Raw genomic sequence first — 138,296 nt, forward strand, 5'->3', positions numbered from 1 at the left:
TACCAGGCAGGCCAGTGCCAGGGCCCCCGCCTGGCCTCGCAGCCCTGAGTTAACTCAGGCTCCAGGATAAACACCCATTCAGCCACACAAGGCCCCTTTGTCCTGGGAGAGAGGCTCCCAGCCCAGGATGCTGCCTGGTGGCCGGTGTCCTCGGCGCGGCCCCAGGCCCGGCCGGGTGCCCTGACACGTCCAGCTGCCCTGCATGGCCTTCTCCGGGCAGGCTCCCGGCTTGGCTCAGAGAGGCCCCAGCGGGGGACAGGGCCCTGGGCAGCTGTTGGAGGAGCCAGGCCAGACTGGCAGGGCTGAGTGAGGAGGAGGACCTGGCAGCCGCCTTGTGTCCTGAGATCTCGTGAGAGCAGAGCTGACCCTGCAGAGAGAGGTGGGAGTCCTGCGGCCGGACATGCCTGTGGGCAGCGGGGAGGCCGAGGCGGGCTGTGCTGCCCATGGGGCAGCTGGTGAGCTCTGGAGGCTCCAGGGCCCTTCTGCTCCCCCATATTCTCAACCCCAAGCAGGAGAGGGGGCCCCACACCCCGTGCTTGGCCCGCCTCCCCCAGCCAATGACCACTGGTCTGTGGGCCTCAGTTTCTTGTCTGTGAAGTGGGTCATGGCAGGCTCTCAGAGGCCCCTCAGCCAGGGACTGTACCCTATTATTACCCAGGCTCAGGGCTGAGATGGGGGTTGCTGCCCAGGGGAGGGAGGGGTGAGATGGTCCTGGGAGGCCAGTCGGGAGGTGCTGCAGGAGCACAGGTGGGCTGAGGAGGGCAAGGAGAGTGGCCCCCAGCCCCCCCCACCCCGTCGAGGCTGGCCCAGTCCCTGCCCCAGCCATGACTGGTCACGGCCCGCTGTGGCCGTCCATCCCTGTGACAGGCTCCCTCCTCCAAATGTACTAAGAACAAATGCGCCCTCCTGCCCTTGGGGACACCCCAGTGGCCACCCCAGGCTGAAGTCCCCACCAGCTCCTCAGCCTCCCTGGCGGTTCATGCAGCTTCTTGGCACCCCAGCCCCGCCCCTTCAGGGTGTCACCCACCTGGTCCGGTCCCTGTGTGACCCACAGCGGCAGTGACCCCTGGCGGCAGCTAGCGGTGGTGTTGCACCCACCTGAGGGCCAGTACTGGGGTGCTGCTCACCAGAGTAAGGCGCAGACTTGCAGAGCCTTGGAAGCAGGTCCTGGGACTGCAACCCCCAGGCTCAGACACTACTGGGGCCAGATGACTGCGGCCAGATCTCAGTCATCTGGGTCCCTCCCTATGTGGGGAGCCCCACTCTCTACTGATGGAAGAAAACGGCTCTTCTGGACGGCGTGATCTGCGCACAGCAGCAGTGACCCCCGGGAACAGGTTACAGCATCAACCCTTGGTCCTGCCCAGCCCCTCAGGAGACCCTGGCCCTCTGGCTGGTGCTGGGGTCCTAGGTACCATGGTTGAACCCAGCGACCAGCATCTCTCAACTTGGTGCCCACGGCTCCTGGGATGCCCCAGCTGGGCCGAGCCTCTGCCTGTCCAGAAGGGCTCCTGGAACTGCCCTGGGTTCCAGTGCGCCTGTCCAAGTTTGAGATCGGCAGGACGGGACTGTGGGGTTAGGGTTGGGAAGGAAGCCCTGCCATGTGGAGACAGAACTTCCTCAGGGAAACCTGTTTTGCTCTGAAGCCTCCATGCCCCTGAGGATGACGGGGGCTGAGCAGCTGCACCTGCAGGGGCCTCCCTCCACACCCACACCTAGGTGAGCGCTCAATTAGCTGAGGCTGCAGGCTTGCCAGGTCGGCACCAGAATCAGAGCCACCAGCACGCACGCCTGGCTGTTCATGGTTTTTGTTTTATATGAAAACTTCCCCCTCTCTACTAAAAATACAAAAAATCAGCCAGGCGTGGTGGCGGGTGCATGTAGTCCCAGCTACTCGGGAGGCTGAAGAATGGCGTGAACCCGGGAGGTGGAGCTTGCAGTGAACTGAAATCGTGCCACTGCACTCCAGCCTCGGCTACAGAGCGAGACTCCATCTCAAACAACAACAACTTGAGTCAATTTGGACTTCGATGTGTGTACCTGAGGCCACAACCATGTAGCCAACCTGAGGTGGCTGGGGCAGACTGGGCAGACCTGAGCCTCCTCCAGCCACTGGCTGTCCCTGCCCTCAGCAGGGCAGCCTGAGCCTGGGGCAGGCAGGGACCAAGTGGCCAGCTCTGAGGGAAAGGGAGGAGCCTGCAGATGGGCTCAGCCTCAGGCCAGTGCTGGGAAGCCTTTGCTTCATCAAGACCAGAGCGGCTTCAGGGTTTAAACTGAAAGGAAACTTTTATTTACTCATCTTTTCAAAGCAATCTAATTAAAAAAAAAAAAAAGTTGAAGACAAGACAGAAAAAAGAACACGACACCTAAGAGAATCAGACGAGACGACGGACGGGAGCAGGGGCGGGACAGCGGCTCCCGGGAGGTCAGATCTTCTCCATCTTGGAGATGAGGTCGTCGCAGATCCTGGTCAGCTCCTCGTTCTCTTTAGTCTGGAGAAGGAAGATGAGTTGCGGGGGCTTCTCCCTGCCTGGAGGGAGCGGCAGGCCCAAGGGCCTTCTAGAAGGTGCTGCCAGCCGGCCCCGTGAGCTGGGCTTCCCGCACCCACCTTCTGCTCCACTGTCTTCTCCAGCGACTGGATCCGCATCTGCTCCTTCCTCAAGCTGGCCTGGAGGGCCAACACTTCCGCCTGGGCCTTGCTCCGGACTTGGGCGATCTCCTCGTTTGCCCTGGACGGGTAAGGGCAGGGCAGAGGCTGAGCTGGGGCCCAGGTGCTCAGACTCTCCCTCCAGGGTGGGGGCCTCGCCCAGCACTCACAGCTGCAGCTTCTCCTCCGCATGCGCCTTCAGGGCTTGGTACCTCTGGCCTTCCTGGGTGATCTTCGCCAGGTAATCCTCCACACACTTCTTCAGTGACTCTTCGTTCTAGGAAGGGGCAGGCATTAGCTGTGGGTACCATGCCATCTGCTGGAGAGTACCCAGACTTGGTGTCTGGGGACCTGCAGACCCTCAAGGCTGTCTGGGGCATCAGTCATGAGGCAGTACCTCCTGTTTTCCTTGTGGAAAAAGCCCCTCCACACAAGTTCCCAGCTCACCCCCTCTGGAGGTTCAGGACAGCCCTGGCTCTCCACCCTCAGAGACGCCAGGCCTGAACCTGGTGCCCTCACGGCTGCGCCCCCTCCTGCCACACCTGTAGCTTCTGCTGGCACCAAGTGCTGCTGGAAAGTGGGATGCACCTGGGACCACTGACAGCCCAGCCCCTCCCCCTCTGGAGGTGGACCCTGTGCTTTGGGGACAGGCAGGGGAGGCCAGCAGGAGCCACATGGTTACCCAGACCTGCCTGCTCCCCACAGCTCTGGGGGCACCTTCCGCTCAGTGACCGAGAAGCCCCAACTGAGGGGCTCCTGGGCCCCCGAGTGGCCTCTGCTTGGGGAAGGCTCAGCCCACCTGCCCTCTTCCTGCAGTGCCCCCAGTAGCCTCACAGCCCAGCCATCTCCACTCCTCTGTTGCAGCCCTGTATCCCAGGAGCACCCACCCAGCATGCAGCCCACGATGTCCTGCGGGGGTCACACCTCCCATAAACCCACAGCCCTGTGTTTCTCTGCTGTGGAAAATTCCCAACAGCGTCTGCCTGGGAGGTGGCAGCCGAAAGCTCTCACGTCGACACAGGTCAAGCCTCCCGCCACAGCGGCGTCTCTCCCTCTGGCTCTGGGGACTGCCGTCCACACATTGGCTCCCAGCTCACCCTCTGCTTCCCTCATCTGACCTGTACCCTCTGAACTGCTAACTTTGTTAACTGTGTACCTGTTAGAAATTTCCATTTGGTTCTTTTCTAGTTTTTTTTTTTTTTGAGACTGAGTCTCGCTCTGTCGCCAGCCTGGAGTGCAATGGCACGATCTCGGCTCACTGCAACCTCCACCTCCCAATTCTCCTGCCTCAGTCTCCTGAGTAGCTGGGGCTACAGGCGCCCGCCACCACGCCCAGCTAATTTTTGTATTTTCAGTACAGACAGGGTTTCACCATGTTGGCCAGGATGGTCTTGAACTCCTGACCTCGTGGTCCTCCTGCCTCGGCCTCCCAAAGTGCTGGGATTACAGGCATAAACTGGCCTAGTTTTTCCGTACTTTTTGTTTCTTAGAGACAGTCTCGTTCTGTGGCCCAGGCTGGAGTGCAGCGGCGCAATCTTGGGTCACTGCAACCTCCGCCTACCAGGTGTAAGTGATGATCATGCCTCAACCTCCTGAGGAGCTGGGACTACAGGCCTGCACCACCATGCCCCGCTAATTTTTTTTTTTTTTGAGATGGAGTCTTGCTCTGTTGCCCAGGCTGGAGTGCAATGGTGCGCTATCGGCTCACTGCAATCTCTGCCTCCCAGGTTCAAACGATTCTCCTGCCTCAGCCTCCCGAGTAGCTTAGACTACAGGCGAATGCCACCATGCCTACCTAGCTAATTTTTGTATTTTTAGTATAGATGAGGTTTCACCATATTGGTCAGGCTGGTCTTGAACTCCTGACAGGTGATCCACCTGCCTTGGCCTCCCAAAGTGCTGGGAATACAGGCATGAACCACCTTGCCCAGCCCAATTTTTGTGTTTTTAGGAGACGGGGTTTCACCATGTTGGCCAGGCTAGTCTCAAACTCCTGACCTCAAGTGATCTGCCTGTCTTGGCCTCCCAAAGGGGATTCTTCTCTAGTTTCGAGGTCTCTACTGAAGCAATACTCTTTTGAACACAGAAGGCAATTACTTTAAACTCTGCACTGGGTCCTCCGAGATGGGATTAGATGTGCAAAGAAGCCTCCATGAGAAAGTGGGGAGGTGGCCAGTGGGAGCTGAGGCACAGGCCTACCCCGAGGAGAGGCAAGGCCAAGGCAGCTGCTCACACCACAGCCCAACCTGAGGGAAGGTCAGCAAAGCCACTGTGTCCTCAAGTCAGCAGCCTCTCCAAGCGTCTGTACTGGGCCAGATTACTGCACTCTGCTGCCGCGAGGCCCTTCCCATCTGCTCCCTGCAGATCTGGGGCATTACCTGCTGGTGCCACCTAAAACATCTGGGGCTCCCGTGGGTCCATCAACAGTTTTCTTCTTTTTTTTTTTTTTTTTAATTTTAGAGATGGGGGTCTTGGTCTATTGCCCAGGCTGGAGTGCAGTGATACAATTGTGGCTCACTGCAGCCTCCACCTCCCGAACTCAAACGATCCTCCCACCTCAGCCTCCCAAGTAGCTAGGACCACAGGCGTGTATCACCATGCCTCACTCTAATAACAGGTCTGATTTTCACTCATGTTTCCTGTTCCTTTCACACTTGGTTATTCTGTGCCAGACACTAATTTAAAACTCTGCAGCAGCAATTTAAAGCATGAAGACACCTTCTTCCAGAGAGTATTCAGACTTGCTTCTCTTAGGCAGCTGGGCCCCAGCCACTGACACCCACCTGACTTCAGGACTCAGATGAGGTGTGGCTGAGCCAGGCCCTGCAAGGGCCACTGTTCTAGTTTAGTCTGACTCCCAGAGGACCCATCTGGTGTCCCCAGCCCCTTGCACCAATGGTGACAGCCCCTCTTCCAGCTGCACCCGCAGGTCCAGCTCCTCTACAGGAGACACTGAGCACCTCCGCTCCAACACTACTGCTGTGGGCAGAACCCTCTGGCGGCCTCGCAGGTACCTTCCAGGCCTGCTCCGGCAGATGGATGGCCCAGACATCCCTCCTTCCAGCAGCACATGGGCCTTGCCCAGCACAGAAGGTAGAGGGCGCTCAGAGTCCTATGGCCAGGAGGACGCCAGGGTGACCTTGCATAGCCGTGACCACCTTTCTATGGGCCTCCTGCCTTGGATACTGCATGCCCTGGGTCCCCAACCCTTGGGACCCAAGCGCTTAGACAGCCCAGGTTTGACGCCCTTTCTGAAGTGCTCCAGGCCCCGGTGCACCAGCACTGTCTCAAATCTCACAGGTGTTTGATCATAGCCAAGTCGTCTTTCACATAACAGCAGAGCTCACTCTGCCTCCCACCACCCTCAGCTGCCTCGCAAACCAGCTGTGACTCCTGCACCCTGTCTCATTCACAGGTCATCCCACGCCCCCATGGCAAGGGGAGGCTTGGCCAAGGACCAAGGTGCAAACAGCAGCTTGTAGCCCCGCTGGCTTGGACCATGAGTCCATCAACCTCCGAGGTGAGGACATCGGGGCAGCGGGAACATACCTTGCGGTAGCCCTCGATCACCCCCTTCTGTTTCTCAAAACGCTTGAAGAGGTCGGAGAAGGACTTCTCCATGGAATTCAGGTCTGTAGTAAGTTGGTCTTTTTCTTTTAGAACTTTCTGGATTTCAGCTTTGGCAAGTTCCTTCTGTTTCTGAACTTCCTCTTGAGAAAAGAAAAACAAACGTTCAGGATGAGGAGGCAACCGAGACGCTAGGTGCCAGAGACGGCCCAAGGAGTGAGGCGAGGTGCTTGAGTGCCAGGAGGAGAGGTGGGTAGTGGGTGTGAGCCTCAGCAGGGCAATGAGCCCCTCCACCCGGGGTCTTCCTAGGCCGGAAGCAAGGCCCAGAAAACAGCTGTTTCCTCCACATCAGATCCATAGGGAACTGGAGCCTGGGCCAGGGCCCAGCAACAGAGGTCCCCAAAGAGAGGCGGCGCCCAACATCCTCGAGTCCAGGGTGAGGCCTGGGAGCCGGTACAGCGAACTCCAGGCTGTGGGTCGTGCTGTCGTGGTGGTCCTGGAGGGACTGCAAGGGCCAGGCAGTCACCTGCCCCCAGCTGACACTCAGCCTAAGACAGATCCCCACAGTAGCACCTCCAGGAGCCCAAGCTTTTGGGAGGCCGGCTGGGGCCCGGTGTTCCTGTCCTGCCAGACACCTACAGAAGCTGCTGCTAGACACAGCCGCACGGTGAGGGCACGGTGGAGTGGAGCAGGCCATGGCGGGACAGGCTCTGCTCCCACCACAGCCCCACTGCTAGCTCAGCATCTGCACAACTTTGGGGCCTGACAAGTGCTGGTTCTGTGGGAGCCACCAGCCTCACTACCACCAGTCTCCCCACAACTTGCCTCAGTGGTTCCATGGCTGGGCCCATGTTGAGGGGATTTGTGTGTTAGGAAGAGGGGCCTCAGGAGGGTGGGGCCCTAGGCAGGGTACGGGGCAGGGCCAGGGTGGGGCATAGGCAGCTCCTCCTGGAGGTGGGTGCCCTCAGCGGCCCGGGAACTCACCCATGGCCTGGTACACGACCTCTTCGAACCTGTCCATGATTTTCCTGTGGGAGGAGAGCACACAGCCATGGCCTCGGGTGGCCAGCGGTTCCAGGCCAGGTGGGGATGCGCACGGGAACAGGGATGGGGAGGACAGGGGGCGTAGCATCCTTACCCCAGCTCTAGGTTCTTCCCGTGGAGCTCCTCACACCTGCTCCTCAGCTCCCGGTTCTCCTCCTGTGTAGCCTTTACCTGCTCGGGCCACACCCAAGTCAGCAGGCAGGTGGGCCAGACTGACCCTCCCAAGACCTCCCCACAGGATGGGGCCAGCCGACACCCGAGGTCCCTGGAGCTATGTCCCAGAGCCACAGTTCCACGTAGGGCTTCTAGTGGGACCCTGGGAAACCCGTTGAGGCCAAGGCTGCCTGCTCCACATGCACTTGACTGCCGGGGGCAGGAGGCCTGGGGCTGCGGGCTGTGATCCTGGGTGGAACCAGCAGGCACCCAACAGGTGTGTGTCCTGCACCCACCCCCGCAGCCCAGTGGCGGACACCAGAGGTCCTAAGTGTTAAATATAGTGAACCCCAAGTTTCTCTTCAAAGAATCAGTATGTTAGTATGTTCAGATCTTTTTTTTTTTTTTGAGACAGAGTCTCGCTCTGTCGCCCAGGTTGGAGTGCAGTGGCGCGATCTCTGCTCACTATAGCAGAAGGGGCTACCTACATCAGGAATAAGAACCCCTTCCCCTCCCTTGTTCAAGTGTGCTCTTGCCACTGTTCCATCTGCGAGGGGCACGCTTTCTGCAGAAAATAAAAACTGCCGGCCGGGCGCGGTGGCTCAAGCCTGTAATCCCAGCACTTTGGGAGGCCGAGACGGGCGGATCACGAGGTCAGGATATCAAGACCATCCGGGCTAACACGGTGAAACCCCGTCTCTACTAAAAATACAAAAAATTAGCCGGGCGTGGTGGCGGGCGCCTGTAGTCCCAGCTACTCGGGAGGCTGAGGCAGGACAATGGCGTAAACCCGGGAGGCAGAGCTTGCAGTGAGCTGAGATCTGGCCACTGTACTCCAGCCTGGGTGACAGAGCGAGACTCCGTCTCAAAAAAAAAAAAAAAAAAAAAAAACAAAAAAAAAACTGCCTTACTGAGAAAATTAAAGTTATATTCGAGTGCTATTTGTGGCACCAGGGAACAAGCATTTTGCATTTCTAACATAAGTTACATGCAGAGGCCACCTGCCCCCAGAGTCCAGGCCTGCACAGGAGGGGGCCGGCCACGCTGTGGTCCCCAGCCCTGCTATCGGGTTCCTCGCATGGGCTCTGACACAGGGAGGGCGTTGTTGGGGAACTGAGTCAGGGCCGCATCACATCGCAGTTGGGGCCACTGCGAGCAACACTGGTATGGATGTTGGGGCTTGAACCCAGCCCTGCCAGCCGGCCTCTGGAGCCACCCTGTCCCCACCTCCCTGGGGACTGTCTGGTGGCAGTAGCTCACAGCGGTGCCTGCAGACACCCAGCCCCTTTGCATGCCTACAGCTCTCTTATAGACAATTTAGGCCTGGAGTTAGAACAGGCTGAAGCCTGGCATGTGCAGTGAGGATGGAGGGAGACAAGGCAGGGGACCTCAGGTGTGGGGCGGGTGAAGATGGAGCTTCCTAACCTGCCAGGAGATGCGTTTGGACTTGTGGGAGGGCAGCAGGAAAGGGACAACACTTGGGTTTACATCAGCGAGTACCACACACTGCTGCAAGGCCACCAGAGGTGAGCACTGCACCCAGGCCACAGAGTCCTGGGGAAGCTGCTGGTGGGCAGCTGACTGCAGGGACACTGGGTGGAAGCCTGGACCCTCAGCAACCTGGGCAGCAGTGACAGGCCAGGGGCCGGCAGCTCTCTGCAATTCCACCCTGACCAGCAGGGGCAGGGATGGCAGGGATGGCTGGTCAGGCTGTTTGGACCCCACCCGTGCCCACTGTTGGCCAAGCCCCAGAGTGGCCTGCAGGTTCTGTGGAATAGCCACTCCCTTCGTCCTTACCGCTGCATCCAGGTCCTTCTGGCTGTACTGGAGCAGGTCCACTATAGGCCCGGTGGACAGGGGTGGGCCCCCAGGTGCGGGGACACCTGGAGGTGGGCCTGGCACCTGCAGGAGATGGGGATGAACCAGGAACCCATTTCACCCTTGCCTCTTGCCTGTGACCTGGCGTGGCGGGGGAGGAAAGGCCCACGCAGGCCAAGAGGCTCAGACAGCGTGGCGAGGGACCTGAGACAGCACCGTGGCTCCATGCCCCCGATGGAGCCAAAGGCTTCAGATACCCAGGAATAGAAAACATAGGCCCTTAAAACAACTCCTTCCCTCAGACCACAGATAAGACAGTTCAAGAAGGACTGAAGGACTTACAGGAATGTCCAGTGCTTCCAAGAAATCGAACTCCACAAGCTTGGCTTCCCGCGGACTTCCTGAGGGAGGCTCATTTGCACCGTGCATGCTGCCACCAAGCAGAGGCAGCCTCAGTCACTCAAGTCCTCCCAGTATTGAGTAGGACACAGAGGACCATGTGGATAAGCTAACCAGGCTCTTTGCTTTTTAGTTTAAAACCACTCAAGTCAGGGTAGCGGTAGAAAACACAGACCTGCATCCAGCAGGCCTGGCCTCTCTACTGCCCCATGCCCCCTTCCCTCACCTGCCTGTCCCACGTGGCTGCTTGTCCTTCCGGAGAGCATGGCGACACTTCGTTAGCCACTGCAGGCTGAGTGGAGCCGGTGCTGCCTCATCGGGGGCTGCTCGCAGCTCAGAGGCTCACTTTTTTTTTTCCTTCTTTTGAGACAGGGTCTCACTCTGTCCGCCAGATTGGAGTGCAGTGGCATGATCTCGGCTCACCACAGCCTCTGCCTCCCAGGCTCAAGGGATTCTCCTGCCTCAGCTTCTCAAGTAGCGGGGATTACAGGTACCCACCACCTCACCTGGCTAATTTTTGTATTTTCAGTAGAGATGGGGTTTCACTACGTTAGCCAGGCTGGTCTCGAACTCCTGACCTCCAGTGATCCGCCCGCCAGGGCCTCCCAAAGGGTGCGATTACAGGCGTGAGCCACTGTGCCCGGCCATGTGTTGGGATTTGAAAGCTACACAGCCTCTGTCACAATACTCAGTTCTGCCCTTATAGTGTGAAAGTTGCCACAATTTGCAAAGGAACGGGCATGGCTCTGTGATGATAAAACTTTATTTACACAAACAGGCAGTGGCCAAGTCTGGCCCACAGGTGACAGTTTGCTGACCTCTGTTTCTTGCTTTTTTTTTTTGAGACGGAGTCTCGCTCTGTCGCCCAGGCTGGAGTGCAGTGGCCGGATCTCGGCTCACCGCAAGCTCCACCTCCCGGGTTTACGCCATTCTCCTGCCTCAGCCTCCCGAGTAGCTGGGACTACAGGTGCCCGCCACCTCGCCTGGCTAATTTTTTGTATTTTTTAGTAGAGACGGGGTTTCACCGTGTTAGCCAGGATGGTCTCAATCTTCTGACCTCGTGATCCGCCCGTCTCGGCCTCCCAAAGTGCTGGGATTACAGGCTTGAGCCACCGCGCCCGGCCGGGGTTTTTTTTTTTATTTTGGAGACAAAGTCTCACTCTCGTCTCCCAGACTGGAGTGCAGTGGCGCAATCTCGGCTCACTGCAACCTCCGCCTCCTGGGTTCAAGCAATTATCCTGCCTCAGCCTCCCAAGTAGCAGAGACTACAGGTGCATGCTGCCATGCCCGGCTAATTTTTGTATTTTAGTAGAGACGGGGTTTCAACATGTTGCCCAGGCTGGTGGCAAACTCCTGAGCTGAGGCAATCCACCTCAGCCTCCCAAAGTGCTGGGATTACAGGCGTGAGCCACCGCGTCTGGCCTGCTGACCTATTTTAGAGGAACTACTTTTAAAAGATTTAAGTTTAGATCTTTAATCCACCTAGAATGGTGGCTGTAACCAGCAAGGCAGCAGCCCTGTGACTGGGGGGTAGGCTGCCGTTGCTCCTGCCAGCCACACAAGACTGCTCTGGGCTTGCTGCCCTGCCCACCCTCCCAACAACTCCTTTCTAGTTCAGATCATCTCCCCCTGGTCTAGAAGCCTCTGTGCAGACACACACCTAGGAACAGCCTCGTCTTCCCACACTCAAGGCTTCACGCGTGGGGGAGGGCTGGCGCGCATACCTGCTGGTCTCCATGGCCACGGGCACTGGTCTACGAGGACTGTCCCTCAGCAGGGGGTCGAACTTGAGGTATAAGGACTGCTTCCTCAAGGCCGACTCCTTAAACTGGGGACAAGAGGGCAAGTGATCAGGTCTGACTGCCGTCCAAACACACACAGGGGGGCTGAGGGCCAGGGAGGTCACACACACACTCCCACCTCTGGTCAACCGCAACCCTGCCTGAGGCACCGCCATTCCCAGCAGCACAGCATGTCAGGGTTTCATTCTGGACTAAGCGCCAGGTAGAGAGCCCTAGAGCCCTGCCACAGGACGCCACTTAGAAGAGGTGCTGCAGAGGGGGCCTGGATTCAGAACCCGCCATGATGCCTGGGCCTGTGTGCAGCTGGGGGGACGTGGGCACCAAGGGACGCCCTGGGGTAAAGACCTGCTACGGCTGCTCGCGGACACTGTGCGGGTGAGGCTTCGCGTAAGTGCCTGGTACCTACCGAGGAAGTTCCAAACTGCTCCAGGTAATCCACCTCTGCGCCCGTGCCTAGAACTGAGAGGGACTGAGTCATGCCGCCGCCACCGCCCCTCACCAGGGCCCTAAAAGCCGCGGGCTGGTGTCTCCCTCAGCACTCAGTAGGGCGGGATCATTCCAGCCAGCAGTGTCTCATGGAGACCTGGGGCCGAGGCTCTCTGTGGCACAGCAGGATTTCCTACCTTGCAGGTGTTGATGCCCGAGGCCTGACTGCTCTCTGTGGCAGGAGTCTCCTGGGCACCGCAGGGTGCTGAGCAGCATCCCTGGCCTCCACCCACTCCCTGCCAGCAGCACCCCCAGGTGAGACAACCACAAACATCTGGAGGAAGGCGGGGCAAAACTGCTCTGGTTGAGAACTATTAGTCTTTAAAATTATGCTAGACAAGTCTTTTAATTTTTGATAACATAACTTATGCTTAAAACTAAGGGTGGAGGCTGAGGCAAGTGGATTACTTGAGCTCAGGAGTCCAACAGGGCAAAATCTTGTCTCTACAAAAAAATACAAAAATTAGCTAGGTACAGTGGTGCACGCCTATTACAGGGAGGCTGAGGCAGGAGAACTGCTTGCGCCTGGCAGGTGGAGGCTGCAGTGAGCTGAGATTATGCCACTGCACTCCAACCTAGGCAACGGAGGGAAAACTCTGTTTCAAAAAAAAAGAAAAAAGGAAAGGTGCCTCATACCATATACAAAGATTAACTCAAAATGGATCAAAACCCTAACTGTGAGAGTTAAAACTATCATTTTTTTTTTTTTTTTTGGTAGAGGAGTCGTCTTGCTATGCTGCCAGGGCTGGTCTTGAACTCCTGACTTCAAGTGCTCCTCTGGTCTCGGCCTTTAAAACTATAAAACTCTTAAACTGTGGCTGAGCACAGTAGCTCACGTCTGCAATTCCAGCACTGTGGAAGGCCAAGGCAGGTGGATCACCTGAGGTCAGAAGTTTGAGACCAGCCTGGCCAACATGGGGAAACCCTGTCTCTACTAAAAATATAAAAATTAGCTGGGCCTAGTGGCATAAGCCTGTAATCCCAACTACTCGGGAAGCTGAGGCAGGAGAATCGCTTGAACCCGGGAGGCAGAGGTTGCAATGAGCTGAGATTGTGCCACTGCACTCCAGCCCGGGTGACAGAGCAAGACTCAGTCTCGGAAAAAAAACAAACCAAACCAGCACTTTAAAACAGGGCCTCGGTCCGGCTGAGATCCAGGCCGGGGCATCTCTAGCTTTGTCCCTCTCTTCATGCCTAGTAGTATTTGCTCATTTTCTCCTTTTCTCAATTAAACTAAAAAACTGTTGCCAATTATTTAGTCTAGCAAAGACTTGTAGGGCCTTCTCTGCTATGGCCTTTCAGTTTTCTTTTTTTTTTTTTTTGAGACAGAGTCTCACTCTGTTGCCCAGGCTGGAGTGCAATGGCGCAATCTTGGCTCACTGCAACCTCAGCTTCCTGGGTTCAAGTGATTCTTCTGCCTCAGCCTCCTGAGTAGCTGGGATTACAGGCATGTGCCAACACACCCAGCTAATTTTTGTATTTTTAGTAGAGACGAGGTTTCACCACATTGGCCAGGCTAGTCTCGAACTCTTGATCTCCAGTGATTCGCCCGCCTCAGCCTCCCAAAGTGCTGGGATTACAAGCGTGAGCCACTGTGCCTGGCTTTGTTGTCAATTTTCATTTCTGCCTTTTTTTTTCTTTCCTTCAGATAGGGGTCTTGCTGTCTGTCGCCCAGACTGGAGTGCAGTAGTGCAATCATGGCTCACTGCAGCCTTGACCTCCTGGCTCAAGCGAGCCTCCCACCTCAGCTTCCCCAGCAGCTGGGACTATAGGTGTATGCCACCATGCCCAGGTAATTAAAACAAAATCTTTTTTCGTAGAGATGAGGTCTTGCCATGTTGCCCAGGTTAGTCTCAAACTACAGGGCTCAAACAATCCTCCTGCCTCGGCCTTGCAAAATGCTGAGATTACAAGTATGGGCCCCTGTGCCTGGCCAAAAGCCAGTACTTTGAAACATCATCTGATAAGGGACTTTTTATTTTTTCCTTTTCTTCACTTCTTGAATGAAAGGGATTTAACTCTTAAAACTCAGTAATAAAAACATAAGTGGCAAAGGATCTCAACGGGCAAAGGATCTCAACAGACATTTTCCCAAAGAAGATATCCAACGGGCACAAAAAGACGCTCGTTGGCCGGGCGCGGTGGCTCACACCTATAATCCCAGCACTTTGGGAGGCTGAGGCAGGCGGATCATGAGGTCGGGAGATAGAGACCATCTTGGCTAACATGGTGAAACCCACCCCCCCTCCTTGGTCTCCACTAAAAAAATACAAAAAACTAGCTGGACGAGGTGGCGGGTGCCTGTAGTGCCAGCTACTCGGGAGGCTGAGGCAGGAGAATGGTGTGAACCTGGGAGGCGGAGCTTGCAGTGAGCCGAGACTGCACCACTGCACTCCAGACTGGGTGACAGAGCGAGACCCCGTCTCAAAAAAAAAAACAAAAGACACTTGTTCAAGAGCCACCCAGGAACTGCAAATCAAAACCACAGCCAGATCCACTTCCCACCACTGGAAGTCCAGGATCAACAAGACAGACAGGCAGTGCTGGTGAGGATGTGGAGAAACCGGAGCTCTCCTCTAACCGCTGGTGGGAATGGGAAATGCTCCAGCCACTCTGGAAGGCCACCTGGCAGCTAAAAAGTGAGCAGAGTTACTGTGACCAGTGACTCCACTCCTAGGTATCTATCCAGGAGAAATGGAAGTATACGTCCACAGAGAACTTACACCTGAACATTCGTGGCAGTACTACTCCTGACAGGTAAAAAGCAGAAACCAGCAAATCCACGAACAAATGGATCAAGACAACATGAAGCCAAGCCGCCACGGCAAGGACAGGAGCACCCACACCTGCTCCAGCACGGCCGGGACTCGAAAACACACCTCCCCAAGGGAGATGCCGGACACAGAAGGCCACGCTGTGTGATTCCACGGATCCCACACGAGTGTGACAGGCCCACCCCAGCTGAGCCGATATCCCCACGTGGTGGAGGCCCACAACCATCCTGTCAGCGATAAACCCTACATGCCACTCGTCTGCTGTGTGCCTGGGCTTTCAGTTCTCCAAACTAAGATCTTACCCAGGTGGCTGTGTCCTTTAGAATAACTCAGCCATCAATTCCTACCAAATGCACTTTAAGAACTGTTCCACCTCCAATCTTACAGACAAACCATATTTAACTGCAGCCTGGTGTCTAAGGTTTAGGCTTCACATTTCATTATCACGGGGTTTTGGGCCAGGTGTGGTGGCTCATGACTGCAATCCCAGCACTTTGGGAGGCCGAGGCAGGTGGATCACTTGAGGTCAGGAGTTTGAGACCAGCCTGGCCAACATGGTGAAACCCCGTCTCTACTAAAAGTACAAAAATTAGCTGGACATGTTGGCACATGCTTGTAATCCCAGCTACTTGGGAGGCTGAGCAGGAGAATCTCTTGAACCTGGGAAATGGAGGTTGCATTGAACCGAGATTGTGCCACTGCATTCCAGCCTGGATAACAGAGCAAGACTCTCAAAAAAAAAAAAAGGTTGTTTCAAGCAGTATTTCTGATGATCGAGTGCCCAGTTGTTGACTCTACATTTGTATGTCATCCGTGCCCTGCCTTGTTCACCTCTTTTGCTCATTTTCCTGAGTCTACAATTTCCATTTCTAGAAGTCTTTTATGTTAAAGGTAGAAGCCCTGTTCTCCTAACAGTGTCTAAGTTTTGACAAACCAGAAATTTGTGCATGAGTCATTCAAAGTTGAAAGACTGAACAGCCTGCAGAATGAACATCTGCTGATGACGCAGGTGCATCAAGCTGCCCAAGTGCTCACGGGGCCCCCTCCAGGCAGACTAAGTGTGACGTCTGTGCCAGGCAACGTACCCTCAGCGGGGTCTCTGAAGTTCTCCTCTTTCAGCTCCAAGGCAGACTGCCCCTGCTGATGGGTGGGCACTGGCTCACTGCCCGGACAGCTTGTGGGAAGCGAGATGCTGGCAGAGTTCAAGGCTCCCTCCTGGAGGAACGGGCAGAGTCACCCTGTGCAGTGCAGTCAAGGTACTTGGGGTAGCTTTGCCTCCCCACAACCTTGTCGAAGTAGACTTGGGGGAGAGGGAGCGGGACATCCCACCCCATCACCCAAGATCGCTGGGGGCTTCCACTGCCTGCTACTCTTCTACACAACCAGGCCAGGAGCACAGGCACCCACACAGGCACCCCTTACCTTGCTCTCTGCTCTTGGGGTCTCAGCTGTCAACTGCACCACAGGTGTGTCCTCCGCTGAGGCTGAATGCAGCTGCCTGGGGAGACAGAGTCAGCAGAAGGTCCATGCCCCACACCCCATAACCCCGGCGTCCCCTGCTCCAGCACCGAGCTGCCACTGCCTTTCCCTGTACTGCTGTGCCGGCTACATGAACACTCAGCTAGAGTGCACCAGGCATGCGGCTGCCCCAAGCGACCTGGCCACAGAGCAGCCTCACCAACCTCACCCAGCAGGAAAACACACACCCTGCCTGCCAGCTCTGGGAGAAGCAGGCTGCGAGCTCTAAAGTCAGCACAACGCAGCCCAAGGGAACCACAAGGATGAGCACATCCCTTTCACTGTGAAACTGACAAAAGGCTTCAGGTGTGGAGGCTGGGGCAGGTGTGGGCAGCAAGCCACCCGAGGTGCCAAGGCAAGAGACTGAGGGCACAAGCTGTTCCAGTATAATAAATATATAAAATAAGAAGTTATGCTAGAAATAGATTATAGATATGATTATATATGAGTATCATTAACCATTAGTTTGTAGCATTACTCTTTATTCCAATGTTATAATAATCTCTGTTCTACAATTATAACCTAGGAAAAACCAGGCCATACAGAGATAGGAGCTGAAGGGACACGGTGAGAAGTGACCAGAAGACAAGAGTGTGAGCCTCTGTCACGCCCGGACAGGGCCACTAGAGGGCTCCTTGGTCTAGCAGTAGCGTCAGTGCCCGGGGAAGGCACATGTTACTTAGCAGACTGAGAAAGGGAGTCTCCCTTTCCCTGGGGGGGAGTTAGAGAAGACTCTGCTCCACCACCTATTATGAAAGGCCTGACATGAGTCAAGCCTGTCCACAGCCATCCGGAGGCCTCGTCCTCCCTGTGATGCTGTGCTTCAGCAGTCATGCTCCTGTTTCACTTTCACGTTCTGCTCTGTACGCCTTCTAGAGCTTCTAGAGAACAGTAGCAGAATTAGTGAAAGTACTAAAGTCTTTGAAATGCATAGAAGAAATAATGGCGTTAAGCTGTCCTCTCTCTCTCCCCAACTCGGCTGCCAAACAGGGAAAGGCCTGGTGGACACATGACTCACGTGACGTTACCTATCACTGGAGATGGCTCACATTCCTTACCCTGTCCCCTTGCCTTGTATCCAATAAATAACAGCTCAGCCAGGCATTCGGGGCCATTACAGTCTCCATGCCTTGGTGGTAGTGATCCCTCGGGCCCAGCTGTCTTTTCTTCTATCTCTTTTCCTTGTGTCTTTATTTCTATGATCTCTCGTCCCCGCAAATGAGGAGAAAAAACCCACAGACCCAGTAGGGTTGGACCCTACAGGCAGGACAATCTCCCACTGAGCAACTCTAGGGGATGCAGCCTAAGACCATTCAGCCAGGAGGCAGCAGACCCACGGCCAAGACTCCAGCAAGCAGTGGACGCCACCTCAGGCAGTAACAGGCTTTGCCTGGCTTTTGGAGTTACATGCCCAAGTCAAGTTCACCTGAGGAGGGACATGACTGGGGGACAGGGTCCTGCCCAAGGTTGGCCGCATTTGGCTTCTGGCCTAAGCCCACCCTTATTGGATCCCTCCTTAGGCTGGGAGCACTAAAGAGATGCATGGCGCCAAGGCAAGGCCAAGAACCCTCAGCTGGGATCCACCTGAGCCCTGTTTTTGCCCAGAGGCCCCTTCTCAAGGGGAGCCCACCCGGCCTCAAAGGAGTATCTGATGACACCTCTGGGTCCTTGACCACACACACTGCGGGGCAGCTGCCCCACACCACACTCCCCACCCCATCCCCACACTTACTGGCTCAGACACGTGCCTGGCTCCTCCGTGGCAGGCCCAGCACTCAGCTGTTCAGACGCTGGCCGGCCCAGCCTGGTCTCAGGGCTTTCTGGGGGCTGGGCCTCTCTGTGACCAGACAGGGTGTCACCTCTGAACGGGTTGAAGTTTGGGTCATCTAGTTTGTCCCAGTCGAGGTGGTAAGAGCCCCGAGAAGCCGGCATGGGGGGGTCCTCCTCCACCTCCCGCAGGGCCTTTTGCTGCCTCGCTGCTGCTCTCCTCAAGGGAGGCTTGAGGCCAGATCTCTCTCCCAGTCTCCTTGGTGGGGCTGCCCTTTTGCTGGTGGCGCCATCAGATAAATCAAATTCTAGTTTTATGGGTCCGCTCCTCGAGGAGCTGGCCATTTGGTCCACAGCTGCTTCTTCCTGAGGACTCAGGGTCATGGCCCTGCCAGTCACCAGGTGGCTGGTCGGGGCTGTGCTCTCAGGACAAGAAGTGTGTGCACAGGGAAGGGCCTGAGTGTCATCTGCTGGCACGGGGGTGCCCATACCCACAGGGCAGGCCAGGGCCTCACCAGGCAGACCCCCCAGGGGTGCTCCTCCACAGGCTTCCTCAGGGATCGCACTAGGAGGTGAACTGGCCACTGCTGTGGGAGCAGAGACCCCACCATGCCGGCATTCTTCCTTGGCTCTGTGTGGAGTCTCTGCTTTGTGCTGGGACTCTGTCCTGGAAGGGTCTTCTAGGGTCTCAAAGGTGGGTGTCATTTTTCTGTCTAAGGAATAGGAACTAATATTTTCCTCCAAGGCTTGTTCAGGGCTGCCAGACACTTTTTCTGGAGATACCATTTGGTTCTCAGAACTTCCTGGGCTGTGGGAAGAACTTGAGCAGTCCAGGTCAACCAGGGCACCCGGGCCAGGCTCGCTGGAGCTGCCACTCCCAAAGGCTGGGCTTGCATCCCCCAGGAGGTCGGCGTCAGCCTCCACTGGTTTCTGTAGAATTCCATGAGTAGTTTTGGCATCCACTTCCTTGATGAGCTGTTGGCTTTTAAAACAGACTTAGTCAACGTGAAGCAGTGAGTACTTGTGAGGTTAGGTGGCCTCGGCATCCATTCTCAACACAGGTTTAACTCTCTCACACCAGAAGCAGGGCTGAGTCACCCTTGGCACAGCTTCCCATTCTCCACCCCCCACCCTAGTTCCTCAATGTGGTTCCTTCCTGTCCTCCCAGGGACCAGCTCCCTGTGGAACAGATGGATACAGCCACGTGACGTCCTCGCTGACCCCCGCCTCTGCCCCATTTCTTGGGGTTGGCTATGCATGGGGTTCCAACTTGCAGGGGTGCCTGTGGGCTGCTTGCCTGTTTAATTGTGCTCATCATACACTTTGGCAAGTGCTGGACCCAGAGTCCTCCAGCAGCCTCTGCCACCCAAACAGCACTCGTCATCATGCACAAAGTCTGCACCCAGGCACCACAGCAAGGACGCAGCACAGGCTGCTGCCTGGGGGGTCAGATGTGGGACACCACACCCAAATGTCTCAAGCTGATGCCAGAGAAAGAAGCTTAGAGGCACCTCTCCCACCTGGTAGACTGGGCTCCTCAATTTCCCACCGCTTCCTTTATTTTTATTTATTTATTTATTTTTTGAGATGAATTTTTGCTCTGTTGCCAAGGCTGGAGTGCAATGGCATGATCTCGGCTCACTGCAACCTCTGCCTCTGGGATTCAAGCGATTCTCCTGCCTCAGCCTCCCAAGTAGCTGGGACTACAGGTGCCTGCCACCATGCCTGGCTAATTTTGCTTTGTATTTTTAGTAAAGACAAGTTTTCACCATGTTGACCAGGCTGGTCTAGAACTCCCGACCTTAGGTGATCCACCCACCTCAGCATCCCAAAGTGCTAGGATTACAGGCAGGAGCCACGGTGACCGACATCCACCACTTCCTGTAAAAAATCCATTCAAGCGCCTGCCCACCAGCATACAGTGACCCCACCCTACTCCCTGATAGACGAGGCTGGCTGCCACCCTCTCAGCTGTCCCCTGCCTGTGCTCCAGGGCCTGCCCCAGTCCTCCGTGTGGCCTCCAGCCTGCTGTGGGCCTGTAAGTTAAAAGATCACTATTTCCACCTGTGTTTCTCCTAATCACCGAACGGTGTGCACCATCTTAATGACCCTGAATTCTAACATTAAGGGAGCTGACAGCATTCTGATGACACTTTAGTCTGTGTGAAAACATCAGCTATAAGCAAAACAAGAAAGCTCAGTCAACACTGTCCTCTGGCTTAAACTTCCCCCGAGGACATGCCCACAGATCAGCCCTGGGGACGTGCAGGCCCCGGACAGCCAGCAGGGGGCGCGGTAAACAAAGGTTTTCTGCACAGATCTGCTTTCCCCTTCAGGCAGGGAACTGGCAGTGCTGTGGCCAGGGCCAGGGCCAGTCACAGCCTTCACTGAAGGACAAGGTTGAGGTGCACGATGCCACCTTCAGGCACAGAAGGGCCTGAGTGGCCTCTGCAACACCTCCCTGGATTGTGGCCACACTGGCGCAGCACCCGCCTGCCACAGTGGAGCGCCATGGGTGCAGAGAACACCTTCCCAGGGACCCACCATTCCCGGGGCACTCCCTGCTCACAATGTGGGACTGCAGGGCACAGGGCCCTGACAGAAGAGGCGGCTGTTGGGATGGCTGGGGCTCAACTACAACACAGAGGGCACAAACGCTGCATCACTTGTTCCCTGGCCTTCAGGTCCCTCAGAAGATGCAGGGTCATGTGCCAGTGCCTCAGATAAGGGGCCCCTGTTACCTGCCCTTCTCTTCCAACTCTTCTCTAAGTTTGAAGATGTCAAAACTGAGAAACTGAGGGTTAGGGACCTGTCGGACTGTTCACAACTCCTCTGCTGTCCAGCTGCCACCTCAGGGTGGCGTTGCCCTCCCAGGCAGCTACTCAGCTGTCCTTGGAATGATACGTGGGCAGTTGCACACAGCGGCTGCTCTTGGTCTCATCCCACTGACATGGGAGCACCACAGCAACCACCACCTGGGCCAAAGCAGAATTCCAGAAGGGAGATGACAGCCACGAGCTCAGAGTCACTCTGGCTGGAGCCCCACAGGGCCACCCTCCCAAGCCCCTCCTAGCTCCTTTACACCCTCTGCCCTATGGAGGCTGCTGGGTGGCCCTGGAGGCATAGGGCACAGGCAAGGGCATCTGTGGCTCTGGGACGGATCACACCCATGGCAGCTGGGAGACGACTTCTCTGCTGCTGGTCCTCCCCTCCTGCTTGGGGTCGTTGTGAACCAATGTCTGATTCATTCTCACTTTGACCAAATTTCAAAAGGGGCAAAAAACCAACTTGAAAAGTAGCAAGCAGATATAGCAAGAACTGCAAATTCAGGCTGGAGGGGTGGAGGGGAGACAGGCCCAGGGCCCAGAGAAGGACATAGGAAATGCTGCCTGCACTTACTGGTGACATTTTATCTCAGGGAGTGAGAAGCATTAGTGGTATTGTGTTCCTTACGCTCTTCTTCGCACACCTAAAATCCGTTTAAAAGTTTTGGGCCAGTCAGGCGTGGTGGCTCATGCCTGTAATCCCAGCACTTTAGAAGGCCGAGGCGGGCAGATCACTTGAGGTCGGGAGTTTGAGACCAGCCTGACCAACATGCAGAAACCCTGTCTCTACTAAAAATACAAAAAATTAGCTGGGCGTGGTGGTGCATGCCTGCAATCCCAGTTACTCGGGAGGCTGAGGCAGGAGAATCGTTTGAACCCGGGAGGTGGAGGTTGTGGTGAGCTGAGATCGTGCCATTGCACTCCAGCCTGGGCAACAAGAAAAACTCCGTCTTTAAAAAAAAAAAAAAAAAAAAAAAAAAATTGGCCAGGCATGGTGGCTCACAACTGTAGTCCCAGCTTCTAAGGAGGCCAAGGTGGGAGGACTGCTTGAGCCCAGGAGGTGAAAGTTGCGGTGAGCTGTGATGGCACCATGGCACTCCACCCCGGGTGACAAAGCGAGACCCTGTCTCAAAACAGCAACAACAGTTACATCAGCAAAAACCAGCAGAAAATCATGCCTCTGGGGTCCCTTCCCACCCTGGATGCAGATGAGGTGTTCCCAGGTGCCCAGACAGATTAGTTCAGCCACAGAGTAAAGAGCTGCTTCCAGGGTCCTCCCTTTCCAGGCAAAGACAGACACCGCCTTGCCATCCGCTTGCAGTTAAGCATCAGGTCAGCCAGCAGACTGCCAATGCCAAGCCTAACCCAACACCCAGCGCCTGGCAGAGCCCTCCAACCATGCACACTCTGAGGGGTGGATCACACAACATGGTTTCTTTGCCTACAAGTCTATCTGCTCTTTCCAAGTCCTAATAGGGTGGGCGGAATTCAAGATAAATGAAACTATGGATTGCCTTCCTGGAGATGGGGCCAAGACATTTCATCAAATTAAAGGAGCAAAGACAGAAGCCAATTGGTTGGCAAAAGCACAGCAAAAATGCGAAGTATGGGCTGGGCGCGATGGCTTATGCCTGTAATCCCAGCACTTTGGGAGGCTGAGGCAGGTGGACCACCTGAGGTCAGGAGTTCGAGACCAGCCTGGCCAATATGAAGAAACCTCATCTCTGCTAAAAATACAAAAATTAGCCAGGTGTTGGTGGGCACCTGTAATCCCAGCTACTGGGGAGGTTGGGGTGGGAGAATCGCTTGGACATGGGAGGCGGAGGTTGCAGTGAGCAGAGATCGTGTCACTGCACTCCAGCCTGGGCATCAAGAGCAAAACTCCATCTCGGGGTGGGTGGGAGTGAAGTATGAAGTTATCCAAGTATCTGATGATCGACTTTTCTGTTAGTGAACTGGCCACATGCTGCATACACTCAGTGCAGATTTCAGGAGAAATCCAGCCAAGGCCGGCCAGGCACGGTGGCTCACACTTGTAATCCCAGCACTTTATGAGGCTGAGGCGGGTGGATCACAAGGTCAGGCGATCGAGACCATCCTCGCTAACACGGTGAAACCCCGTCTCTACTAAAAAATACAAAAAAATTAGCCGGGCATGGTGGCGGGCGCCTGTAGTCCCAGCTACTCGGGGAGCCTGAGGCAGGAGAATGGCATGAACCTGGGGTGGGTAGAGGTTACAGTAAGTGGACATAGTGCCACTGCACTCCAGCCTGGACAACAGAGCAAGACTCCATCTCAAAAAAAAAAAAAAAAAAAAAATTTCAGCCAAGGCCTGACAGAACAGGACAGCACGTTTCTGCAAGAGCCATCGGACAGAGAGGGTGAAGCTCCAGCATGTCCAGCAGCATGAACACTTACTTCTCTTTCTGCGTCCACACCGGGTGACAGTTTTCCAGTCCAAGGGTATCACCCTGAGCCAAAGGAGCCTCAAGTTTGCTGGCCATGCTAGGACTTAGAATCCTGTGCGTCTGTGGATCCCGCAGAGGTGTCTGAAAAGTCACCTGTTGTGGAGTGAGGAGGAGAGCACCCATTCATTAGTTCAAGCTGTTACAGCCACACCAGCAGTGTCCTGCAGCTCAGAGGTCACCAGGAAAGCAGGTCCTAGGGCAACCTGGCTAGCCACACACTGTAGAGGTCACACTTACCTTCATAGCTTTGGCCACGTTCTTGGGTGGCACATTTTCTTTCTGTGACACACGAAGAACAGACGATCTTCCGGTAACTTCTGGTGAGGAAAACAGGAAGTCGCAATTTTCTGTATTTTTTTCACTGCTGACATTTTTGTCGTTTAAGACCTGCAGACTCATTCTGGAAAAGCAGAACATGTTTGTGTCAGTGTGAGGGCAACACAACCACGTTGTCCAGACACAGACATGACAGCTGCCGCAGGGAGCACGACCCCTTCCGGCACAGGTGTGCTCATCGCTCTGGAGCTCACACCTCCCACACATGTCCTCTGCCAAGGGGCAGAGAAAGCCTCCGATTGAGTCCCCATCCTGCTTCAGAGACTCACTCTCCAGCCTGGCACCGGGAGCCATGGGCAGCACCGCTGCCTCCTGGGACCAAGAGCTAAAGGACCTTCAGGCTAAGATGGTGAGAAAGAAAAACCAAGACCGCATAATCTCTACTGTTGTATTACCACGTCAAGCAGAAGTCAGGAGAGAGGAAAGCCCTGGCCTATAAGAAACCCAGAAGAGCCAGAGGAAGCCGCGGTCTCCCCACCGGCCTCCGCGTGTGGCGTGAGGCAGGACCGGGCAGCAGAGGGCAGAAAAGCAGGACAGCGGCTCTGGTCTGCTTTCTCCCACCGGGCTAGGCAGCAGGACAAGACCAGGCTGGGGTGAAGGCCCAGAGGAGGAGCTGGGAGACAGTATGTGAACAAGGGACGTCCAGAGCTGAGCAGCAGGTGCCAAGGAGCTTCCATATCAGGGCCTCCAGTCAGTCCCAGGTTCCAGGGCCGCCCAGGTCCTCACACCAGTCACCCACACACTTGCCACCCTTTCTGTCTACAGCGTTCCCAGTCTAGGGAATGACGTAGGCAGAAAGGCTGCCAGAGAACCGAGTGTCGACCTGGGCAGGAACCCCACGGGCACCTGTTGGTGGTGGGGGACCTGGGAAGGCTTTGATTTGAAGAAGAGCAAAGTTGGGGAGGGTCCTGGAGAAGAGAGAGGGGCAGCCCGGGCAGGTCGGTGCTGCAGCTTGAGAAGCCCACTGTGGTGCTGTGTGTGGGTAGGGAAGTAAGGGCAGGAGGGAAAACACGCTTCTGCAGCCCGAGGACTAGAGGCCAGACCAGACCCGGGCCTGGCCACTGGCATATATGGGACTTACAGACGACGCTTAGGTTTTTGGCCTGAATAACTGGGTACAGGGCAGGGGAAGGGCAGCTGGATCGCTGGGGGACACGCAAGCCTGGAACTCAGGGAGAAAGTGACTCGGAGGAAGCCTTCCGGCGGCCTGGAGGAGTGCGGGAGAGCAGCAGACCCAGCCTTGGTCAGGAGGGGCCTTTACCGACTATGGAGCCCCGGGAGGGGCTCTGGGCAGAGAAGGGACCGGCCCCAGGCCGGTGCTTTGATGCTACTCTGGTGTACAAGTGGGATGCGGCGCGGGGGAAGATGGAGCGGCGCAGCAGGTGCGGGGAAGCGGTCGGGGCCCAGGTGTCCGCCGCAGGTGGCCCAGATGGAGTTGGCCCCAGGACGGAGGCCGGAAGGGACCAAAGAACCACAAGAGGGTCTGCGAGCTGGGAGCCAACAAAGAACCAGGGTGGGCGGCCGAGAGGCAGGAGAGGGTCGAAGAGAACAAAGCACTTCAGGGCGCCCGCTCCGCCGTCGGGCTCGGCCCAGCCCTAGCCGCCCCCGGCCACCGTCCAGGGGACCCAGCCTGGTGGTCTGTCTAGGGCCGGGTCCCATGACAGGGCGCGGGACGGGCCCCGGCGGCCCGGGGAGGAGCCGTGGGGGACGCTTCCCGGGGAAAGCTGCGGCCAGACCGGGAGGGCGAGAGCCGAGGGCGGGGCGGGACGGCCTCGCGCCCCCGGGACCCCAGCCTCCCCGTGCCGTGTAGACGCTCGTCTACCTGCCTGCCTGCCCGTTGCCGGGCTCTGAGCCCGCGCCGCCGCCGCCAGGAAGGAGGGGTCTGGATATGCGTCTGCTCCGCGCCGGGGGCAAGCCTAGTTGCTGCCGCTGCCGCGCTTCCAGCCCTTGATGGCCGCCGGCGCGCCCGAGTTTCAAACGCCGACGGTTGCCTTCGCGCGGCCAATCAGCACGCGGCCGGGGGCGGGACCGCAGGAGGGCGGGTGTCCAATGGGAAGCTGTGTCTCGCCGGCCCCGCCCCCGTGCGCCGACGGTTCCGTTTCCGGAGTGGAGGGCCTGCCGGGGGTGTCTGAAGCTGAGACCGCTGGCTCGCCGTCGCCGCACGAATTTCGGGTTCTGCAGCTGACGCTACTGGGCGGGGCTTCGTGGCCAGGGACTGAGAGCCGCTGGCTCAGGCCTAAGTTTCCCCAGCTGTGCATTGAGACCAGGTGCAGTGCCGCCTCCAGGGCGGGCCCTGAAGAGAGGCCGCACCCTCACGGGTACTGCATCTCCCAGAGCGCCCCGCGGGCGGCCGGGCGGCGGGACTCCATCTCCTAGAGTGCCCCGCGGGCGGCCGGGTGGCGGCTGCCGCAACCGACAGGTCGGGGTCTGGGCGCTGCGGCCTCTTCCCCGCGCCGGGGGCGGGGTCCTCGCCGGACAGCTTCCCGGCGGCGGCGCGATGGACAGCCCCGAGGTGACCTTCACTCTCGCCTATCTGGTGTTCGCCGTGTGCTTTGTGTTCACGCCTAACGAGTTCCACGCGGCGGGGCTGACGGTGCAGAACCTGCTGTCGGGCTGGCTGGGCAGCGAGGACGCCGCCTTCGTGCCCTTCCACTTGCGCCGCACGGCCGCCACGCTGTTGTGCCACTCGCTGCTGCCGCTCGGTGAGGCTGCTCCGGCCGGCCAGCCGCGTCCTCTCCTGCGCAGGGCTTGCTGGGAGGTCAGGAGGAGGCCTCCGCCAGCTCGCCGAGGCCCCGAAAGCGCCTGGGCGCAACTGGGGAGAGGCGCCGGTCCTCATCCAGAGGGACCGCGGCGTGGGCTGAGCGCGCTTAGGGGCGCCGCCAGCGCTGGCTTGCAGGTGACGGGAACCCAAGTACAGAACCTTGGGCAGGGGATGCCCCGGCTCACCAAGTCCTGAACCGTCACATGCCTGGGGGTTCCAAGGCCAAGCAGCCTTTGCTTGTCGTGGTTGCGGGCAGTGGCCAGGAGAAGGCAACTGTTGATTGAGTCCAACAGAAGGGGTCGGAGGGACTGTGTGGAGGGTGGCATTGCTCTAGGCCTTGGAAGGTGGGTGTGGGGAGAACAGGCGGATTTGGAGGCAGTTCCAGTTTGGGGGCGCCACAGGGGCAGAGGCTGAGGAGGGCCTCTGTGCAGGTGGGACCCTCAGAGTTGTCCGGGGGGTGTTGGGCTAGGCCCCAGGTGGTAACTGGGGCTCTGGAAGGTCCCCGTCTCAGCCAGTTGGATGACAGACAGGTGGGAGATGGGGGGTGCAGTGGCTGGAAAGGGATTTCAAGGGGGGACCTCTGGAGGACACAGGGGCAGACGCAGCTCTGGGAGGACAAATGGCCAGTGGCTGACCAGGTCTGCCGCTCTGGGGAAACAAGAGGGGTGACCCTCCACATCCCGGTGTGAGCATGCAGCTGCCCGGGCCCGGGGGAGCTGGAGGCAGGTGTGGGGTGGAGACGCCCAGGCCTGCCTCATGGAGAGGATGGGCTGGGGGCCCACTTGGGAGATGGATGGGGGTGAGTGGGGCTAGGGTCCTGACCAGGCCGCTTTCGAGGGCTACTGGGTGGGTTTCTGTATCCCTTCCAACTGCACCCTCCCCAGACGCCTGTGAGGGACCACAAGTGAATCATGGCGGCCACACCTGGAGCAGACAGCACAGCTGACCTCACAGCTGGATGTCAAGCTCTTTTTATTTTTAACTTAGTTTGAAAGTTTTCAAGCTTTATTAGGTATTAGTTACCTATTTATTTATTTATTTTATTTATTTTTTTTTTTTTGAGACGGAGTCTCGCTCTGTCGCCCGGGCTGGAGTGCAGTGACCGGATCTCAGCTCACTGCAAGCTCCGCCTCCCGGGTTTACGCCATTCTCCTGCCTCAGCCTCCCGAGTAGCTGGGACTACAGGCCCACGCCCCCGCGCCCGGCTAGTTTTTTGTATTTTTTAGTAGAGACGGGGTTTCACTGTGTTAGCCAGGATGGTCTCGATCTCCTGACCTTGTGATCCTCCCGTCTTGGCCTCCCAAAGTGCTGGGATTACAGGCTTGAGCCACAGCGTCCGGCCTATTTATTTTTTTGAGACGGAGTCTTACTCTGTCGCCCAGGCTGGAGTGCAGTGGCACGATCTTGGCTCACTGCAACTTCCTCTCCTGGGTTCACACCATTCTCCTGCCTCAGCCTCCCGAGTAGCTGGGACTACAGGCGCCGCCACCAGGCCCGGCTAATTTTTTTGTATTTTTTAGTAGAGACGGGGTTTCACCGTGTTAGCCAGGATGGTGTCAATCTCCTGACCTTGTGATCCGCCCGCCTGGGCCTCCCAAAGTGCTGGGATTACAGGCGTGAGCCACCCAGCCCCAGTAACCTATTGTTATATGTCACATTACCTTGAAATGCAGTGACTGGGCCAACTCCAAATGTGGACTATTACTTTTTGCCAACTGGAAGCTGCTAGTGCAACTCCTCACCGTCTCCATTGCTTATTTGGACCTTCAAATTGTCCCCGATCTGGCCAGCAGGGCCCTGAAGCTGGCCTGTGTCCTCTGGACGTGTCCCATCATTCTTTGACACTTGCTTCCTTTCTCACACACAACTTCTCAGCTCTGGGATGGGCCACATTTGACCAGCCTTCTCAGAGCTGGTGAGATTGAGAGACTGAGATCCTGTCCAGGCAGCTGCCCTGGGCAGGCCAGGGGTCAGCTCTGCCTGAGGGGACACTTCATTGTGTTTATTTTTCTCTTTCTAGGCTTTTGTAGTTTTTTCAATATTTACATATTGTATGAAACTAAAGCAGCAAATTAAAAACCTTTTCCCCTAATATATCCTGCCATTGCCACAGGCAGGGACAGAGTGGGCCGGCTAGGGAAGTGCAGAGTGGGTAAAACCCACTTACCCTGGGAGCTGACCCTGGAACCCGGGCAGAGGGCCGGGCCCAGGGTTGTGTGGGGGTGGACAGCGGCCTGGCACCCACTTTCTCCTGAGGCTCACCCTGTCCTTTGCAGGCTACTATGTGGGCATGTGCCTTGCGGCTTCAGAAAAGCGGTTCCACTCCCCCGCCTGGCGGCTCTTCCTGCTGCTGGCCGTGACCCTCCCCGCCGTCGCCTGCATCCTGATCTACTACTGGTCCCGTGACCGGTGGGCCCGCCACCCACTGGCACGCACCCTGGCACTTTATGCCCTCCCACAGTCGGGCTGGCAGGCTGTTGCCTCCTCCATCAACACTGAGTTCCGGCGGATTGACAAGTTTGCCACCGGCGCACCAGGTGCCCGTGTGATTGTGACAGACGTGTGGGTGATGAAGGTGACCACCTACCGAGTGCATGTGGCCCAGCAGCAGGACGTGCACCTGACTGTGACGGAGTCTCGGCAGCACGAGCTCTCGCCAGACTCGAACCTGCCCGTGCAGCTCCTCACCATCCGTGTGGCCAGCGCCAACCCTGCCGTGCAGGCCTTTGACATCCGGTAAGAGTGTGGTGCCTGCGGGGGTGCAGAGGGCACGCGGCAGGCCAGAGCCAGGCTCTGGCGCCATGACCCCTGGGAGGTGCTAGGCGTAGCCGGTGTGGACTCCAGCACTCATGGACTTGTGTGACACCAGGCAAGGTGTCCACGAGACACCCGTCACTGAGCCCTCCTGCATAGCCCTCCTTCGGGCCCCCCTGCACTCTTGGCCTCCCCTTCCACTCTCCCTGGAGCCGTCTCCCCCAGATTCTTGGGGAGCACTCAGGACAGTGCAGCCCTCAGGCTGGACAGCTGCCTTGCTCCTAGGTCTGCCCCATGCCCAGGTTGGGCCGTCTGGCACTGGGTCCCTGGGCTCTGGCCTTAGGGCCATCTCTCCTGGTTGGTCCTGGTGCGACAGCTGCCCTGTCACTCCTTGGGGTATGGCCTCCATCTCCCCCTCCCTTTGCCCTACAGAGGGCCCCAGCAGCTCTCCTCCCTGCAGGCTGAACTCCACTGAGTACGGGGAGCTCTGCGAGAAACTCCGGGCACCCATCCGCAGGGCAGCCCACGTGGTCATCCACCAGAGCCTGGGCGACCTGTTCCTGGAGACATTTGCCTCCCTGGTAGAGGTCAACCCGGCCTACTCAGTGCCCAGCAGCCAGGTGGGGGCCTGGGCCAGGTGGATGGGTGGGTGCCCACAGGTGTCTGCCTGGGCTTCTGGTGACGCTCCACCTGCCCGCAGGAGCTGGAGGCCTGCATAGGCTGCATGCAGACGCGTGCCAGCGTGAAGCTGGTGAAGACCTGTCAGGAGGCAGCCGCAGGCGAGTGCCAGCAGTGTTACTGCCGCCCCATGTGGTGCCTCACCTGCATGGGCAAGTGGTTCGCCAGCCGCCAGGACCCCCTGCGCCCTGACACCTGGCTGGCCAGCCGCGTGCCCTGCCCCACCTGCCGCGCACGCTTCTGCATCCTGGATGTGTGCACTGTGCGCTGAGTGGGCTGGGGCCTTGAGGTGACTCTGTGTCCCCCCAGCCACGGGGCGGGGAAGGGGGTGGCTGGGTCTCCTGGCTGGTAAAGGGCTCTACTTAAAGCACATGATCTGGAGCAACTCACCTCTGCCCTGGGTCTGCAGAAGGCTGAGGACTTTTGGTTAAAAGCAATCCTCATGAAAACACCCCACCCTGCTTGGCAGCCAGGGTACAAGTCCTGGGTACCTCCTCTTTGCCTCCCTTCTGCCCCCTTCCTGCTGCTGGGGGCAGATCCTGCACACACACAACACAGCGTTTGCCCCCGAGCCATTCCCTGGAGACCCTCGGTCTACCCCAGGTGGTCGTCACCTGGGCCATTTGCCTTACTTCCCTGGAGCACACCCCCCTCAGTTACATGCCAGACCCAGATCTGCATTCTCCTGCCCTGTCCTGGAGCTGGCCCCTGGCTGCCTGGAGAACCCTGGGTAGGTCCCAAGGGTGGGATAGAGAAGAGGGCACCGCTGTGGTGTGGGAGCAGTCCTGGGGCTTCCTGGTGGCTGTGGCCAGTTGAGGGCCATTCCTGGGTGGGGTGGCAATGGAAGGACAGGTCAGAGTGCCCTCATTTGTGGGGCTGCCCCTCAGGGGTTCTCATCCTGTCCTTGGTGCCTTCTGCTGCCCAACAAGTCCAGGGAAGGCTGAGGCCTCAGACTCCTGGGTAGGGGTGGGGGTTGAGGACCAAAGTGCCATAGTGACATCCAGAACACAAGCCCACCAGGGTCCAGCACAGGCTGCCCACTCCCCCAGCGTCTCCCAGGCTCAGAAGGGGGTACACGCCCCATGTGGTCAAGGCTCGGGTGAGTGTCTTGCCCAATTCCTGTTGGTTCAAGGGGAGGGGAGACGTTGGCCAGGCCCCAGGCACAGCCCTGACACAGCCGTGGCTACTGGAGGGGCCTCACACCTGCGGCCCCAAAGCCCCTGGGCTTGGCTGTTTCACGCAGAGGTGATGGACTCAGGTGGCCTGACCCTTGGGATTTGGGAGGCTTCCTGGAACACTCAGCAGGTGAAGGCAGCAAGGGCCGTGGCTGGGAGCCAGACCTAGCCTTGATCCTGAGTTTTTTGTTTATTTGTTTTTTTTTTTTTAAGACGGAGTCTCGCTCTGTTGCCCAGGCTGGAGTGCAGTGGCGCCATCTCAGCTCACTGCAAGCTCCGCCTCCCAGGTTCACCCCATTCTGCCTCAGCCTCCTGAGTAGCTGGGACTACAGGTGCCTGCCACCGCGCCCGGCTAATTTTTTGCATTTTTAGTAGAGACGGGGTTTCACCGTGTTAGCCAGGATGGTCTCGATCTCCTGACCTCGTGATCTGCCCGCCTCGGCCTCCCAAAGTGCTGGGATTACAGGTGTGAACCACCGTGCCCGGCCGATCCTGAGTTTTAAGGGCTGCCAAAGAGGGGCAGTGGGTTGGGGTTGTTTTTACTACAAAAGAAGTAACTTAGTTTTATAAAGACAAACCTATTGTAGCCAAATGACACCATATTTAATAAAATGTACTCTGAAGTGATGTACTGTGTTTTGTGTGGCCCGATATTAAAACCAAACTTTGGTCATAGTTGGAGAATGGCCTGGGGGTGTTGGAGGAGCCACCTTAGAGGTGGAATTGTGCGCATGGCGTGCTTTGCTCAGAATAAGGAGGAAAAAACCCTTTGGTTGGGAGGCGGGTACAGTAGGAACCTTCGCTGATTTCTAGTTTGAGGACTCTGGGGTCTTGACAACCCCCAACCCAGGGCCATCTGCAGGAGCAGGGCAGGAGGGGCAGAGACACATCCTGGGGGAAGTCACTGTGTGGTCACCACTGTGGCTCCTTCCAGATTCAGGAACTGATGTGTGGACACGTGGGTAGCCAAGGAGCGAGCAGCCTTTCCGGTTCACTTATGTTTGCAGCTGCCTCCTGTGAGGACATGAGACTGTCTCTACTGACCTCACTGTGGGTCAGGGTGGCCCAGCAATTGCCAGCTGAGCACCTAGGGCAGACAAGGCGGCACCCGGGGTTCCCCACAGCACTGGGACCTCGGGTGATCACCCCAGCAACTGGACAGTGAGTGCTTGCTGCCGTTTTCCCCATTCTGCTTCTCGACTTACAGGACAGTTCTTGGAGAAATAGTACACGTAATCCTGTTGAAAGATATGACAGTGGGCTCTAGTTTCCTGCGCTCTGAGTGTCTTCAGATTCTTTCCAGTGTGGTGCTTTCACTAGCATTCTTTTGCATACACAACCAGGCACTGCTTTAACCAATGACAGAGACTAGTGAGCATCTACTGAGGGGCTGTTACAGACCCTGACTGTGTGCCAGGCCCTAGGGCTCCCAGGCACTTGGACTCTGGCTGTGTGCTGTTAACTTAGAGGAGACTTTATTTCTTCCGAAAAGTTACAGCCTGATGATGAGAATCGCTTGAACCCGGATAGCAGAGGTTGCAGTGAGCCGAGACTCCACTCCACTCCAGCCTGGGCAACAGAGTGAGACTGTCTCAAAAAAATAAAAAAGTTACAGCCTGCAAGGTGGCCATCCCTCAGACTGGAAAGCACAGCCTCCGGCCAAGACCAGAGACGGGCACTTCAGAGGAGGAGGAGGGGTTGGGGCAGGAGCTTTATGCTGAATGGGTTGGCTAAACATGCATATTCAGCAGGTGACAGGATCTATGAATATTCATGAAGGCAGTCCTGACGCTTGCATCCTGAGCAAACATAATCCACATTCACTTTGGGGTGGAGACTTAACATTTCAATGTATTATAATGAGGTTCTACACAGGCCAGAAGTGGTCCATCACTGTGGGCTCTTATCTGGACCAAGTTACTGAAATCAGTCGCTTGCTCAATGAAACCTGTAGTTCCAACGAAACCTGTAGTTATGGCTAGTGGAATGGGGGCTGGGGGATCAGTTGGCATCTGGTGGAACTGCAAATTGGTTTTTATTGTTTTGAGACAGGGTCTCACTCTGTTGCCCAGGCTGGAGTGCAGTGGCACCATCTGGGCTCACTGCAGCCTTGACCTCCCAGGTTCAAGCAATCCTACTTCAGCCTCCTAGTAGCTGGGATCACAGGCACACACCACCACAGCCGGCTACTTTTTTTTGGTTTTTAGTAAAGAAGTCTTGCTATGTTGCCCAGGCTGGTCTTGAATTCCTGAGCTCAAGCGATCCTCTCACCTTAGCTTCCCAAAGTGCTGGGATTACAGGTGTGAGCCACAGTGCCTAGCCTTTTTGTTTAAGTTTTTTGTAAGACAGGGTCTCGCTGTTGCCCAGGCTGGTCTTAAACTCTGGACCTGAAGCAATCCTCTGGCTTCAGCCTCCCAAAGAGTTGGGATCACAGGCATGAGCCATCATCTCAGCCACTGCACTGTTTCAATACTGCTTATCTCAAGGCCAGTGCTTGTTGAGCTACTAAGAGGAAAAGAAAAGCAGTGTGACAGTAAGAATATAGTTTAAATGTAGGGTGTGTGACTTAACCCTTGCCTGGCATGACCTTAGGTCTTATTCATAATTTGGTATCTTATTGCCACTGGTGTCCCACTGACCACAAGGGGGTCCATTCAGTTGTTGGGGGCTTAGGATTTTAATTTTTTTTGAGACAGAGTTTCGCTCTTGTTGCCCAAGTTAGAGTGCAGTGGCATGATCTTGACCCACCACCTCCCGGGTTCAAACGATTCTCCTGCCTCAGCCTCCCGAGTAGCTGGGATTACAGGCATGTGCCATCACGCCAGGTTAATTTTGTATTTTTAGTAGAGACGGGGTTTCTCCATGTTGGTCAAGCTGGTCTCGAACTCCCGACCTCAGATGATCCTCCCACCTCGGTCTCCCAAAGTGTTGGGATTACCAGCGTGAGCCACCGCACCCTGCAAGGATTTTTAGTTTACAGTATTGAGGGTTATGGGATGCCCAGGGCCTGGGGAGGGAAGGGACAGGATGTGTCTGTCCTAGTCTTAGGATGACCTTTCAAGTTCAAAAGGGGGCGGTGGGCGCACCAAGGCACAGTCCTGAGAACAGCAGGTGCAAAAGCCAGGCCCTCCGAAAGGTGTAGGGCCTGAGAGGGATCCCAAGCATCCCTGGGGCTCAGCCTCCTGGACCTGACCCCACTGCCCACTCTTTTGGCTGGTTCCACTCTCCCCTGCATCCCTCACGTTGTCTCCAGCAGGAAGCTGTGGGAACCTGTTCCCAGGTGTATGTGTACCCCTGTTGGGGTTCTATTTGGCTGGATCCGCGGGGCCATCAGCTGCAACTGTGACGGGGGCGGGGAAGCGGGACGGATGGTGCGGATCTACAGGACCTCGCCTCCAGGTGGGGCCTCCCTGCTGAGCCAGGGATTCTTCAGGATACTTCAAGTCCAGTCAACTCCAGGCAGAGAGTGGGAGCGTCAGGTACCGGCGACACAGCGGAGGACGTCACGGGCGGGCAGGGAGGCAGCGGCATCCGAGACTAGCGGCGGAGACTAGCAGCTCAGTGGGTGGCCGGTGTGCGGCTAACGGCCAGGGCAGTGGGACCGGAAAGACTCAGTGTAGTGGTCAACTATCGCTACCTAAAAGGTTACTCCAAAACTTTAAGCGGCTCAAAACAGCAGACCGCGGCTACGCGCCTGCAGCGGCCACGGGACCGTGGGGAGCAGTCAGTACTGGCCATAGCCACGCCTTCCGGGTTCCGGGTTCCCGCCAGGGAGGAGACACGCCCCCACCTGGGCAGGGACCAAGCCGAGCCGCGCTCCACCCAGGCCGGGACCAATGGGAGATGCGCCACGACCCAGGCTGAGAAACGCGCCGCTTGCCCTTCCCCCACAACCTGCGCCGCGTCGCGCGCGGCCGAATCTCCCGCCAAAGCTGCCCCCGCCCGCCAAGGCGCGACCTATCAGCGTCGCAGCGGCCCGCGGCGGCCCGGCCGTCTCAATCCCGCGGGTGGAGCTCAACCTTTTCCTTAGGCCTCTCCTCAGCCCACGGCGTCGTTCCGGCTCCCGAGCCGAGCGCCAGGCAGTCGGGCTTTGCGGCTGCCCGCGGTTCTGAGGTCTCGCCCCAGCCCCAGTCGGCTGGCGAGGCGCGCGCAGCCGAGTGGACCCCCACGGCGTGGCCCGATGGTTTCGCCCGACCCGGCGCGCGCGGGAGGCCGAGGGGCGGGGCCCGGCGCCGATATAAAGGCGGTTGGGGGCGGGGCGCGCAGAGGTTGTGAGCGCCGGCGCGGGGACGCAGCTCGCTCCTTCAGGTCCGGTTCTTCCCTGCCCTGCTCTGCGCGCCCGGCCCGCGCCCCCGCCGCCTCAGCCCCGGCCCCGGCCCCGGCCCCGGCCCCGGCCCGCCCTGCGCGCCCGACGCGTGCTGCCATGGCCTGCCGCCCGCGAAGCCCGCCGAGGTATCAGAGCCGCTGCGACGGTGACGCCAGGTGAGGCCGGGCTGCGCGGCGGGCGAGGGAGCGCGTGCTCCGTGGGGCGGGGGTCGTGCGGGGCCGGATGTTGCGGGACGGGGGTCGTACGGCGGTCCCCGACCTCCCGAGCCCCGCCGACCGCGTTCCTCCCCGCAGCCCGCCGTCCCCCGCGAGATGGAGCCTGGGACGGAAGCGCAGAGCCGACGGCAGGCGCTGGAGGCCCGAAGACGCCGAGGAGGCCGAGCACCGCGGCGCCGAGCGCAGACCCGAGAGGTGGGCACGGGACCCGGGGGTCGGGGCGCGGTGGAGCCTTTGACGGGGCCGCGGGCTCCAGGGACCTTGTCGCGCTCTCTCGGTGCCGGGATCGGCCAGGTCGGCGTCCTGCGTCCTTTTACCTTTGTCTCCGCGCGGCCCCTGCACTGGGGCGCCCGCACCAGGCCTGGCAGGCGCCGGAACACTCCGGAAGCCTCTTCGCGGGGCGGGAGTCTGCTGAACTGGTGTCAGCCCGAGTTGGCCAGTTAGAGTCTGTGTGGTGCTCCCGGGAGAGGTCAGGGTCTCCGACGGGCTTCTCGTGAACACGTGGAAGTCAGGGGACACCCGAGTCCCGACGAGAAGTGAGTTTACCGGGTTCACCTGCTTGGCCATTTTCTAGGTTAGGCGGTGTGTAGGGGGAGGGTCGAGATGCGAGCGAAAGGAGGGCTTGATAGGGGTGGGACAGCCGAGGAGGGTTTGGAGGAAGTAAGCAGGGGTGCCAGTGGTCATAGTGGCGGGGCTTTAAGGGGCTATGGTTAGAGAAAACTCGAGGGGCTTTGTGTGGGGTGGTCCGTCCCGCATTGGGTTTGCTCCTAAGTTTCCTGAAAGGCATGGTGACTTGGCCGAGATGCAGCAGTGAAGGCGGGAGGAAATGCATGGTTCAGGATAGACTTCTGAAGGCAGGACCTATGAGACTTGCTGATGGGTTGGGGATGGGAGGTGTGAAAAGAAAATAAAAACTCGGACCCAAAACCACTATGCCAAAAGGAAGAAATTAAGCTGAAGGCGGAGTCCTGCGAGAAACTACCTTTGCGTTTCCTTTTGTTTCTAAGCAGATAGCTACAGATAAAAGATGAAGTGTCTCCACGGGTGAACTTTGTTCACCTTAAGTGCCGACTTACCGAGCGCACGAGGAATACATAATTGACTATTCCCCTAGCTGCTCGTTTTCTCTTGGAACATGTGGATCCTTTCTCCTTCAACCTACTCTTCTCTTTTAAATATTGAAGTCCTCACAATCATCTTTGGAGAAAGGCACAAATCACAGACTCTTTCTGTAATTTCGTGTTCTTTTAGTCATGTCCTTAACAAGTTAGCTAAATTCCTAAAGTAATTGAGACCTGTCTCAGACACTCTTTGGTTTACAGAGGAAAGAAGCATCAAGAATGACTCAAGCCTTTTAGGTCTGAACACTTGATTGTGGGGCCATTTGCCAAGATAGAGAAGATGGGCTGGAGCAGCTAGGTATGGGAAGTTGTGAGGCTTGAGAAACTGCTTAGAGAAGCAAAGGAGATGTCAAGAAAGGTAATGGAGTGTAGGAGTCTACATGGGAGGCATCTTCAGGCACAATGAGTTACCAGGGCATAGAGATGATATTTAAAGACTTGGGTCTAGGGGGCTGGGTGCAGCGGCTCCTGTCTGTAATCCCAGCACTTTGGGAGGCCAAGGCCGGCTGATCACCTGAGGTCAGGAGTTCGAGACCAGCCTGACTACATGGAGAAACCCCATTGTTGGGGACCAGCCTCAACACCACCCGTAGGGTACGCGAAGTCCGGTGGCAACAAAGGAATGAGAAGAGACAGGTTAGGAGTTCATAAAAGTGGGAGCCAGGGGCCCAGTTGGAAAATGGAGGCTGCAAAAGGTCCAGAGTTCTGGTCTCCACACTATTTATTGAGTACAATCACTTAAATCTAAGAAGTAGACGTTCAGGGCGAAACAGTGAAAGAGAAGCAGTGTATCATAGGCATAATTTATAGCAGTAGCGGTTTAAATGAATCTCGTTTGTGCTCAAACAGCATATCTGTAACTTACTGATGAGTAGCTAGTGGGAGCGGGCTTAACTAGGACCCTGCATATCTGTCCACATTCCAGTGCTTTAAAGGAGTGTCTTTCTTTTTTTTTTTTTTTTTTTTTTTTTTTGAGACGGAGTCTCGCTCTGTAGCCCAGGCTGGAGTGCAGTGGCCGGATCTCAGCTCACTGCAAGCTCCGCCTCCCGGGTTTACGCCATTCTCCTGCCTCAGCCTTCCCGAGTAGCTGGGACTACAAGCGCCCGCCACCGCGCCCGGCTAGTTTTTTGTATTTTTTAGTAGAGACGGGGTTTCACCATGTTAGCCAGGATGGTCTCGATCTCCTGACCTCGTGATCCGCCCGTCTCAGCCTCCCAAAGTGCTGGGATTACAGGCTTGAGCCACCGCGCCCGGCCAAAGGAGTGTCTTTCTCCTTGAACACAGTGTTTAAAAGATAAGAGAGCAGGTCTTGATCTGAGCATGGGAACATGATGGCAATTTTAGGAGGCTTTCCTCCTCAGAGGCCTCTTGTGGCTTTTCACAACTTACTGTCCCATATTTTTATGGCCAGTTTATACAGGCACCCGAAAAGCCTTTTTCCGAACACCCCCATCTCTACTAAATACAAAATACTCGGGAGGCTGAGGCAGGAGAATCCCTTGAGCCCAGGAAGGGGAGGTTGCAGTGAGCCGAGATTGAGCCATTGCACTCAAGTCTGGGCAACAAGAGTGAGACTTTGTCTCAAAAAAACAAAACAAAACAAAACAAAACAAAACAAAAACTTGGGTCTAGGGGTGGGTACAGAAGAGGCCTTAGGTCCAGATATGAAGGGAAGGTTATCAAACCTTATTGAGATCAAACTCTGAACTCTCCAGTGGTCTTATTTAGCTGAAGATAAAAATATTAAATCTGTACAGTGCTTTAGAAGTTACAGAAGTTTTTGGTGTCCTCATTCCTCCAACTATAGGAATGCTTCTGTGCTAGGGCCTTTGCACTTGGTGTTTGCACGTTGTGGGTAAGGCCTGGAGGCATCTGACAAATAGAGCCAGCTCCTTGATGGATAAGATCTAGAAGTACTCCCTTTGGAAGGTTGTTAGCTTAGTGTGTAAAATTAGGCTTTGTTGTCCTAAGATAGGGTAGATTGTGAATGTAACCCACTTAATCTAAGAAATGGACTTAAAGGTACCAAAATACGGTATGTAGTATATGGTCATTCACATACACAGGCTTTAAATTATTCTTGTAGTTCAGGAACTTGTTACACTGGGAGACCCAGACTTGAACCTCTTGATACACTAGTGAGGATGCTTGTATCCAATCCTGGACAGGCCTCTATTGAGTCAACTTAATTTTCAGTTAATTACCTAATTTGATTTCATGCCTTTCTACTGTTTTTAGAATCTGGAAATTTACTTTTAGAAATCCAATTTAAGTTTCTCTTGAGTTGTGTGACTGTAAGGGAAGAAATGATAATTACATAAGTATTATTCGTTAGTTATTGCAATTGTATTTTCCAAGCACAGCATTTGGTTTACAGCTAAAATAGGTTGCTTATTTGTTGTAAAGTTAGTTATCTAGCTTATTTTTTTGTGACGGAGTCTCACTGTCATCCCGGCTGGAGTGCAGTGGCATGATCTCACCTCACTGCAACCTCTGCCTTCCAAGTTTAAGCAGTTCTCCTGCTTTAGCCTCGGAGTAGCTGGGACTACAGGCATGCGCCACCACACCCGGCTATTTTTTTTTTTTTTTTTTGAGATAGAGTCTTGCTCTGTTGCCCAGGCTGGAGTGCAATGGCACGATCTCAGCTCACTGCAACCTCTGCCTCCGGGTTCAAGCAATTCTGCCTCAGCCTCCTGAGTAGCTGAGATTACAGGTGCACACCACCACGCCTGGCTAATTTTTGTATTTTTAGTAGAAACGAAGTTTCACCATGTTTGTCAGGCTAGTCTCAAACTCCTGACATAGCGATCCACCTGCCTTAGCCTCCCAAAGTGCTGGGATTACAGGCGTGAGCCACCATACCCAGCCTAATTTTTGTATTTTTAGTAGAAGCAGGGTTTTTTTTTTGTGTGTGTGAGATGGAGTCTCGCTCTGTCACCCAGGCTGGTGACAGAGCTTGCTCACTGCAAGCTCCACCTCCCAGGTTCATGCCATTCTCCTGCCTCAGCCTCCCGAGTAGCTGGGACTACAGGCGCCCGCCACTGCGCCTGGCTAATTTTTTGTATTTTTAGTAGAGACGGGGTTTCACCGTGGTCTCGATCTCCTGACCTTGTGATCCGCCCGCCTTGGCCTCCCAAAGTGCTGGGATCACAGGCATGAACCACAGCGCCCAGCCCGAGTAGAGGCGGGGTTTCATCATGTTGTCCAGGCTGGTCTCAAACTCCTGACCTTGTGATTTGCCTGCCTCGGCCTCCTAAAGTGCTGGGATAACAGGCATGAGCCTATGCACCCGACCTAGTGTTTAGTTTTAATATCAGTAATAACCAACAGAAAAACGGGGTAGAAAAATAAAAATGTGAGTTTATGTTTGATGTATAAATAAGATACATCAATTTCAATTGCCAGAATTTGGGGCATCAAGCCTTAAGCTTTCAAATTTCCTGATTTTTTTTTTTTAAATTTTAATTATTATTTTTTTGAGGCGGCATTGTCGCTCTGTTGCCCAGGCTGGAGTGCAACCTCCACCTCCCAGGTTCAAGTGATTCTCTTGCCTCAGCCTCCCGAGTAGCTGGGATTACAGGCACCTGCCACCACACCCAGCTGATTTTTGTATTTTTAGTAGAGATGGGGCTTCACCATGTTGGCCAGTCTGGTCTTGAACTCCTGACCTCAGGTGATCCGCCTGCCTCAACCTCCCAAAGTGCTGGGATTACAGGCGTGAGCCACCATGCCCGGACTATTATTTATTTATTCATTTATTTTTTGAGATGGGGTCTCTCTCTGTCTCCCGGGCTGGAGTGCAGTGCGTGATTTCGGCTCATTGCAACTCCGCTGGTGGATCACTGCAACTTCCACCTCCTGGGCCCAAGGGATTCTCCTGCCTCAGCCTCCCGAGTAGCTGGGATTACAGATGTGAGCTACCACGCCCAGCTAAGTTTTTGTGTTTTAGTAGAGATGAGGTTTCACCATGTTCCCTGGCTAGTGTGGAACTCCTGAGCCCAGGCAGCTGGCCTTGGCCTCCCCAGGTGCTAGGATTACAGGAGTGAGCCACTGCCTGGCCATAAATTTCCCGATATTGACTGAAGACTACCTTGAGCTTGAGATGGAACTGAGCTCCTGGATTTGGTTTGACTCAAGTGTAGGGGATACTTTGCCAGTAGATGGAGTCCTGATACAGCAGGGACTCTGACTTATACTCCTCCGTACACATTGTAATCATAGTGTATGTAACATTCTGAATTATTAATCATATGCACCTGAGAGGTAAACGGCTATGTTAGCTATTCTATATTACTATTTATTTATTTTTTGAGACGGAGTCTGTGTTGCTGAGGCTGGAGTGCAGTGGTGCAATTTCGGCTCACTGTAGCCTCCGCCTCTGGGGTTTAAGCAGTTCTCCTGCCTCAGCCTCCCTAGTAGGTGAGACTACTGGTGTGCACCACTGCACCTGGCTACTTTTTGTATTTTTATGTTATTTTTGTATTTTATTTTAACATGGCGGGGTTTCGCCCCCATGTTAGCCAGGCTGGTGTCGAACTCCTTATCTCGGGTCATCCACATGCCTCGGCCTCCCCAAAGTGCTGGGATTACAAGTATGAGCCACCGCAGCCTGCCACCATATATATTTTTTTGAGATAGAGTCTTGCCCTGTTTCTCAGACTGGAGTGCAGTGCCAGGATCAAGGCTTATCCAGCCTTGACCTCCTGGGCTAGAGTGATCCTCCTGCCTGGGCCTCCTACGTAGCTGGGACTACAGGCACACCCCACTGTGCTCGGCTGTTTATTTATTTTGGAGATGAAGTTTCAACCTTTTTATTAAAATCAACTTCTCGCAATGTATAAATGCTGCATATTAGCACACATGAAAAAGACAACTTCTAAGGTACCCAGAAATGTGTTCATACAGGTTACAGAGTGGACAATTTGCTCTAGACAGTCAGCATTGGATAAATCAGAAGATTATCATCCCTCAGTACTGTACCCAGTCTCAGTAAATATTTACAACATGGTGAGAAGGTGTCAGCTGTACTTGCTTTCTAATTCTATGAAGTACTCAGACTTACAGATAATTCAGAACTAAAGACTCTCCCATGATAATCTGGCAATTCTATGAAGTACTCAGACTTACAGATAATTCAGAACTAAAGACTCTCCCATGATAATCTGGCAAAACAAAAGAAGTAGTCTAAAGTCTCGGTGATTTTGGTGTGTGCTACTTCCATGATCAAATCCAAACACTCCTGGGGTGGGCTGGATAAGTTTTTGGTAGCCTGCTTCATTATCAGAAGTTTGGTAATAAGCCTTACCAATAGAATACCATTTCTTCAGCATCAGTCATTTCTCAGCTGGTTAATGGATCAATGATCTCATAATGAATGAAAATGGAGAGAGAACGGAAGACAATTCTTCTCACACTTAACAGGAATTAGGATGGGTCAATGCAGTCCGGGTGTGGTGGCTCACGGCTGTAATCCCAGCACTTTGGGAGGCTGAGGTGGGTGGATCACCTGAGGTTGGGAGTTCGAGACCAGCCTGGCCAACATGGAGAAACCCAGCCTCTGCTAAAAATAAAAAATTAGCTGGGCGTGGTGGCTCATGCTTATAATTTCAGCTACTCGGGAGGCTGAGGCAGGAGAATCGCTTGAACTTGGGAGGTGGAGGTTACAGTGAGCTGAGATTGCGCCATTGCACTGCAGTTTGGGCAACATGAGCGAGACTCCATCTCAAAAAAAAAAAAATGGGTCAATGCAGAACAGAAGGAGGCAGACATTTGGCAAGTGCGGGATCCTACTGTTTAGTATAGATGTGTCTGAAAAATTCTTATCCTGGAGGTTCATATTCAGATGAAGGAGTCTACACTGGCCAGATAACCTGGAGGAATGCCCGACCTGCACTTTTATGATACGGATACAGGCTTGGGACTACACAGTGGAAACACCCACCTGAGAGGGCCTCAGTTAGAGACTTACCTTGCAGATCCTTCTCAGTTTGACGACACATCCCTCTGTATGGCCAGCCAGGGGGCACGAGGTTGGTGGAAGTGAGTAGTTGCTCTGCACCATCAAGCATGCACATATCTGTCTAGATGTGCCCACAATCTATGAAACTTGGGCTTTGTTAGAATAATGGAATTCTTTGGTCCTCGGTTTTATGAAAGGCAATATTGTCACAATCCTGTCAACATTGACATTGGCAGTGACTGCAAGCTGGGGACTAATGGCATAGGGACAAATTAAATACTAAATGGGAAACTCTACACTCTCTGAACTTCTCAGAGTCAGCTTCATGAGCTCCAGCATTAGGCTGGATGTTGGATCAGTGAGATAAGGCTAACCCATAGAAATGCCAGAACTGAAGCTGAAAACTAGATATGGGTTTTTCTGACTACCACACACACTGCACAAATTTGAAGCAAATCTCCATCTTAATGTCTAATACGGTGGCTTTATAAACACATACCAGAGATGAACCAAATAACTTGATTTTAGCCATATGATAGCTCTGGACTACTGAAGTGTGGACACCCAAAAGGAATCATAGTTTAGTTTGAAGTCTTACATTCTAGTTGGTTTTATTAGACCTCCCGAACACAGTGGGCACGCTGCCAAGGAGCTCCGTGACTTCTGCTCTAGTGACAGCCCTGGGTAGATTCAACTGATAGGTTCTGTTCTACACCATGTTTGCTTTTGTCCTGTTAAACTCCAGTTTAGTATGGCTTGATACAGATAGTTCACTGATTTAATGCTTTTATTTTTTTGGGTGGGGGGTAGAGATGAAGTCTCACTATCTTGCCCATGCTGGTCTTGAACACCTGGGTTCAGGTGATCCTCCTATCTTGGTTTCCCAAGTGCTGGTATTACAGGCGTGAGCCACTGTGCCCCACCAGCCTTTGAATATTTCTTGACATACAGTTTGAAAGGAAACAGTACGTATCATGGTTCAGCAGCATTTTCGTTTTATTGCAGCTTTACCACTCCTGAAGGCCCTAAACCCCGTTCCAGATGCTCTGACTGGGCAAGTGCAGTTGAAGAAGATGAAATGAGGACCAGAGTTAACAAAGAAATGGCAAGGTACACATTTTGGACCACTTTGAAGTATTAATCTGTGGCATTTTCAGTAACACATTAAATTTGATATATGTCTTAGAACAGTGGTTCTCAAAGGTCTGAGCTCCAGACCAAAGGCATCAACATTTACTGGGGACTTGTTGGAAATACAGATTCTCAGACCCTTCCCTGGGCCTGCGAATGGGGTGGGGCCTGGCCATCCTGTGAAAAGCCCTGCAGGTGAGTCCACTCTTTCAAGCTTGGAGACCACTGTGTTCCTGGTGGTAATCCTTCTGAGAGTGGAAGTAGGTGCACAGTGGTGTTACTGCTGGATTGCAGGCTGGAGGACTATCAGAAACTTTCTCTTTTTTTTGGAGATAGAGTCTTGCTCTGTTGCCCAGGCTGGAGTACAGTGGCAAGATCTCGGCTCACTGCAAGCTCTGCCTCGCGGGTTCAAGAGATTCTCCTGCCTTAGCCTCCTGAGTAGCTGGGATTACAGGCACAGGCCACCATGCCTGGCTAATTTTTGTATTTTTTGTAGAGATGGGGTTTCACCATGCTGGTCAGGCTGGTCTCGAATTCCTGATCCGCCCACGTTGGCCTCCCAAAGTGCTAGGATTACAGGCATGAGCCAGTGTGCCCGGCCTAACTATCAGGAACTTACTGCAGTCATTTGTTACCACCGACCTTCTGTGTGCGGTGCTCACACAACCCAGCACACTAGATGGAGTGCTCTCTCCAGATGAAGGAATACATTGACACCGGCTCAGGCAACAAACACAGCTCAGAAATGCCAACATACAAGGAAAGGTCTCAAACTTGGATTCTGTGAACCTCTTGCAGTTGTACACAAGATTGTGTGTGTATCCAAGTTACCGCAAACTAAGCTACTTCCTCTTCGTTGACTCATTACCTAATGCATCCTTAACCACTGTTTAATCTCCCTTGATTATCAGTGTGTTGGTCCTTTCTCTTTTGATGAGTTGCCTAACTCAAACCCAGTTGCATGGACTGGGTTTATTCATACCGAGTTAAAATGTGGCTTATAATTAGTTGAAGCATTTTACAAGATAATTTTAGCCAACAGCTGGCTGATAAACAGGGTCTTGAGAAAAAAGTGTCTTGCGTGTCAGCCACGGAATCATACCTAGACTACCTGTTCTCATTTTGGCAGCCAGTGATGGTATTTATAGCTGCCTCCTTTGAAAAGGGACAGGAATATGTGGGCATTGGTTATTGAACATTTTGGGGAGTTATTTGTAATTTCTTGTATCAAAATGTTTGGGTGGATAGTATGCCTTGGTAAAAGAAATGAAGTAGGAGTTCACAGATGTGAGTATCAATGTTTTTCGTGAATTACTGTATTTATATAGGTCTTCACTTTCTCAACTATAAAATTAGAATGTTAGCCGGGTGCAGTGGCTCACGCCTGTAATCCCAGCACTTTGGGAGGCCGAGGCAGGTGGATCACGAGGTCAGGAGATCAAGACGATCCTGGCTAATACGATGAAACCCCGTCTCTACTAAAAATACAAAAAATTAGCCAGGCGTTGTGGCAGGCGCCTGTAGTCCCAGCTACTCAGGAGGGTGAGGCAGGAGAATGGCGTGAACCCGGGAGGCGGAGCTTGCAGTGAGCCGATATCGTGCCACTGCACTCCAGCCTGGGCGACAGAGCGAGACTCCGTCTCAAAAAAAAAAAAAAAAAAAAAGAATGTTGACTTAACCCGTATAGTTTGTGTTGCATTCACAAGTCTTAGAACAGTTCTTGCATACCTATAGCCTAGTTGCTCCCTCAAGTCACCCCTTGCCAGGGATTATCTGCAGCTCATATTCAGGCATATTCTACCTGTCTAGATTGTCCTGTGAGTGGATCCCTATTTATTCTTCAGATAGCTCATGGGTCTGTGCCTGAAAATTGTCTTGTTTTGGAAAACAGCACTGTTTGGACTACTCTGTTGATTATACCCTTTGTGAAGGAAAGCTATGGCTTTTATTTATTATTATTTTTTGAGATGGAGTCTTGCTGTGTTGCCCAGGCTGGAGTGCAGTGGTGCAATCTCGGCTCACTGCAACCTCTGCCTCCCAGGTTCAAGCGATTTACTGCTGCAGCCTCCTGAGTAGCTGGGATTATAGCCATGTGCCACCATATCTGGCTAATTTTTGTATTTTTAGTAGAGACTGGGTTTCACCATGTTGGCCAGGCTTGTCTCAAACTTCTGACCTCAGGTGATTCGCTCACCTTGGCCTCCTAAAATGTTGGGATTATAGGCGTGATCCACCGTGCCCGGCCAAAGCTGCAGCTTTTAGTGCGACCTGTGTGATTTAAAACCTCCTGGCCCTTTAGTGAGCCGTTACTGGCAGGCCAGCTTCCCAACAGTAAGGGGTATGAAATGTCAGCTTACTGTGCTTTAAGGAGACTAACAGACTACAAACTAGCAGTATAAGAGTATGAAAATGGATTTTTGGCATGGCACGGTGGCTCACGCCTGTAATCCCAGCACTTTTGGAGGCCAAGGCTGGTGGATCACCTGAGATCAGGAGTTCGAGACCAGCCTGACCAACATGGAAAAACCCCATCTCTATTAAAAATACAAAATTAGCTGGGCGTGGTGGCTCATGCCTGTAATCCCAGCTACTTGGGAGGCTGAGGCAGGAGAATCACTTGGACCCGGGAGGCAGAGGTTGCAGTGAGCCAGGATCTCACCATTGCACTCCAGCCTAGGCAACAAGAGGGAACTCCGTCTCAAAAAAAAAGAAAATGGATTTTCATCATACCTGAAACCAGTCTTTGTCATCTGTGGTACTGGAGAGAATGAGGCCCTGTAGCACATGATTTGCAGGACTAATCTCTGAATCATACAAAGATGGTGTTATATAGCTAGTGCTACTCTAGATAGGAGATAGCACAGGAGATAATTACTTCATTACCTTCTGGCATCCAAGCTGCACTGAACACCTCAGCAAACTTGGGTGGATTTTAGATTTTAAGAGGAGGCACAGTGATACATGACATAATTTAGATGCCTGCATGACAGACCAGGCGTGGTGGCTCACTCCTGATCTCAGTACTTTTGAGAGACCGAGGTGGGAGGATCGCTTGAGCTCAGGAGTGCAAGAGCAACCTGGGCCATATAGACCTCCATCTCTCCCAAAAAAAAAAATTTTTGGAGATGGGTGTGATGGCACTTGCCTGGAGTCCTAGCTGCTTGGGAGGCTGAGGTGGAATGATTGCTTCAGCCTAGCAGTATGAGGCTGTGGTGAGCTGCCATGATCGTGCTGCTGTACTCTAGCCTGGGTGACAGAGTGAGACTCCATCTCAAAAAAAGATACCCACATGAACTTGGAGCTCAAGGTAGTTCGTGGTTTCAACGTTAGATTGCGCTAGACTCCTTTTGGAGATGTCATATTTCTGTTTTTTGCAAAGCCGTGTTCTGGTAATGACTGCAATAGAAAGCAGATGCCTCAGGAAGTTCATGAGGAACAAGACAAAAGGGGGCATGTTTGGTCTCCAAGATTGGAGAAGGTATGCAGTGCCCAGTAGGCATACGGGTCCCATTAGTAAGTGTGGTGTTTTTAAAATAAAAATATATTTCAATTTGTGTTTTCTTTTTCTTTTTTTAAGGCTGCTAAGTTTTTGGGGATGTACATTTTTGTTGTGTGGATCTCACTACTTAAACTGAACCTGACAAGGATTTCTTTTGGCCCAGGGAGCTTCTGGATTTCATAGGATGGTGTGCCTGAGGGTATCAGGGTGGAGCTTCCTCAGACCTGGCTGCTTTATTTTTATACCTTTTTTAAAAACAGCAATATTTATTTTGCCCTCAGATATAAAAGGAAACTTCTCATCAATGACTTTGGAAGAGAGAGAAAATCATCATCAGGAAGGTAAAGGCTGTGTAAATGATTATTTTCTAATTTGATAGACCTGTAATTTGTTTAAAAAAAAAAATTGTGACTGTCAGAAATGCTGATTGTCACAGTAGCATTTTATTAATACTTTCTTCACTGATTTGAAATACTATATCTATTGTGAACTAAATTCCCATACATGCAGTCTCTGGACTGTTGAGGATTAATATGGTTGGGAATCTGGAGTGAATCCTCCATTATTGTGTTTTGACATTTTCTTGGCTTACCTTACATGGTGATCTTAATTGCAGGGCTTATTCTGTTAATCTGTTGTTTTTTCAGTTCTGATTCAAAGGAGTCTGTGTCCACTGTGCCGGCTGACTTTGAGACAGATGAAAGTGTCCTAATGAGGAGACAGAAACAGATCAACTATGGGAAGAACACAATTGCCTACGATCGTTATATTAAAGAAGTCCCAAGGTAGTCTTGTCTCAGTGGCATGTCTTTTTTTTTTTTTTTTTTTTTTGAGACGGAGTCTCGCTCTGCCGCCCAGGCTGGAGTGCAGTGGCCGGATCTCAGCTCACTGCAAGCTCCGCCTCCCGGGTTCCCGCCATTCTCCTGCCTCAGCCTCCCGAGTAGCTGGGACTACAGGCGCCCGCCACCTCGCCCGGCTAGTTTTTTTTTGTATTTTAGTAGAGACGGGGTTTCACCGTGTCAGCCAGGATGGTCTCGATCTCCTGACCTCGTGATCCGCCCGTCTCGGCCTCCCAAAGTGCTGGGATTACAGGCTTGAGCCACCGCGCCCGGCCTCAGTGGCATGTCTTGAACAAGCCCTGTAGCATTGCATTTCTAAAGAGTTGCTTAGATTGTGTAGTACAGATGATGCTGGGGATAGTTCACACTTACTAAGAGCTATTTAATAGAGACTTACTGGGACTTATGATGTAAATAAAGAATGGATTGGCAACTAAAAAACTAAAGATATGAAGATTTTAAAAATCATTTTCAGAATTTTGAATGTTAGATAACATTTTATTTCTTAGGAGTCAGCAATTATATAGATGTAAACTTATTAAAATACATGATGGGGAAAAAAATGAAGTTCAAGTTAAATACTGTAAAATTCTAATTGGAGAAAAATAATTGGCATTGCCCTATTTCCTTTAAGCAGCATGTTCTTGCCTATCTTGCTCCATCAAACACACAGACACAAAAGGATATAAAGAAAGCTTTAGTGTTTTCCTGAACTTTTGGGCAGGATTGGGGTTGAAATTTAGTTTTCTGGGCCAGGTGCAATGGTTCATGCTTGTAATTCCAGCACTTTGGGAGGCCAAGAGGACCACTTGAGGCCAGGAGACTAGCCTGGGCAATACAGGGAGACCTCATCTCTACAAAAAATTTTAAAATTAGCCAGGCGTGGGCCGGGCACGGTGGCTTATGCCTGTAATCCCGGCACTTTGGGAGGCCGAGGCGGGTGGATCACGAGGTCAGGAGATTGAGACCATCCTGGCTAATACGGTGAAACCCCATCTCTACTAAAAATACAAAAAATTAGCTGGGCGTAGTGGCGGTTGCCTGTAGTGCCAGCTACTCAGGCTGAGGCAGGAGAATGGTGTGAACCCGGGAGGCAGAGCTTGCAGTGAGCTGAGATCATGCCACTGCACTCCAGCCTGGGCTGCAGAGTGTGAGACTTTGTCTCTAAAAAAAAAATTTTTACTTTTGGCCGAGTGCAGTGGCTCACACCTGTAATCGCAGCACTTTGGGAGGCTGAGGCAGGCGGATCACGAGGTTGGGAGATCGAGACCGTCCTGGCTAACACGGTGAAACCCCGTCTCTACTAAAACTACAAACAATTCGCTGGGGGTGGTGGTGGGCGCCTGTAGTCCCAGCTACTCGGGAGGCTGAGGCAGGAGAATCGCTTGAACCTGGGAGGAGCAGGTTTCAGTGAGCCAAGATTGCACCACTGCACTCCAGCCTGGGTGACAGAGCAAGACTCCATCTCAAAAAAAAAAAATTTTTTTTTTTTTTTTTAAATTTTTTGGAACATAGATAGCAAAGGAATAGTAAGATTCAATGTGATGGTGCTTTTTTGTTTCCTCCTGAGTCTTGCTGTGTTACCCAGGCTGAAGTGCAGTGGCATGATCATGTCTCACTATGTATTTATTTTATTTTTTTGAGATGGAGTGTTGCTCTGTCGCCCAGGCTGGAGTGCAGTGGTGCAGTTTCGGCTCACTGCAACCTCCGCCTCCTGGGTTCAAGTGATTATCTTGCCTCAGCCTCCTGAGTATCTTGGACCACAGGCGCACGCCACCACACCCGGCTAATTTTTATATTTTCAGTAGAGATGGGGTTTCACCATATTGGCCAGGCTGGTCTTGCACTGTTGACCTCATGATCTGTCTGTCTCCGCCTCCCACAGTGCTGGTATTACAGACGTGAGCCACCGTGCCTGGCCATCATGGCTCACAGTAGTCTTGAACTCCTGGCCTCAAGCAATCCTCCCACCTCAACCTCCTGAGTAGCTGGGACTAGCAGTGCATGCCACCACACCTGGCTAAATTGTAAAAATTTTGTAGAGATGGGAGTCTCCCTGTGTTGCCCAGGTTGGTCTTGAACTCCTGGCCTCAAGTAGTCCTCCCAAAGTACTGGGATTACAAGCGTGAGCCACTGTGCCAGGTGGATAGTGCTTTTTTTCTGAGACGAAATTTTGTTCTAGTTGTCCAGGCTGGAGTGCAATGGTGCAATCTTGGCTTACCGCAACCTCCACCTCCCAGGTTCAAGTGATTCTCCTGCCTTAGCCTCCAGAGTAGCTAGGATTGCAGGCGTGCGCCACTATGCCCGGCTAATTTTTTTGTATTTTTAGTACAGATGGGGTTTCTCCATGTTGGTCAAGCTGGTCTTGAACTCCCGACCTCAGGTGATCCACCTGCTTCGGCCTCCCAAAGTGCTGGGGTTACAGGCGTGAGCCACCGTGCCCGGCCCAGATAGTGGTTTTTTTTTTGTTTACATATTTGTTTGTTTTGTAGAATCTCAGTTGATTTTTTATTTATTTAATTTTGAGACGGAGTCTCGCTCTCGCCAGGCTGGAGTGCAGTGGCGCGATCTCAGCTCACTGCAACCTCCGCCTCCTGGGTTCAAGAGATTCTCCTGCCTCAGCCTCCTGAGTAGCTGGGAGAACAGGTGTGCACCACCATGCCTGGCTAAGTTTTTGTATTTTTAGTAGAGACGGGGTTTCACCATGTTGGCCAGGCTGGTCTTGAACTTCTGATCTCAGGTGATCTGTCTGCCTCAGCCTCCCAAAGTGCTGGGATTACAGCGTGGACCACTGTGCCCGACTTTTGTTTTTGTTTTTGTTTTTGTTTTTTGAGATGGAGTCTCGCTGTTTTTTTTTTTGAGATGGAGTCTCTGCTCACTGCAAGCTCCGCCTCCCGGGTTCACGCCATTCTCCCGCCTCAGCCTCCGAGTAGCTGGGACTACAGGTGCCCACCACCTTGCCCGGCTAGTTTTTTTTGTATTTTTAGTAGAGACGGTGTTTCACCATGTTAGCCAGGATGGTCTCGATCTCCTGACCTCGTGATCCACCCGCCTCGGCTTCCCAAAGTGCTGGGATTACAGGCTTGAGCCACCGTGCCCGGCCTGTTTTTTTTTTTTTTTTTTTTTTTTTAAAGGTGGAGTCTTGCTCTGTTGACCAGGCTGGAGTTGCAGTGGCATGATCTAGGCTCACTGCAACCATCGCCTCCCAGGTTCAAGTGATTCTTCTGCCTCAGCCTCTGCAGTAGCTGGGACTCCAGGCATGAACCACTATGCCTGGCTAATTTTTGTTATTTTTAGTAGATATGGGGTTTCATCATGTTGGCCAGCCTGATCGCAGACTCCGGAGTTCAAGTGATTTGCCATGTCCAGCAGGGTTTTTTATTTTTGAGACAAAGTATCGCGCTGTTGCCCAGGCTGGAGCAACACAAACTCGGCTCACTGCAGACTCCACCTCACTGGTTCAGGCGATCCTCCTACCTCAGCCCCCTAGTAGCTAGGATTATAGGCACCACGAGTGGCTGATTTTTGTATTAGTAGAGACGGGGTGTTGCCACGTTGGCCAAGCTGGTCTTGAACTGCTGACCTCAGGTGATCCACCCGCCTCGGCCTCCCAAAGTGCTAGGATTATAGGTGTGAGCCACTGCGCCCAGCCCCTAGCTGTTTTTTGTTTTTGTTTTTTCTTTTTTTTTTTCATGACGGGGTCTCGCACTGTCACCCAGGCTGGAGTGCAGTGGCATAATCTCAGCTTACTGCTACCTCTATCTCCCGGGTTCTAAGCAATTCTCCTGCCTCAGCCTCCCAAGTAGCTGGGACTACAGGCGCGCACCACCAGGGCCAGCTAATTTTTGTATTTTTAGTAGAGACGGGGTTTCACAATGTTGTCCTGGATGGTCTCAATCTCTTGACCTCGTGATCCGCCCGCCTCAGCTTCCCAAAGTGCTGGGATTACAGGTGTGAGCCACTGGCGCCTGGCCTTTTTTTTTTTTTTTTTTAATAGAAATGAGGTCTCACTGTGTTGCCCAGGCCTTTTTGAATTCCTGAGCTTAAGTTATCTTGGCACGACTTCCCAAAATGCTAGGATTACAGGCGTAAGCCACCACACCTGGTGATCTAAAATTTTAAAAATAATACTAATCTCATAGTTTGGTTAATCTTCGAGCTAATGTGGAAAGGTGAGTGGCATGTGGGCATGTGCTAGAATAATCTTTCTCCTGTAGACACCTTCGACAACCTGGCATTCATCCCAAGACCCCTAATAAATTTAAGAAGTATAGTCGACGTTCGTGGGACCAGCAAATCAAACTCTGGAAGGTGGCTCTGCATTTTTGGGATCCTCCAGCTGAAGAAGGATGTGATTTGCAAGAAATGTATGTCTTTATTGCATTCTTGTTCTGTAATTCTCTGATTGGTCCAGTGACTGGAGCAGCTGTGCATCACTGAGACAGGAGGTTCTGGTGCCAAGTTCCCCAGCAGCTGTTGGCGAGCAGAGCAGCTGCTGCTGCAGCTTGGTGCCAAGTTCTTCTGTACTGGGTGGGAGGCAGCTGGAAGGAAGAGTTTGCTTCCTGGATTGAATTTATTTTTTCAAGCACAGTCAATCTGGGAATACAGGTTTTGTTTGTTGTTTTGCTGTTTTTATTGTTGGAGCTCTTTTTGCCCTACAGTACAGCAATCTCTGGAATTTGTTTTTTAAATATAAATATCCTGAAAAGTATTTGTGTCATTTCTGTCCAACCATGAAAATAAAAGTTCTTAATTAAGGAAGAAGGCTTTCTTTCCCTGTTGGCTTTTTTTTTTTTTTTTTTTGAGATGCTCTGTCACCCAGGCTGGAGTGCAGTGGTGTGATCTCAGCTCACTGCAACCTCCACCTCCTGGGTTCAAGTGGTTCTCCTGTCTCAGCCTCCTGAGTAGCTGGGATTATAGGCACGCACCACCACGCCGGGCTATTTTTTGTATTTTTAGTAGAGACAGGGTTTCACCATGTTGGTCAGGCTGGTCTCAAACTCCTGACCTTGTGATCTGCCCGCCTCAGCCTCCCAAAGTGCTGGGATTACAGGCGTGAGCCACTGCTCCCAGCCCTGTTGGCTTTTAAACTTGTGCCTAGTTGAAATGTCTCAGGCCTGAACTTTTGCTGCATCATGGGAATACCTGCTGACCAGGAAGGTAGAGAGAATGATCTTGTACCTCCCTCCTTCTATGTGGGGTTTCTTCTCAGCTCCCCTCTGGTCCTGAGCCTCTCCCTTTCTCAGACACATGTTTTAAACAAACAATTGAGTTTCTCCTCTGTGCTGGGAAATTTATGTTAGAGACTGGCATCTTTGAAACGATTTGTAAGTGACTTAACCAGTTTATCCTGACAGATGTCATTCGGGTTTTTTTCCCCAGTGTGACACTAGTGTCCCATTCTCTGAGTACAAACTTGGAAGAAATTAGTGATGATGCATAGTATGTTCACAATGCTTGTTTCTCCCCCTCAAAAATTGGGCTTATGAGTGCTTCTGTTTCCAAGGATGCTTGTGTGGTGAGCCCAGCAGATCTTTTTGCTGCTTCTCATTGCCACCAGCTTTCTCTCTGCTGGATTGATTGGGCTAGGGTTAAGTCTGTCAAATAGTCACTGAAAGCTGACCTCTCAGGGAGCCTAGGGGACACTGTCAGTGGCGTGTCCCCTAGGCTCACACAACAGCTGTGGCTGTACTATATGGGTGGGGTTTGTCTGTAGCGAACAGACTTGAATTCAGCTGCGCCCCATTTCCTGGGTTTGTTAAGTTAGTGCCTGATGCACCTATTGGATTTCGTTTAACAGACACCCTGTAGACCTTGAATCTGCAGAAAGCAGCTCCGAGCCCCAGACCAGCTCTCAGGATGACTTTGTAAGTACTTTCTTTGGATGAGTCTTCCAGCTTGGGGGTCGCAGGTGAATTGTTAACACGTACTGCCTTACAAACTGAAGTCTGGGCTGGGCACGGTGGCTCACGCCTGTAATCCCAGCACTTTGGGAGGCCAAGGCGGGCAGATCCTCTGAGGTCAGGAATGCAAGACCTGGCCAACATGGTGAAACCCTGTTTCTTCAAAATACAAGTATTAGCCGGGCATGATGGTGGGTGCCTGTAGTCTCTGCTACTCAGGAGGCTGAGGCGGGAGAGTAGCTCGAACCCAGGAGGTGGATGTTTCAGTAAGCCGAGATCGCACCACTGCACTCCAGCCTGGGCAACAGAGCAAGACTGACTCAAAAGAAAAAAAAGAAAAAAACCGTCTGCTGGGCACAGTGGCTCACGCCTGTGATCCCAGCACTTTGGGAGGCTGAGGCCAGCAGATCACCTGAAGTCAGGAGTTCAAGACCAACCTGGCCAACAATGGTGAAACCCCGTCTCTACTAAAAATACAAAAACTAGCCGGGTGTGGTCGTGAAGGCCTGTAATCCCAGCTACTCAGGAGGCTGAGGCAGGAGAATCACTTGAACCTGGGAGGCAGAGGTGGCAATGAGCCGAGATTGCACCACTGCCCTCCAGCCTGAGTGACAGAGTGAGACTCTGTCTCAAAAGAAAACAGTTTTAAAATGTATCAATTTAAATGCTGTCTCCTGTCCTGAGACAGCCACTATTTGTGGTGTTGTCTAGGCTTTTAGAATTCTTTCTGTGCTTATAAACTATGTACCTGGCCAGGTGCAGTAACTAGTGACTCCTTCCTATAATCCCAGCACAATGGGAGGCCAACCAAGGCAGGAGGATTGCTTGAGCCCAGGAGTTCGAGACCAGCCTGGCCAACATATACTCCATCTCTACAAAATAAAAATAAAATGTGTGTACATCTAAACTTCAGTGTCTTGTAAATAGTACATGTGGTTTCTCTTTGCAGTGTCACTATTAAAATCTCAGTTGCACGTGAAGTGTACACCTTGCTGTGCATTACGTCACATGATTTACCACATAAGCTGTGGGGGTGTAGGAAGTGGTCCCTGTTTTCAGGGTGAGATGAATGTCAGCTGACCCATGCTTCTGTTTTCCAGGATGTGTACTCTGGCACACCCACCAAGGTTAGACATATGGACAGTCAAGTGGAGGACGAGTTTGATTTGGAAGCTTGTTTAACTGAACCCTTGAGAGACTTCTCGGCCATGAGCTAACTGCCACCTGGCGGCCAGGAAGAGAAACAGCTCCTCCCTGACTAGGTGGAAGGCTGGCCAGGCACCAAGCATGTGTGTGCACTTATACCTGGTGGCTTCTCTGTTAGTAGTCCATTATCTCATGATGAATTATTTTTGCCTTACTTTCTTAAGAAACATTAATAAGAAACATTAATTTTATGTATAGTGAGTGTATTTTGCATGTTTTAAATTGTAAATGGCGCTAAATCCAAGAAAGTGTACTTGAAGCAATCTTCCAGCAAGCTTAATTGCATAATCCCTGTTGTCCTCCAGGGTAAGCTGACAGGTCTACTTAACTGGTTTTCCACAGGCACTTCAGTTGCTGCTTGTCAGATGGACTGTTTTGGATTTAACCGTGTAATCCATGGGACCAATTGAGAGTCAGCTACTTTTATAGGCATCAAAGTATTCTCAGACACCTTTAATATCTTTATGGAAACTTAGTTTTTGGCCTTTTACCAGTATGTCATAACAGCACTCTGAAGTCAGACATTGTTAAATTGAGCTATTAAACTAATGGGTTTTATGTAAGTTATATGGTCTTAATTTGGTACTTGTAAATAGCACTAGTTAGATTCTTTAGAATACTCCGAGTTAGGGCAGCAGAGCAGAGCGATTTAGAAAGAACATTTTAAAGCAATCAGTTAATTTACCATGTAAAATTGCTGTAAATGATAATGTGTACAGATTTTCTGTTCAAATATTCAATTGTAAACTTCTTAAGACTGTTTTGTTTCTATTGCTTTTGTATGGGATATTGCAAAAATAAAAAGAAAAGAACCTTCTTTAAGTGACTGAGGGTGTTGCCAGGTGGCCCAGCTGCCATGAGAGCGAGGGTCAGAGTTGTGTCTGCCTTTGTTGTGTCTGAAGCGAGTGGCACTGGGTAAAGGGCCTTCTTTATTTTTTTAATGTTAGTTTTTGATAGAGTTTTGCTCTTGTTGCCCATGCTGGAGTGCAATGGTGCGATCTTGGCCCGCTGCAACCTCAGCCTTCTGGGTTCAAGCGGTTCTCCTGCCTCAGCCTCCTAAGTAGCTGGGATTACAGGCATGTGCCACCACGCCCAGCTGATTTTGTATTTTTAGTAGAGATAGGATTTCTCTAGGTTGGTCAGGCTGGTCTGGAACTCCCGACCTCAGGTGATCTGCCTGCGTCAGCCTCCCAGAGTGCTGGGATTACAGGTTTGAGCCACCGCGCATGGCCGGGGGCTGCCTTTCGTAGGTGTCATGTCATACTTGGTCTGATGCTTATCAGCACTGGTATGGCAGCCTTCCCTGTCTCCTGGGACAGACCCTGTGGCAGGACAAGCATCACTCTGAGGGTGCCCCTCCCCCACTGTCTTCACCCTTGGACCCTGGCTGCTGCCTGCAGACCACTGGCCCATGACCACAGCCACATGTCCCGGAGATCCCTCCAAGTGATTCTGGGCTGTTCTCAAGCCAGGGGTGGGCTCAGGTAACTTTGTTCTAGGAGGTTGAAGAGGGCAGAAGCCCTTGTTTACTTAGCTTGTTTATGGAGACCTCAAGCAGTGTCAGGTGGAGGGTGGTAGACACGGGTTGTAGCATGTGCCCTGGTGAGGAGACCCAGCTTTTTCAGGGTGGTAGGAGGTGCCTGATTAGGTGGCATGTGGGGAGGGCAGCAAGCAGAGGCCCCGAAGTGGGAGCACTCGGCATTGACTTTTGAGAGTCCTAAAATGTGGGAGGAGCCAGCATGACTGCAAGCCTCAGCCTAGAGGAGGCAAAGGTGAAGATCCTCGTTATGTGGTGACAGTTCAGTGGCACTGTGGCCTCCATCATGACTGCGATGGAGAGAAACTCTCCCGGATTTGTCACTAAGGAGCTGCTTCCCCTAAGCTGTGAGCAGGTCCTTAGTGACGAGCGGCACTCGGTGCTCTTAACGGCTAAAATTCAGTGACTTCCAAGCAAATAGGACATCCAGAAGACAGCAGGAAAGGTGATCTAAGCTAAAGCTGAGGGTGTGGCATGAAATCCTCTGTTACAACCTTAGAAAGTGGAACCTTTCTCTCCTTTTTTTTGAGACGGGAGTCTTGCTTTGTCTCTCACACGAGTGCAATGGCGCAGTATCAGCTCACTGCAACCTCCACCTCCTCGGCTCAAGCAGTTCTGCCTCCGCCTCTTGAGTAACTGGGATTACAGGCGTGAGCCACCACACCTGGCTAATTGTAGTTTTAGTAGAGACGGGGTTTTGCCACGTTGGCCAGGCTGGTCTTGAACTGACCTCGGGTGATCTGCCCTCCTCGGCCTCCCAAGGTGCTAGGCTTACAGGTGTGAGCCACTGTGCCCAGCTGTTAGAACCTTTCTTTCCCGCAATAAGGCTTCTTGCTCCTCTGCAGGAGCCCAAGATGGTGCTATTCTGAAAAGCCCTGCGGGTGTGGCTTCTAATGGAATGAACTCTAGAGTGACAGAATTACATAGGCGGAAGCTGCTGCCAGGCTGGACTGAAAGGGCCAGGCAATACAAGAGGCCTTGAACCCTCTAGTTCTGCCAGCGGGAAGTAGGAGGATCAAACTCTCCAGCTGCGCAAACAGGCTGCGTTTCGTGAAAAGGAAGTGGGTGGAGCCAGGAGCCTGGAGGACCGAGGCTGGCCTCTCGTCAGGGGACTGCCAGGTGATGTGTGCCTAGCGGGATTTCAGACTTGCTGTGGGCCAGGGACTCCTGGGAGCATCTGCAGCAGGTGTCCTAGGTCTGTCCCCACTGTTCATTGGGTGGGTGGGGTGTGTGTGTGTGTGTGTGTGTGTGTGTGTGTGTGTGTGTGTGTGGTGGGGGCCAGGGACAGTCTTTACATGGAAAAGGGCTCAACACAGGAGCTGTCAGGAGCCTCCTCCACAAGGGAGCGGATTCAGATGAGATTCTGGGCTTCGGGTTGATGCTGTGGTGGGGTGAAACTTGGAGGCCTTGGCAGGGGATGAGCATATCTTGGTTTTGGAGGATTGTAAATGAGTTGTGGCCAGAGAGTGGACTGTAGTGATCTGACTGCTGGAGCAGGGGAGAGGGATAGGGTCAGGGGAGGGTGCTGTGAGAAAGGCAGCAGCTGTGCTTAAGTACAGTGGGCAGCCAGGGGCCTTGGGCAAGGGTGTAATTCCCGTTGTAGAAGAGTACCCCGGACTGCTAGGTTTTGCTTCACATTTACATTTTTGGAATGCTCTTTTTGTTATTTTGTTTTTTGAGATGGAGTTTTGCTCTTGTTGCCCAGGCTGGAGTGTGATCTCGGCTCACTACACCTCCACCTCCTGGGTTCAAGCGATTCTCTTGCCTCAGCCTCCCGAGTAGCTGGGATTACAGGCACCTGCCACCACGCCTGGCTAGTTTTGTATTTTAGTAGAGACAAAATACAAAACAGGGTTTCACCATGTTGGTCAGGCTGGTCTCAAACTCCAGACCTCAGGTGATCCACCCACCTTGGCCTCCCAAAGTGCTTGGATTACAGGCGTGAGCCACTGCGCCCGGCCAAAATTCTTGGAATGCTCTTAAGCACTGAGGAAATAAATTTTCAGACTTTAGTTCTTGCCTCTCTTAACTGCTGTTAACATAATCTAGTATTTTTTTTGTTTTTTTGAGACAGTCTCACTCTGTCGCCCAGGCAGGAGTACATTGTGCAATCTCGGCTCACTGCAACCTCCGCCTCCTGGGTTCAAGTGATTCTCCTGCCTCTGCCTCCTGAGTAGCTGGGACTACAGGTGCCCGCCACCACGCCCGGCTAATTTTTGTATCTTTAGTAGAGATGGGGTTTCACCACATTGGCCAGGCTGGTCTCGAACTCCTGACTTTGTGATCTGCCTGCCTCAGCCTCCCAAAGTGCTGGGATTGTGGGTGTGAGCCACCGTGCCCAGCCAACATATCTAGTATTTTCTGTATGAGTGTTACAAATAACCAGTGGGCTTGGATTGAGTTGTCTTTATTCTTGACTCTTCTACATCGAACCAAGCGTCAGAACTAAATTAAGTTTGCCCAGCATGATTAATTCTTCACAATCCCACACTGATTGCTTGCTCTCTCATCCCCATCAGTCAGTCATTTTCTTGTCTTTCCACACACCGCTGGGGTCAGCTTATCAGGGCTGTCATCCCACATCCCCTGACTGACTTTTTCCATGTATTATGAAGCTGTTCTTATTTCCTGCTGGCCTGTCAGGAACCTGTCCTTTGGGTTCTCTTTTTTAGCAATTCTGCCAGCAAGTTGCTGACTCCTCCGTCCCTGTGGGAGGAAGATGTCAGTGGAGTCTCCCAGGAGTCAGCAGCCTCTGCCGAGCCCAAGGTCCAGCTACTTTTGGCTTTCTGGACCCGTGGGGATGGCTCTTATGATTAACTGGGTTTCAGGATCTTTTATTTTATTTAATTAATTATTATTATTTTTGATACAGAATTTCACTCTTTCGCCCAGGCTGGAGTGCAATGGCGCAATCTCGGCTCACTGCAAGCAACTTCTGCCTTCTGGTTTCAAGTGATTCTCCTGCCTTAACCTCCCAAGTAGCTGGGATTACAGGTGCACGCTACCACGCCTGGGTAATTTTTGTATTTTTTTTTTGGAGAGACAGGGTTTCACCACGTTGGCCAGGCTGATCTCGAACTCCTGACCTCATGATCCACCTGCCTCGGCTTCCCAAAGTGCTGGGATTACAGGCATGAGCCACTGAGCCTGGCCTAATTTATTTTTTGAGACGGAGTCTTGCTCTGTCACCCAGGCTCAAGTGCAGTCACTCGATCTCAGCTCACTGCAGCCTCCGCCTCCTGGCTTCAAGCAGTTCTCCTGCCTCAGCCTCCTGAGTAGCTGGTATTATAGGGGCCCGCCACACCTGGCTAACTTTGTATTTTTCGTAGAGACGGGGTTTCACCATGTTGGCCAGGCTGGTCTCGAACTCCTGACCTCAAGTGATCCACCCGTCTCGGCCTCCCAAAGTGCTGGAGTTACAGGTGTGAGCCACTGCGCCTGACTGGGTTGCAGGATGTTTTGTTTTCCACAGAGGCAAATTTGAAAAGTCCGCTAGGTAAAGTCATGTTTCAGTGCCTGGCAAACAAAGTGCCTGACACGTTGGCATGTTGGCTTCTACTTTGAACCTTGGTTGGTTTGCGGGGAGAAGCATGTCTATGTGATCACCTGTATAATTGTACATTTAAGGATCTTGGCTGGGTGCGGTGGCTCACACCTGTAATCCCAACACTCTGGGAAGCTGAGGCAGGTGGATCACTTGAGGCCAGGAGTTCAAGACCAGCCTGGCCAACATGGGGAAACCTCATCTCTACTAAAAATACAAAAATTAGCCGGATATGGTGATGCATGCCTGTAGTCCTAGCTACTCAGGAGGCTGAGGCGTGAGAGTCACTTGAACCTGGGAAGCAGAGGTTGTAGTGAGCCGGGATTGCATCACTGAACTCCAGCCAGGGTGACCCTGCCTTAAAAAAAAACAAACCAAAAAAAAACCCAAAAAACTTGGTTTGTTTTTCTTTGTGCTTTGCTTTGTTTGCATTTTAATGTGCAGATGCAACCCAAGCCAGTTGGCAACAAACACACTGCGTAAAGTTTTCAGGAAAAGCCACTCTCAGACTCAATAGCTGAGGTTCCAACAAAGATGCTGTGTAGGATATTCGTGGCACCTGCTGCCTGGCCTGGCACTTTCCCTGTGGTGGGGTGTGGAATGCAGACCAGTCATCTCATCCCAGTTCTGCTGCTTCATAGCTGCATTACTTGGCCTTCATGTTCCTGTCTGTGAAATGTGTATAGCATCTACTGCAGAGGATGGCTGTAGGGGCTAAACAAGCGGGGGTGGGGTGCCAACCGCATAATAATAATAATGCAAGACAATGGTAGCTGTTGTTGCTGAGGGCCCCACTCATCCCTTAATTCCTCAGGCTGCACTAATAGGCTAAGGTCTTCAGGCAAGGATGACAACAGCAGGCACTTAGGAAGTGTGACGTTCACGGGGGCATCCACACTGCTTCGTGGAGGCTGAGAGGGGACAGCTCTGCCCAAGGGGATCCCGGTCACCCCCTGCCAGGCCTCTGGAACCCAGTCCTCGTTGTGAACATGAACATGGGGGCGTGCAGCATCCCCTGGTGGTGGCCCCAGATGTGGTTTTGAGAGGGGTTTCCAGGTGTGACGGCTGACAGCACTGGCTATGGGCTTCAGAGAAAAGGCAGACTGAGTTTCCAGAGGCACCCCCACCCCTTGGGCAGAAGTGCCGAGGCAGGGGCCTGCCACAGATCGGGCAGGCAGCGTGAGCCCAGGTGAGTCATTAACGCTGCGTAACAAATCACCCCAAAGCCTAGTGGGATGTGAAACGGTCTTTACTATCTCAGTTTCTGGGGGCCAGGAACCTGGACGTGGGTTAGGAGGGTCCTCCTTCCGACTCCCACAGGCTGCACTCAAGCTGCTGGCTGAGGCCAAGCCCTCATCTCAAGGCCGGGCCAGGAGGACCCACTTTCAAGCTTGCGCATGTGGCTGTTAGCCTAAGTGGGCCCTCGGTTTCTGGCTAGGTGGGCTTCTCCACGTGGCAGCTGTGTCATCATCCTGCGCAGGGGGCACAGGAGGGTGTGAGCGTGATGGAGTCCTGGCCTTGTACGGCCTGATTTGGTGGCGGCCTGATTTGGTGGCGATGGCCTGTCTCTGCTGTCGGTTAGAAGCAAGTCAGGCTGCTGTTGGGGGAGGGGATTACACCAGGGCGTGAATCCTAGGAGGGTGGATTGCTGGAGGGCCTCTTAGAAGCCTGCCTCCCACAGAGGCCCTCATGCTGCTGCCCAGCACCTTGGCCTCCTGAAATCTCCCTGCTTCCTGATTCCAGCCTTTGGAGGGCCCCTCGAGCTCCTTAAGGGGAGGGGGACAGCAGCCCTTGACTCCGTGGGACAGGGTGGGCCTTCTCTGCCATCGAGCCTGGAGCCGGGGAGGGCCCGTCTTATTCTGGCTGGGGGCTGGGGCGCTGCTGATCTCTCCTGCCAGGACTCCTCACCCCAGAAACTCCAAGATATGCCCTCGCCTAATCCTCTCCTTGGTCTCAAACTTGTCAATCCAGCTGCAAGCGGACAGCCCTGCTTAGGGGCGGGCAGGTACTAGGAATGCACAGAGTGCGCCTGCTCCGTGCCCGGCTCCATCCAGTCTAACCGTGCTGCTCTCAGCCTGACCTCCAAAGCTCACCCAAACCCGGGGATCTGGGTGGGGCACCAGCTTCTAGCTCTCTCCAAATCCCCACAGAAAAACAGGCAGGGTGGCAAGCCCAGGCTCTCATGGACAACAGTTATGACCAAGCCATGTGACAAGATATTTTCACAAAACCCAGATGCAAGTGGTGGAGCAAACCCTTGACAGCCCCATGGCCTGTGTGGCAGCAGAAACTGGTGGGGAAGAGGGAGGCGGTGACCCAGAGGCTGAGGCCCTAAGAACAGGGGAGCCCAGAGGAGCTGTCCACGTCCCTGGAAGCCCCTCAGGCTGGTGTGGGAGGAGCAGCCATGCCTTTGCCCTCTCCATAGGGTGAGTGAGGGCCATGGGAGGAAGACACACGGGCTAGAGCCATCCAAATCCTGGGAGGTCCCCAAAATGACCACCAGGAGGATCCACTTTCAAGCCTCAGCATGTGGCTGCTGGCCTAAGTGGCTCCAGTGCTAAGTGGAACCAAAGGGGCGAGAGGGACAGACAGCCCAGTCTCTAAGAAGCTTTACAAACACAAAGGAGAGGGAACTCGGGGAAGGCGGACACTTTCCTGAGACGCATATGGTCCTAAAGGTTAAGAAACATGAGTACAAAAATGCCCTGGTCAAATCCCCTGCGGCATGACTATAAGAGAAAAGAGACTGCAGAGCAGGATGCCATGCCCGAAAATATTTTTTTTTAGGCCGGGTGCGGTAGCTCACACCTTAATCCCAGCACTTTGGGAGGCCGAGGCAGATGGATCACTTGAGGTCAGGAGTTTGAGACCAGCCTGGCCAACATGGTGAAACCCCACCTCTACTAAAGATACAAAAATTTTCCGGGTGTGGTGGCGTGCACCTGTAGTCCCATCCCAGCTACTCAGGAGGCTGAGGCATGAGAATTGCTTGAACCTGGGAGGTGGAGGTTGCAATGAGCCTAGATTGTGCCACTACACTCCAGCCTGGGCAACAAAGTGAGACTCTGCCTCAAAAAACAAAAACAAAAGGCCGGGTGCAGTGGCTCACGCCTGTAATCCCAGCACTTTGGGAGGCCGAGGTGGGCAGATCACTAGGTCAGGAGATTGAGACCATCCTGGGTAATGCAGTGAAACCCCATCTCTACTAAAAATACAAAAAATTAGCTGGGTGTGGTGGCAGGTGCCTGTAGTCCCAGCTACTTGGGAGGCCGAGGCACGAGAATTGCTTGAACCCGGGAGGTGGAGGTTGCGGTGAGCCTAGATTATGCCACTACACTCCAGCCTTGGCAACAAAGTGAGACTCCACCTCAAAAAAAATTTTATATATATATTTATATATATATATTTATTTATTTAAACTAGAATACTTAGTTTCAAATCTAACAAAACATGTATGGGATCTGTATGCTGAAAACTGCACAACACTGATGAAATAAAGATCTAATACGTGGAGAAATGTAACATGTTCATGGATTGAAAGACTCAATAAAGATGTCAATTCTTGGGCCAGGCACAGTGGCTCACACCTGTAATCCCAGCACTTTGGTGGGAGGCTGAGGTGGGCAGATCACCTGAAGTCAGACTTTCAGACCAGTCTGACCAACATGGAGAAACCCCGTCTCTACTAAAAATACAAAATTAGCTGGGTGTGGTGGTGCATGCTTGTAATCCCAGCTACTGGGGAGGCTGAGGCAGGAGAATTGCTTGAACCCGGGAGGTAGAGGTTGCAGTGAGCCAAGATTGTGCCATTGCACTCCAGCCTGGATAACAAGACCGAAACTCCATCTAAAAACAAAAATAAATAAAAAATAAAAATAAAATTAGCCTGGTTGGGCATGGTGGCTCACACCTGTAATCCTAGGACTTTGGGAGGCTGAGGAGGGTATATCACCTGAGGTCGGGAGTTTGAGACCAGCCTGACCAACATGGAGAAACCCTGTCTGTACGCAAAATTAGCCGGGCGTGGTGGCGCATGCCTGTAATCCCAGCTACTTGGGAGGCTGAGGCAGGAGAATTGCTTGAAGCTGGGAGGCAGGGGTTGTGGTGAGCCGAGATCACGCCATTGCACTCCACCCTGGGCAACAAAAGCGAAAGTCATTCTCAAAAATAAATAAATAAATAAATAAAATAAAAATTAGCTGGGCATGGTGGCACAGACTTGTAGTCCCAGCTACTCCGGAGGCTGAGGTGGGAGGATCCCTTGAGCTCAGGAGTTTGAGGCTGCAGTGAACTATGATCACACCAGTGCAACCCATCCTGGGTGACAGAGTGAGACCCTGTCTCAAAAAATAAAATAAAATAAAATAAAATAAAAATAAAAACTTTTGTTCTACCAAATACCCTGTTAAAAGAATGAAAAGGGTCGGGCGTGGTGGCTCACGCCTGTAATCCCAACACTTTGGGAGGCCGAGGAGGGTGGATCACGAGGTCAGGAGATTGAGACCATCCTGGCTAACACGGTGAAACCCCGTCTCTACTAAAAATACAAAAAAATTAGCCAGGCGTGGTGGCGGGTGCCTGTAGTCCCAGCTGTTGGGGAGGCTGAGGCAGGAGAATGGCTTTAACCTGGGAGGCGGAGCTTGCAGTGAGCCGAGGTCGCGCCACTGCACTCCAGCCTGTGGACAGAACGACACTCCGTCTCAAAATAAATAAATAAAAAATGAAAAGACAAGTTACAGATTAGGGGACAAAAATGTAAAGCCACAGGTACCCAACCCTTGGGCTGGGGACTGGTACCAGTCCGCGGCCTGTTAGGAACCAGGTCACACAGCAGGAGGTGAGACAGCGTTACCGTCTGAGCTCCGCCTCCTGTCAGATCATCAGCAGCATGAGATTCTCACAGCAACGTGAGCCCCACTGTGAACTGCGCATGTGAGGGATCTGGTCCTTATGAGAACCCAGCTAATGTTTGATGATCTGAGGTGGAACAGTGTCATCCTGAATCCATCCCCACTCTGTCCGTGGAAAAACTGTCTCCCATGAAACCAGTCTCTGGTGCCAAAAAAGTTGGGGACCGCTGGTGTAAACCACATATCCAACCGAGGACTTGTATCTTTATGAGAATAATTTTTTTTTTTTTTTTTGAGACAGGTCTCACTGACTACAGGCACGTGCCACTGCACCCAGCTATCTTATAATTTTAAAGTGCACAGTTCAGTGGCATTATGTACACTCACATTGTTGTATAACCATTATCACTACCTATCTCCAGTACTTTTTTTTTTTTTTTTTGAGATGGAGTCTTGCTCTGTCGCCCAGGCTGGAGTGCAGTGGCGCGATCTCGGCTCATTGCAAGCTCTGCCTCCCGGGTTCACACCATTCTCCTGCCTCAGCCTCCCGAGCAGCTGGGACTACAGGCACCTGCCACCATGCCCAGCTAATTTTTTTTGTATTTTTAGTAGAGATGCGGTTTCACCATCTTAGCCAAGATGGTCTCAATCTCCTGACCTCCTCATCTACCCGCCTTGGCCTCCCAAAGTGCTGCGATCACAGGCGTGAGCCAGTGCGCCCGACCTTAAATTTTTTATAATAATAAAAAATAACATTAGGCCTGGTACAGTGGCTCACACCTGTAATCCCAGCACTTCGGGAGGCTGAGGTGGGCTGATTGCTTGAGGCCAGGAGTTCCAGAAAAACAAACAAACAAACAAAAACCCAGCCATGGTGGCACACACCTGTAATCCCAGCTGAGGGACTCAGGAGGCTGAGGCACGAGAATCATTTGAACCTGGGAGGCAGAGGTTGCAGTGAACTGAGATTGCACCACTGCACTCCAGCCTGGGTGACAGAGTGAGACCATATCTCAAAAAAACGAAACCAAAACGATTACTCCAGAACAGTGGGAACAAGTAAACAAGGGAGAAAGAACAGATAGGATACACAGAAAAACAGAAAAAAGCAAGCTGGCAAATAATCAACTATACTGATAATCACATTAAATATAGATGGTGTAAATAATAAGAGTCAGAGACCGTCAGACTGGATAAAAAAGTAAGACCGGCCAGGTGCAGTGGCTCACACCTGTAATCCCAGCACTTTGGGAGGCCGAGGTGGGCGGATCACGAGGTCAGGAGATCCAGACCATCCTGGCTAACATGGTGAAACCCCGTCTCTACTAAAAATACAAAATAGCCGGGCGTGGTGGCAGGCACCTGTAGTCCCAGCTACTTGGGAGGCTGAGGGAGAATGGCATGAACCCGGGAGGCGGAGGTTGCAGTGAGCGGAAATGGTGCCACTGCACTCTAGCCTGGGTGACAGAGCAAGATTCCATCTCAAAAAAAAAAAAAAAAAAAAAAAAAAAAAAAACTAACAAAAGGATCTGGAAGCCATCTTGGCAAAGATTTGACAAAACTGGTTATGTGTGCATAGGCTTTATGTTATTTTCCATACTCTTCTGTACACCTCATGTATCTTTCACAATTTAAAAAAATTAAAGGCAAGGTGGCTCACACCTATATCCTTTTTTTTTTTTTTTTTTTTTATGAGATGGAGTCTTGTTGTGTTGCCCAGACTGGAGTGGAGTGCAGTGGCGCGATCTCGGCTCACTGCAAGCTCCGCCTCCCAGGTTCACGCCATTCTCCCGCCTCAGCCTCCTGAGTAGCTGGGACTACAGGCGCCCACCACCACGCCCGGCTAATTTTTCGTATTTTTAGTAGAGACGGGGTTTCACCATATTAACCAGGATGGTCTCGATCTCCTGACCTCATGATCCGCCAGCCTCGGCCTCCCACAGTGCTGGGATTACAGGCGTGAGCCACCGTGCCCGGACCTTATTGATTTTTTTAATCTACTTGTTCTATCAGTTACTGAGGGAGCAGTGTTGAAATCTCCAAATATAATTCTGGATTTGTCTATTTTTCATTTGACTTATATCATCCTTTTATTTTGTGTGTTATTAACCTGTGTTATCAAGTGTGTATCCATTTTGGATTGCTAATCTTTCTGCAGAAATAACATAAAAAATGTTAGTTTTTATGGAGGTGAAATTCATATAAAATAAAGCACTTAAAGCATACAACTTAGTGGCATTAATACATTCACAATGTTGTGCGACCACTCCCTCTATCTAGTTTCAAAACATTTTCATCACCTCAAAAGGAGACCCAGTACCCAGTAGGCAGTTGCTCCTCATTCCCCCCAGACCCGCTAATCCACTTGTTATTTGCCTATTCCGGACATTGCATGTAAATGGAATCATCCAGCATGTGACCTTTTGTGACAGTGTTTCTTCAGTCCCACAGTCAGGCAAGGGAGACTTGGTCAGGCCCATCCTAGGGTCCCTGCTACCCAAGCCAGCCCCATCCCAGTGGCTCCAGGGAACCTGCCCAGAAGAGCCGTGCAGCACCAGAAAGGTGTGGGCACCAGGCCAGCCCCGCCCTTCCCTTCAGGGCTTCATCAGCGCCAGGCCACCATGGACCCAAGACAAGGCGACTTCTCCTGGATGGGAGCATTCTCACAGGGCCGTCAGGAGAGAGGGTGGTGGCAAAGCCACGGACTGTCACTATGGTGGGACAAATCCCTTTGTTCTGAGGCTCAGCTTCCTTATCTGTAAAATGGGGAGGATTCCAACATCTTCCCATGGGCTAGTCCACAGCAAGGGCTAGATAACAGGGCACTGTGATGACTGCCCCACAGCAGCCTGAAACATGGCCCTGATCTGACTCCTCCCACATGAGGGAGGGGTCTGAGCTCTGAGACCCAGCAACTATCTCTGGCCTGCAAGTGTTTCCTTGAAACCTGCCCTGTAGGAAGGCTTTGAAATGCTTTTCGGTTTTACTGGAGATCATCAAGTCAAATGGGACATTACTTTAAAGGGGCACAGACTCTATTTTGTTTTTTTTGAGACAGTTTCACTCTTTTGCCCAGGCTGGAGTGACGCGATCTCGGCTCACTGCAACCTCCGCCCCCCAGGTTCAAGCGATTCTTCTACCTCAGCCTCTCAAGTAGCTGGGATTACAGGTACCCGCCACCACGCCTGGCTAATTTTTGTATTTTTAGTAGAGACCAGGTTTCCCCATGTTGGCCAGGCTGGTCTTGAAGTCCTGACCTCAGGTGATCCACCCGCCTCAGCCTCCCAAAGTGCTGGGATTACAGGCATGAGTCATCGCGTCCAGTCGACTCTATCAGTCGACTCTATTTCTTAATCTACTAAAAGCCCTTAATAATTACCCAAATAAGAGCTGAGAGGGGTGGGTAATATAACTGAATCAGTCACACAGCTTTGACCTTTGTGATTTGAGGTGGTTGACTCCGGTCCAGAGGGGCCAGGACGGAAACCAAGCTCAGGAGGGGCTGCTATGGGCAGAGCCTCGCCCTGGGCACAGTTGCCCTCATCCTGTTCTGGCCACTTTCTGCTCTGGTCCAGGTCACAAAGACACTTGTCCTTGGGTAACCTGGTCAGCACAACCTAACTGTTGCAGGTGGCGATCACCGGACCCCAGCAGAGAGAACGGCCTGGACGCCTGCTCCAGCCCTTCTCCCCTCCCCAGCCCCGCTGGGACTCCCGCTCTTCCAGTCAGGTGAGCCTCTTTCCAGCCCATCCTGGTGTCAGCTGGCCTGGCTTCACAGCCTGCACAGGACTAGCCTTACCAGGCCCAGAACGTGTTGGAGGCCCCAGCCTGACCCCCGGGAGCCCTGATGCCTTCCCCAACATGCAGCGCCAGGGGTGCTGCGTGGCCTCACCCAAGCCTATTCCCAGAACCAGCCGACCTCCATGCATCTGTCTCAGTGTCCACTGTGGGACCCGGCCATCGAGCCCCACGGTAGTCAAAGGACACAGGTAGCTCTTTCTCCCGTTAGACTACCCCTTCTCACCACCCCCACCAACCCTCAGGGCTTGGGGATACACATGGGGAGGCACTGGACTGCAGGATCCCTCAGGCCCCTCCCACCCCAGGGACCCCTCTCCAAGGGTGGGGAGCATTTTTCTCCTGCACCTTTGAGAAACCATCTGGTCTGAAACAAATCCCACCCTCCCTCAGTGGAATCTCCAGAGTCGGCGGATATCCACACGGCCCAGGGCCAGCACACCTGGCCGTCAGAGGCCCGCCCTGGGTCAGGTGGCTCATCTCACCCAGGACACACCCGACCCCCAGCAAAAGAGGCTGGAGAGGGAGGCAGGGACCCCCTTCCTGGGAGTTTGCTGGAGACCCCGAGAGCGGGGCACGGCCTCCTTCCGCTGCCCGCTACCCTCTCCTCTGCAGGGTGCTCATCACCAGGGACCCCCAAGAGCCCGGTCTCCCTGGGCCTGCTGTGCTCAGACGGAACCAGGCCCCAACCCCGCCTATCGCCAGAAGGAGCCCTGCAGCACGGTCCCCCCGGGCGCCCATGAGCGAAGGCCTAATTCACACTGTGCCGGTGCAGAAAAGTGCGACCCGAGAGCGCGAGTGACCTGCCCACGGCTACACAGCGGGCAGACGGCAGGCGGGAAGGCGGCGGCGGCGAGCCTCGGGCTCCGAGACTGCGCGCTCCGGGCTGGGCCACCGCCTGAGCCACGGCTAGTGCCGGCCGGGCCCTCCCCGCTGCGCGTCCCTCCCCGCCGCCTCAGGTCGCCGCCGCCACCAGTCTTCCCTTCCCGGCCTGGTGAACGCAGCCGAGCGCCGGGCACGCACGCGCGCAGGGGGCGGGGCGTCGACCAGGGGGCGGGGCCAAACCGGCGCACAGGGCGCGCTCCGGCCTCGGTGGGTGGTGCGGAGGGTGGACGCCTGGAGGCCCCGCCCCCTCCGTCGGCGCAGCGCGGCGCGGCTGAGGGCCGGCGTGGAGAAGGCGGTGGCTGACGGGTTCGCGGCGGCGGCGGGGCGCGGGCGGCCAATGAGGGCGGCCGGAGGGGGCGGGGCGGCGGCCGCGGTTTTGTTCCGCTGCGGCTGAGGCGCGTTGCCCTGAGCGAGTGGGGCCTGGGCGGCCGGCTGTCCTGTCGCTCCGCCGCCCGGCGGCCGCGCTCAGGTACCGAGCCCGGGCGGAGCGCGCCGCCGTCACCTCCCCTCTTGTCCACGCCGTCCATGCCTCGGCGCACCGGCTCCGACCGTTGCCCGCAGCACGTGGAGGGCGCGGGCGGTCGTGGGCGCGCGGCCCTGCGCTCCGAGCCCCAGCCGTCCGCGCCGCCCGCCGGAGCGACTTCCCCGTACGAGGCGAGGCCCGGCCTGGTAGCTCCGCGCCGTGGTTCGGTGGCGCGAGAGGCGGGGAGTCGCTGCGGTAAACGGGGCCTTGGGGCGTCCCGAAGGGGACCCGGACGCGGGAGGCCAGACTTACCCGACGACCCGAGGAGGGGACTTGCGGCGGATTCCAAAGCCGCTTTTTCTGCGTAGCCTGGAGGGTGTAAATCGCCGAGATTCTCCCGTGTGGAGAAGGCGCCGGTGCCCGCCCGCTGCTGCCCGACTCTAGAGGGGCGTCTTTTTCCCTTAATCTGAGCGCAGTCGCGGAGCCCCTGTTTCCCACGCAGCCTGTGTTAAGTGGCCTCGTGAGTTTTCGCACGCCATCCTTGGTGCCTCTTCTTTGAAGCTAAGCTTCCATAACTTTAAAGCACTTTTCGTTTTAAACTCAAACCAGACTCACACTTAATGTTTCTATGATGATCTCCCAGTACGAAGAACTTTGTAAGATGGATGAGTTTGGCTTCAAGAATGTGCTTGTGGCTGGTGCCAAGGGAGTGAGTTGTCTCTGTTGCTTGTTCAGTCCGTTACAGATTGAACTCGTTGTTCCACTCTTTCCCCCTTCTCACTACGACACTTGACTAGTCTTAAAACAAAAAAGGAAAATAATGGGCTTCCGTTTCACAATATTTAAGAAATTTGACCTGAGCATATTGATGCTGCTTTAAACACTCTCCTGTCGCCTGAGCTTGTCCCTCATCAGAGTGGGTGCTAGAAGGGAAGTGCAGCCTTGCTCCCCGAAGGTAGAAGGCTGGGAACTGTTTTTCATTTATTCGAAGCTCTTGAATGTTACCCCAAAATGGAAATTGGCATTGTTTAGAAACAGTGGCTTTTCTTTAAATTGGGTTAGTTAGCGCAGGAAAACTAGGTGGTAGTTCTTTCAGACAGTTGTAGTTTTCCCTCGTCCGGTGCCATTGTCCCCCTCCTTGAGTCCTCCTCGTGCGCTGGGCACTGGCAGTCCTGAGCCCCTCCTATGGCTTGATAGATGATTCCCCGTGCTGTCCCGTGAACTTAGAGCCTGGTTCTGCAGCTTCGTCCCTCTGTTGTGTTCTGTGTTGCGACTTTGAGGGTCACACTCACTGAGGCCTTGGTAATGGTTCCGCCCCTTTGGATGGCTCCTTATGTTTCCTGACTTAGGTTGGACGTGAGGCCCACAGAACGTTTTTGTTACTATTTGGAGTATATAAGAGAAAATGCCAAAGCAATTTTTTTGTGTGTGTGTGCATGCTTTTGAGGTCTTTCTACTTATAGAGGTAGTTGCTCACATGCAATGCTGTGCACAGGAAACAGAAATAGGAAGAGGCTCTAATCCGCGAGAGTACACATTTTTAACTGGTAGATAAAAGAACGAAGAAGGCCGAGCGCGTTGGCTCACGCCTGTAATCCCAGCACTTTAGGAGGCCGAGGCGGGCAGATCACGAGGTCAGGAGATCGAGACCATCCTGGCTAATACGGTGAAACCCCGTCTACTGGGGTAAAATACAAAATTAGCAGAGTGCCAGTTTAGCAGCTGAGGAGGAGTGTATCCTGGAGGTGGAGGCAGTGAGCCGAGACTGAGACATTGCACCCTGTGCCTGGGTGAAGAGCGAGACCTGTCTCACAAACAAAAAAAAAAAAGAAAAACTCACGAAGGAAACACTTAGGTATTTTATTTTATTTTATATTTTTTTTGAGACGGAGTCTCGCCTTGTCGTCCAGGCTGAGTGCAGTGGTTGGATTCGGCTCACTGTAGCTCCGCCTCCCGAGTTCACACCATTCTCCTGCCTCAGCCTCCCGCTGTGAAGGCTGGGACTACAGGCCACCACCACCTGGGCTGACTTTTGTGTTTTTAGTAGAGACGGTTTCACCGTGCTAGCTAGATGGTCTCTCGATTCTCCTGACCTCGTGATCTGCCTCGTTCTCAAAGTCTCCCAAAGTGCTGGGATTACAGGCTGAGCCACCGTGTCTCCGCCCACTTAGGTATTTTAAACCGGTGTATTGGGAACAGGGAAAATGTTTTGTTTTAAAAAAGGAAATTAAGGCTGGGTGCGGTGGCTCACACCTGTCATCCCAGCACTTTGGGAGGCTGAGGCGGGCAGATCACGAGGTCAGGAGATCGAGACCATCCTGGCCAACACGGTGAAACCCCGTCTCTACTAAAAATACAAAAAATAGCTGGACGTGGGGGTGATGGGCGCCTGCAATCCCAGCTGCTTGGGAGGCGGAGGTGGGAGAATCACTTGAACCCAGGAGGCGGAGGTTGCAGTGAGCTGAGATTGCGGCACTGCATTCCACCCTGGTAACAGAATGAGACTCCGTCTCAAAAAAAAAAAAAAAAAAAGGAAATTAAAAATTTTTATATAAACCCTTTTGGTGTTTTCCACAAAGATATTAAAGAAAAATCGAACTTCAGTCTTTTAAGCATTTGTTGTAAGTGGTCATAATTTAAAAATGTGTGTCAGGGACTCAGGAACTGTCACATGTGTTATTTAGTTTAATTTGATTCCTTGAAGCCTCATGAAGTGGGTGGTTTCTTCTCATTTTCAGTTTCCAAGGAACCCATGCCCAGAGAGGTGAGGTTACTTGTCCAGGTGAGGTTACTTGGCCTGGCTAGTGAGTGGGTCCAACTGGTGTCCGAACCCGGGGCTTTGTGCAGCTGTCCAGAGCTCACCTGTGTTCTTTACCTCACAAATTACTTGGCACAGTTTGTCTTTTTCCATGTGGTGATATGGTGCAGCCTGTTCTCACCAGTGGAGTGGTTACAATGATAATCTTCATTTTACAGTTTGAATTACTTGGCCAGGCTTGGTGGCTTACACCTGTAACCCCAGCATTTTGGAAGGCTGAGGCAGGAGGATCACTTGAGCCCAAGAGTTGGAGACCAGCCTGGGCAATATAGTGAGACCCCCTTTTCTACAAAAAAAAAAACAAAAAATTAACCGGATATGGTGGTGTGCACCTGTAGTCCTGGCTACTTGGGAGGCTGAGATGGGAGGATTGCTTCAGCCAGGAAGGTGGAGGCTGCAGTGAGCCTAGGCAACAGAGTGAGGCTTCATCTCAAAAGAAAAAAAAAAAAAAAGATTTGAGTTTCTTCTCCTTTGTTGGGTTGCAAAAGGAATACTTCAAATGTGGTTTCAGTGCACTTAAAAATAGCGAGTTCAGCAGGGCACGGTGGCTCACACCTGTAATCCAGGCACTTTGGGAGGCAGAGGCAGGCAGGCCACCTGAGGTCAGGAGTTCAAGAGCAGCTTGGCCAACATGGTGAAACCCCGTGTCTACTAAAAAATACAAAAAATAGCTGGACGTGGTGGTAATGGGCACCTGCAATCCCAGCTGCTTGGGAGGCTGAGGTGGGAGAATCACTTGAACCTGGGAGGCTGAAGTTGCAGTGAGCTGAGATCACACCATTGCACTTCAGCCTGGGCAGCAACAGCGAAACTCCATCTCAAAAAAAAAAAAAATGGAGTTCCTAGACACTATACCTTCTGCCCCCACACATGCAGGGCCTCCTGCATGACTAGTGTCCCCCACCGGAGTGGTGCATTTGCTACAGTTGATGAACCTGTATGGACACATGCTTGTTACCCAGAGTCCATAGTTGACATCAGGTTCACTCTTGGTGTTACAGTCTATGGATTTAGACAAATGTGTAATGACCTTTGTCAACCATTATAGTATCATAGTATCATGCAGGATAGTTTCACTGCCTTAAAAATCTGTGCCCTGCCTCACCTCTGTCTACCCCTGGCCCCTGGCAGCCACTGTTTTTTTGTTTTTGTCTTTTTAGTAGTCTCTACAGTTAACATTTTCCAGAATGCCGTATGGTTGGAATCATACAATATGTAGCCATTTTAGACTAGTTTCTTTCACTTAGTGATATGCATTTAAATATCTTCTATATTTTTTGGTGGTTTGATAGCTCATTTCTTTTTAGTGCCAAATAATGTTATACTGTCTGAATGTATCACACTTTATCCACTCACCTACAGGAAATCTGATTGTTTTTAAGTTTTGGCACTTACAGCTGCTATGGGCGTCTGTGTGCAGGTTTTGTGTGGACATAAGTTTTTGGTTCCTTTGGGTAAATACCAAGGAGCAGGATTGCTGGGTCGTGTACACAGTTGCTCCACATCCTCCTCAGCACTTGGTGTGGTCAGTGTTCTGGATTTTGGACATTCTGATGGGTGTGGAGTGGTACCTTGTGTGTAGTGGGCTTTTGTTTTGTTTTGTTTTGTTTTGTTTTGAGACAGAGTTTCACTCTTGTTGCCCAGGCTGGAGTGCACTGGTGCGATCTCGGCTCACTGCAACCTCCGCCTCATCCTCCCGAGGAGCTGTGATTACAGGCGCCTGCCATCACGCCCAGCTAATTTTTGTATTTTTAATAGAGATGGGGTTTCGCTATGTTGGCCAGCCTGGTCTTGAACTCCTGATCTCAGGTGATCCATCTGCCTTGGTCTCCCAAAGTGCTGGGATTACAGGCATGAGCACCACACCTGGCCCCAGTTGGTTGAGGTGTCTGTTAAAGTGTTTGCTCCACTATTTTAGTTGGGTTGGTTTCTTTCTTTCTTTTTTCTTTTTTTTTTTTGAGGTGGAGTTTCGCTCTTGTTGCCCAGGCTGGAGTGCAGTGGTGCTATCTTGGCTCGCTGCAACCTGCGCCTCCCGGGTTCAAGGAATTCTCCTGCCTCAGCCTCCCATGTAGCTAGGATTACAGGCACCTGCCACCATGCCCAACTAATTTTTGTAGTTTTAGTAGAAACAGGGTTTCACCACATTTGCCAGGCTGGTCTCGAACTCCTGACCTCAGTTGTTCCACCTGCCTTGGCCTCCCAAAGTGGAATTACAGGCATGAACCACTGCTCCTGGCCTTTTTTTTTTTTTTTTTTTTTGTAGAGACATGGTCTGACTCTGTCACCCAGGCTGGAGTGCAGTGGCATGATCTCGGCTCGCTGCAACCTCAGCTTCTGGGTTCAAGTGATTCTTCTACTTCGACCTCCCGAGTAGCTGGGATTACAGGTGTGTGCCACCACGCCCGGCTAATTTTTGTAGTTTTTTTGTAGAGATGGGGTTTCACCATGTTGACCAGGCTGGGGTTGTTTTCTTATTGTTGAGTTTTAAAATATCTTTCTATATTTTGGATAATGGTTCTTTGTCAGATAAGTCTTTTGCAAATATTTTCTTTCAGTCTGGAACTTGTTTTGTATTCTCTTGACAGTGTCTTTTGCAGAGCAGATATTTTTAATTTTAATGAACTTAACAATTCTTTCTTTCATGGGTCGTGCTTTCAGTGTTGTATCTGAAAAGTCATCGCCAAACCCAAAGTCATCTATATTTTTCTCCTGTGTTATCTATCTTCTAGAATTTTTATAGTTTTGCCTTTTACTTTAGGTCTGTGATCCATTTTGAGTTAGTTTTCGTGAAGGGTGTCCATACACTCCATGTCTTTTTTTTTTTTTTTTTGAGATGGAATCTTGCTGTGTGGCCCAGGCTGTAGTGCAGGGGCGTGATCTCAGCTCACTGCAACCTTCGCCTCCCGGATTCAGGTGATTCTCCTGCCTCAGCCTCCTGAGTAGCTGGGGTTACAGGTGCACGCCACCACACCCAGCTAATTTTTATATTTTCAGTAGAGATGGGGTTTCACTATTTTGGCTAGGCTGATCTCGAACTCTTGACCTCAAGTGATCCACCCGCCTCGGGCTTCCAAAGTGCTGGGATTACAGGCATGGGCCACCACACCTGGTCTCATGTCTTTTTTTCTTGTGAATGTCTAGTTTTTCAGCAGCATTTGTTGAAAAGACTGTCTGTTCTCTATTGTTTTGCCATTGCTCCTTTGTCAAAGATCAGTGGCTATGTGGTTCTATATCTGGGCTCTCTATTCTGCCTGTTCCGTTGATCCAATTGCCTATTCTTTTGCCCGTCCCACACTATCTTTTTTTTTTTTGAGACAGGGTCTTGCTGTGTCACCCAGGTTGGAGTGCAGCAGTGCAATCATGGATCACTGCATCCTCCACCTCTCCAGCTGAAGCAATCCTCCCACCTCTGCCTTCTAAGTAGCTAGGATTATAGGCACGCAGGTAAATTTAAAATTTTATATAGAGATGGAGTCTTGCTATGTTGCCCAGGCTGGTCTTGAACTCCTGGGTCTGAGCGATCCTCTTCTCTCAGCCTTCCAAAGCACAGGGATTACATGCATGAGCCACTGTGCCTGGCCACACACTGTCTTGATTACAGCAACTTTATGATAAGTCTGCGTTGGATGGTGTCAATCCTCCAACTTTGTTCTTCTCCTTTAATATCATGTTGGCTATTCTGGGTCTTTTGCCTCTCTCTATAAACTTTATTTATTTATTTATTTTGAGATGGAGTCTCACTCTGTCACCCAGGCTGGAGTGCAGTGGTGCAATCTCAGCTCACTGCAACCTTCACCTCCCGGATTCAAGCAATTCTCCTGCCTCAGCCTCCTGAGTAGCTGGGATTATAGGCACCTGCGACCATGCTCAGCTAATTTTTGTATTTTTAGTAGAGATGGGGTTTCACCATGTTGGCCAGGCTGGTCTCAGGGTGAGTTCTCTTGCCATCTGAAGGGAGGATGCAGCCACTGCATCCCTCTGCAGTGAGGCAGCAGTGCTCTTCCCTCTGTGTGTGAATGGGGAGCCAGAATGAGCAACATCAGAGGAAACTTCCAGTCTGAAAGCAGAAGCCAGGAAAAGCAGGGAAGACCGAGGGAGCTGAGATACAGAGTGCAGGGACCAGAAAAAGTAATTTAAAACCCCCTGTGAAAAGCAGCCCTGTAAATATAGGCTTAGAGATAAGTGTGAAGATGGGTCCCGACATGGGCATTTGGAGAAGAGGAGGGAGCCCTTGCGTGTGAAGCATACACACGTCATTGGAAGGGTTGGAGGAGCGGAGGACAAATCCTAGAACAGCGGCAACAGCAGCAAGCGTTGGACACGGAGTCCAGGAACAGACGGAGATGCAGACCAGGGTGGAGTGCAGAGTGTGCCATGAGCCAGGCCGGAAGGACGTGGTCTCTGGACCAAGGAAGGTGCCTTAAGCATTTTCTAAAGCTGGGGCGAGAGAAGACCCTGAAAGCTGAGCAGGCATCCTGGGAGTGGGCTCCTTACAGAAGTGGAGGAGAGAAGAGGTGTGGTCTTCACGTGCCCCCCTTCTCAGGGAGCTGCAAGATGAGGGTGAGGGGTGCCCCGAGTGGGCTAGAGCACACCCCTGCCAGCCCTGAGCACAAGGCGGGACTAGGAGCAGAAGGGCTGAAGGTGTCCTGACGTCTTTGACCAAAGGGCTCATTCCTAGGAGGTTTGTAAATCTGCTGGGGAGTTTGAGGCAAGAGTTTATACTGGGCAGAAACTTTGCATTCGTAAAAAGGATGGAGTTATGAACTTTGGAGAACAGACCCCACTGTGTGGCCTAACTGGAAACACTATTTATAGTGACGTGATAATGTCAGCGATGACTTGACAGAAGGTTCACACAGCCCTATTGGGAGGTGTGGAGTGGGGCTGTGTTGGCAAAGAGATACACCCTGACGTGCCTTCTAGCCAGCAGATGATGCTTTGAGGGGTGCGCTGGGGCACAGTCCAGGAGCAGCGGTGCCTGCGGGCTGTGTGCGTAGGGGTAGTAAGTACCCGAGGACAGGGCTGAGGGATGGAAGTGCCCACTGCAGAGTGGCAGGGGTGAGGCCTCTGCACGCTTGGGAGTTACTCAGTGTTGGTTTGTGAGCTAGCACCCTGTGTGTGTTGCCGTGGGGAAATAAAATACAGCTGGTTATGGGCTGAATGACGTCCACTCCCAAAGTCACACACTGAAGTCCTGACCCCCCAGTACTTCAGAATGTGCACTTACTTGGAAATAGGGTTGTTGCAGATGTAATTAGTTAAGATGGGATCACACTGGAGCATGGTGAGTCCTGCCCCAAAATGACTGATGTCATTATAAAATCGGGAGACTTGGACACAGGCACACACAGGGAGAATGCGGTGGGAAGATTGGAGTGACGCCAGAGCCAGGAGGAAGTCCTGAACACATCCCTCCCCAGAGCCTTCAGAGGGGCGTGGCCCTGCTAGCATCTTGGTCTTGGACTCCCAGCCTCCAAGGACAGCTGGCTAGTTCATTTCTGTCCTAAGCCACCACTTTGTGATAGTTGGTTGTAGGAAACTAATTCATGGCTCTACGAATGCTGTATCTGACTCCATGTGGATCGAGTTAAAACACAGAAAAATAGAAACTGCTTTGGTGCGTTTTGGAGGATGGAGTCCTGGAGAATGAGAGTGGCCAGAGCTGCCAGCCGAGGGCATTTTGCCACTGTCCCGTGAGGCGGCCATATGAGCGGAGGCACTGCCTGTGGTGGGGGCTCGTCCCTGCTGCCCCCGTGGAACTCCAGCTCTGCGTTTGACCCTCCTAGGGGTCTGCAGGGCACTGGTGTGGCCAGAACCCGGGGAGCGAGGGGAGACGATGGGGTAGTTGGGGGACCAGGGTGAGGATTTTGGCCTCTGTCCTAAGGGCTGAGGAGGCTGTTTCTGGGGGCCAGAGTGCCATGATCTGCTTTCCGTTGAGGTCAGGCCGAGTTGCCCAGTGGATGGGAACGGGTGTAGGCTGCTGCGGCCCTCCAGACCTTGAGGATCAGGCTTGAGCTGGGTGCAGAGGTGGAAGGAGAGGCAGGGAAAGCCCCTGGGGTTGTCGGCTTAAGTCACCAGTGCAGTTACAAGGAGCCTTTGGGAGTGAGGATGGCGACTTAATGCAGGAAAAGTGGAAGTCAGTTCGTTGTAGCTGTCCTCTGAAGTGAGCCCACTTAGTGTGGGGAGAAGGCATCGCCTGGGCCCAGGGCGGTGCTCATGGGCTTGGGAGGGACCGCTTCCTGTTCAGAGGGGCCGGTGCTGAGAGGTCCTGGAGTAGGGGCGAGGGATGCCCGATGCCAGCTGTGCCTCCCGGAGCTCAGGTTGTGGTCCTCTCCGCTGGCTCCCACTCCTCACCTGTTGGTGGCAGGGACAGTGAATTCCAGCAGCTGGAGCCAGGTTTCTCTCACTTCCCATGTCTCTTCTACATCTACCTCGAACCCAGAGGTCTCTTTTCCCACTTGTTCTGGCCTTTGTCTCCTTTTCCGGGCCTCTGTTGTTTAGCTTTCAGTCCTGGCTTCAATGTCACTGCCTTAGAGGGACCTCTCTGAACCCCCCTCGAAAAGGCTGTCCTGCTGTGATGGGGTCCTGCGGCATCCTCACTGCCACCATCTGTCACAATTTCCGTATCTCTGGGCTTTGCCAGCTTCGGCAGGGGCTTCCTCTGGTCCTGAACTCCTCCTTCCCCAGACTTCCCTCATGCGGACTGGTCTCTGAGAACCGCCAAGGGGGAGGGACTTGCTGTCCATCATGCCTCATGACTGGTGCTGCATCCTCATGGCTCAGTTTATTGTAAGGGGAGACGGGCCTGGCATTGTGTGTGTGGAATTGCATCCCCCAGGAGGTTATGTTCAAGTCTGCACCCCCAATACCTGCAAATGTGACTTTGTTTAGAAATAGTCTTTGCAGATGCTATTGTAATTTTTTTTTTTTTTTTTTTTTTTGAGATGGAGTCTCACTCTGTTGCCCAAGCTGGAGTGCAGTGGCATGATCTCAGCTCACTGCAACTTCCACCTCCTGGGTTCAAGCAATTCTTCTGCCTCAGCCTCCCAAGTAGCTGGGACCACAGGCATGTGCCACCACGCCCAGCTAATTTTTTGTATTTTTAGTAGAGACAGGATTTCACCATGTTAGCCAGGATGGTCTCGATCTCCTGACTTCATGATTTGCCTGCCTCGGCCTCCCAAAGTGGTGGGATTACAGGCGTGAGCCACCGTGCCCGGCCAGATGCTATTGTAATTAATGTAAATTAAGATGAAGTCATATGATTAGAGTGGGCTCTCACCCAATTATTGGTGTCCTTATGAGAAGAGATAGTGACACAGAGACTCTGTGGCAATGGGAAGAAGGCCGCCTGGTGACAGAGGCAGAGATTGCAGTGGTACAGCTACAAGCCAGGGAATGCCGAGGACTCCTGGAGCCGCTGGAAACTGGAGAGAGGCTGGAACCGGTTCCCCTCAGCCTCCAGAAGGAGGCAGCTGTTGATACCTCCGGTTTGGGCTTCTGGCCTCCAGAACTCTGAGAGTGTACTTTTGTTATTTGAAGCCCGTCAGTTACGGGAGATTGGTATAATGGCCCTGCTGGCACCTTGGAAGCCAACACACGTGTCGGTGATGACCTGAGTAACGCCTTCCTTCCTGTGGGAAATGCGTGTTCCACAGGAGGGTCTCCTCCCCTCCCTGCGCAGCACTCACAATCCCTGTCTCCTGGGCTTCCGGCAGGGAGCTGCTGTTGGCAGCAGACGTGGTCTCTCCTGTGCTGCATGTGCCTCTCGCGTGCCAGAGCTGCTGCTTGGACACCGCTAGGTGTTCCGCATTGGCGCTGCTGGACACTTGCCCTGGGGGCTGCTTTGCGAGCACACTTTATCTGATTTTTTTTTTTTAAACGGAGTCTTACTCTGTCACCACGCTGGCGTGCAGTAGTGTGATTTCGGCTCACTGCAACCTCCGCCCCCCGGGTTCAAGTGATTCTCCTGCCTCATCCTCCTGAGTAGCTGGGACTACAGGTACGTGTCATCACACCCAGCTAATTGTTTTGTTTTGTTTTGTTTTTTTGAGATGGAGTCTTACTCTGTTGCCCAGGCTGGAGTGAGTGGCGCGATCTTGGCTCACTGCAAGCTCTGCCTCCCGAGTTAATGCCATTCTCCTGCCTCAGCCTCCGGAGTAGCTGGGGCTACAGGCGCCCGCCACCACACCCGGCTAGATTTTTGTATTTTTAGTAGAGACAGGGTTTCACCGTGTTAGCCAGGATGGTCTTGATCTCCTGACCTCGTGATCCACCCGCCTCGGCCTCCCAAGGTGCTGGGATTACAGGCATGAGCCACCGTGCCTGGCCACGCCCAGCTAATTTTTATATTTTTAGTAGAGATGGGGTTTCACCACGTTGGGCCAGGATGGTCTCAATCTCCTGACCTCATAATCCACCTGCCTTGGCCTCCCAAAGTGCTGGGATTACAGGTGTGAGCTACCGCGCCCGGCCTGTCTGATGTATTAAAGTCTGTGAGTTATGAGAGTGTGACTCTTTTTTTTTTTTTTTTTTTTGAGACGTAGTCTTGCTCTGTTGCCCAGGCTGGAGTGCAGTGGTGCGATCTCAGCTCACTACCAGCTCTGCCTCCCGGGCTCACGCCATTCTCCTGCCTCAGCCTCCGGAGTAGCTGGGACTACAGGCGCCCGCCGCTGCGCCTGGCTAATTTTTTTTTTTATTTCTAGTAGAGACGGGGCTTCACCGTGGTCTCGATCTCCTGACCTCGTGATCCGCCCGCCTCGGCCTCCGAAAGTGCTGGGATTCCAGGCGTGAGCCACCGTGCCCAGCCGAGAGTGTGACTCTTGCACACACGTGTCATCGTTTCTCTATCGAAGGCATGCAGACCCTCCAGGCGTTCACATCTCACGTGACCACAGGCAGTAGTCACAGCCAGTAGTGCGGCATCAGTGTGGCGTGGTGCTGGCATCTGACGGTGCTCAGGCAGATTTGGGACATGTCCTCCCTGCCCTTTTTGTGACCCAGGGTCACGTGCTGCATTGGGACCGCCCCCCCGCAAGTCTGGGCCGGGCCTCGCCGAGCTCTTTCCTCACCCAATGCTTCTGAAGGTTTCTGGCTGGTCATTTTGTAGAGTTGGCCTGTTTTAAGATTGTCTGACATTTCTTCAGAATTAAATAATCAGGTTCCAGGCCAGGCATGGTGGTGATACATGCCTGTAATCCCAGCACTGTGGGAGGCTGAGGTGGGCGGATCACCTGAGATCAGGAGTTTGAGACAAGCCTGGCCAACATGGCAAAACCCTGTCTGTACTACAAGTAACAGAGAAATACTCTGTCTCAAAAAAAAAAAAAAAAAGGGGAAATTCAGGTTCCTGTGTTTGTGTCCTGGGTGCCCCGTAGGATGCTCTTGGGGTGTTCACATTGATCGCTGGGTTCAGGTGCCTGCTGGGTACCCCTGCTGTTACTGTTTTTCCTTGGTGACTGCCGAGCATCTTTTGGGGGTCACTTTGAGGCTGTGAGCTCTGTTTCTCGCCATACGTTCTCTGCGGGTCCAGCATCATGGATGCATCTTGCCTGAGACTGTTGTGTTGGGATGTTGGTCAAGTGATGGTTTTAAAGTACTTCCCTCATTCTCTCTGCACTCACTCGTGGCTCCCCACCGCCCCGTGAGGACGTGCTTTCCCGCCACCCCCACCTCACCTGGGTCTGTGGGTTCCTGGGTTCCTGATTCCTGGGTTTGTGGGTTCCTGGGTCCATGGATCTGTGGGTTCTTGGGTCCATGGATCTGTGGGTTCCTGGGTTTGTGGGTCCATGGGTTTGTGGGTTCCTGGGTCTGTGGGTTCCTGGGTCTGTGGGTTCCTGGGTCTGTGGGTTTCTGAGTCCATGAGTTCCGGGGTTCTTGGGTGCCTGGGTCCCTGGGTCTGTGGGTTCCTGGGTTCGTGAGTTCTTGGGTTCGTGGGTTCATGGATCTGTGCATGGGTTCGTGAGTCTGTGGGTTCATGGGTTCCTGGATTCCTGAGTCTGTGGGTTCCTGGGTCTCTGGGTCTCTGGGTTCCTGGGTTTGTGGATTCCTAGGTTCATGGGTTCTGGGTCCGTGGGTTCATGGGTTCCTAGGTTCATGGGTTCCTGGGTATCTGGGTTCATGGGTTCCTGGGTTCCTGTGTTCGCTGCCGCTTGCTTTGCTCTGTGTTACCGGCAGGCTACTGGGGAGCCATCCTCACTTCCTGCACCTCGACAGGCCCCAGCTCTTTTCCCTGCCTCAGCCCTGAAATCAGCCATTTCTACACAGACTGTGAAGCCTGTTTTTAAAATAAAATCCTAGTTATTATTTTTTCAAGTTATAGTGTGGCTGTTGTCCCGTTTCTAAGGTTGTGTGTGTGCTTTGTGCAACCAGGAGGGTTCAGAATGTGGGTGTGCAGCCCCTCATGGTGCATGGTGTGAAGGGAGCTGGCCCTCGCCCTGCAGGAATGGTTGGTGGGATTAGGGAGGGAGGCTGGCTTGTCAGCCATAGAGCCCCGTCCTGTGAGGGCTCTGACGCTGAGACAGAGGTGAGTCCGGGCCGTGGCTGTGAACTGGGGGCTCTGATGCTGAGACAGAGGTGAGTCTGGGCTGTGGCTGTCAGCTGGGGGCTCTGAGCTGGGACAGAGGTGAGTCCGGGCCGTGGCTGTGAACTGGGGGCTCTGAGACTAGGACAGAGGTGAGTCCGGGCCGTGGCTGTGAACTGGGGGCTCTGAGCTGGGACAGAGGTGAGTCCAGGCTGTGGCAGTGAACTGGGGGCTCTGAGCTGGGACAGAGGTGAGTCCGGGCTGTGGCGGTGAACTGGGGGCTCTGAGGCTGGTACAGAGGTGAGTCCGGGCTGTGGCTGTGAAGTAGGGTCTCTGAGGCTAGGACAGAGGTGAGTCTGGGCCGTGGTGTGAGCTGGGGGCACTGAGCTGGGACAGAGGTGAGTCTGGGCTGTGGTGTGAGCTGGCACCCCAGTTGCTGGTGGCTTTCCCCAGCTGACATTGACCAGCATTGGGTGTGCAGTGTGACTGGCTCTGATTTGTGCTGCTTAGTTTGAGACAATTTGAATGGAGCCACTGCTGCAGAGAGACCTCCTTCTGAAGCATCACAGTGGGCCCGGCTGACCCTGACCCAGCGCAGGACACCCCTCTTGGAGTCTGGGGCTCTTGGCTGTGGGCTGGAGATGACAGTGGTGGCTGCCGAGGGTGGTGGGAATGGTCAGCGCCGAGCGCATGATTTCAGACCCAGTGAGCCAGGTGGGCACAGCCTGATTTCAGACCCAGTGAGCCAGGTGGGCACAGCCTTTAGCTGGTGTGTTGTGTCCCCTGGCCTGGAACAGCCCCATGGGTGGGTGGCACCTATCAGGACCTGTGCACAGACCCTGCCTGGATTTGGTCTGCCCAGTCTCCTGGACCTGACAGCAACAGGGCTGTGCCTGGTGACGGGAAGGCTCCGAGCCAGGCCGGGTGGCCCGCTGTGCGCGTAGCTGCTGTGTTGGTGGCGCCTTTGCCCTGGCCCTCGTTCAGGAAGATGCTGGCTTTTGGGCTCTAGGGAAGTGCCTATTGGTTTCTGTTGAGAGCAGTTGTATATGCACATTTTAAGTGTGGAACGCAGGTATTGAACCGTGTTGAAACCTTTCCAGCGTTGGCAGAAGTGTGCGTGTGAGTCTCCTTTGTCCTCTTACTTTACTGGCAGGTGGTGTGGCCCGAGTGGCCGGCGGTCCTTCTGATGGGGCGGCCCACGTGCCTCCCACGTGCCAGGCTTTTGGGGCAGATGCTTGTGAACGCTGCTGCCTATGGGTTGCCTTCATTGGTGGAGGTGAGGCCTCAGCTTTGGCGTCCTGTCCACCCTTAATCCTTGCCTAGGAGCAGTCTGTGGGCCCCAGAAGACTGGCCGGAAGCTGGAGCTGGGCGGCAGCTGAGGGCGCGCACCTTGGAGGTTGTGTGGAGGTTCCATCACTGCTGTCTTAATTCCCAGGCACTCTTCTTTTTCTCTGGAAGTTCCTTTTTAAGGGTGTCCTGGTCTTCATGGAGGTGCCGTGTCACTCCGAGCGCAGAGGGCTGCTGCTGAGGAAGTCCTTACCCTCCCCCCTAGGGCTCTTCTCCAAGTTGCTGGTTTTGCTTGTTTGCCCCTTGTCTGTTTTGGCCTCTGTTGGGTCTGAACTAGGTGGCCTTGGCAGCTCCTCACACCCAACAGTGGGAGCCTGAGAAGGGTCAAAACTGGGGCAGGTTGGGGACACTCTGGGCGCAGGACCACCTTGCTGGGCACCTCGGCCCGTTGGTGTCTGTTGGGAGCAGCCCTGGGGCAGCCCCGCAGCCTCTGCCGGCAGTACAGACAGAGCTGCCCATTCCTGGGGCTGGAGAGCTCAGGGCCTGAAAGACCCCCCGAGCCCTCGCCCTTCCTCTGCCGGCCCCTTGCTGTCAGCAGACCAGGTGCGGACCCTGGTAGGCTTCCTCTGCCCCAGCTTCAGTGGAGAGCGCTTGCCCAGCTGGCTGGCGGGAGTGGGAGGGGTGTTTGGCCACTTGGAGCAGAAGGGGGTGGGTAGTCAGGGTTTCTGCATTCCTGGCTTGATACTGGCTTTCCAGCAGCTTCCCAGCTTCCAGAATGTCCTTGCCATCATCTCCCATCCTATTTCCCCTTTTTTGGAGCAGGAGACTGGGGTGGCCTATCTTCTTTCAGTTGAGGCTTCCAGGGGGCGAGATGAGTCTAACATGTGCCTTTGCCTTTAGCCAGAAGACCACCGTGATCAGATTTTCCAGAAAAGAACTTGCATGGTAGTTTTGAAAATGGGAGGGTGTTTGTGAGGCAGGATATCAGAAATACTTTATACACAGAGGACCTGGCATGTAACAGAAACACCAACAAAATGATTTTGCGTATAATCACATGGTGATTTATCTCTTCTGAGAAACAGGCACAAATCCTGAAGAGCCTGTGGCACGGACTGCTCATCTGTAAGGAAAGTGGAGACATGACCTTGAGATTTGGCTCAGAACTAGCAATGCCGGGGCCTTCGAGAGTCTGATGTTCCAGCACTCCAGTGCCTGTTGGTGTGGACGGAGGACACAGGGCCCCAACCATGGTCACACTCATCACTGAGAAGCTACAGAGCCAGAGCCTGGACGACCTCACCTGCAAGACCGAGGCTGGTCCGGTAAGCAGCTGCAGGTGGCACGAGGCTGGGTGCCCCTCCCCCGAGCTGTCACAGGGGAATGGCCACACTGGGAGGTGGAGGTGAGGGCTAAGTTCTCAGGGGCCTGGGAGGCACTGCTAGGCCAGGCATGGGGGTGTCGGTGCACAAGTGGGCCCCAGAGCCCATCAGTGTCATCACAGCGGATTTCCAGCATCATTTTAAAAAAACAGACTTATTAAAAATGCCAGCGGGGCACAGTGGCTCACACCTGTAATGCCAGCACTTTGGGAGGCTGAGCGCACAGATCAGTTGAGGTCAGGAGTTTGTAACCAGCCTGGCCAACATGGTGAAACCGCATCTCTACTAAAAATACAAAAACTAGCCGGGCGTGGTGGTGGGCGCCTGTAGTCCCAGATACTCGGGAGGCTGAGGCAGGAGAATGGTGTGAACCTGGGAGGCGGAGCTTGCAGAGAGCTGAGATGGCGCCACTGCACTCCAGCCTGGGCAACACAGTGAGACTCCGTCTCAAAAAAAAAAAAATGCCTTGAGTTGCTATTTAAAAAGATAGGGTTTTACTGAAAGGCTGACTTACACACGGAAGCTGGAGCCTCAAGCGCAGGTGTGCCTGTTAGCATCCAATCAAGCAGCAGCATGTGCCCCATTGGCCTCCCTGTCCCTCCCCTCCTAGCTCCACCTCCCAAGGGAGCCTCTGTCTTGGATTTGATCACCACATTAGCTTCCCACAGGCAGATTGATTTTCCTACAGTCATGGTGAAGTGAACTTTGGATGTGCCACCTTCAGGACCCACCCCCGCCCTGGTTAGAAGGCATATCTAGAAGGAGGTGGCTGATGTCTAGCCTGGAGGGTCTTGCCAGGCCCTCAGAGCCAGCAGGGGTGCTTGGAACACCTGCCTGTCCTGGGCCCGGCTTGGCCGTGGCTCTGGAGGCGTGAGCACGCTGCATTTGTAGCCCCGTGCATGTTATGGAAATGAGAGGGTGAAGGGAAAGCTGTGGGTCTCAGGCCTTTGGGCTGGACACGTGTGACCCATCTTCACCGCAGGGGGTTCCAGCGAGGGTCTGAGGGTCCAAGCTCAAGCCTCTCCTCCCAAGAGCTGGCGAGCATGGGTGTTGGGCTGGGGGAGGTGACATGCGGCCTGAACCTTTGCAAGCACTGCTTATGGGCCTGGCGCTCAGGGCCACGATGACCGAGGTGACCATGGCAGTCAGTGCTGGCTGTGTCCTGTAGTCAGTACGTTTCTGGCTGTCAGCCCATGGGTAGGGGTGGCTGAGGCGGGGAAGGCAGTGCTTGCGTGATGTCTCAGTGCCTTGCTGGCTGCAGAACCATGTTCTTTCCAGACACCGTGGCCAGTTCCCATTTTTTCTTTTCTTTTTCTGGAGACAGTCTTGCTTTGTCATCCACGCTGGAGTGCAGTGGCACCATCTCGGCTCACTGCAACCTCCGCTTCCCGGGTTCAAGTGATTCTTGTACCTCAGCCTCCCGAGTAGCTAGGGTTACAGGCACACGCTACCACACCCGGCTAAATTTTTTTTTTTTTTTTTTTTTTGAGATGGAGTCTTGCTCTGTTGCCTAGGCTGGAGTGCAATGGCACAATCTTGGCTCACTGCAACCTCTGCTTCCCAGGTTCAAGCAATTCTCCTGCCTCAGCCTCCTGAGTAGCTGGGATTACAGGTGTGTGCCACCAGGCAAGGCTAATTTTTGTATTTTTAGTAGATGGGGTTTCACCATGTTGGTCAGGCTGGTCTCGAGCTCCTGACCTCATAATCTGCCTGCCTCGGCCTCCCAAAGTGCTGGGATTACAGGTGTGAGTCACCGTGCCTGGCCTAAATTTTGTATTTTTAGTAGAGACGGAGTTTCACCATGTTGGCCATGTTGGCGAGGCTGGTAAGTGATCTGCCCACCTTAGCCTCCCGAAGTGTTGGAATTACAGGCGTGAGCCACCACGCCTGGCCCCATTTTTCCTTTTGATTAAATGGAGAAAACGTTTTTAAGGAATCTCTAACCAAGACCAAAGGATACAGAGTGGCATATGCCTGTCAGATGTGTGCCTCCGAGGACATTTTTGGCAAGTGGATGTCAGCCAGGGCGTGGGCAGCTTTCCAGGGAGGTGGCTACACAGCGTGCCTGCCGGGCCTGGGAGGTGTCTGGACAGATGTCCTGGTTTGGAGTGACCCACAGGCCCCCACATCCTCTGTGCTTTAGGTGGCTACTCTTCACCTCTTGTTTTCAGCTTTGATTTTAGATACGGGGGCACATGTGCAGGTTTGCCCCTTGGGTGTATTGCACTCGGGTTGTGAGCATAGTACCCGGTAGGTAGCTCTTCAGCCCCTGCCTCCTTCCTCCCTCCCGTTCTTCATCTCTTTACGGAGCACTTGTCCGTTGACAGAGAGAAGGCAGCGTGGGCAGTTCCTCGGTCAGCCTCAGCCTTGGGACAGGAGCCCTGGGGGCCCTGCAGGGTGAGTGGCCATGAGGGTTCCATCACAGCCTGCTCCTGCTCCTGCTCCTGCTGACCCGGCTCTATTAGTGGCCAGCCAGGGCCACTGTTGAGTCTTCTGCTGTCAAAGATGGTTTTTCCCAGTGACCCCTGTTTTCTTAAAACACGGCCTGTGAATATGGCGGTGGTTTCTTTCTGAAATGGGAGGACAAACCTTTTTATCCCTAAGTGTAAACCTTTTTACTTTTTTTTTTTTTTTTTTTTTTTGAGATGGAGTCCTTGCCCTATTGCCCAGGCTGGAGTGTAGTGGAGTACTAGCATGTCACTGCAACCTCAGCTTCCAGGGCTCAAGTGATTCTCCCGCCTCAGCCTCCTGAGTAGCTGGGACTACAGGGGTGTGCCACCATGCCCAACCTATTTTTTAATTTTTAATTTTTTTTGAAAGGGATGCAGTCTTGCTCTGTCGCCCAGGCTGGAGTACAGTGGTGCAGTCTTGGCTCACTGCAAGCTCTGCCTCCCAGGTTCAAGTGATTCTCTTGCCTTAGCCTCCCGAGTAGCTGGAATTACAGGCACCACCACCATGCCCAGTTAATTTTTTTTTTTGTATTTTTAGTAGAGATGTGGTTTCACCATATTGGCCAGGCTGGTCTTGAACTCCTGACCTCAAGTGATCCACCCACCTCAGCCTCCCAAAGTGCTGGGATTACAGGCATGAGCCACCGTGCCCAGCCTTTATCAGGATTTTAAAATTTTATGTATTTATTTTCATTTTTTAGATGGAGTCTCGCTCTGTTGCCCAGGCTGGAATGCAGTGGTGCGATCTCGGCTCACTGCAACCCCTGCCTCCCAGGTTCAAGCGATTCCCCTGCCTCAGCCTCCTGAGTAGTTGGGATTACAGGCACATGCCACCAAGCCCAGCTAATTTTTGTATTTTTAGTAGAGATGGGGTTTCACCTTGTTGGTCAGGCTGGTCTCGAACTCCTGACCTCAGGTGATCCACCCCCATTGGGCTCCCAAAGTGCTGGGATTACAGGCCTGAGCCACTGTGCCGGGCCGGGTTTTTTGATCTTTGTGATGAGGACAGTGTGATTGCCTGTGTTGAAGAAACCCAGTTACTCAGTGATAGATTGTTTACACGTGAGACCAGCTCTCCCACATAACTTGTGAATATCTAAACACAAGTTACTTCTAACATTCATGGAAACAAGTCAGTATTTTAAGTAGCCAATTCGTTGCATAAAAATAGAAATTGATGTTTTCAAAGGTGACTTAAAATAGTATTTTTATGAAAAATAAGTGTAGACAATTGCACAGAGTAGAAACTCATACATTCATGTGTGAGTTTCTGTGTGGAAGTATGTCTTCGTACATACCCATGGCCTGGCCTCAGTGAGCAAGCAAGGCGGGCGCCGTTAGCTCAGGGCTCCTTGTTTGATCTGTACCTTCACCCAGTCCCCTCCTGCCATGATTTCATAGTGCATTCTAGACATACTTTCTCTGCAGATATCTCATTCTGTATCTCCAAAAGATAAAGACTTTAAGACATATGACCAGAATGTCATTTTCACACCTAAAACCCTCAGAGATTCCTTAATATCTCTAAATATCCTGTCAGCGTTCAAACTTCCCCAATTGTCTGAGTTTATGAATTTGTTCAGGGAGTCCAGATTCAGGGTGTCTCATGTCCCTTTTCCCCATGGGGTCCCCCTTGGAGCTTGTGTGTTGAGGACGCAGCTGCTTGTCCTGGAGTGTCTAGGCTGCATGCCCTGGCTGGCGCCTCACGCGCTCCCCTCCCATGTTTGTTCTGGGGTTGCTGGTTGGAGCCAGTGCTGCCCTGCCTCCTATGGTTCCCTCTAGTTGCACATGGATTTTTAAACTGAAATTAAAGTTGATTTAGTGATTTAGCTTTTTTTTTTTTTTTTTGAGACGGAGTCTCGCTCTGTCGCCCAGGCTGGAGTGCAGTGGCACGATCTCGGCTCACTGCAAGCTCCACCTCCTGGGTTCATGCCATTCTGAGTAGCTGGGACTACAGGCGCCCGCCACCACGCCCGGCTAATTTTTTTTTTGTATTTTTAGTAGAGACGGGGTTTTACCATGTTAGCCAGGATGGTCTCAATCTCCTGACCTTGTGATCCACCCGCCTCGGCCTCCCAAAGTGATGGGATTACAGGCGTGAGCCACTGTGCCCAGCCTTTTTTTTTTTTTTAAAGATAGGGTGTCACTAATTTGTGAACGTATTTGGTAGAGACGGGGTCTTGCTGTGTTGCCCAGGCTAGTCTCTAACTCCTGGCCTCAAGTGACCCTCCTGATGCAGCCTCCCAAAGTGCTGAGATTGCAGGCGTGAGCCACTGTGCCCAGCCTACGGTTCGTTAAAGTAGAACCCACATAATGCTGTTTCCCTCTTGAACCAGACACACTGCTAGTGCTCACTGTCTCTGGGTGGCTGGTGGCTGCCGTGGTGTGACAGTTTCTGTGTGGAGAGTTTCATCGTGCTGAGTTTCTGTGTGGAATGTTCTCGCATGTGTGAGTTTCTGTGTGGAGGTTTCGTAGCCTGATGAGGTTTCTGTGTGAGAGGTTTCCATGTGCTGAACCGTTTCTGTGTTTGGAGGTTTCATGTGTGAGTTTCCATGTGTGAGCGGTATTCATGTGTGAGTTATGCTGCTGTGGAGGTTTCATGTGTGAGTTTCTGTGTGGCGGTTTCATGTGTGAGTTTCTGTGTGGAGGTTTCATGTGTGAGTTTCTGTGTGGAGGTTTCATGTGTGAATTTCTGTGTGGAGGTTTCATGTGTGAGTTTCTGTGTGAAAGTATGTCTTCATTTCTTTTGGGTGCAAACCTAGTTGTGGGATTGCTGGATCATATGGAAATTCTATGTTTAACATTTTGAGGAACTGCCAAGCTGTTTTCCACAGTGTCTGTACCATGTTCTGTTCCACAGCAATACATGAGAGTTGTAATTTCTCTCACTCTCATCAACGCGTGTTATTGTCCATTTTTTTGATAAAGGCCACCTTCATGGGTGTGGGGTGGTATCTCATTGTGGTTCTGATTTTCATTTCCCTATGGTTAGCTATGTCGAGCATGTTTTCACGTGCTCATTGGCCATTCGTATCTCTTCTTTTGAGAAATAGCTAATGAAATCCCATTTTTACTTTAAAATGGAGTTATTTCTCTTTTTAGTTATGAGTTGTAAGATTTTTTTTTTTTTTGAGACAGGGCCTTGCTCTGTTGCCCAGGCTGGAGTGCAGGGTCTCAATCACTGCTCACTGCAGCCTCGACCTCCTGGGCTCAAGTGATCCTCCTGCCTCAGCCTTCTGAGTAGCTAGGACTACAGACATGTGTGACCACACCCAACCCCTTTTTTTTTTTTTTTTTTTTTTGAGATGGAATCTTGCTTTGTTGCCCAGGCTGGAGTGCAGTGGTGCAATCTCAGCTCACTGCAACCTCAGCCTCCCGGGTTCAAGAGAGTCTTCTGCCTCAGCCTCCTGAGTAGCTGGGACTACAGGCATCCGCCACTACGCCCGACTAATTTTTATATTTTTAGTAGAGACAGGGTTTCACCATGTTGGCCAGTCTGGTTTTGAACTCCTGACTTTGTGATCCACCTGCCTCGGCCTCCCAAAGTGCTGGGATTACAGGTTACAGCCACCACGCCCAGCCCACACCCAGCTATTTTTTAAAAATTTATATCTTTTAGAAAGGGGGTCTCACTGTGTTTCCCAGGCTGGTTTCGACCTCCTGGACTTAATGGGTCCTCCCGCCTCAGCCTCCCCAAATGCAGGGATTACAGGTGTGAGCCACGACACCTGGCCAGTAAGAGTTTTTTATAGTTTCTTCCCCCGCTCTGTCGTTCTGTCATCTCGAGAATGGTCTGTAAGTGGAGTGACACAGTGCGCAAGCATTTGGGTTCTGCCTTTCCATCAGCATGCTTCCCTAGAGGTCCTTCCAGCGGTTCCTCTACGCCACCAACAGGTGCTCTGTGGCGTGGAGGTGCACTCTGTGTAACCATGTGGAGGAATGCCGCAGTCCTAATACAAATCATAACGTGATTTTTAGGGTTCTGTCCTCAGGGGGGGCCTACACAGACGACCAGTGACCACAGGCATGAGGTGGTGGGAGGGCAGTGGGCACGGGTGCCTTGCTGAGCTGCCCGAGCAGCAAAGAGGGTTTGAGGTGTGATGGCAGCTGAGTGCTGGAAGATGGGCAGGGTCTTAATGTTGGGGTGGGCAAAGACCATCGGGGGCCACAGGGAAGGGGACATGGTGGGTGGGCGGGGCCAGCATTACACTGTGCTCTGGCTGGGGCTTCCCCAGAGAGCCCGGGGCAGCAGCCAGGAGACGGCAGGGCCTGAACGTCGCGTGTGAAGGTCATTCAGTGCGTTGGGGTGTCCCCACTGCACTGGCTGTGCTGGGTTAGCAACATGGTGCTCACTTCCTTCAGGGAGGCGGGTGGGAAGCAGGTGACTGAGGAGTCGCGATGGTACATCAGGAAAAAAGTAGAGCCCAAGGGGTGCTGGGAGTTTATATAGGGCGCCGGGCTGTGACCCCTGGGTGGAGCTGGAAAGTGGGTGGTGAGCCGTATGGACACCTGGGGAGAGTCAGCCAGGCAGAGGTTCCCATGACTGTGGGAGGCTGTGAGGGTGGGAGCCTGGGGGCACAGGCACCTGGGATCTGACTCTCAGGAGTCCAGAGGGCAGAATAGAGGGCCACAGCCAGGACCAGAGCGGCAGTTCCCGGGCTGAGGGGCGGAGAGCAGGGAGTGCTGAGAATGTCAGGGTGGAGGAGAGAGGAGGCGGTGTGATGGGGCTGTGCTGGGGGCCGTGGGCGCAGGGAAGCTCACTGTGCCACCAGCCTGGCGGGCATGGTGTGGGTGGGTGGTGGACTGTGGTGTCCTCCAGCTCTGTGCCACTGTGCAGATACAGGCTGGGATTGATTGGTAGAGAGTTGGTTTTTAAAAACTTTTAGGTTTTGTTTGTTTGTTTTTGTTTTTGAGATGGAGTCTCGCTCTGTCACCCAGGCTAGAGTACAGAGGCGTGATCTCTGCTCACTGCACGCTCTGCCTCCCGGGTTCACACCATTCTCCTGCCTCCGCCTTCCGAGTAGCTGGGACTACAGGCGCCTGTCACCGTGCCCGCCTAATTTTTTGTGTTTTTAGCAGAGATGGGGTTTCACCGTGTTAGCCAGGATGGTCTTGATCTCCTGACCTCGTGATCTGCCCGCCTCAGCCTACCAAAGTGCTGGGATTACAGGCGTGAGCCACCGCGCCCGGCCTAAAAACTTTTAATTTTTTAAAGACAGGGTCTTGCTGTGTTGCCCAGGCTGGAGTGCAGTGCACTCAGTTGCTCACTGCAGCCTTGATTTCCCCAGCCCAAGCAATGCTCCCACCTTAGTCACTCACTGCAGCTTTGACCTCCCCAGCCCAAGCAATCCTCCCACCTCAGCGTCTTGAGTAGTTGGAATCACAGGCTCATGCCATCACATCAGCTCTTTTTTTTTTTTTTGTAGAGACCAGGTTTCTGTGTGTTGCCTGGGCTGGTCTCAAACTCCTGGGCTCAAGTGATCATCTCACGTTGGCCTCCCACAGTGCTGGGATTCCCCTGTGTCCAGCCCTGAAGTACAGATTTCTTTTTTTTCTTCTTCTTTTTCTGAGACAGAGTCTCGCTCTTGTTGCCAAGGCTGGAGTGCAGTGGTGTGATCTCAGCTCGCTGTAGTCTCTGCCTCCCGGGTTAAAGCGATTCCCCTGCCTCTGCCTCCCAAGTAGCTGGGATTACGGGCACCCACCATCACACCTAGCTAATTTTTGTATTTTTAGTAGAGACAGGGTTTCACCATGTTGGTCAGGCTGGTCTCAAACTCCTGGGCTCAAGCAATCCTTCCGCCTTGGCCTCCCACAGTGCTGGGATTCAGGTGTGTGCTCCCGTGCCCAGCCCTGAAGTCCAGATTTCTTGAGGCTTAAGGGGTGCATGTTCATGTTCCCTGAAATCCGGATGTTGAAATCCTCACCCTCAAGGGGATGGGATGAGTATTTGGAGGTGGGGCCTTTGGGAGGTGATTAGGTCATGGCGGCAGTGCCTCATGAATGGAATTAAGTGCCCTTATGAAAGAGGTATCAGAGAGGAAGCCAGCCCCTTCGACCATGCATAGATACAACCAGAAGAGCCATCTGTGAACCAGAAGGTGGCCTTACCGGACACTGAATCTGCCCGTCCCTTGATCTTGGACTTCTGCCTCCAGGACTGTGAGGAATAAATGTTTTTGATAAGCCTCCGTCCTAAGCCTGTGGGACCTGGCTGCCCAGCCTCTCCTGGCTCCCAGGGACCCTGACTCTGTTTGTCTGCCATACGCACATCCCACACAGCTAGCACCACTGGGAGTAGCTGCTGCCCCTGGCATGTCTTTGCACAGAAGTGGTCACATCTGGGGCCGTGCAGGCTGGTGGCTCCTTCAAGCTGCCTGTGACAGCCGTCTATGCCGGCTGGGATGGGAAAGTCCTTTCCTTGCTAGACATTTTTCTGTGGCCGTGTCAGGCTGGGTGCTGTTCATGTGACCCTGGGGACGGGTGCTGTGTGGAACAGGAAGAGAGTGAGGTCCTGGTGCTTGCTGGGGGAGGCCCAGAACTGGGAGGATCTATAGCAACAAGGGTCCCTGTGGTGTGAAAGCCTTCAGGTCCTCTAGCAGAGCTGCCTGTCCTCTCTACCATCGGACCTGGGTTCCGAGGTGGGAGAACCTGGAGGTCATGTGGTTCCCGTGCCCGCACCAGGCCCCGTCCTCATGATGTGGCCAGGTGCTCACAGCTCGACACTGCTGTGTTGGCTGAGGTGGGACCCCGTGTGTACGCGGCCTGTCTGTGGATGGGTGTCTTTTTTTGGGGTCACAAACCCAACCTTTAACTTAATCCCTTTATGGGAAGCAGCGAAGGATTTCCTTTTAATTTTATCATGTTTGGAAATGTTATCACAGGATGCAGTGCCGTGGACTTAAGTGTTAATTGAGAGGTTCTGAGGTGTGGCAGAGGAGCCCTAGAACTCTTAAGGCAGAAAAGCAGAGGGGCTGCTGTGCCTGGACCCTGTGGGACAGCCATGTCCTTGTCACAGGGTGGCCTTTTGTGTTCTCACAGACCAGGAGGCTCTGGGAGGCTAGGGAGTTTGCTGGGTACCTGGCAGGACACCCCTCCTGTGCCCCATCCTCTGCAGGGCCCTGTGTCCTGCCTGCACGGGCCAGCGTGTGGAAGCAGACACATAATGGCCTCCAAGCCGCGATCTGCCAAGCAGCTCCCTGACATTTCATGGGGCAGGGAAGAGAGCCCTGTGGCATTTCCCTTAGTGCCCTCCCTGCAGACCCTCAAGTTATCACCATGCCCAGTGGCTTTCCTGCTTCCAGGGAGGGAGGCCCCCCCCTCTGGATGTCTCCCTGGACCAGCGCCACACTCCAGAGCTTGGCTTAGGGGCTCCGGTCCTGTGTCTGAGCTGTTGCAAATGGGAAAGGGCCCCTTGGGTCTTGGCTGAAGTTCTTGCTGAAAAGTAAGTAAGTGGTGGTGAGGTTTACAAAGATGGCTGCAGTCGAGGCTGCCGAAAGGCAGGAGGGCCTGAGCTTCAGGAGCAGGGATAGGATGCATGCCTGTGGCTTGGAATAAAAATGTCTGAGGCCAGGCTTCAAGTACTTGTGAGGCCAAGGTGGGCAGATCACGAGGTCAGGAGATCGAGACCATCCTGGCCAACATGGTGAAACCCTGTCTCTACTAAAAATACAAAATAAATAAATAAATAAATTAGCCGGGCGTGGTGGTGGGTGCCTGTAGTCCCAGCTACTCAGGAGGCTGAGGCAGGAGAATGGCGTGAACCCAGGAGGTGGAGCTTGTAGTGACCCGAGATAGCGCCACTGCACTCCAGCCCGGGCAACAGAGCGAGACTCCGTCTCAAAAAAAAAAAAAAAAAAAGGTCTGTTTAGTGTTAACAACTCTTTTAAAAAGATAAAACATTTTTTTAAAAAAAATTTAAAAATGTGCATTTACTCAGTTGAATTTTGTTAGGTTTTAATACAACTGTGCTTATTTTAATCACGAGAAAGAAAACACTGGGGAAAGGTAGAATGCCCTGCAGTGATGAAAATGCAGGGATATTATTGCCGAATTCTCATGTGTCAGTCACGGTATTGAAACTTCTCTTTCCTGTCACTTGCAGTATTCTGCCGAAACCCTGAACAACAGCGGTCGTCTGTTCCCTTTGGAGCTCAATGGTGAGTGCTTTAGGAGCTGTGGCTGGAGGCCTGAGCAGGGCTGGGACCAGGCTCCTGGGCTGGGAGGGTCCTGGACGCAGAACATGAGCCTGATCTGCGGAAGCCAGGAAAGTGTTCGTGTGCCCTGCACTGGGGCATGGAGTGGTCCCTGCTGCTGTCCCCGCACGGCTGGGCCAGTGGTCAAGAGTGGTCTGTGAGCAGGACGGCTCGTGTAGAGTGCAGGCCCAACCAGGTCTCTCCCTCCTCAGCTGGTGGGCCCAGGGGTCTGCTGTGCCCTTTCTGGAAGGTGCAAGGCCCACCCTGTGGCCACTAAAAGAACAGGATGGTGTGGCCGGCAGGGCTTGTAGTGTCAGCTGGAGCGTGCTGTGGCATACCGTGCAGCCCACCTGCTGTCCGTGCCGTGGAGGGCGTGGCTGTGCCTGGCTCACCTGCAGGTTGGCCCTTCATTGATGGGGAGCAGGTGCTCCGAATATGGGGGCTGGCGGTGTTCATGGGCCAGGTAACCCTGGGGTCCCAGGTCCTCCCCCAACGAAGGTCCCAGGGCATCTCTGTTAACCCTGCTGACCCGACTGTGACGCGCCCAGCGCCCTGTGTCACACAGAGTAGGCCCGTTAGGAGGATCACCTTGCTGAGCGCCAGATTACCAAAGTGAAGGTGTTTTACCAGATTCTTTTACAAGTAGATGGAAGTAGGAAGTGTGAGGCCCCAGATGGCCTGAGCCCCACCCTCTGCCTAGCCTGTGGTGTGATGTTCTCACGTCAGCCTCCTGGGGTTCATCCTGCACACGGGCCCAAACCAGCTACCTCCATCCTGGCTCAGAGCTCTGCAGGGCTTTCTACACTCCTCACCTGGCTGGCCGCTCTCCTTGCCTACACCTCCACACCTCCTCCTGGCCACCCCAGAGTCACCCCAGGGCCTTTCCCCCTGTAAGGCAGGTCTCACAGTCTCCACTCCAAGTTTCTCGGCTGGACAGTGACTGCACAAGCCACTGGGGGAGTCCTGGGGGTCCAGATGACCCCGCCCAGGCAGATTCCATGCCAGGTCCATGCACCTGGCTTTGCTCTCAAGGCTTCTCCGAACCAGGTGGCAGGGGGACTGGGGAGTATGTCAGGCAGGCGGCCCCAGGACAGTTGCACAGGAAGTGAGACTTGAGGAGGGGCTCCAGGCCTGGACCTGGTGGCTCTGAGGTTTTTGAGGAGTTTCTGGGGCTCAGACTCTCCCTGAAGACCCTGGCAGCAGGTGTGACCCTGTGTTGTTGCCCATGTTACTGAGGGACCTGAGCTGCTTTAAGAAGGGGCTCTGGAGAGTCCTGGCCAGGGAAGCTGCACATCCTTGAGATGCCTGGTCACAGAGGGAGGGGAGTGTTTTGCGGATGCAGGAAGAATGTTTTAGCAAGGCTGTTGGGAGAGCAGAGCCATGCAGTTGTTCTCAGGGAGGCACTGGTGGGGAGACTGACACCTGCTTCAGACACGGCGTCCCCTTAAAGAAGCGAGCCGAGCCCTGCAGCTAACCTGGCAAGGGCAGGCGGGGCTGGTGCCCACTGTGCGCCATGGACATCTCGGAGAAGCACGTCCAGGGGTGATGGCAATGGGGCTGTGCCCTTGATGGCTCTGCCAGGCTGTTTACCAGGACAGATGTCACCCCACATGGTGGGAAGAGGCTAGGCCTGCTCTGTGGCTCACCTGTCTCTTCCACTGCCTCTTTGTGTCTTTTCTGGTAGACCAGAGTCCCTGGAAGGTCTTAAGTGGAGGACGGCCCGTTGGAAGCCAGGCAGCCACGAGACCTGATTTCTGCTTCCTGCCAGGCCTGTCTGCTGCTGCTCACACCATGGGTCTTCAGTGGCGGCCAGAGTCCCCGGGCCCAGGTGTGGGCCTGGGCGCAGCCAGCACTGTGGACCCCAGTGAAAGTACAGGCTCGTCCACGGCCCCACCGACCAAGCGACATTGCCGGTCCCTGTCAGAACCTGAGGAGCTGGTGCGCTGCCGGTCCCCCTGGCGCCCTGGCAGCTCCACGGTCTGGACTCCAGTCTCCAAGAGGCGGTGCAACAGCGGTGGGAGCGCAACACTGCAGGGAAGCCCCGGCGCCGTCCTGCCGAGGAGTGCCGTGTGGTTGACCGGTCCCACCTCACCCGCCACGCCCCGGCCGTCCTCGGCCAGCAGCGGCTTCGTGGACAGCAGCGAGGGCAGTGCAGGCTCAGGCCTGCCCTGGTGTTCCGCAGAGCCCTACTTGCTCTCCCTGAGGCGACGCCTGTCCCTCTCACAGGAGCAACTCGCAGGTGTGGGCACTCCCCTGCCCTCGGCCAGCAGCAGCCCCACGTCCACGCCTGAGCTGGGCCGGCACCGTGGGCTGCTCCGGTGCCGCTCACAGCCCTGCGTGCTCAGTGGGAAGAGGAGCCGGCGCAAACGGAGGCGTGAGGAGGACGCCAGGTGGACACGCCCATCCTTGGACTTCCTAAAAATGACCCGGGTGAGGCTTTCTTGTTCCCAAGGGTTCAGAGGGGCGTAGATCTGGACGTGGCAGTGCTGGGGTGAGGCTGGCTGATTCTCTGGGAAGCGGCTGCTATCATCCAGCTGGTCTCCTCTGGGCTGGGAGGAAAGGAGTGAGGAGAGCCGTCCGGAGTGGGTGGGAGTGATTGGGGCCTGTCCCAGTGTCAGAACACCCAGCTTACCCTGCCTGCCCCCGCAGAGGCAGAGCCCCACACACGGCCCAGGGTGGCCGGCCAGGCTCGCACGGTGTGGCCTAGGGGAAGCAGCAGAACAGAGCTGTGGGTTTCTGGCCTAGCTAAGCCACCTGCGTCAACTGCTGGGGAGCCCCCTGACTTTTTCTGGCATGGTGATGGCTCAGGAAGTAAGAGGCTGTCCTGGGAGCCCCATTTGAGGCAGAGCCCGGGGTCCTCTCTTGTGGGAGCCGGTGGGTGTCCCTGCTGCAGCTCAGAGCCCAGCAGCGCCTGTGCGCCTTGGGACTCTACAGGCACCTCCTGCAGAAACTGTCTTGAAGATTTCTTGCAAGCCTGCACCCACTTGAAGATTCTCAGTGCCTCCCACCTGCTCACCTCTCCACCCGCCGTCACGGGCTGTGGTTGGCACAGAGTTAAGGAAGGGAACAGGACTGAGGAGGCTTTCCCAGGTCTTGCTCTGTGTTACTAAGGGGGTGCATTCACCAGAGACCTCTGGGGGCCCTGGCAGCGCTCGGGGAGGGAGATGGCAGAGCCGTGACAGAGTAGGGTGGGCTCTGTGCACACTCACTGGGTCGTCTGTGTTGGGGAGCTTTGGGCAGTGGCAGAAATTAACAGGACTTCCCGATGCCAACTCTGAGTGCAAGCCAGGACTGAGTGGGGCTGTGGCTGGGGTGGGGTGGGATCAGTGTCAACCTCTCTCCTCAATGACCTGTGGCCTTGGCAACCCCCCGACCTCTTGCCCCCAGCCCCATCCTCTGGGCCACAGGCCTGCCCATGCCCGGCCTCTGGGGAGAGTGGATGTGGGTGGAGCTGTGCACAGTGCGGCTGCACTGTCTTGCTCGGGTGGGCTGGACCTGGGCACCCTGTGGGGACAGTAACTCGAGAAGGGGCACAGATGGCCCACATCCTGCTTGACCTGGCCACAGCTCAAGGCTGGAGAGCAGTGTGGCTGGCGTGCTGGGTGGGATCCCCCAGGGTCCTCCGGGACGCTGGTGCTAGGCCACACCGAGGGCACTGTGAGCTTTGCCTCTTCTCATCAGTGGGTTCTCCAGTCGATTCTTCCCGGGGGCTTGAGGTGAGTTGAAAACCCGGACTTCCCTGCTGTGAAACTTTTCTGCAGAGAGCAGGATTTAGAGAAGAAGGCTCTGATCTTTTGCTATGAGATGGGCTGACCTGGGGAAGCCAGTAAATGCTGGAAAGCTGGTGGCGAGCTTTGGACATAGCATAAGCAGGCCGTCCCTGCTTGCCAGGGCTTGGGGTGTGCACAGCGTGGGTGTCAGTCCCCGTGGGGACCGGGAGGGACGGGAGTGGAGGAGGGAGCTGCCGGCTCAGCACGTTGTGGGGCAGGGAATGATGGTGCCAGGGACCTACTGATGACCAAACAACAGTCCTGCTGTAGAGGTGGCCCTGGGTTTCTCAGATGCCTTGGGAGACAGACCAGGTGGTCGGCTGAGTTGGTGATCAAGGACCCTTGGTAGAGGCTGCATGGGGCTCAGTCTGGAGATGGGGTACCCCCAGCAGAGTGTGAGGTGTGGGTAGCAGCAAGGACTCGCCAGACCCAGGACCAGGGCTCATGGGCACCCAGGGTGTGTGGTGTGTTGGGGAGACTGGTGGGAGGAGGGCAGGGCTGCCGTCAAATGCTGAAGTGTGTGTGTGTGTGTGTGTGTGTGTGTGTGGCACATGTGCTATGTGCTGTGTGGTATGTGTGGTGTATGTGGTGTGTGGTGTGTGTGACGTCTGTGTGTGGTGTGTGATCTATGTGTGTGTGGTCTGTGGTGTGTGATGTGTGTGGTATGTGTGGTGTGTGCTCTGTGTGTGGGATATGTGTTGTATGTGGTGTAGTGTATGTGGTCCTGCCTTGGTGTGGCATGGTATGTGTTGTGGGGTGTGGGGGTGTAGTATGGTGAGTGCTGTGTGGTGTGTGTAGTGTGTGGCGTCTGTGATGTGTGTGGTGTTTGGTGTGTGTGTGTGGTCTGTGTGCTGCGAAGCAGTGATTGTGTAGCATGGCTGTGGTGTGTGGTGGAGTGCATATAATGTGCATTGTGTGTGAGACGTGTGTGGTATGTTTGGGTGTGTTGCAGACTAGTGTGAAGTCTATTGTGAGTATGCAGTGTGGTCTGCAGGTATTATTATTGTGGTGTGTGTGGTTGCTAGCTGGTCTGTGGTATCGTGATGTGTTGTGTGGTATGTGTGATGTGTGGCCTGTGTGTGAGGGTGTGTGTGTGGTAGTGTGTGGTGTGTCCTGTATGTGTGGTAGAGTATATGGTGTGTGGAATGTGTGGTGTGTTTGTGACCGATGTGGTGTGTGTGTAATGATGTGTGTTGTATGTGTGGCATGTGTGTGTATATGTGTGTGTGGTGTGTGTGGTGTGCGTGTGATGTGTGGTGTGTGTGTGATATGTGTACTGTGTGTGATGTGTGGTGTGCATGTGATGTGTGTGTGTGTAGTGCGTGACATGTGTATGTGTGTGTGTGACGTGTGTGGTATGTGTGGCGTGTGTCTGGTGTATGTGGTGTATGTGGCATGTGTGGGTCTGGTGTGTATGGTGTGCGTGGTGTCGTGTGACTGAGGTGTGTGTGGTGTGTGTGATGTGTGTGGCATGTGTGGTATGTGTGGTGTGTGATGTGTGTGGTGTGTGAGGCGTGTGTGGTGTGTATGGCGTTATTATTGATATGTGTACTGGCTACTTGAATTATTAGTGTGTCACTGTAAATTAGTATTGGCATGTGTGATTATTAACCTTATTATTAATGGTGTGTGTGTGACTGTGGTGTGTATGTGATGTCTGTGGTGTGTCTGGTGTGTGTGGTGTGTATGGTGTGTGTGACTATGTGGCATGTGAACATTGGCGTGTATGGTGTGTGTGACTGGTGTGTGCGATGTGTGTGGTGTGTGTGGTGTGTGTGGCATGTGATGTATGGTTCATGCGTGAGTGTGTGTGGTGTGTGTGACTATGGTGTGAGGTGTGTGGCAGTGCCTTGAGTGCGTGACGTGTGTGGTGTGTGTGATGTGTGGCCTGTGTGTGGTGTGATGTGTGTGACGTGTGGTGTGTATGGTGTGTGTGTGTGAGCTACTGGTGTGTATGGTGTGCGTGTGTGGTGTGTGGGTGTGTGTGTGATGTGTGGCCTCAGCCAGCAGGTGTGGTGTGTGTAGATTGTGTGTGATGTGTGTGGTCCTGTGTTGACATATTATTGAGGTGTGTGTGTGTGGTGTGTGTGATGCATGAATGGCGTGTGTGGCTGATGTGTGGGTGTATGGTGTGTGATGTGTGGTGGTGGTGGGTGTATGATGGGTGTGGTGGGTGTGGTGGGTCAACAGTGCCCATTGTGACGTGTGTGGCATGTGTGGCGGAGATTGGCTGGCGATGTGTGTGTGTGTGTGTGACGTGTGTGGTGTGACTGCTGATCCACCTACCTCAGTCTCATTGAGGTCGTGTGTGTGGGTATTATTAATGATGTGTGTGGTGGAGTGTGATGGAGTACTGGTAGGTGTGGTGGGTGTGGGTGTGTGATGTGCTGGTGTGTGTGGTGGGTGTGGTGGGTTGGTGGTGTGTGTGACGTGTGTGACAGGTGTGGTGGGTGTGGTGGGTGTGGTGTGTGTGACGTGTGTGACGTGTGTGGCGGGTGTGGCGTGTGTGGTGTGTGTGACGTGTGTGGTCTGACCTTGTGATCCACCTGCCTGGAATGTTTGGTGGGTGTTTGGGACCAGCCTGGCCAACATGGTGATACCTGTCTCTACTAAAAATACAAAATTAGCTGGTGGGCCTTAATGTTGAGCCTGTAATGTTCAGATGCTTGGGAGGCTGAGGCAGGAGAATTGCTTGAACCCAGGAGGCGGAGGTTGCAGTGAACTGAGATCATGCCACTGCACTCCAGCCTGGGTGACAGAGTGAGACTCTGTCTCAAAACAGAAACGAAAACAACAAAAAAGCCCCAAACCAAAAACCACCACGCCTGTGCCACCTCACAGACACCACGCCTGCGCCACCTCAAACACCACACCTGTGCCACCTCACAGACACCACCACTGCGCCACCTCAAACACCACACCTGTGCCACCTCAAACACCACGCCTGCGCCACCTCACAGACACCACACCTGTGCCACCTCAAACACCACACCTGTGCCACCTCAAACACCACGCCTGTGCCACCTCACAGAAACCACGCCTGTGCCACCTCAAACACTACGCCGGTGCCACCCACAAACAACACGCCTGTGGCACCTCATACTATGCCTGTGCCATCTCACAAACACCATGCCTGTGCCACCTTACAGACACCATGCCTGTGTGTGTGCCACCTCATAAACACCATGCCTGTGCCACCCACAAATACCACACCTCTGCCATCTCACACCACACCTGTGCCGCCTCACAAACATCACGCCTGTGCTGCCCGACACACAAACCACGCCTGCCACCACAACACCACGCCCAGCCACCTCACAGTCAAACACCACGCCTGTGCCACCTCACAGTCAAACACCACGCCTGTGCCACCTCAGGGGTCCAGGAGGCCGGTGCATGCTGCTCAGGCCTCCTTGGAGCTCAGTCAGGAGGCCGGTTGCCTGGAGGCTCGACCAAGGCTGCAGGTCCTGCTTCTAGGTTCACCCACGGTTTTTGGCAGGAGGCCCCATTGCTTTGGTCACATGGGCCTCTCTGAGGGGCAGCCTGAGTGTGTTCACGATATGGCCACTTGGTTTCCCATAGCGAGTGACCCCAGTGAGCGTGAGTGGGCCCCAAAGAGCCCTGTGTGACCTGGTCCTCACCAGCTGAGGTTTTGTCTGCTTCTTGACTCTGTCTGGCCTTTACTCAGTGGGAGGAAGATCGGGCTCCACTTTTTGAAGGGAGTGATTTCAAAACCTCTCTTCTCCATAAGGAGTGCCGGTCAGGAACGGTGCTTGTGGAATAGTGTTGGTGCTGGTGCTAGTTCTGGTGCCCCCACCCTCCTTATGCTGGAGTTTGGTTGGCCACAGACAGGTAAGGGGCTTACCGAGAGGATACGCAGGTGCAGAGCTTTCTTTCTTTCCTTGTTTCCTCCTTTCTTTCTCTTTCCTTTTCTTTCCTTCCCTCCCCTTCCCTTTGCCCTTCCTCTTCCCCTTCCCCTTCCCCTTCCTCTTTCCCTTCCCTTTCCCCTTCCCTTTCCCTTTCAGTTTTGCTCTTGTTGCCCAGGCTGGAGGGCAGTGGCATGATCTCAGCTCAGTGCAACCTTTGTCTCCCAGGTTCCAGAGATTCTCCTGCGTCAGCTCCCCAAGTGGCTGGGATTATAAGCGCCCATCACCACACCTGGCTAATTTTTGTATTTTTAGTAGAGATGGGGTTTCACCATATTGGCCAGGCTGATCTCGAACTCTTGGCCTCAGGTAATCTGCCTGTCTTGGCCTCCCAAAGTGCTGGGATTACAGGCGTGAGCCACCACACCCGGCTTGCCCCGTTTTCTTCAGTGACTTTGTTAATGAGCCAGAACAGTAATGTGGGTGCTGCACACCCCATTCTGCTCCTGGGACTCAACCCCATGTGAAACAAAAGCTTTTTGTTTATTTGCTTCTTGTGGGGGCCAGGTGATACCTGCCTGCCCTGGAGTGTGCGCTGCCTTAAATTGAGCCGCTTCGGTCTGCTTGCTCACCAGTGTCGTCAGTGTGACAGTAGTCATCACATCACTTTCTGGTAAAAAGAAGGTTTATGGGGAGAGGCCTCATCAAATGTCAGCAAAGCCCCTGAGGAGACAGGCAGTGTCTTCAGGGGCCACGTCTGCAAACCCAGAGCCCTGCTGACCGCGGCTGCGGAGGACGGCACCAAGACTCCCGAGGGGCCAGCACTGCCTGCTCTCCCTGCTCTCCCTCTTTCCAGCTCTTTGCTCATCCCATCCAAAAACTGGCTCCCACCTTTCTCCTTGTCCCACATCTGCCATCTTGCACCCCCTCCCTGTCAGCCAACCAGTCTTCACCCACACCCACCTGCCCCTGCCTGTGTCATACCACCTGAACAGGTGGTACCTTTGGTGAACAGGTGGCTCCCAGCCTGGATTACCTGTCAGTTCTTGGTTTGGTTTTGTTGTTTTGGAGACAGGGTCTCTTTCTCTCTGTTGCTCTGGCTGGAGTGGAGTAGCGTAACCACAGCTCACTGCAGGCTCCATCTCCTGGGCCCAGGCGATCCTCCCACCTCAGCCTCCTGAGTAGCTGGGACCACAGGTGCACACTCCTGTGCCCAGCTAATATTCTTAATTTTTTAGAGACAGAGCCTTACTGTGTTGTCCAAGTTAGTCTCAAAGTCCTGGGCTCAAGCCATCCTCCTGCCTCACCTCCCAAAGTGCTGGGATTACAGGCGTGCGCCACCAGGCCCAGGCTTTGCCACTTCCTGTTTGTGTCAAGCTCCTATCTACCTCAGGGCCAAAAAGAAATGCTCTGATTTTTCTCTACAACTTTTATAATTGTGTGTTACCGGACAATTAGTCCTGACTCTGGGTGGCACACCCACACACACCATGCACACTCACCCCCATGCTTATGTGCACACTCAGGTGCGCACCCCCACTCATGCGCACCCCTGCACGCTCGTGTTCACTCACACCTGCACCCCGGTTGTGCTGTGCTTGCACCTGGTGGACTGGGTATGTGCAGCCCAGCTCTGGTCCGGCGTCCCTGGCGTGTGTTGTGCAGTCTGCGTGCACTGCTGGGACGGTCTGGCGGTCATCCTCAACCCCCCGCTACCCCCTGCCGTCTGCTCTGAGTCTAGGCTCACACCAGCTTCCCCAGGTGTCAGAGGGCTGCTCTCTTCCTGAGCAGGGTGCAGGGGCACTGCCTTCCCTGCCTTTCCCTTGGAGACAGTGCGTGTTTTCACAGAAAACATTTAGGATTTTCTGCTTTTTTTTCCCCCCGAGATGGAGTCTTGCTCTCTCACCCAGACTGGAGTGCAATGGCGCCATCTCGGCTCACTGCAACCTCTGCCTCCCAGGTTCAAGCGATTCTCCTGCCTCAGCCTTCCGAGTAGCTGGGATTACAGGCGCCTGCCACCATGCCTGGCTAATTTCTTGTATTTTTAGTAGGGATAGGGTTTCACCATGTTGGCCAGGCTGGTCTCGAACTCCAGACCTCAGGTGATCCACCCACCTCAGCCTCCCAAAGTGCTGGGATTACAGGTGTGAGCCACGACGCCTGGCTTTTACTGGAGAAGCTACGTTTTCTGTTTTTATTGGCAAAGCTGTTTCAAAGCTGAAATTAAAATATGATGACTGACAATATGTACATCAGTTATTGTTCCAGCAGAATGTGAGAGCAGCTGCTGGTTTCTGTAAAAGCGTGTGCTTTTAGGGCTTTGCAAAGCTTTTGCCATGTAGCGAAGGCGCTCAGCCGCCTCTAGAGAGATCGAGGCTGCTGCAGAGAAAGAAAGAGCTCCCTGTGTGGCTCTGCAGCCGGGTCACCTGGAGCCTGAGGAGTTCTTCAGACAGGCAGGCAGCTTTGGGGCCAGCAGTTACCTCGCAGGCTAGAACCTAAGGACAAGCTGGAGGTGCATGTGGCCGTGTTTATACCTTCAGGCCCGCTGCGTTTTTGGAGGTCTTGGGTTTAGTGAGCAGACGGTGCCTTCCACAGCCTCAGTCACAAGGGCACGAGGCTTGTCCTCCATGGGGGCCTCTCCTGCACCTGCTGAGCTGTTTTTTTTTGTGCCTCCTGGATGAAAACTGAAAAACCAAAAGCTTAGAGCAGCTCCTGGTACCAAGAAAAGGACTGACTTAGTTCGTTTGTGCTGCTGTAACAAAATACCACTGACGAGGTCACTTATAAATAAGAGAAATGTATTTCTCCGAGTTCTGGAGGCTGGGAGCCCAAGAGCCAGGCCCCAGCATGTCTGGCGTCTGGTGAGAGCCTGGCCTCTGCTTCCAAAATGGCCCCTTGTGGCTGTGTCCTCACCTGGCGGAGGAGGTGGAGGATGCGGAGGACTGAGGCTGGTTTCCTCCAGCCCTTTATGAGGCACTCGCGTCCTGTGTAGGCCCGCAGGACCTGATCACCTCCCAACACCATGGTAGAGATTTGGAGGGACACGTTCAAACTATAGCAGGGACCATCAAGAACACGGAATGTTTGAGACAGCACAGACTGAAAATCTGGAATTTGCAGCTGCTGATTTTTCTTGCTCGTTTTCTCAGACCTTCTCTCCAGGAACCACGCCCAGAGTGGTCAGAGGTGGTGAGTGAGGGGGTGGAAGCGAGTGCTGGGCAGGGGACATACTGCTGGGCACTCACTCCACACCTCCTGACGGGCACCGGCTGCCCCATCCCCCTTGGGGTGAGGAGCCGACACCATCAGTGGCTGCACGGTCGGGCGGAGAGTCCCCTCCTCCTGCCTCTGTGTGGAGGGCTGGGGAGACAGGGAGGATCTTTGGCCTCCAGCTTCCCGGCTTTGTAAGGCTGTGCACCCCTCACAGCCCAAGCAAGATGTCTGAGCAGGGCTCACTCAGCCCATTTTCTCATGTGCCGTCGGCCAGCTCCCCTGTCTAGAATGCTCCAGTCCGTACTTTCCTAATGAACCTCTCTTCTGCAGGGTTGGGAGGGGGCTCACCAGAGGCAACAAGGGGTCTAGGGTGTCAGTTCTTCTCACACTGGCCTCCTCGCCTGACACGTGCACGGAGCTTGCTGTGGCCTCTGTCCCTGCCCCTGCCGTGGACATTCCTGCGCCCTGTGGGCCTCTGTTGCTTGGCTTGGCTGGCCCGTTCCTCCCTTTGGCAGGCGGGAGGTGCTTGGCTCTGCTTCGCTGCCTGTTTCAACACGCACTGTGCTGTGCTCCAGGCACTGCCAGGGCCATGGGGAGCCCTCCCCACCCTTGACTGCTGCCTGGCTCTGCTGCAGAGTGGCCCAGCGGCCAGGGCCACCTTGGCTGTGAGGGGGACCACGTGAGCCCCACCCACATGGTGGAGGGAGCTTGCGCTTTCACGAGAGTAAACCAGTGTTTCAGTTTGGCAAAAGCCAGAGGCTTTGGCAAGGGGTAGGTACAGATGTGGCTGAGACAGGGCCTGGACGTTTGCTGAGTGACGTCAGGTCAGCTCATAGGAGGCTTCCCTGACCTTCCAGGGTCTCACCGGCTTCTGGTAGCTGAGTTAACCCACTTCAGATGCTGGAGGCCCTCCAGCTGTCAGCTGGGGCCCCTGCACTCCCCAGACTGACTGAAGGGCTTCGCACACAGTTTGAAAGGCCTCTGCGCTTTGGAGCCTGATTTAGAACTTGAAGGCTTGACCTTTATGTTTTGGACAACTGTTTTGTGTTTAACCTCAGATGGAGGTGACCATCAAACGAGCGTGATGGTAGCAGGAGCTGGGACGGAGCCCCGGGGCTGGTACCAAGGGACAGGGGGCGTGAGGCGGACGGGCGGCGCAGTCCAGGCCAGCACTGGCCCCACGGGCCTCGGTTTCCATGGTCTCTACAGTATGGGTGGCCCCTTCAGCTCCATGTGGCCTTCGCTAGCGGTGTTGGGCGCCTAGTTCTGCAGCTGCCGTGTCTGTGGGCAGCAGTTGTTTCTCCTCCACCGACTGTCATCCAGAGGCGTTCAGAGCCTGCTGTTTTCACGCACTAGCCGCACAGCTGCACCCGCGAGTGCGAGTCCCGTGTCCGAGGCCTCGTGTGGCTCTTGCGCCATCTGTCAGGTCAGAGCATTCGGTCCAGAGGGTTGACCCTGAATCAGAACAAAATGTTGTGGTTTGAAATGGAAGGAAACCTGGCCCCTGAAGGTGTGTAGCGTCCCAGCCACCTCTGGTGCATGCGTAGTGCAGCCTGGCGGTGCCGTGGGTTGGAGGCCATCCTGAGTGGGCAGCACGGCAGCCAGAGTCTGCAAGGTCATGGGTGGCACCAGACCTAGCCAGTGAGACCTGGACCTCCACGCCATCCAGCAGGGGCCCAGGAAACCAGCCACATCCTCATGCTGGCCCTGGGGCTTGTATGTACAAGTGATGTCGATGGGTAAATTCACTTTGATTTGAATGAAAAAGAAATTATGCATCCTTATTTTCTGACCAAAACATGTGGCCAGTTGTATCTTTAAACATTTGAGTGGGGCTGGGCATGGCGGCTTATGCTTGTAATCCAAGCACTTTGGGAGACTGAGGCAAGAGGATTGTTTGAGCCCAGGAGTTTGAGACCAGCCTGGGCAACAAAGTGAGACCCCATCGCTACAAAAAATACAAAAATTAGACCGACATGATGGTGTGTACCTATTGTCTCAGCCACTTGAGAGGCTGAGGTGGGAGAATTGCTTGAGCCTGGGAGGTTGAGGCTGCAGTGAGCTATGATTGCACCACTGCACTCCAGCCTGGGAACAGAGCAAGACCCTGTCTCAAAAAAAAAAATTATTCTTTAGAATTTTACTTCTCAGTGATTCACTTTTTATAGTAGAACCACAAAGACAGAAAATATGTCAATTTGTCTTTTATTTATTTATTTATTTGTTTGTTTTTGAGACGGAGTCTGGCTGTCGCCCAGGCTGGAGTGCAGTGACCCGATCTCAGCTCACTACAACCTCCGCCTCCCGGGTTCACACCATTCTCCTACCTCAGCCTCCTGAGTAGCTGGGACTACAGGCGCCGCCACCTCGCCCGGCTAATTTTTTGTATTTTTAGGAGAGACGGGGTTTCACCATGTTCGCCAGGATGGTCTCAATCCCCTGACCTCCTGATCCACCTGCATCGGCCTCCCAAAGTGCTGGGATTACAGGCATGAGCCACCGCGCCCGGCGTCCATTTGTGTTTTAGAGCCCAATAATATCCTTAGAAAAAAGGAGCTCTGTCCCCGAGGGCCATGTGCTTTTATAAAAATCAGTCGCTGGAAGTGTTTCCAGGAAGTATTTGAGGTTCCTGTCTGTGGGGCGTTTCCTTGCTCTGGACGAAGGTGGTTTGGGGAGTTTCTTGGGTCCTGTGGAATTGGTGAGCTTGTGCTCTAGGTCATAACTTTAGGTGGCCAAGGTTGCTGTGTCATTGCGGTCTCATTATCGGCATCACAGTGCCCCTGTGCCCTGCAGTTGTGGTTGATGGCACCCACGTGCCCTCACCCACGCGTCCTCACAAGCCAGAGCCATGAGGTGAGGTGTCTGAGGCCAGCGTGGGTGTGGTCCAGGAGGGGAACCTTGACCCTGAGGAGGCCTGGAGGTGACCAGGGAGGTGGGGCTGGGTGGGAAGGCTGCTGCCAGTGGCAGTGGACGAGTGGCGTGGACGGTGCTGGGCACCACAGACAGGGGACTTGAGGCAAGGACTGGGAGATGGCAGGGGGTGGGGGCCCAGGCGTGCTGAGGGGCTGCTGCCCTGGCCATGGCCGTGGACTCATGCCCCAGCTGGACACACCTGCTGGGTCTCAGGGCCCTGGAGACGCCCAAGAGAGCACGCCAGGGTGGATGGAGACTGCCTGCCACTCAGCGCTCCGGTTCAGGGGTGAAGCCTGGGGGAACCCCTTATCCCTAACAGGCCTTGGGAAGGGGGGCTACTGAGTGAGATTTGACTGGGGGTCAGAGTGAGAAGGGGCTGGTGGCGGCACCTCCGGAGAGCAGAGGGAGGGCCGGAGCCTGGCACTTAGGGACCTGCTGTGGACAGGCCTGGGCGTGGCATGGAGGTACTGGAAGCTGCCCGCCTGGGACGAGGGTGGGCCTTGCCCAGGGGAGACCCCTGTGTGTGCACCTGTCTGTTGCATGTGTTTTGAGATGAGAAGGATTTGCATGCGTTTCTATTAGAGTAACTATTAGGAGAGGAGGTGCAAGGACAGAGAAGGTGGGAGCTGCGTCTGGTGGGCCCGTGAGGACATCGACGAGGTGGGGTTCCAGGGGCCTTATGGGGGCAGGTGGAGGAGAGACGGAGCCACTGCAGGGCCTCAGAGGTGGCTGTGAGGTGCTTGCTGAGAGCGGCCCTGGGTGGGGCTGTTGTCAGAAGTGGAGGCACGAGGCACCCTCCCTGGCCAGGCCACCTGCCGAGGACAAGACTGGGACAAGGCTGTCCTCTGTGAGCCCCTGGGCGTCTTGAGGCTTGCTTAGGTGTCAGGTGCCCACCAGCCTGGTCCATTTGGTCTGGGCAGGGCCAGGCTGTGCGTCTCTGCCCACACCAGCTGGGCAGGGGCCGAGGAGAGCTAAGGGGCCAGGGCACGTGTGGGCAGGGTCTAGGAAGGGGCTCTGCGAGCTGTGACTGATGTACAGGGGACAAGCCCCTGCTTTGTGTGGTCTTGGGGATGGCCAGAGCTCCAGCACACTGAGCCTTTGATGGGTTGGTGGGACGCTGCCTCCCAAGTGATCTGCTAGAAATGCTTTAAGCCCATATCTTTTCTATTGCAGACTTTAAAAAATTCAAAAAGCCTTTGCTCCCTCAATTACGAAGATGATGATGAGGATGACGCCCCAGTGAAGATGGTTGTGTCCTCCCCGTGTGAATCCCGGGGCCTCCCTGGCATCACCATGCCTGGCTGCAGCCAGAGGGGCCTCAGGACCAGCCCTGCCCACCCCAACCTGTGGGCCTCAAGGGAGTCGGTGACCGGTGATGGCTCGAGCAGGAGCAACGGGGACCCCAGTGATGGGGACGGCGCCGGGGAGGAGGGTGTCTTCCTCCGGGCCCGCGGGGAGCTGGACCTGGAGCAGATCGAGAACAACTGAGGCTGGCGGGGGCTGGTTTGGGCCACTGCTGCCGCCTGCACCTGCCCTGGGGCACAGAGTAGGTTTCATGTGACTTGGAACATTGAGGCATAATTTTGATTCAGTTTTTCCTAAAGAAGTATTTTGCATTTTTATGGCTTTTGCAGTTCGGGAGAAAGCTTCTCTATTTTGGATGCATTTCAGAAGGGCATTTTATTAAACATGAATCTGCAAACAGATTAACACGGGTCTGTGTTCCTCATGAAAAGTCTGCCGTGCAGGGCGCCTTGAGTGCTTTAGTTGCTAGGAAACCCCAGGCGCTGGTGGTCAGGGCCCCACTGGCCCTGTGTGTCCCCTCCTTCCCGAGGGGTCATGGTGCTTGGGGCTTGTGCATGGGCATCTGTGGCCATGAACCTTGTCACCCACGTGCCAGTGAACCACCAGCTTGTGGTTGCCTGGTTTTCCACCGGTGGCGGTGATGGCCTTTGGGGCAGGCCGAGCTGCCGTGAGTCCATGCTTCCCGTGGCCTGGGAGGGCCCTTGTGCCTTCAGGTGGGGAGCGGTGCCAGGCCTCTGGGAAGGCCGTCCTGCCGGCAGCTCCCGTCAGCACCCACTCTGAGTTTAATACGAGGCGTTTTATTTGAGTGTATGACTTCTGATTAATTTTCGTTTCCACCACCTGAAGTGGGCCTGGCTGCACCTCGGGCCTCTGGTCTCTGGCTCAGAACCAGACAGGGCAAGGGATTTCCTGTTTTTCATTCCTGCACTTTTAATGAAATTGTAGAGGTTTCGAGTTTGTGATAGCAAAAGAAATCATTAATAATTTTTTGAAATTTTCTTGATTTTTTTTTTCCCCCAGTAAAATTCATGAAAGATCATTGAAGTTAATCAATGCCACTTTCTTAACTGACATGGGCCACAGATCAAAGGTGGGCGAAGGTGGCGAGTGATGTGAGTGATGTGGTTTTTTTTGGATCAACTTTCCTGAGGCCGAGCTGCTTGGGTGAAAGTGGGGTTCCGGCTCTCAGGTGACCCTCCTGCCTTTGCCCTGCAAGACGGGGCATGGGGCTGGGGAGTTTGGGGCCTTAGCAAGTGGGAGCCCCGTCCCTGGCCAAGCCCTGCCCTCCTCCGTTGAGGCAGTGCCTACTGTCCTGCTGTGCTGGCCCAGGGTCAGGAGCCCCCCTGTCCTTGGCAGGCCCTGGGTGGCTCCTGTGCTGGCACTGATGGAACAGGGGCTCAAGAGAGTGTCACCTGCTCCCCAGAGCCACCGCTGGCCTCATGTGGAGGGAAGGGAGGGCCTCTGGCATTGGACTTTGACACAGTTGCCAGACTGCACAGGAAAGTTGTGTTTTGGGTTAAATTTGTGGAGATCAGCTCCGGGTAGTTTAGCAAAAGCCACAGTCACCTGCGTAGTCGGGTCACCATCCAGGTGTTGGGATTTGGGGTGGGCTGGGTGGTGCTCTGAGATGACTTAGTACAGGGCAGGGTCCCTCAGGTCAGAGGCTGGCTGTGGGGCCAGAGTGGCCTCCAGGGCACCGGCCACTGGCCTGCAGGACACGGCAGCCTGGACAGCAATGGGAGATGGGGCTGTGGGGCTGGCATGGTGGTGGTGTCAGGCCTGCCAGGGTCCCGCTGGGCCCTCGGCTACAGGCCGAGGAGGGTGTCAGAGATGAGGCAGGGCTTGTGGCCGTGGCTGCAGAGGACCCCGAGGTCCCCACCCAGGCCTGGATGCCCTGGGGACAGGTGGGGCCTCGCCCCCTCCCTGCAGGCACTCTCCAGGGCACGGCTGAGTCACCCAGTGTCCCCTCCCGCTGGATGGTGACCCAAGTTTGGGAGATCTGTCCAATGTGTCACCTGGAGTCTGGAACAGGTCCCAGCCAAGTCCCCCTACCTGAGTCCCCTTCAAGGACAGGCAGGAGGAGGGAGACCAGTGACTCTGCTCCTACCCCAGCCCAGGGCCCTCGGGCCCCTCAGCAGCTCTGAGCCTGGCCTGGGTGTATGGGAGCGAGGGGATGTGGGGTGAGCTGGGGTTTACGTGTGGAGTCACCAGCCCCCCTCCCACCCCTCCGACGCTCCCCTTCCCTTGATGAAGCCTCTGGTCCTGCCTGCAACCCTTGGATTTGCCACCATCCCCCAGGGCTTCCCCACCTCTCTCACCTCCTGCCTTACCTCATCTCCTCCTTCCCCAAACCTCTGGCTCTCCTGGGCAGAACCCTCCCCGCTGGCTGGTTAGTGGGGCTGGAGGCGCCTCCTGTGGGTTACTGGGGTTGAGGCCCCATGGCCATTCCCCTCGGTGCCCTTGACGTAGGGTGTCTGGTGGGTGGGGCCCTCAGCGGGGCAGGGCAGCCGGTTCTTCTGCAGTGCCGACCTGCTGTGTCCTCTGCGGGTGGGATGAGACGGAAGGTTCAGGGCACCCATGGGTCCCCTGTCTGCCTGGCACAGGGTGGCGTGTGTGTGGGAGTGGCTTGTCCCCAGGGCTGTATTTTCCCCTGGGCATGTCTGTGTGTCTCCTGGGATGGGGGTCCAGGACCCTCACCAGGGGCATTTGAGACCCTTGGTTGGCCCTGTGGAGTCACCTGCCTGAGGCCGGGGGCAGCCTGGGGGGTTGGCCTCCTGCCTCGGGTAGATGCTTGGCCCCTTGGGGATGGAGAGAGGCTGCTGCTGAAGCTGCAGGAAGTGCTGGTGGGGTGGGGGCTGCTCAGCTGTGTCACCCACGGTGGGCCTGGACTTGGTCCTTCCTCGACTGGCCACAGGCAGGGGGTCCCAGGGCCCTCTGCGGGGGGACCCCAGAGCCGCAGACGGGTGGATGGAGGGCATGGGGGTCTTGCAACACAGCGCAGCCCCTGGGTCCCTGGGACCTGCTTTGGGTACCCACCTCAGTGGTCAGCCCCTGTAGGATCCACTGGGCTGGGCAGACGTGGTGGGAGGGCCGGGGTTGTGCCTGGTACCCTGGGACAGCTCCCTTCCTATGCCAGAGGCCTGTGAGGCCACTCCTCAGTTCCAAGGCTGGGATCCTCCAGACAGGCCCCTCCCTGCCCCTAGCCCCCAGCACTGCTGCAGCGGCCCACCCCCGCCGGGCTGCCTTGAGGCCCCCAGCCCTTTCCCTTTCCTGGGGCCTTCCCCACTGCAGGACTTCTGTCCCCGTGAAGGGCTCCTGTCCCTGTGGAGGGCTCCTGAGGGGAAGGGGCTGAGGTGAGGTGGGACAGGGATACTGGGATGAGAGAGGCATGGCTTCCCCATCCTTCCCTGGGCATCCACACCTGTGTCTTCTCCTGAATACGCCTCCATCCTCCCCCAGGCTCGCTCTGCCCCTCGAGGGCCGTCCTCACCCCACTGTTCCCTCCAGCCCTGCCCAGAGCCTCTGAAGACCCAGGGAGGTGGGGATGGCCTGGCTGGGAGCCTCCCTGGCAACCTGGGGTGGCAGCCTCTGTGCCAGGACCTCAGAGCCAGCCAGCCCCCTGCGGTCACAGGCCCCGTGCTTGTCCAACCTTTTGTTCCTTGTCCTGGGCCTATTCTCTGGCCATCTGCCCCCGAGCATGGATGCTGGAAGAAAGGCAGCCCAGCCCAGCTGAGAGCCTGGGACCTCCCTCTGCCGAGAGCTTGTCTGCCCAGGTACTTCCCAGGCCCAGACAGCTGTGACCACTGAGGCGGTGGCCCTCACCAGGAGAGGGGCCTGCCCGTCCTCTGGTGCAGCAGGAGCTTCTCGTTCTCGCGCTCGCCGCTGCATGTGCATCTCAGCCAGTGCCCTGGAGGGAGGAGGGGCAGATGCTGGGGGCATGGGTGACACTGGAGGGGCACTCTTGCTGTTCCAGCCCTGCAGATGGGACCCCCCGCCCCCAGCAAGAGCAGGAATTTCAGCTCTCCCCTTGGCTGGCCTTTGGGTGGAGGGAGGGAGGTCTCCCTTGAGGACCCTGAGCCCCATGCTGGCCCCGTGGCCTCCTGATGCCTGGCCTGGCAGACGCAGACACGGACCCCTCTGTACCAGAAAACCCCAGGTCTTGGGCAGGCATGCACTTTCTTCTCTGACAGAGGTGGACTGGCCAATTCCTGGGTGCTGCTCTAGACTCAGGAGGTGAGGGCATGGGATCTAGGGAAGTAAGTGAGTTCCACTCAGGACAGCCGGTGTGAAGGCCCGGAAGATCCAGTGAGCCAGGTGCCTGAGGCCGTGGGCTCAGATGGAGGGCGTAGCAGTGAGTTCACACACAGCGGGAAGCTTGACACACAAGGACGGACGGGATCTCCCGTGAATGGGGCAACACCATGAAGTTAGCTGTTTCCAAAAGCCACAAGCTGCAGCAAAACCCAGCCAACTGCAAGGAGAAATTCACAAACCCACCATCCTAGGCAGAGGGCTTGGTAATCCTCTTAGTGGTTAATCGGTCAAGTAGACTCAAAAGGAAACAATAAGGATACCTGAGGTTTGAGGGTGCTGGTTCCTGGGCTTGAGTGGAGGGACGTCTATGGAATGGGGCTCACCCAGCTGGGAAATCACATTAGTTTCAGGCACACATGGAGCCTGTCAGAATAGGCCAGAAAGCAAATGCCAGTACATTTCAAAGAATTAGTGTCATGGCCAGGTGTGGTGGCTCATGCCTGTAATCCCAGCACTTTAGGAGGCTGAGGTGGGTGGATCACGAGGTCAGGAGATCGAGACCATCCTGGCTAACAGGGTGAAACCCCGTCTCTACTAAACAAAATACAAAACTTGCCGGGCATGGTGGCGGGCGCCTGTAGTCCCAGCTACTCGGGAGGCTGAGGCAGGAGAATGGCGTAAACCCAGGAGGTGGAGCTTGTAGTGAGCCGAGATCGCGCCACTGCACTCCAGCCTGGGCGACAGAGCGAGACTCCATCTCAAAAAAAAAAAAAAAAAAAAAAATGTGTGAGTGTCATACAGATCCTATCTTCTGACCACAACTCAATACCAAAAAGCAAACAAAACCTCGTGTGTTTAAGAAATTTCAGAAACGCACTTGACGTAACTCATGGGTTATGGAAGAAATCAATGGAAGTGAGAAAAGAGTTAGAACCGGATGGCAGTGGGCGCGGCAGATCCATGCTTGTGGAGTAGATCCCAAGTGGTGTGTAGAAGGGAGTTTACAGTCCTCAGTGACTGTATTAGAAGAAATAGGAGTGAAAAATAGCCGGGCACAGTGGCTGGCGCCTGCAGTCATAGCACTTTGGAAGGCCAATAGCGGGGAAGATCGCTTAAGCTCAGGAGTTTGGGACCAGCCTGGGCAATATAGCAAGACCCCGTCTCTACTAAAAATAAAAAAATTAGTTGGATGTGGTGGCTCATGCTAGTAGTCCCAGATCCTTAGGAGGCTGAGGTGGGAGGATTGTTTGAGCCCCGGAGGTTGAGGCTGCAGTGAGCCAAGATCACACCACTGCACTCCAGCCTGGATGACAGACTGAGACCCTGTCTCAAAAAAACAAAACAAAACAAAACAAAACCCAGAAATGAATGAAACTGACAACAAAGCCACAGCAGAGAAGACCCACACGTTTTTTTGCTTGCTAGACTAAATGATTGGCAAAAGTCTTTCACCTTTATTGAGAAAAGGGGAGAACGAGCAAATACTACTACTGGGAATGAAAAGAGAGGCAGAGCTAGAGATGCAGCAGAAATTATAAAGATAGAGAACATTATGAATGACTTAGAGGAAATGGACAAATTCATGGAAAAATACTGCCAAAAACTGACTCAAGGAGAAAGAGAACCTGTAAATAGTCCTGCAGCCACTTACCAGAATGAAACAGTAGTTTAAAATCTTCCTGCAAAGAAAGCCTCAGCCCCAGACGAGTTTATTTTTTTATTTTTATTTTTTGAGACAGAGTTTCACTCTTGTTGCCCAGGCTGGAGTGCAGTGGTGCAATCTTGGCTCACTGCAACCTCTCTCTCCTGGGTTCAAGTAGTTCCTCTGCCTCAGCCTCCCAAATAGCTGGGACTACAGGTGTGCACCACCGTGCCTGGCTAATTTTTTTGTGTTTTTAGTAGAGATGGGATTTCACCATGTCGGCCAGGCTGGTCTTGAACTCCTGACCTCAGGTGATCCACCTGCCTTGGCCTCCCAAAGTGCTGGGATTATAGGCGTGAACCACTGCGCCTGGCCCCCGGATGATTTTATAGGCGACCTCCACAAAATGCATAAGGGAGGCAATTCGGCTTTTCATAATTCCATTCAGGGAATGGAAAAAAGGACCATCCCCAGATTATGGCCCAGGCACGTATGATCTTGATGTGGAACCAGACAGGAACAGGGAGGGAGCTGCTGGTTGATGACTGAACATGGTGGCCGAGGTGGTGGCACTGAGAGCCGCATGAGACCTCAGGGCTGACTCCGCCCCTCCCCTGCTTTCCCCCGTGTGTGTGTATGGGTGTGGAGGGGATGTGGGGGCAGAGATGGAGCTCAGAGGGTAACAGAAGCCCCCAGCAGAGACCTCTTCCCTCCTGCCCACCCTGCCCTGTCTGCATTGGACCCCATACAGGGAAGTCCTGTTTGCACGAAGCAGCTTAGACACCTCCTGCCACACCCCAAGGTCAGGGTCAGAGGCAGGCAGAGTCCACTGTGGGCTCTAATCCAGTTTCCCTGCCAGTCCCCAGAAAGCCAGTGAGGAGGCCCCGGTTCCCTCACAGGCTGCAGACCCCTCACTCCCTATGCTGCCTGCTACTCACTGCCAGAGAGCCCCTCGCTGGGCCCCTCCTGGTGTTCTGCTGGTCCTCCCGGGTGTCCCTGAGATCCTGGCGCTCCCCCAGGCACGGCCTCATTGCTCCGAATGGTGGGTCCTGCACTGGTGCTGAACGGGAAGTGAAGTCCTGTAGCCAGACCCCCCAATCGTGCCCCTTTTTCTCTTTTCCTGCAGTTACGGATATATGTTTTTTTAAACCTCTTTTAAGTTAATTCTGGTAATTTATATGGTCTTGGAGAATGGTCAGTTTTATGAGGAATATCAAATGCATTAGCTGTCACTTTCAATCTCCCGGGCTGCTCTGATCCCCTCTCGGTCCCGGGCTTCCTTGCTTCCCGCTCTGTAGATGAGGTGCTTGGAGTCTTGCTTATTTTATTTATTTATTTATTGGGAAGAACCGGCTCTTGGATTTACTAATGGGCTCACCCATTCTTCTTGTTTCCAATTCATTAATTCCGCCTTTATCTTCGTTCCCGCCCCTCCTGCCTCCCGTGAATCTGCTTTATGGCTGTTTCTGCCTCCTGTGTCGAGTGTTTTGTTCATTTATTTCCAGTCTCTCTTGCTCAGTAATAAAAGCATTTAAAGTTGTGAATTCTCCACCAACTCCTCCTGAATCTGGCTTCATGGACCTGCAGTTTCTCTTTCCACATAATTACAAAATCGTCTCTCAAGGCGAATTTTATTTACCCTCTGACCCAGGAGTTGTTTAGGAGAGCATTTCTAAACTTTCAAATCATCTGGCTGCTTCTTTAGACCTTTGCATTCATTTCTAGGTTTATTGCATTGGTGTAAATTATGGTTTAAATAAGGAAGCCTGTGAGTGGTTCACCGTTTGGAATGCAAGGAGATATGCGCTTGTGCGTGTGAGCATGAGTGTGTATCTATGCCTGTGTGTGCCCTGTGTGCACATGCATGTATATCTGTGCGTGTGTGCACACGTGTGTGCATATGTGCCTACAGGCGTAACTATATGTGTGCCTGCATTGTCTGCATGGGAGTCTGTGTGTAAGTGTACCTGCGTGTGTGCACATGGAACTGTGTGTGTCCACAGGTATGTCTGTGTGCACATGGGCATGTGTGTCCATGTACAACTGTAATACACACACGGGTGAGCACTGTGTACTGTGCGTGGTGTGTATACACAGAGGCGTGCAAATTGCCCACGTGCATGCATGCCTGTGGAGCATTCTGTGGCTTCGGACAGCTGCCGAGTCAAGGATGGTGATGAGAGGACTCAGGCTTCCTTCCAGCTTTGTCCACGTGGCTCTATTCCAAGGGTGCTGATGATAAAACATCACGAATGGGTGTTGCTTTTATTATTTGTTACTTGTCTGTTGAGACGGTCGTGTGATATTTCTCCTGTCATCTGTGGGTCGGTCTTCTTGGGGGGCCATAACGGAATACTGCATACTGGGCTTAAACAGCAGAGTCGTCTCTCCTCCCAGTTCCGGAGGCTGGAAGTCCGAGACGGAAGTGTCAGGAGGGCCACTTTCTCCCGGGGCCTCGCTCTGTGGCTCAAAGGTGGTTACCATCTCCCTGTCTGCACGTGGTTGTCCCTCTGTGTGTGTCTGTGTCCTCATCTTCTTCCTCTTCCTAGGAGGACACAGGTCAGATTGGATTAGGACCCACTCATGACCTTATTTAACCCTAACTACCTCTTTAGAGACCCTATCTCCAAATACTAAACATTTTTTTTTTTTTTTTTTGAGATGGAGTCTTACTGTGCTGCCCAGGCTGGAGTGCAGTGGCGTGATCTCGGCTCACTGCAACCTCCACCTACCAGGTTCAAGCGATTCTCCTACCTCAGCCTCCTGAGTAGCTGGGATTACAGGCGCCCACTACCACACCCCGATAATGTTTTGTATTTGTAGTAGAGACGGGGTTTCACCATGTTGGCCAGGCTGGTCTCAAACTCCTGACCTCAAGTGATCCGCCACCTTGGCCTCCCAAAGTGTTGGGAGTAAAGGCGTGAGCCGCTGCGCCCGGCCGTGGCTTGCATACTTTTTAAAAGAAGCAATTTTGTTGTTGTTGTTTCCTTGTATATCATGTGTCGCGTCCTCAGGAAGCTTTTAAGATCTCTGTATTTTTGGTTTTCAGTGGGTTTCCTGTGGCAAATCTAGGAGTGGCTTTTCTGTGTGTTTATTCCACGTGTTTACTGGTTGGTTTGGCTATTTTTTTAGCTTCTTGAATCAGTGTTTCTATAGTTTTCTCCTTCTGTAGGGTGCCCCAGTCTCACCACTGTCTTTCTCTGGGGCGTCTCAGAGGCTGCCCAGCGCACCATCGATATGGCACCCTCCTTCTGTGGCTGGGCGCTGTTTCCTTGGGATTGCTGTGTGCCCTTCCCTGAGGAGTTCCCAGGCAACCAGGGACACACTCCAGGGACAGGAAGCCACGATGCCCGGCGCAGGAGCCCCACAGTGCTGTCCCTGGACTCTCGGAGGTGAGCATGCATGGGAACGGCCTGGGCTGGACGCTGGCCTCACTGCCCCTGAACTGAGGCCCAGAGACCTGGCTTTGCCTGGGACATGGGGTTGACGGAGACCTTTGCTGCAGACAGCAGGCCTGGGGATGCTTCTGGCTTGTCCACCGCTGCTCTTGGAGCTCCCGGGGCAAAAGGCTGCTGGGAAGTCCAGAGCAGGGCGTCTGCCTGCCTCAGCCCCACTCCAAGCTGTCTGCATCTCAACTGACAGGTGGCGGAGGCAGAGCCATCCTTACTCCAGTCTTTCTCCTCTTAAGTGTTATAATAATTTATTGGAAACATTCTTTTTCTTGTTAGTATTAATAAATTGATGAATGTATTATTATATTATTTTTGAGACAGGGTCTCCCCCTGTCACCAAGATTGGAGTGCAGTGGTGTGATCATGGCTCACTGCAGCCTTGGCCTCCAGGGTTGAAACGATCCTCCTGCCTCAGCCTCCCGAAGTGCTGGGACTGCAGGCGTGTGCCTGCCAGCCTCAACATAAAATTTAGTGTTCAGTTCACTGGCATTTAGTACATTCATGAGATGGTGCAGACACCTCTATCTGGTTCCAAACCATTTTATCCCATCGCCCAAACGAGCCCCCTCCCCATGAGTGGGCCCTCCCCACCCTGCCCTGCCCTGCCCTGGCAACCTCCCCTCTGCTTTTGTCTCTGTGGAGCTGGGCATTTCCTAGACATGGGATCATGCAGGGCCTTTCTGTCTGGCTTCCGCAGTGGTGTTTAGAGCAGGCTCCTGGCCTGTCTTGGGAGTGGAGGTGAGGCCGAGAGGAATTGCTGAGCTTGCCTCAGGTGCGGGACGGACTGGCTGAACGGAGCCCGGGGCACGCGTTTCTCTAGACCCTGCTCTTGCCTGTGTGTCCCCATACCCGAACTGTGATGCGTGATCCATGAGTCGGGGGTCAGCAAACTGGCCACGGGCCACACCCAGACCCGACCTGTTTCTGGAGAGTTTGATGGGAACTCCTGGACATGCATGTGTGGAGGCCTGGGCTGTGGCTGTTTCAGCTGCAGTGGCAGAGGTGAGTGGTCTCGGCAGACACCATGGGAGCTGCAACACCAAGGTGGGCTCTGAACCCCTGGTCACGGGCAGTTCAGAGGACAGGGTGTCTCAGGCCCCTGCAGCAGGTGGCACCAGGGCCAGGCTGTCTTGCGGACCTGCCTCGTGGGCAGCTCTGGCAGCTTGGAAGGGGATGAGTGATACCCTTGTGTGTGAGGAGTTGGTCCCCTCGTCCAGGACTCATACCCTCACCACACCTGGCAGGCAGGCAGCTGGGTGAGGCGTCCAGTGGGGTCTCACTGATGACTCTTTGTGCTGGGCGGAGGGGGAAGCAGGGGGACATGGGGAAGGATGAGGAAGGGAGCACGGGAGGGAAGGTCCGGGAGAGGGGAATCTCCATCTGGCACCTGCTCAGGCCAGGGACCGTCTGAGTAAACACCCCTTTAACCTGGGGTGTGAGGCCCAGGCTGTCCCTAGCAAGGCTGTGCGTGGTGGAGCTGGGCCAGGCTTCTGGCCACAGAGATGAGCTGTGGGTGGGCCTGGGTGGACCCAGCCCTGTTCTCAGAGCTGCTTCCGGGACTACCTGCCTTAGGAGACTCAAATAATCCTCCTGCCTCAGCCTCCCAAAGGGACCCCAGATTGGGTCCCTTTTCCCAAGGGGCTGTGTCTGGGCCTGAGGGCCCTGCTCTAGGAGTCCCCCTTGTACTCTTCACTGAAGCCGGGCACTGGCAAGGCCCTGCCTTATCCCTGGGCAGCTCCTGACTGCTGAGGACCCATGTGGGCAGCCACAGGCAGGATGGCGGTGGGGGGGTGACCCAGAGCTGGTGGAGCCTGGACAGGCCCAACCCCAGGCCAAAGCCGTGGCCAGCGGCCCTCAGGATGGACATGTCTCCCATTGCCCCCTGGCCAGGCCTCCAGGGCACAGTCCAGGCCCAGGACTGACTCAGGCTACCCTACAGGGGTCCTAAGGCCCCAGGCTCCGCTTTCCCTGGCAGGCCCAGCTGCTGGGTGGTCTGGCCTGGCCTGAGGCTTCTCCCACACTTCCCCTGGAGGCCGCTGGGTGGCAGCAGAGATTGACTCTCGGTGGTGGCCACAGCCTTAGCCTCCCTCTGTGGGCCCTGGAGTCCTGGTGGAGAGTGCAGACCCCCTGGGGTCTCAGGTGTGGTGTGGATGGGGCTCCCTCCACCATGGGTCTGGCCCACTCTAGTGCCCCAGGGACCCTGCTCCTTCCTCTTCCCAGCTGGGCTGGGCTGGGCGAGGTATCTGCCTGGAGGGGATTGAGGTGCTGTACCCCAAAGCGGGCATGGTGCACATCCTGGGGTGGGCGTGGGTGGGAGGAGAACCCCACGGTCCCTGCCTCCTGGAGACCACACCATCATGGGGACTTGTCATGGATATAAGGCACGCAGGGCGCCAGGGGAGAATGTACTCAAACTCAGGTGTTCCAAGTCCCCCTTATCTTGGGCTACGGAGTAGGGGACCCTGCCGTGGGCAAAGCCTGGGGAGGCTTAGTGCAGGTGCGCGCCCTCCCTCATACCACCCTCCCCCATGCCACCTTCCCCCATGCCACCTTCCCCATGCCACCCTGCCCCATGCTACCTCCCCCCAAGGTGTGTGCCCTCCCCCGGTCCACCTTCCCCGCCCAGGTGCACCCTCCCTCCGTGCCACCTGCTCCCCGAGGTACGCCCTCCCGCCATGCTACCCTCCCCACCCAGGTGCATGTGGGTTGACCCCAGGGCCTGCGGGATCCTCTAAACCTCATCACTGGATGCTGCAGTTGACAAGTGGACCCTCAGGGTAGGTGGGACTTGCCTGAGGGCATCAGCTCACAAGCAGCGTCCGTCTCTCCCAGAGTCCCTTCATGGTGGGTGGGAGGCTCACGGCTCAAGCCCCAGGCCCCCTGCATGGCCTCGGGAGGGGCTGCCCTGCTGAGTGGAGACCCCCAGGTAGGGCTGCTGCTTGGACACATGCCAGAGGTCAAGGGGGTGGTGGAGGGAGGCAGTGGGACCCTGTGGCCCTGGCTTCCTCCCCGACACCCTTCCCCCGCAGGCCTCAGCTGCAGCTCTTGGCCACTTGGCCCCAGTGTGGACACTGTCTCTGTCCTGGAGAATGTGGAGAGGACAAGAAGGATCAGGCCCAGGGCAGATGGGAGGTCTCGGGCCACCGGGAGCCCCAGCTCTCCACCAGGCTGTGGGGAGGGGTTGCCTGGCGGGGTCTGCTGGGGAGCTGTGGCCAGGCGGGCTCTCAGCAGGGGACTGGTTGTGTGTGGCACCTCAGGGTGCTTCGGTCTGAGTCTCCAGTGTAAGCAGCCCTGCAGTTACACAAGTGACTGGTCCATAAACGTTCGGGAGGTGTGTGTGTCAGTCGGCAGTTCACAGCTGGTCTGTCACCCGAGGGCGTGAGCTGCTCAGGGAACAGAAACACCAACCAAGTGGCCACTGTGGCCTCAGGATCAGGCCCTGCCTGAGCAGTCTGGGTGCCTTGGGGTCCAAGGGTAGTGGTTGTGTTCCCTTCTCCTCCTGGGCCGGGCCCTGAGTGCCCAGTGCTGGGGCCGGTGGGGACCTGGTCGGCCGAGGGAGGCTGTGTGTGACGGTGCAAGGCCAAGCTGGACGGCTTCCTGGGGGCTGACCTGGGGGCACCAGAGTGAAGCCCCACCCTCCTGGCCTGTGTCCACGTGGCCACGCTTGGTCCTGTGGCTCTGGCTGGCCTCACTGGGCCCATGGTGGCCACTTTTTGCCAAGCCTTAGTCTGCCCTGTCCCACAGCCCCTGCCCTCGGGCAGCCTCCAGGCCAGGCCCCCACCCTCTCCATCTGGGAGGCTGTAGGGGTTCTCCCACTACAGGCCACAGAGCTCTGTGGTTGAACACTCGGCCAGGGCCCTCACTGGATGACAGTGGGTGGGTTTGTGTGTTGGCACTGCCAGTCTGAGTCTCTGGGCTCAGGGCATGGCTGTGGCTGAGAGTCTACACTGTCCCGGGTCCCCCTCCCCGAGTTCCCCCAGGCTCAGGGCATGGCTGTGGCTGGAGAGTTCACACTGGGTCCTCCTGTGTCCCCCAGGTTCGTGCAGGCCGTGGCTCATTCACTGTCCTCCTCGGTCCCCCTGACTCAGGGCAGGCTGTGGCTGTACACTGGGTCCCCCACGGCTCCTTCCAGGCTCAGGCATGGCTGTGGCTGAGAGTCTACACTGTCCCCCCCACCTCCTCGGGTTCCCAGGTTCAGGCATGGCTGTGGCTGAGAGCTCACACTGGGCCGTCCCTGTGTCCCCAGGTTCAGGGCATGGCTGTGGCTGAGAGTTCATGCACTGGGTCCCTCCCTGTGTCCCCAGGTTCAGGCATGGCTGTGGCTGAGAGTCTACACTGGGTCCCACCCCCGGTTCCCCCAGGTTCAGGGCATGGCTGTGGCTGAGAGTCTACACTGGGTCGTCCCTGTGTCCCCCAGGTTCAGGGCATGGCTGTGGCTGAGAGTCTACACTGGGTCCTCCCTGTGTCCCCCGGGCTCAGGGCATGGCTGTGGCTCAGAGTCTACACTGGGTCCTCCCTGTGTCCCCCGGGCTCAGGGCATGGCTGTGGCTGAGAGTCTACACTGGGTCCTCCCTGTGTCCCCCGGGCTCAGGGCATGGCTGTGACTGAGAGTCTACACTGGGTCCTCCCCGGCTTCCCCGTTGAGTCTCGTGATCAGGGTTCTTCCTGTTCTGCGTGAGTCTGGCAGCCTCTGGTCTGAGTCGGGCTCCCTGGGCTCCGCTGTCTGGGCCAGCGTCTGCTGTGAGATGCTGCGGAAGGAAAGCCCGTATGGCTCATGGCGGCTGCCATCTGTTCATGCCCCGTGCAGCTGTAGTCACCTGGGGTCAGTGGGTCTTGGTGTCCAACTCGGGGTAAGGTCCGGCCTGACCCCTACCTTCTCCTTCTGGGCCAACCGCCCCGGCTCGCTCTGCTCCTGGTGTGGGCAGAGCCCAAGACGAAAGCCCTATGCACCAGGGTCATCCAGGAGCCAGATGCAGAGAGGAATAAGGCCCAGAAGGACGGCAGGGGCTCACACCACCTCCCCTGCACCCTGGCAGGCAGCCACACCCAGCGTCGGGGCAGGAAAACATGCTGGGCCGCCTCCTGGAAGGCTCTGCAGAGGATCCTGTGGAGGATTCTGATGGACGAACCTTGGGGAAGGGGTTGGAAGCCAGATCTCACCCACTGAACCTGCCTCTGGGGTCTCTGGATGGCTCCAGGCTGCCCAGACATGACCTGTGCTGGCCAGGGTGGTGGCTTCAGCCTCCGCCAAGGCTCCACCTGGTGTGACTCCTGACCACACGGGCCCCAAGGCTCCACCTGGCGTGACCCCTGACCACACGGGCCCCAAGGCTCCACCTGGCGTGACCCCTGACCACATGGGCCGGGACATGGGGCCTTCTGATGCTTCTCGGGGCTTGGGCCCTTGGGTCCTTGAGTGGTTCTTCCAGGAGGGCCTCTGGGGGAGTCTGGAGTGTGCCCGCATGTCAGGGGAGGACTTTACTGTCATCTGGCGTGAAGCACAGCATCTGGGACAGAATTCCAGGTGCCTTCTCAGCCAGATCCACAGCGTGGCGTTACCTGGCGGGGAGGCGGGGAGGCGGGGAGGCGGGGAGGTGGGGAGGCGTGGTGACGTGGTGGCGTGGTGGCGTGGTGGCGTGGTGGCGGGGAGGCGTGGTGACGTGGTGGCGGGGAGGCGTGGTGACGTGGTGGCGTGGTGGCATGGTGACATGGTGGCGTGGTGGTGGGGAGGCATGGTGACGTGGTGGCGTGGTGGCGGGGAGGCGTGGTGACGTGGCGTGGTGACGTGGTGACGTGGTGGCGTGGTGGCGGGGAGGCATGGTGACGTGGTGACGTGGTGACGTGGTGGCGTGGTGGCGTGGTGACGTGGTGGCGTGGTGGCGGGGAGGCGTGGTGGCGTGGTGGCGTGGTGACATGGTGGCGTGGTGGCGGGGAGGCGGGCTGGCCTGGCTGTGAGTCCTCACCTTTGGTTCGTGCGGAGAGTTCTGTTACTGCCTTTGAGGATGTAGATGTCTCCCAGAGGGGCTGGATGGGAATCTTCCTACAGGTTTTGCCTGGAATGGGGGGCCTGGAGCCCCTGCGCGGTTGCCCCCGCCGTCCTTCTGGGCCTTATTCCTGTCTCCATCTGGCTCCTGGATGACCCATCAGCCTCCGCACTGTCACATTTGGGGTACAGAGGATCACGGTGCTTTCTGCCTCTTGAGGCACCAGTCTCCCCTCAGAGCCTCAGTTTCTCCACTGTGAAGCAGGGATACCTGTGTCTTCCTTGACGCAGCGCCTGACCTGGGGGCATCCCTGGTGAGCCCCGCGCCCAGCCCCACCCTGCCTGCCCTGGGCCCTGTGACGTGCTGGGTGGTGGACAGGGCTACCATGTCACAGACAAGATAAGGCCCAGGGACCTGAGCCAGTCGTGGCCCATGCCCGTGCCCACAGTGCCAGCCCTCCCTGGCCCCACAGAGCAAGGGGCTTTTCTGCGCCTCAGGGAGGGGGGCACCTGGCCACCAGTGGTCCCTGCAGGCGACACAGCTGGAGTAGGACAGGCCACCCACAGCCCGCCCAGAACTGCAGGATGGGAATCTCAGGCCTCACACCTGCCCCAGGCAGGCATGGACCCTGGGCCCTTGGGTATGCCCCAGTGTCCCCGGGGAGGCTTGGCCCCATCTCCTGGCCTGGGGGCTGTGCCCAGCCGGACACCCGCTTCTCCTCCCCACCCGCCAGAGAGGGAGCCCATCAACGCCACCCTCCTCAACTTTTTTCTCCTCCCCAATTAATTAATTTAAATTGACCATTAAGTCAGCCGAGTTTTTGATTGATATTTTCATTAGCAGCCCTGTCCGACGCCCCGGGAATGTATGGTAACGTCCGATCCACGGCGGCCGCACTCCTCCGCAGGCTGAGTTATGGCTGGCACCGCGCGGCTCCTGGGGTAATTTGAATTCAGATGAGCTGCCGCCGTGTTCCGGAGCGGGCGGCCGGCCGCTGACGGATGGCACTTGGGTTACCGCAAGGTCACCGCGCAGCCGCCACCCACCCCAGGAGGGGCCGGCCAGGCCGCCGGGGAAGGTGGGCAGCCCTGCAGCGGGTGGCCAAGTGGACTCCCGAGAACTGCCCAGCCAGTGGCCATCCGGTGAAAGCACTGACGAGCCCGGGGGCCTGGTGGCCCGAGACCGTGGCCAAGCCTCACAGCTGCTGTGCCTTGGGCGCTGGAAACCCACCTCTGCTTGAGGCTGCCACAGCCTCCTCTCCTGGGGCTGCGGTGGGCGTGGGGATGGCAGCAGGAACCAGGGCTCTTCGTGAGGAAGGCGCTGACCAGGACGGAGCAGCTGCCTTTCACGTCGGGGGAGCTTGGGCCCATCTCAGGGTCCACCTGCAGCTGGACGCAGTCTCCTCTACAGCCGATGCCCCTGTCCTGGAGTGGGCACGTCAGGACCCTGGCCACGGACCGCAGGAGGGCTGGACCTGCCATACTTTCTGCTGTTCAGCATAGGGGACCGCATGCCGGGCTGGTGGCCACAGTGGGAGGCACAAAGCCTCAGGCGCCGCTGTCAGCCATGTGGCCATGGGGGCTGCCTCAGCGCCTGTGCCTTCATTTCCCCGTAGGTACAAGAGCGATCGTGTGGTGCCTCCATCTGTGGTTTGGGGAGGGACATGCGGGCAGCTCAGGCAAAACGTGAGGTTCGTGCTGGCCGTGGGCGTGTGGCATCCCCTTCCCCTTGGTGCTGACCTGTCCTGCCCCTGGCAGGGGCCCCTTCGAGATGGAGCGTGGTTGCTTCTGACATCAGGCCTGGCGAGGGCTTCAGGAGACCCTTGGAGGGCTTGGAAATGTGGTGCCTGAGTCCGAGGGAGGCAGAGATGGCTGCGGGCAGGATCTGACTCCCGGCCTGGGCCCAGTCAAACAGCCGCTGTTCCCGACCTCCCTCCCTGAGGGAGCCGGCCCAGAGCTTCCCCGTCCCCTCACGGCCCCCACCAGACCCCCAAATGGGCACGCACTGCTGGAGACCCGCCCCTCTGCCCCTGTTTGTGTGTCTGAGGCATTTAAAGCAGGCACGGAGGGCCGGCTGTACTGCCCGTCCCAGGGCAGGGCTGGTGGGGTGGCCTCTCGGTGGCAGTGCCCTGGGAGAGAGGAGGAACCCAGGGGAACGAGGTCATGGGAGGGGCCATGGGGTCAGGGCCCGGCTGGAAGCCTGAGGGGCCATAAAGGAGTCCCCAGAGAAGGTGCCCACCCCAGCCAGATCCCCCTTCAGCTGAGGGGCTCCTGCTGCAGACTCCTGGGGAAGCGGCCGCCTTTGTTCTGTCCCCGTTGTCACCCCCACACTGGGGGCTGCGCTCTGAGCATCACGCTGGCTGGAGACTGTGAGCCGAGGCTGGCATCCTGATGTGACTCCGGGTCCTGCATCTCTCCGCGCTGCTGCTGTAAGGGCACCGTGACTGGGTACCTGACCGTGAACGGGCGTCAGCCGGCTCAAGGTTCTGGAGGCTGGGAAGTCCCAGATTGTGCAGCCACATCTGGTGAGGGCCTCTTGCTGTGTCGTCAGGTGGCGGAGGGCGGAGGGGAAGGAGGAAGGCGAGAGAGCAGATGGGGTCGGAACCTGCCCTTTAATACGGGCCCCGTTCCCAAGACAGTGGCATCGATCCGTTCATGAGTGTGGTGCCCTTCGACCCAAACACTTCCCATCAGGTCCCACCTCCCTACACCACCACAGTGGGGATCCGGTTTCCAACACATGAGCCTTGGGGGGCACATTCACCCCACAGTGGGTGGGGAGCCCCATGGCTGCAGGGATATTCCCCCAACATGGTGCCAGGGACGGCACGGGCCAGACGTTCAGCCTGCTCTGTGTGACCTGCTGGTTTCTGCAGACCCAGGCTGGGGTCTCAGAGCTGGGGAGGGCAGGGACCTTGTGACAGCCTTGGGTGGGGGGACTGCCCCAGTCCAGTGGGAGGGGCTGGCGCTGCCTCCGTGACCTGGGACGGGACCCAGTGGAGCTAATCCTGATGCCCTCACCATGTTCTCTCCCTGCTGTGGAGCCTGGGTGGTGGCAGATCCACCCCACCGTCCCCCACCCCAAGCTGCTGGGCCCCACCTCCCAACCTTCCTTGTGGTGGAGTGTAGCCATGTGACTAAGCTCTGTCTGATCAGATGTGAGTGCAAGTGTTGGGCAGGACTTTCAGGAAGATGCCTTAAAAGTAGCTGACTCAACTAGGAAAAGGGTCGCCTGTTCTTTGTGTTCCTTCTTTCTTGCTTCCTGAAACTGAGGCGTGATGGCTGGGGCTCTGGCAGCCATTTGAACCATGAGGTGACTTTGGGCAGAAAGCCACCTGCGAGAAGGTGGAGCAGAAAGCCAGAGGTTGCCTATGTGTGTGGTGACCCTGGGGACCTGATCCCAGCCTGGCGTGGCCACCTCCAGCTCTCGTCTCATGAGAAATTGACCTTTGTTGCAGTTGCTGCTACTGTGTTGATGGTAGTGTTGTGTTTTGGTGTTGCTGTTGGTGTTGTTTTTGGTGTTGCTGTTGGTGTTGTGTTTTGGTGTTGCTGTTGGTGGTGTTTTTGGTGTTGCTGTTGGTGTTGTGTTTTTGGTGTTGCTGTTGGTGTTGTTTTTGGTGTTGCTGTTGGTGTTGTTTTTGGTGTTGCTGTTGGTGTTGTGTGTTGGTGTTGTGTTTTTGGTGTTGCTGTTGGTGTTGTTTTGGTGTTGGTGTTGTTTTGGTGTTGGTGTTGTTTTTGGTGTTGCTGTTGGTGTGTTTTTGGTGTTGCTGTTGGTGGTGTTTTTGGTGTTGCTGTTGGTGTTGTTTTTGGTGTTGCTGTTGCTCATGTTTTTGTTGGTGGCATTGATGTTATTTTTGTTGTTTTCATCATTGTTTTTGGTGGTGGTGGTGTTTTTCTTTTTTTTTTTTTTTGAGACAGAGTCTTGCACTGTCGCCTGGGCTTGAATGCAGTGGCACAGTCTCAGCTCACTGCCACCTCCACCTCCTGGGTTCAGCCTCCCAAGTAGCTGGGATTACAGGCGCCCGATGTGGTGGTGTTTTTGTAGATTTTTGGCATTGCTGATGGTGGTGGTAGTGATGATGTTCCTGTTGGTGGTGATGGTGTTTTAGATGTAGCCAGTACAATTCCTGACTGTAGCAGGAACCAAAGAGAATCCCCCTTGTGTGGAAACAGCTCCCTGAAAGGACTCCCTTACTCCAAGACAAAGTGAGAAGACAGAGCTCAGGTGCTCCTGTGGGATGTCTGCAGAGGAGGGACCATTTCCTTCCACAGCCAGGCACACTTGAGAAAGGTCTGTTATGGGAAATGAGATGACATTTCATTTATTTATTTATTTATTTATTTTTAATTAATTAATTAATTAATTTTTTTTTTTTTTTTTTTGAGACAGAGTCTCACTCTGTCGCCCAGCCTGGAGTGCAGTCGCATGATCTTGGCTCACTGCAACATTTGTCTTCCAGGTTCAAGCGATTCTCCTGCCTCAGCCTCCCGAGTACTGGGATTACAGGCGCCTACCACCATGCCTGGCTAATTTTATGTTGTATGTTTAATAGAGACGAGGTTTCACCATATTGGCCAGGCTGGTCTCAAACTCCTGACCTTGGGATCCGCCCACCTCGGTCTCCCAAAGTGCTGGGATTACAGGTGTGAGCCACCGCACCCGGCTGACTTGTTTTTTAATGAAGTGTAAGGAAATGTGGAGACCATGAGGCAAGAGATGGCATCTTAGATGATCTCAGGGCAGATGAAGTGAAGCAGATCCAGGTGCCAGTGTGGGCGAAAGGGACCTGATATGCCCAGGGCAGGCCTTTGTGTGTAGACGCCGTGAGCCCCCGTCTGCCAGGGCCCCGAGTGGTACAAATGCAGCTCCAATGCACGGCAGAACTGGGGTCTGCAGTAAAGGACAAAGCACAAGGCCAGTGCCCAGAGCCTGAGTCAGAGACGCTGTAGATGAAGGGCGGGGGTGGTCACCGGAGGCCAGGGGGGTGAAGACCTGAGAAGCCAATTGCAAGGTGTAGACGCAGAGACAGGCCAGCACCCAGTGCGGGAGGGAGACGTGGCTTAGAGGAAAGTGCCCGTGTCTGCAGGTGCATGAGGCTGGGAACAGGGCGGGAAGGCCGGCCAGTGTTGAAGCGGGCCAACCCCAGAGACGCTGAGCTGGGCAAGGGAGCCCAGGGCCTGGCTGCCATACCCCTCCATGCACACCGCCACCTGGCCCTGGCCTCTGCCCTCCTGCCTTGCCTGCCCTGGTGAGGCCGGGTCGTTGGCTGCCCTGGCAGTGCGTGCTGTTCCCTCTCCAGCTCCGTGTTTGCCTGGCCCCGGGCAGGGGCAAGGGGCCGCTCGCTGCAAGGTGGGATCCTGGCAGCTCCTGCCTCAGCCTGTGGCTACAAAGTTCAGTGACTCATTAATGACCTGCTTCGCTTAGAAGGTGCTGGCGCTCGGGGAGGATGGGTGAGCAGCATGGGCCCAGAACCTGCCTGTCTTTGACCCCAGGAGGAAGAGAGCTCAGGCTGTTATGTAGGCTGCTTTGGGGTGGGGGCTCGGTGGACCCCCAGCTCTCACCTACGGACGCTGTGGCCTCCCCTTCCCTGTCCTGTTTGCAGCGTGGAGCAGCGTTGCTGGGGTTGGGTGCAGGTTGATGTGTTTCTGTGCTGTGTTCATTGAGGTGAGCTCATGGCTGCTGCGGATAAGCTCTGAGCCCTGGATGGGGGGATAGTGGAGGCCTCAGCCCAGCCCAGGAGAGGGCTGTGGGGCGGGAGTGGGGGTCGGGGCCGGCTTATCTGTGCGGTGGTGCCCCTTGCCGGGTGGTGCTGGGGTTGCACACACAGGCCATCCCTCCAGCCACATTTTCCCGCCCATACCCCACGGCCTGGGAGGCCGGCAGCCTGGAGTCACTTCAGCCCAGGAGGGAAGGGCATCATTGGTGGCCACAGCCATGAGCCACAGTCCACCCCTCAGGCTGCCAAACAGCCTCCCCTCCCGTCCTCCTTCCCCGAGGGAGCCAGCCCGGAGCTGTGTCCCCATGCAGCTCCAGCCCACACCTCCAGGTGGGCACAGCAGGGCCAGGAGACTCCGCCTGCCATCGCTGCTCACATGTCTGGGGCTGTCTGAGGGGCCCCGGGGGCCAGGCTGTGCTGCCAGCCCACTTCCCACCCAGGGACACTCGGGCCTGGAGCTGTGGCCAGGCCCCACCAGTGACTGGTGTTCCAGTCCGGGCCTGGTTTTCCTGGGATTCTGGCCAGGTCTTTGGCCATTCACTCACCCGCCCACCCTCAGACACACTTTCCCATGCCATCCCCACTGAGGGTGGCCACCTGGGGGCCACAGTCTGGATGCACCCCTGCCGTGATGGGCCTTCGGGCTCAAGGCCGGCCTCACTGTGTCTCTGCGAGGCAGCATCTGCCCTGTCTTCTGGTTTTACTTCTTCCCCAAGAGGCAGCGCTGACCTGCCTCTGTCTTCCTTCCAGGTTGCCTCATGGACTGCTTCTCCAAGTGTTTTGCTGTAACATAGCACAGCCCTCAGTCTTCATGGCATCTGACAGCCGTTTCCTCACTGGTCGGCTCCATGCCAAGCAGTCGTGATGCACTTCAGTTCTGGTTGTGGTGGCATCCATGGCAGCGACTTCTCTCTTGATGAAGGGCTTGCTGCTGCTCACCGGCAGCTGCCGACTGCTCCTGGGTGCTCCTGACATGCAGACGCTCCCTTCGAGGGGTGGGCATGGGCACCCTCAGGCCTGAGGCTCTGCTCTCCCCACCGCTGAAAGAGAACCGTCAACCCCGAATGCTATACCCAGTGAGAAGACTGTTCAGGAATGAAAGGGACATCAAGACATTCCCGGATGAAGGAAAACCAAGTGTGTTTGTCACCAGTGGACCTAAAAAAGAGTGGCTGAGGAAGGTCTCGAAACAGAAATGGGAGCAGAGAAAGAAGAAATCTTGGAACATCAGGAAGGAAGAAAGAAAACAGTAGGCAGAATTATGGGTGAACGTAATAGGTTTCCTTCTCCTCTCGAGTTGTCTAAATTATGTGTGATGGTTGAAGAAAAAATCAGAATACTGACTGATGTGATTCTCAATAAATGGAAAGGAAATGTTTATGACATGTTATAGATGGGGGAACTAAGTGGACACCAGGGAGGGAAGGCCTCAGCACTTCCCCGAAACTGGTAAAATGTCAACACCAGTAAACTGTCATGAGCCATGTATAAGTAATAACCTAGAACAGCAACTAAAACAGGGTATGGAGAGAGATACTCAGAAACACCATAAATAACTCAACAAATAAATAACTCAACAAACGATCCCAAAGTCATGAAGATGTTCTCCCGTTTGCTAAAGTAAATTAAAACGGAGACTGAGCAGACAAAACATGCAGGCCTCGTGAGTGATGTCAACCTTGCTTGATTTGCAAATATAAGTGAAATTTTTTTTTTTTTTTGAGACGGAGTCTCGCTCTGTCGCCCAGGCTGGAGTGCAGTGGCCAGATCTCAGCTCATTGCAAGCTCTGCCTCCCGGGTTCACGCCATTCTCCTGCCTCAGCCTCCCGAGTAGCTGGGACTACAGGCACCCGCCACCTCGTCCAGCTAGTTTTTTGTATTTTTTAGTAGAGACGGGGTTTCACCGTGTTAGCCAGGATGGTCTTGATCTCCTGACCTCGTGATCCGCCCGTCTCGGCCTCCCAAAGTGCTGGGATTACAGGCTTGAGCCACCGCGCCCGGCGAAATTTTTTTTTTAAATTTCAAGATGGAGTCTCACTGTTGTCTGGAGTGCAGTGGAGAATATGGCTGGAGTGCAGTGGCATGATCTCAGCTCATTGCAACCTCTGCCCTCCGAGTTAAGCAATTCTCTTGCCTCAGCCTCCTTAGTAGTTGGAACAACAGGCATGTACCACCATGCCTGGCTAATTTTTGTATTTTTTGTGGAGACGGGGTTTCACCATGTTGGCCAGGCTGGTCTTGAAATCCTGACTTCAAGTGATCCACTCGCCTTGGCCTCCCAAAGTGCTGGGATTACAGGCATGAGTCATGGTGCCCGGCCCATAAGTGAAACTTAATTTGAGCCTATATTAAAGAAAAGCAGCTGGGTGTGGTCGCTCACACCTGTAATCCCAGCACTTTGGGAGGCCGAGGCAGATGGATCACGAGGTCAGGAGATCGAGACCATCCTGGCTAACACGGTGAAACCCCGTCTCTACTAAAAATACAAAAAATTAGCCAGGCCTGGTGGTGGGCGCCTGTAGTCCCAGCTACTCCGGAGACTGAGGCAGGAGAATGGCGTGAACCCAGGAGGCGGAGCTTGCAGTGAGCTGAGATTGCGCCACTGCACTCCAGCCTGGGCGACAGAGCGAGACTCCGTCTCAAAAAAAAAAAAGAAAAAAAAGGACAGCAGAACTGAAGCTCAGCCAACCAAAGCAGCCAGTGAACTTACATAACTAGGGCTTCTCCATGGGATAGACCCAATCAGGCAACAGTGTGACTGTCACCAAATCAAGCTCTTCTTTGGTTTACTTCTGCATCTGTCTCATCGAAGCCTCCACCCTGCATTCCCTCAACCACTTCTGGTTTGCGGCTGCTCGATTCAAGAATGTATTTGCTCAAATAAACTCTTCAAAAATTTATTTTGCGTTTTAAACATATGTTTTCCTAGAACAGTCACAGTTTTATTTTTATTTTTATTTTTTTTTTGAGACGTGAGATGGAGTCTCACTGTGACACCCAGGCTGGAGTGCAGCCGCCCAATCTCAGGTCACTGCAACCTCTGCCTCCCGGGTTCAAGCGATTCTCCTGCCTCAGCCTCTCCAGTAGCTGGGACTACAGAGCGCCCGCCACCAGCCGGCTAATTTTTTGTATTTTTAGTAGAGGCGGGGTTTCACCATGTTAGCAGGATGGTCTCGATCTCTGACCTGCGTGATCTGCCCACTTTGGCCTCCCCAAAGGGAACAGAGGTTACAAGGCAGGAGCCACCGCCCGGCCTAATTTTAGCTTTAGTTTTGGGTCTGTGATCCGTCTTGAATTTGTGTGTTGTAAGAGGCCAGGAGCTGGGCTCATTTTCCCCAGAGCCACCGCCCGGCTAATTTTAGCTTTTAGTTTTGGGTCTGTGATCCGTCTTGAATTTGTGTTATGAGGCAGGAGCTGAGGCTCATTTTCCCCCCATACACGTATACAGTTGTCCCAACACCATTTTTTGAAAAAGACTTTCCTTCCCCCATTAAAGAGCATTGGTGTCTTGTCAAAAATAAATCGGTTTTATTTTTGACATGCTTGGCTTAGCTGGGCCCTGGCTCGGGGTTCGTGGGATGGAGTCTTCTCTGAAGAGCACCCCCAGCAGGGGCGAGGCAGAGGCCCAGGCCCTGAGAAAGAACGAGAGGGACCGGTGGCCAACTCCCCCTCCTCCACCGCCTGTTCCCCCAGCACAGGTGTCCCTCACCTGTTCCTCCTCATGGCTCGGCTCCTGTGTTCCCCAGCGTGGTGGGCACCAGCTTGCTTGGCCCCTCTTGATGGCCCCTGGGCTCAGCAGGGAGGGACAGGACCTCCCCACTTCCAACCTCGGCTGTGGGGACCTGCATGCCTGTCTGAGTGAGCCACTCCTGGGGTCCTGGCACTGTCTTCATCAGCAGTGCTGGCGTGTCCTGTCCTGTGATTTGCTTTATTTGGGGTTTGTTTCGTTTCGTCGTTTTATTTTGTGTTTGATTTTGCATCTCACGTGGCACCACAGTCTCACTTGCTTCCTCTCCTGGCTGGGCCCACCCCTTCGTCTCGCTGGTGTCTTGATTTCCTGCACCAGAACCTGCTCACTGCATCCAACATCCCCCACCCTTCCTTCCTGGAATCTCAGAATCTCTCACACCGTGGCTGGACCAGCGGCTCCATGGCTGGGACTGTGGGTGGCTGAGGGGTGGGGGTGGGAGGCTGGCCAGGGGCTGGGCCTGTGCCGTGGGCTGGTCAGCCTCGGGCCCAGCACCCCAGGGGTGATGACAGGTAGGAGGTCCCCAGCAGCTGCCCCTCGAGCTGTGGCAGGTTGGTCTCTGTTGAAACAGCCAAACTGATGTCTCTGAAGCATTGCCACCCATAGCCCTGCCCAGCCCTGCCCAGCCCTGCCCAGCCCTGCCCAGCCCTGCCCTAACGTTGCTGCTCTAAGTCTTTGCTGCATTGCGGCTTTGGAGAAAAGGGCATGGCCCTGCATCTGTGGGTGCAGCCAATCCCTCGTTGGGATTCTGCATTTGCACATTTGCCTCCTTGATAAAGTGGCAACCTCCAAATCAATAGTTGTGGTGCTTTTGTGGTCATTCTTGGACATGTGAGGAGCAGCAAACAATTCGGGCCATCCCCTGTGTGTGCCCAGCGGAGGTGGGCATGGCTGCATCCTGTCTTCCGTGTGTCCCCAGGTGAGGTGGGCGGCCACATCCTGTCTTCCGTGTGTGCCCAGGTGGGGTGGGCGTGGTCGCATCCTGCCTTCTGTCTCTGCTCATCTGTAAATGTCGTTTTTTGTGGTCTGCGTGTGCCGCGTTTTTGCGCTTGTCCCTTTTGGTGACTTGGCTGTTAAACGCCATCTGGTGTCCATCAGCACAGGACGTCCGTGGGGCACCCGTGGAGAAATGCGTGTGGGGCGATCTGCCTCGGGTTGGGAGCTGTGGTACTGCTGGCTGTGAGTTCGATGTCAAGGGATCAATACACATGCTCCATACGGCGTCTCTGAATAGGGCCACACATAAAGCAGGGCCGGGTATTGATTGGTGGATGGAGCTGTTTGTGACCAGAGGTGGCAGGAACCTCCCCTGGGCTGCCCCCAGGAGCAGCAGCTCCCTGTGAGAGTCTTCCTAGACAGAACCCCAGGGCGAGGACCCACCCGCCCCTGTCCTCTTGCTGCTGCCGTGATGCTCCTCTGGGGCTGTGCCTCTTCTGGTGTTCTGGTGTGCCTCTGCATGCCCCGCCTCTGCATGCCCCACGCCTCTGCATGCCCCCGCCTCTGCATGCCCCCACGCCTCTGCATGCCCCCCCC

General features: G+C 54.5%; 4 protein-coding genes across 12 annotated transcripts; 3 read left to right on the forward strand and 1 right to left on the reverse strand.

Moving 5' to 3' along the window:
- Positions 1-2,260: 2,260 nt before the first annotated feature.
- On the reverse strand, positions 2,261-25,581 carry TACC3 (transforming acidic coiled-coil containing protein 3). Of its 3 annotated transcripts, none has more exons than XM_003890901.3 (16): positions 25,427-25,581; positions 23,506-23,668; positions 23,219-23,361; positions 17,941-18,957; positions 16,113-16,188; positions 15,776-15,905; positions 11,837-11,889; positions 11,353-11,456; positions 9,572-9,659; positions 9,209-9,313; positions 7,353-7,429; positions 7,199-7,242; positions 6,197-6,357; positions 2,818-2,924; positions 2,609-2,729; positions 2,261-2,492 (listed from the first exon to the last, which is right to left on the reverse strand). In XM_003890901.3, the coding sequence occupies exons 2-16, from the start codon at positions 23,665-23,667 to the stop codon at positions 2,427-2,429; spliced, it is 2,454 nt and encodes an 817-aa protein (XP_003890950.2). In that variant the 5' UTR covers position 23,668; positions 25,427-25,581; the 3' UTR covers positions 2,261-2,426. The 3 variants fall into 3 exon arrangements, with proteins under 3 accessions (XP_003890950.2, XP_009200159.2, XP_021793887.2); XM_009201895.4 differs by having other exon boundaries at positions 25,431-25,568; XM_021938195.2 differs by lacking the exon at positions 25,427-25,581 and having other exon boundaries at positions 23,506-23,865.
- Positions 25,582-25,926: 345 nt separating this feature from the next.
- Positions 25,927-31,251, forward strand: TMEM129 (transmembrane protein 129). 2 transcript variants are annotated; one of them, XM_003890902.5, is made up of 4 exons: positions 25,927-26,306; positions 28,642-29,101; positions 29,580-29,739; positions 29,820-31,250. In XM_003890902.5, the coding sequence occupies exons 1-4, from the start codon at positions 26,102-26,104 to the stop codon at positions 30,066-30,068; spliced, it is 1,074 nt and encodes a 357-aa protein (XP_003890951.2). In that variant the 5' UTR covers positions 25,927-26,101; the 3' UTR covers positions 30,069-31,250. The 2 variants fall into 2 exon arrangements, with proteins under 2 accessions (XP_003890951.2, XP_009200256.2); XM_009201992.4 differs by lacking the exon at positions 29,580-29,739 and having other exon boundaries at positions 29,820-31,251.
- A 3,566-nt stretch (positions 31,252-34,817) lies between these two features.
- SLBP (stem-loop binding protein) lies at positions 34,818-55,989 on the forward strand. The gene is made up of 8 exons (XM_003890903.3): positions 34,818-35,454; positions 35,593-35,709; positions 43,600-43,704; positions 47,506-47,565; positions 47,872-48,009; positions 52,281-52,430; positions 53,864-53,930; positions 55,067-55,989. Exons 1-8 carry the CDS (start codon positions 35,153-35,155, stop codon positions 55,181-55,183), a joined length of 1,056 nt encoding a protein of 351 aa, XP_003890952.1. The 5' UTR covers positions 34,818-35,152; the 3' UTR covers positions 55,184-55,989.
- Positions 55,990-69,999: 14,010 nt separating this feature from the next.
- On the forward strand, positions 70,000-112,368 carry FAM53A (family with sequence similarity 53 member A). Of its 6 annotated transcripts, none has more exons than XM_009202272.2 (5): positions 70,000-70,092; positions 85,962-86,201; positions 96,810-96,864; positions 98,585-99,330; positions 111,836-112,368. In XM_009202272.2, the coding sequence occupies exons 2-5, from the start codon at positions 86,127-86,129 to the stop codon at positions 112,148-112,150; spliced, it is 1,191 nt and encodes a 396-aa protein (XP_009200536.1). In that variant the 5' UTR covers positions 70,000-70,092; positions 85,962-86,126; the 3' UTR covers positions 112,151-112,368. The 6 variants fall into 6 exon arrangements, with proteins under 6 accessions (XP_009200536.1, XP_009200581.1, XP_009200634.1 ...); XM_009202317.3 differs by lacking the exon at positions 70,000-70,092 and adding an exon at positions 70,148-70,255; XM_009202370.3 differs by lacking the exon at positions 70,000-70,092 and adding an exon at positions 70,273-70,958.
- The last annotated feature ends 25,928 nt before the right edge of the window (positions 112,369-138,296 follow it).

This window comes from Papio anubis, chromosome 3 (assembly GCF_008728515.1).
Source record: "Papio anubis isolate 15944 chromosome 3, Panubis1.0, whole genome shotgun sequence".
Taxonomy (NCBI): domain Eukaryota; kingdom Metazoa; phylum Chordata; class Mammalia; order Primates; family Cercopithecidae; genus Papio; species Papio anubis.

Coding starts and splice junctions, on each gene's coding strand:
- TACC3 (XM_021938195.2), bottom strand. CDS start 23,811: ATGTGTGGGAGGTGTGAGCTCCAGAGCGATGAGCACACCTGTGCCGGA. Junction 11,457..11,836: donor AGCAGTTTGGAACTTCCTCG/GTAGGTACCAGG, acceptor TCTTGTCCCCAG/TTTAAGGAGTCGGCCTTGAG. Junction 2,493..2,608: donor AGAAGACAGTGGAGCAGAAG/GTGGGTGCGGGA, acceptor TTCCTTCTCCAG/ACTAAAGAGAACGAGGAGCT.
- TMEM129 (XM_003890902.5), top strand. CDS start 26,102: ATGGACAGCCCCGAGGTGACCTTCACTCTCGCCTATCTGGTGTTCGCC. Junction 29,102..29,579: donor GTGCAGGCCTTTGACATCCG/GTAAGAGTGTGG, acceptor TCCTCCCTGCAG/GCTGAACTCCACTGAGTACG. Junction 29,740..29,819: donor ACTCAGTGCCCAGCAGCCAG/GTGGGGGCCTGG, acceptor ACCTGCCCGCAG/GAGCTGGAGGCCTGCATAGG.
- SLBP (XM_003890903.3), top strand. CDS start 35,153: ATGGTTTCGCCCGACCCGGCGCGCGCGGGAGGCCGAGGGGCGGGGCCC. Junction 43,705..47,505: donor GTTAACAAAGAAATGGCAAG/GTACACATTTTG, acceptor TTTTGCCCTCAG/ATATAAAAGGAAACTTCTCA. Junction 47,566..47,871: donor AGAAAATCATCATCAGGAAG/GTAAAGGCTGTG, acceptor TTGTTTTTTCAG/TTCTGATTCAAAGGAGTCTG.
- FAM53A (XM_009202272.2), top strand. CDS start 86,127: ATGGTCACACTCATCACTGAGAAGCTACAGAGCCAGAGCCTGGACGAC. Junction 96,865..98,584: donor GTTCCCTTTGGAGCTCAATG/GTGAGTGCTTTA, acceptor CTTTTCTGGTAG/ACCAGAGTCCCTGGAAGGTC. Junction 99,331..111,835: donor ACTTCCTAAAAATGACCCGG/GTGAGGCTTTCT, acceptor TTTCTATTGCAG/ACTTTAAAAAATTCAAAAAG.